The following is a 144,179-nucleotide window of genomic DNA, read 5'->3' on the forward strand; positions in this document are numbered from 1 at the left end:
ACTGTAGTTCCTGAGCTGCTTTGACAAAGTCAACTCTCAAAAGCCACGCCCAACCTTAATGGCTCATGCCCAAACCCTATAGGATCACACTTTCAAAACATTACAAGTTTGCCAGGCCTTTGTAGGCCAGTGCACCTTCCTGTGTAGGCTTAGGTGAAAAAAACTACCCAAAAATGATCACAGATGATACAAATTGTAAAGGGTACTTAAAACACAGTATTTTGTACAATACCCATGTTTTAAGACCACCAAACAGGAGTGTGTGTCTTTTTGTCTGAGTGAGTATTTAAAGATCCCAAGTGTAATCTAACAGACACCACCATACCCGACTGAAAACTCCAGTGCCCAACTATTTACTAAATAATACATTTATTATGAGGGTGTTACACCCCATTCCCCCCCCAGCTGCGCCCCTGCATATTCTGTGCCCCTCACCTTTACAAATTAGAATGTTAATTTGTTTTGTGTCTTGCATGGACTTTGTATATGTAAGGGTGTGGCTGTGCATGTAAATGTGTGTGGCTCTAGGACTCTTTACTACTCACTCTCTCACTATTTAATACTCAATCTTTCACTTTTTACTACTCGCTCTCTAATACTCTCTTTACTAATAACTCTCTCCTACTCACTATCAACTACTCACTCTACTACTTACTCTGTGTGTGTGTGCTAATGCAATAAGTCTCGCATATGCAAGCGATTAAGCTATTGGCAATATAAATGACAATGCCATTTATTTATGATTTAAAAAATAAAAAAAAGAAATGTCATTAACAATGCCAATAGCTCTACCTTTAATAATGCCGAGACCATTGCATTGTAAATGCTTGTTTCCCTTACCTATCAAGAACATGGATGTAATGGTGCACGTTAGCACTCTAGTAGTTGGGGGGTGGAGACGTGGGAGGGACAGGAAAGGGAGGAGTCAGGTGAAAGGATAGGGGCAGATTAGAGTAGGGACACGAAGGAACAGACGCATGAATAAACCACCTAAAAGAATACTCGAGTCCGCGTCATTATTATAGCTAGGACTCGACAACTGGCGACGAGGGTGGGATGCATCGCATTGCCTGAACGCGTTGCTCCCTGAGATAGGTGGATCTGTTCCGGTGGCGCCGTGACTGTGTGTTGTCGCAGTCGCGACGAACGTGACCATCTGGGTGCCCGCCTCGGCAAAGCCTAAGCCGACGGCTTCTCCTGACCCTGTCCCGAGTTCCCCGGCCCGTAAGCTGTGAGGAGAGATATTTACAAGCGCGAACGTGCGGTGAGAGCTGGGTGTCCACCACAGCCACATGTGCTGCCCACGACCAACTGCTGACGCTGGGAGCTCACCCCAGTCTTACCTGCTGCCTCGGAAGTCACTGCCCCATGCCGGGGGGCCACCCCGGGTCTTCTGTGCTGTGCCCAGTCCATCGCTGCTGTCATCTGCCCGGTGAGTGCCTGCCTGTGTATGCTGAGGCCCCGGGGTACAGAGAAATGAGCCAGATCTTGTGAGAAACGAGATTTCTATGACGGCGGCCATCTTAAAGTCAGGCTTTTCTACCTATCCCCTGTCAGGGATAGTCGGCGGCCATTTTTGAGTCAGGCAGCAGAGTTTTATCAACAAGCACAAGCAAATGCAAAGAGGAAAATACTATTGAGCGCCACAAACGTGTGCCGAGACGACTGGAGTGTAACGAAAAAAAAAAGAATAATAGGCGTTCAACAAGCACCCCGTCCCTACTAGTGGATACGTGCAGTGAATTCCCCCCACAAAGTCTGCAAAGTGACTAGGAAAAAGACGAATACGCAACAAAGCAGGTCTTGAAGATGTCGGGGTCACCATCACGGAGAGCCCAAGCCCCAGTTGACACCAGCAGACCAGGCATGATGGGTGATTCCTTCCTACGCCCTCCTGAACCGCTCGCACTTGTGGCTGGAGGAGGAATGGGCCTCCGATGGCAAGAATGGCTCGAAGACTTTGAAGACTTTATGCGAGGGTCCCATGTAACAGAAGAAGATCAGAAATTAATCGCTTTGCGTAATCTCGTAGGAAAGGAGATTAGTCAACTCATAAAAGAACTGCCCGCTGGAGATGCCGGATCATACACCAAAGTGCGGGACGCACTTAACAGGAAGTTTCTACACAAACAGAATGTCGACTGCGAAAGGTACACTTTCAATCTAGCGTCACAGGAGAAGGAAGAACCAATGAGCACGTACATCACACGGCTTCGACGGCTGGCCCGATACTGTGAATTTGATGCATTCTCCACGGAAGATGCTCTCAGGTTACGCATCATAGAAGGCTGTCAATCAGAGTCCTTAAGACGCAGATTGCTGAAGAAAAGCTATACCTTAGATGAGATTGAGAAGATGACTAGAGTCCATGACCAGGCGGAAGAACACGCCAAGAAGATGGAGGCGGGACGTACGGAGAAGCGTGAACAAGCTTTCCGACTTCAATCACGCACCACCCGCCGGTCCTCTCGTGACAGACAAATAACGTCGAGGCCAAAAACTCATCATCAACACACAGGTTGCAGACGTCACGACTCAAGTAGAAGGGACAAGAGACGGGAATGTCCACTCAAGTGCTACCGGTGCGGCTATGATTTTCCCCACACGGAGGCATGTCCCGCCCTTGGACAACAGTGCCGGAAATGCGGGAGAGACAATCATTTTGAAAATGTCTGCGGAGAATATCGAAGAGACAAACAGAAAGAACATAACAGGCCTTCTCGTCCAATGACCACGCGCTATCACGCCAAAGCAGTCCGAGATCACCGAGGATCATCCACAGGATCCTCACAATCGAGTGGGACGTCACACAAATCATACTGGTCGAGAAGGTCGCCGTCGCGAGAATCAAGATCACCATCACCTGTGTCACAGGACAGTGATGAATACATCTGCATGGTGGCCGACCCTGATCAACTTAAGAAATACCCGCGACTAGACATACGTGTAGGTGACCATGCTACTAAATTTGTGCTTGATAGTGGGGCATCCCTGAACTACATTCCAGTGACAGAATATCGGAGAATGAATCCAACTCCTCCACTAAGCCCCGCGCACGTGAGAGTGTACACGTGGATGTCAAAGAAGCCACTTCCCTGCTTCGGAAAGTTTGCAACACCCCTCACCTGCAAGGACCACACGGTGCCTGCTCATATACATGTGATCGAGGGACCAGAAGCGGACTGCCTTCTCAGTCTCCCCACAGCTGAACGACTCCGGCTGGTCGAGATCCTATATCGAGTCAGCGATGACCCAGACATCATCCACAAATTTCCCAAACTGTTCACTGGGCTCGGGAAAATGGCTCACTGTCAAGTGCGCTTACACATCAATGAGCAGGTGACTCCTGTAGCTCAGCATCACAGAAGGGTCTACTTCCACCTCCAAAGGGCCGTTGAAGTGGAATTACAGGAGCTTTTGCAAGCTGACATCATCGAGAGAACAGACTGACCCACTCCATGGGTTTCACCGGTAGTGATTGTGCCAAAAAAGGGTACCCCAGATAAAGTGCGCCTCTGCGTTGACATGAGGGTACCCAATACTGCCATTGAGCCAGAACAACATCCTGGGCCGCATCTGAGTGATATGATTGCGTCCCTCAATGGAGCCCAAGTCTTCTCCAAGCTGGACCTTAATAAAGGATACCATCAACTTGAGTTACACGAAAAATCACAGTACATCACCACGTTTGCTACTCATCTTGGACTTTTCAGATATAAGCGGCTCAGTTTTGGAGTCTCCTCTGCAGCGGAGATATTTCAAGAAGCCATAAGAAAGACAATTCACCACATTCCCAATGCACTAAATTACAGTGACAATATTTTAGTCTAAGGTGCAACAGTGCAGGAGCATGACACGGCACTAGATAGAGTTTGTCATGCCCTTCTAGACGCTAACCTCACGTTGAACAAGGACAAATGTGAATTTCACAAATCTACATTGAAATTCTTTGGACATATATTCTCAGGAGTAGGGATGAAGCCAGACCCTGAGAAGGTAGCAGCGTTGAACGACACAAAGAGCCCTCAGGACGTAGGAAATGTGAGATCCTTTCTAGGAATGGCGAGTTATTGTGCTAGGTACATAAGAGACTATGCCACCATCAGCTATCCATTGCACAATCTCACCAAACAAGGGCAGCCGTTCAAATGGACACCACAATGCGAACAAGCCTTTCAGGAGATCAAAAAGGCAGTTGAATCCACAAACAACATGGCATACTTTACCCCCAAGAGAAAAACGGAAATTACAGTTGATGCTAGCCCCGTCGGCTTAGGAGCCATCTTAGCCCACTTCGATCATCACACTGACCAATGACACGTTGTCGCATATGCCAGCAGGAGTCTTACAGACACGGAAAGAGCTTATTCTCAGCCCGAGAAGGAGAGCCTGGCCGTTGTATGGGCCTGCGAACATTTCCACATCTTTGTGTATGGCAAACATTTCACGTTGGTCACGAACCACCAAGCCTTGGTAACCATCTTTGGCAATCCACGAGCTAAGATGCCTCCCAGGATAGAACGATGGGGCCTCCGTCTTCAAGAATATACATACACCATCATACACAAACCCTGGAAGGCCGCCAATCCTGCTGACTACATGTCGAGGCATCCTAAAGTCACAAACACATCTGGGCCCTCCCTAGCTGAAGAATATATTCACTCCGTGGTTGACCAGGCCAGGCACCTGCTGTCCCACTGGAAGCTATCCGTGATGCCACCATTCAAGATGCTGTTCTGCAACAAGTGAAGCATCGTATCTGAACAAACACGTGGCGGCATTCAGACGAGGATGAATCAAGAGATCCGAGTAAGAGGCAAGAACTGAATGCGTTCAAACATGTAAGAGATTAACTATCTGTCGCGGCAGATGGACTTGTGCTCCGAGATCAGAGAATCGTCATCCCCATGCAACTTCGCCAAGGAGTGATCAATCTGGCCCATAAGGTCATCGCGGAGTGGTGGCAACTAAAAGAGCTCTCAGAGAGAGAGTATGGTTCCCCTTATTAGATCAGATGGTCGAACTGACTTTCAAGGACTGCCCTCAGTGTCAACTGGTGAGCCAGGAAGAACCTCCCACTCCTCTTCAAATATCCACACAACCCAATGGCGTCTGGCAAGATGTTGCCCTGGATTTCTTTGGTCCTCTCCAATCCGGGAAATACATCCTAGTTGTCATGGACGAATACTCAAGGTTCCCCATTGCTCAGTTCGTCTTGTCAACAAAAGCTGCTATTACCATTGCTGTTCTCAATTAAGTCTTTGCTGCTTGGGGCATACCAAAAACAATCAAAACAGATAATGGACTGCCATTCAACGGTCAAGAGTTTGGGGAATTTGCCAAACACCTTAATTTCAAACATCGCAAGATTACCCCTCTGTGGCCGCAGGCCAATGGAATGGTTGAACGGTTTATGGCCACTCTGAAAAAGACACTCCAACAAGCTACACGTGACAAGAAAGATCCCCAAGTTGCATTAAACGAAGTCTTGCGAGCCTACCGAACAACTCCACATGCAACCACTGGCAAATGCCCTGCTACTTTAATGTTGGGGCGATCCATAAGAACCAGAATACCCACTCTGGATGAGGCCTTACAGTCTGACACGCATGAACCTGAACATGACGAGATGGCTGCCACTGATCGAAAGAATAAAGAGAAGATGAAATCGTATGCAGATGCTCGGAGGAGAGCCAAAACTCCGTCCATTCATGAAGGAGACTGGGTGCTAGTCAAACAAGAGCAACAGAGGAAAACGGACTGTCGCTATCGAGATGAGCCCTTATTAGTCACCCAGCAAAAAGGAACTATGATCACTGCGGAGTCTGAAAAGAAAAGGATCATGAGAAATGTGTTGCACTTTCAAAGGTGCCCCTCTGCAATCAAGGATGCCATTGTCAGTCCATCAAGAATCCTGGACAGTGAGGGTGCCACAGCCAGCACTGTTTTGCCAAGGCCCGAGACTAACGTTGAGTCTGAAAGCGAGAACTCAGTGATCCATCTGAGACCACGACGAACCATCCGAAGACCTGTACGGCTGATTGAAGAACTGTAAACATGTTCACAGTGACATTGAGGTAACGAGCCGTGGCCAGCATGATTGACTTTGTTTTTGTTCAAGAAGAGGGGAGATGTAATGGTGCACGTTAGCACTCTAGTAGCCCAGCTCAGCCCTCCACAGGGCTTGGTCGCCCCACTCACTGCTGCCGCTCCTGCCTGCCTTTGCCGCCTCCTGCCTGCAGATTCCTTCACTCGCTGCCCGCTGCTCCTGGGAATTTCCCGCTGCTCCTGGGAATTTCCCGCTGCCCGCTGCTTCTTGGAATTTCCCGCCGCTGCCTCCCTGCGGCCCCGCCCCCCTGTGATTCCATTCGCCGCCCCGCTCCCGCCACCCAGCTGCTCCTCCCTCCCGGCTCCTTACTTATGACGCCCCCAGAGCGACCGCGCAGCGGACGCGTGCAGCGGGAGCACCGATTGAGCGCCGAAGGTGCGCCAAAGGTAAGCCCGTCTGCGCCCTTCCGCGCCTGGCCCGCGCCCAGCGCCAGGACCCCTGGCCCTCCCCGCCGAGGCAAGACGACCCGACTGACCTACGACGCCGCCACTCTCAACGCACTCAATGCCGGCCGGACCCACGCCTGCTGCCGAGCCACCCCGAGACGCACCCACGGACCCTTCACCTGCTACACCTGCAAGTTCACCTGCCTCCGAACCTGACCCGCACCCGCCAAGACAAACACCAGCAGCAACCACCTCAAGTGCATCCTGATCAACACCCGCTCCGTCCACAGACACGCCGTGGAACTCTGGAACCTCCTCGACGCTACATCACCGGACGTCGCCTTCCTCACGGAAACCTGGATGAACGCCTCCTCTGCGCCCGACATCGCCATCGCCATCCCGGACGGGTACAAGATCATCAGGAGGGACCGCATCAACCAGACCGGAGGTGGCATCGCCATCGTCCACAGGAACACCATCCGCATCACGACCGACGCCAACGACTCCTTCGCCGCAGCCGAACATCTCCACTTCCAGATTCACACCAACCCTAAGACGACCCTCAGAGGCACCCTCGTCTACAGACCCCCGGGACCACGCACACAATTCAGCGAAGACATCACAGACTTCATCAGCCCGCACGCCCTCCCCTCCACTGACTACATCCTCCTCGGGGACCTCAACTTCCACCTGGAGAACAACAAGGACCACAACACCACCGCCCTGCTGGAAAACCTCGCCAACCTCGGACTCAAGCAACTGGTCAACACCCCACCCACTACGCCGGCCACACGCTTGATCCCGTCTTCTCTTCCAGCAAGTACATCACCTTCAGCCACGCCACCGGACTCCACTGGACCGACCACAGCTGAGTCCACTTCAGCTTCAAAAGATCTACGACCCACCACCACCCGCAACAGGTACCTCACAGGAATTGGAGCAAGATCACCGCAGACCAGCTCACCACCTCCCTCAGCCAGAGCCCACCCGCCAACACAACGGACCCCAACGAAGCAGCCCGCAACTTCACACAGTGGCTGACCGCCTGCGCCGACGACCTCGCGCCACTAAAGAACCCTCCCAGCAGACCCAGAAGCAAGAAGGCATCCTGGTTCACCGACGACCTCAAGGACTCCAAGAAGACCTGCCGCACCCTCGAGAAAGCCTGGCTCCTCGACCAGACCACCGACAACATGACCGCCCTCAAACACGCTACCCGCAAGCACCACCAGCTCATCCGCACCACCAAGAAGAAATCCCTGAAGGAACGACTGGACAACAACGCCCACGACAGCAAAGAGCTCTTCACTATCGTCAAGGAGTTCTCCAACCCCAGCACCGGCACCAACGACATCACTCCGTCACAAGACCTCTGCGACTCCCTCGCCTCGTTCTTCCACCGCAAGATCGCCGACATCCAGTGGCGTCACTAGGGGGGTGCGGGGGGTGCGGCCCGCACCGGGTGACACCAACACATGGGGTGACACCAATCTGCACTGCAGCCTCGCCTCTGCTCTCACCTTTACTGTCGCTCCCTGTGCAAGCTTGTTCCTCATGAAGTTCACACTCGCCAGCGTCGCGCAGGAGATCTGCAATGCTTGACTGCAATTTTCTTTGCTCACAAGGCAACTCTATAGCAGCCTAGCTCATCTGAGGGTATATTTACAACAAGGGGTGGTGAGGGACAGAGTCTCTGAATTAAGCAGCTCATCTGAGGGTGCATGGTTTCCTATTTTTCAGTATCTTGCAGTCTTCAGTTTTCCACTGAACCAGTTCCAAATTTCAGCTTGCTCTTCACTACAGGGCCACCTGTTGCTCGCACTCTTGTTCATACAAATCCAGGGAAGACAGATGGAGTAAGAGAGAGAGGGAGACAGAGGGAGCTAGAGGGAGTAATGCAGAGAGAGGGAGCTAGAGAGAGCAAGACAGAGAGAGAGGGAGCAAGGGGGAGTAAAAAAGAGAGAGAGGGAGCTAGAGAGAGTAAGACAGAGAGAGAGGGAGATAAAGGGAGTAAGACAGAGAGAGCTAGAGTGAGAAAGACAGAGAGAGAGGGAGCTAGAGGGAGTAAGACAGCGAGAGGGAGACAGAGGTAGCTAGAGGAAGTAAGACAGCGAGAGAGGGAGCTAGACAGAGAGGGAGCTAGAGGGAGTAAGATAGAGAGAGAGGGAGCTAGAGCGAGCAAGACGGAGAGAGAGGGAGCTAGAGGGAGTAAGAGAGAGAGAGGGAGCTAGAGGGAGCAGGACAGAGAGAGGGAGCTAGAGGGACTAAGACGGAGAGAGAGGAAGCTAGAGGGAGTAAGACAGAGAGAGGGAGCTAGACGGAGCAAGACAGACAGAGAGGGAGCTAGAGGGAGCAAGACAGAGAGGGAGCTAGAGGGAGTAAGAGTGGGAGCTAGAGGGAGTAAGACAGAGAGAGAGGGAGCTAGAGGGAGTAAGACAGAGAGAGGGAGCAAGACAGAGAGAGAGGGAGACAGAGGGAGCTAGAGGGAGCAAGACAGAGAGAGGGGGAGCTAGACAGAGAGAGGGAGCTAGAGGGAGTAAAATGGAGAGAGAGGGAGCTAGAGGCAGTAAGAGAGAGAGGGGGAGCTAGAGGGAGGAAGACAGAGAGAGAGGGAGCTAGAGGGAGTACGACAGAGAGAGAGGGAGCTAGAGGGAGTAAGAGAGAGAGGGAGCTAGAGGGGGTAAGATTGAGAGAGAGGGAGACAGAGGGAGCTAGAAGGAGCAAGAGAGAGGGAGCTAGACAGAGAGAGGGAGCTAGAGGGAGTAAGACAGAGAGAGAGGGAGCTAGAGAGAGTAAGACAGAGAGTGAGGGAGGGAGCTAGAGGGAGGAAGACAGAGAGAGAGGGAGCTAGAGGGAGGAAGACAGAGAGAGAGGGAGCTAGAGGGAGTAAGAGAGAAAGAGGGAGCTAGAGGGAGGAAGACAGAGAGAGAGGGAGCTAGAGGGCGTACGACGGAGAGAGAGGGAGCTAGAGGGAGTAAGACAGAGAGAGGGGGAGCTAGAGGGAGCTAGAGGGAGCAAGAGGGAGCAAGAGAGAGGGAGCTAGAGGGAGCAGGACAGAGAGAGGGGGAGCTAGAGGGAGCAAGACAGAGAGGGAGCTAGAGGGAGTAAGAGAGAGGGAGCTATAGGGAGTTAGAGGGAGTAAGACAGAGAGAGAGGGAGTAAGACAGAGAGAGGGAGACAGAGGGAGCTAGAGGGAGTAAGATAGATAGAGAGGGGGACCTAGACAGAGAGAGAGGGAGCTAGAGGGAGTAAGAGAGAGAGATGGAGCTAGACAGAGAGAGGGAGCTAGAGGGAGTAAGACAGAGAGAGAGGGAGCTAGAGGGAGTAAGACAGAGAGAGAGGGAGCTAGAGGGAGCTAGACAGAGAGAGGGAGCAAGACAGAGAGAGAGGGAGACAGAGGGAGCTAGAGGGAGCAAGACAGAGAGAGGGAGACAGAGGGAGCTAGAGGGAGCAAGACAGAGAGAGGGAGCTAGACAGAGAGAGGGAGCTAGAGGGAGTAAGATAGAGAGAGAGGGAGCTAGAGGGAGGAAGACAGAGAGTGAGGGAGCTAGAGGGAGGAAGACAAAGAGAGAGGGAGCTAGAGGGAGTAAGAGAGAGAGAGAGAGCTAGAGGGAGGAAGACAGAGAGAGGGAGCTAGAGGGAGTACGACAGAGAGAGAGGGAGACAGAGGGAGCTAGAGGGAGCAAGAGAGGGAGCTAGAGGGAGCTAGACAGAGAGAGGGAGCTAGAGAGAGGTTGACAGAGAGCGAGGGAGACAGAGGGAGCTAGAGGGAGTAAGACAGCGAGAGAGGGAGCTAGACAGAGAGAGGGAGCTAGAGGGAGTAAGATAGAGAGAGAGGGAGCTAGAGCGAGCAAGACAGAGAGAGAGGGAGCTAGAGGGAGTAAAAGAGAGAGAGGGAGCTAGAGGGAACAGGACAGAGAGAGGGAGCTAGAGGGACTAAGACGGAGAGAGAGGGAGCTAGAGGGAGTAAGACAGAGAGAGAGGGAGCTAGACGGAGCAAGACAGAGAGAGAGGGAGCTAGAGGGAGCAAGACAGAGGGAGCTAGAGGGAGTAAGAGAGAGGGAGCTAGAGGAGTTAGAGGGAGTAAGACAGAGAGAGGGAGCTAGAGGGAGTAAGACAGAGAGAGGGAGACAGAGGGAGCTAGAGGGAGCAAGACAGAGAGAGAGGGAGAGGGAGCTAGACAGAGAGAGGGAGCTAGATGGAGTAAGACAGAGAGAGAGTGAGCTAGAGGGCGCTAGACAGAGAGAGGGAACTAGAGGGAGTTAGAGAGAGAGGGAGCAAGACAGAGAGAGGGAGCTAGACGGAGTAAGACAGAGAGAGAGAGCTAGAGGGAGCTAGACAGAGAGACGGCGCTAGAGGGAGTAAGACAGAGAGAGAGGGAGCTAGAGAGAGTAAGACAGAGAGCGAGGGAGACAGAGGGAGCTAGAGGGAGTAAGACAGCGAGAGAGGGAGCTAGACAGAGAGAGGGAGCTAGAGGGAGTAAGATAGAGAGAAAGAGAGCTAGAGCGAGCAAGACAGAGAGAGAGGGAGCTAGAGGGAGTAAAAGAGAGAGAGGGAGCTAGAGGGAGCAGGACAGAGAGAGGGAGCTAGAGGGAGTAAGACAGAGAGAGGGAGACAGCGGGAGCTAGAGGGAGCAAGACAGAGAGAGAGGGAGAGGGAGCTAGACAGCGAGAGGGAGCTAGAGGGAGTAAGACAGAGAGAGAGTGAGCTAGAGGGCGCTAGACAGAGAGAGGGAACTAGAGGGAGTAAGAGAGAGGGAGCTAGAGGGAGCAAGACAGAGTGGGAGGGAGCTAGAGGGAGTAAGACAGAGAGAGAGAGCTAGAGGGAGCAAGACAGAGAGAGAGGGGGCTAGAGGGAGTAAGAGAGGGAGAGGGAGCAAGAGGGAGTAAGAGAGAGGGGGCTAGAGGGAGTAAGACAGAGAGAGAGGAAGCTAGAGGGAGTAAGACAGAGAGAGGGAGCTAGAGGGAGTAAAACAGAGAGAGGGAGCTAGAGGGAGCAAGACAGAGAGAGAGGGAGCTAGAGGGAGTAAGACAGAGAGAGAGGGAGCTAGAAGGAGTAGGAGAGGGAGCTAGAGGGAGCAAGACAGAGAGAGGGAGCTAGAGGGAGTAAGACAGAGAGAGAGGGAGCTAGAGGGAGTAAGACAGAGAGAGAGGGAACCAGAGGGAGCTAGAGGGAGTAAGACAGAGAGAGGGAGCTAGATGGAGCTAGACAGAGAGAGGGAGCTAGAGGGAGTAAGACAGAGAGAGAGGGAGCTAGAGGGAGTAAGACAGAGAGAGAGGGAACCAGAGGGAGCTAGAGGGAGTAAGACAGAGAGAGGGAGCTAGATGCAGCTAGACAGAGAGAGAGAGCTAGAGGGAGTAAGACAGTACCTAGCGCCGTACATTTCCGACAGAGGTGGTCCATGCGGTAAGTCGTGAGGGGGTGACACCATGAGTTACCTGCACCGGGTGACACCAACCCCAGTGACGCCTCTGCCGACATCCACAACAGCTTCGGCGCCCCACCCACGCACCCAACCGTCAAACCAATGCCCCCCACCGCCACCCTTCGCATCTGGACCACGGTGACCACCGAAGACACAGCCCGCACGATGAATACCATCCACTCCGGATCACCGACCGACCCCTGCCCACACCACGTCTTCAACAAGGCTGACTCCACCATCGCACCCCAACTCCGGAACATCATCAACGCCTCCTTCAACACCGCCACCTTCCCGGAGAGCTGGAAGCACGCCGAGATCAGCGCCCTCGTGAAGAAACCTACAGCGGACCCCACCGATCTCAAAAACTTCCACCCCATCTCGCTCCTCCCTTTTCCTGCTAAAGTCATCGAGAAGATCGTCAACAGACAGCTGACCGCCTTCCTCGAGACGAACTGATCCCTCGACCCCTCGCAGTCCGGCTTCAGAGCCAACCACAGCACCGAGACCGCCCTCATCGCAGCCACTGACGACATCCGGACCCTGCTCGACAAGGGGGAAACAGTGGCCCTCATCCTCCTGGACCTCTCCGCTGCGTTCGACACGGTCTGCCACCGCACCCTAGTCCAGCGCCTCAGCAATATCGGTATCCAAGTGAAGGCACTGGAGTGGATCATCTCGTTCCTCGCCGGAAGAACACAAAGAGTCCGCCTCCCCCCGTTTCGCTCCGAGGCCACCGAAGTCATCTGCGGCGTCCCACAAGGATCTTCACTCAGCCCCGCCCTCTTCAACATCTACATGAAACCTCTCGCAGCCATCGCACGCCAGCACAACCTCAACATCATCTCTTACGCCGACGACACCCACCAGAGACCCCGACACCGCCAGAACCTGCCTACACGAAGGGATGAAAGACGTCGCCGAGTGGATGAAGGACAGCCGCCTGAAACTGAACTCGGACAAGACGGAAGTCCTCATCCTGGGATCTTCGCCCTCCGCCTGGGACGACTCCTGGTGGCCCCCAGCCCTGGGCATCGCACCCAAGCCAACCGACCACGCACGCCACCTGGGCTTCATCCTGGACCCCTCCCTCTCGATGACCAGACAAGTCAACGCCGTCTCCTCATCGTGCTTCAACACCCTGCGTATGCTTCGCAAGATCTTCCGCTGGATCCCGACCGAGACCAGGAAGACTGTCACCCAGGCACTCGTCACCAGCCGACTGGACTACGGAAACGCCCTTTACGCCGGAACCACAGCCAAGCTACAGAAAAGACTCCAGCGCATCCAGAACGCCTCCGCCCGACTCATCCTGGATGTCCCCCGACGCAGCCACATCTCCAGCCACCTGAGGAACCTGCACTGGCTCCCCGTCGACAAGAGGATCACGTTCCGGCTCCTCACCCACGCACACAAGTCTCTCCACGACCTGGGCCCCAAGTACCTCAACGACCGCCTGACCTTCTACACGCCCACCCGCCAGCTACGGTCCACCAGCCTCGCCCTCGCAGCCGTACCACGCATCCGAAGAGCCACCGCCGGAGGAAGATCCTTCTCTTACCTGGCTGCCAAGACTTGGAACTCCCTCCCCATCCACCTTCGGCTGACCCAGGACCATCTCGCCTTCAGGAAACAACTCAAGACCTGGCTGTTCGAGCAGTAGCATACCCCTCCCCCCCAAGCGCCTTGAGACCCTCCCGGGTGAGTAGTGCGCTATACAAATGGCATGATTGATTGATTGATTGAGTAGTTGGGGGGTGGAGACGTGGGAGGGACAGGAAAGGGAGGAGTCGGGGGAAAGGATAGGGGCAGATTAAAGTAGGGACACGAAGGAACGGACGCATGAATAAACCACCTAAAAGTATACTCGAGTCTGCGTCATTATTATAGCTAGGACTTGACAATGGAGAAATCTCTATGGCAGACAGAGAGGGAGTGACAAAAATGCTGTGCACTGGCCTGCAGGGCATGTTACTGGTAGTGAATACTACGAGTCTCACTAGACCAGTCCCAGTCGGCAGAAGCCCCACCGAGGAATCAGGTTTTTGAATGTAGGAATTGAGTGGCGGAAAACTAGCCTTTCAATCGGTAGTCTCCCGTCTGAATAGGGAGAGTTGGCATGTATGGTATTTACAGCCGTTCTTACATTTGAGCGCTAAAAAAGTCAAAGCAGTTTGAATCACACATGCCAACATTTGAGAGCTCCTAAGAGGAGAATTTTCAGGCAGAAAGAGGAATAATGCAAATTCTCCACAGCTGGTGGGAAAAATCATGATTTTATTAAAGACAAGAAGAGCATGCAAAAAACACACAGAGCCAAATTTGCTTAGTAGTTATCTGTGCATGAGTAGCAACAAAATAATGAAGATGTATCTGGGTGCTGTGGGTTTTATGCATGTTCTAGAATGTTAAGGGTGTTTTACATATTGAAATAATAGCCATTTTACTTTTGTGTATTATTGTTATTGAGACGGTTGTGTATAGTATTATGTATCGGACGTAACTCTGAAGCAAAGCAGGCACTCAACATTTAAAAGAAAAAACTTTCAAAACAGTTTCTTTGCTTAATTCGGTGGGTTAACATCGTCAGTAGGCATAGAGGACTGTTGTATTACCTCATAATATATTTAATTGTTTAGTAGTTTTAAATAGCGCGAACTCGGCCCGAAGGTATTGCAGGAGCGCTTTACATGAGCACCAGTTATATTACACAGGTACCCGAAGAACTAAATATAAAATGGCTATCTCGTTGGTTTTTTTTTTTTTATGTAGCCGCTAGACGAGGGATGGGGCCATACGACAGTTCGTTGACTCCAATAAGAACCGATACGTAACGTAAGAGGAAGAAAATGGTGGACTAACGAACGAATTTTAAGGAGGCGAGCGCACCAGCGGCGACTTGCAATATGGGAGGGTGGGTAAAGAACCAGCCCCTTTGGTGACGAGCCTCAACAGCGACCAATAAGAGTTCATGGCAGGGAAAGGGCAGCCAATAGGATAATCACAAGGCGGGTGCTTGGTGTGGCGCTGCAAGGGAGATTTTTCTGTGGTGTGGGTGCACGCGCTCCGGCAGTTGGTTGCAGCTGCTACGCAGACCGAAGCAGTAACGTTCACCATCATTATCCAACCCCTCCAAAGAAGGAGCCGCCATGCTGCAGGACGAGGAGGAGTACGGGAACGATTCGGCCGTCGTGCTGAACGAGGAACAAGATGAACAGCTGACTGAGGAGGACAACAACTATGAGGGGGAGGTCTACGAGACCCAGGCCAAGCGGCTCAAGACCGATGAAGACGGCGAGCAGGCGGCCTTCGTTACGCCCGAGGACGATGATCGGCGGAACCACCGGGTGAGTGGTCTGGTGGAACCGGGCCATGCACCTCCAATAGACGCCCTGCCTGAAGGTTGACTGAGCGCCGGGTCGCTGCTGTCGGTAGCGTGGGTGGTACTGATAAGGGGAGGGGGGTAAATTGAGGACTTAAACACTTATATGCGTTGTACTGGCAAGGAGAAAGCGTACATGGAGGGGTTCTGCTTCGAGGAGTGGTGGGGGAAGGGGGTATATTTCACCCGATATTGGAGGTGGGCACCTGAGATGTTAGTTTATATTTGAAGATTATATTCTGCCCCATTCTACCCAGATTACAGTTTAGTAGCAGCCCTCTTGGGACACATGCTGCGATCCGGTATCGAGATGCCGCTCCTGTACCCAGCAATGTTGAAAGACGGCGAAATGGCGGTTTTCTTAATTCATCTTTAATTTAAATTAGCTGGCGGCTGCCATCTGGTCTCGGGCACCCTTTGTGGGCCCATGTTAATGGCGGGCGCCGATTCTGTCAGTAATTTAGGTTTCTAAGGGAAAAAGTGGATTTCGATGATAATCGCATGATTTCCTCCTTTTTTGATGAAGCACCAGCGCGGTATTTGGGATATTAACGGGGATCGCCTAGGGCACCCCCGGAGTTGGGCTGAGCAGGGCGTACTTTGCTTTTCCTCGTTCTGCGCCGACCTTTGCGCTCTTGCTACACAGAATTTCACAGATCCGATGCCCAAGCCTGCCCCGAGTGCCTATTTGTTCTTCTAGCCAACACTGTTAGTCGCTCGTTATAGTTGGATCTCTTCGTCAGGAGTGTAATTTATTGACACAAGCTGGGCGCAGTAACGGCGGCGACATCTTGCACACGGCTTTTGCTGAGAAATAGTTGGCCTACTGATTCCTGGACGCTTTATGTGAGACGTGCCGAGTTTTATATTCAATGGCTTACTTGTAGTTTTTTTTTTTAAACCGTTTACTCTTTGGTTAAAATTTTTTTAAATTGCTGCCCTTTATCGTGTTCTCTGTGGAGGTGTAAAAGTATTCTGTGGTAACGATAGGCTCTAGGAAAACGTTAGTGGTTCTCCTTTTTTTTGGATTTGTTTGAGGAAGCGTTGGCCTGGAGATCATAAGTTGGTAGGCAACAAATGGCGCACGTGGGTCAAACTCATTTTTTTTTTTCATTAAGCACATCCGAATTCTTTCATGGCTTGGTATTATGCATACCTTTCACGTAACTGTTGTTTTAACCCGTTTTTGATGTCAGCGGAGGCCTTTATGTACTGCTGAGAACAACACTTTTTCTTACTGATGCTACCTTAATACAACCCGCTTTCTTCTGGAATCTGCTCACCTGCCCGTCTTTAGAAAGGAGTTACATAATCTATTTTATGAACACCGGCCCTGCAGTTTCTCTCACTATGACCGACACAAATCGTTTCATACATGCTTTACAATCTAGATCAATCCTACTCCTTTCTGCGTCAGTTGCATTGTTAACTTTATTCGTTGTTCTTGCATATATTTATATTTCCTTTACTTGCCATGTGTTTTAGAAGGGTTTTTTATTATTTATTTTTTTAGCGAAAGGTACGCTTTCTGACTTGTGGGTTTTTTTGTGCAAGATTTTTCTATCATCTGGCAGAGAGATAGGAGCAAATCACTGGGTATCGACTACCCAGTCCAGTGATTACACCAAGACACCGACAAATGAGTTGGTCTGGTAGGGTACCCAGACCAGGACGAATGCAGTTGCCGCTGGGCGGATAGTTTGATGGACGGCTCTACAAAGTATTGCAAGCGCTTTCTGGTGATATGAGGATTTAAAAAAAAAAGTTTTTTCTATCATCTTGCCAACTGCATTTGCACAGGAGATGCAAAATGGATTGCTGTACATCTTAGCCAGCATCGCTATTAATTTTGTCATTTTTTTTCACGCGGGAAATATTCCTAATAATCATTTCTGCATGGCCTCACCCTGGGCACCTGTGATAAACTGCTTCTCCACTTAAACAGTGTAACTTATGGCGCAGGTAATTCTTGAATGTAATATACAATACCGCTATAAACAAGTTCGACACAATTCCCAAACTGATTGTGTTCTAGTAAAGTTTGTCTTGTTGTTAAACGCTGCTGGTTGTCGTTTAACATGAACGTGTTAATGTGAGCTATAACCAGGGCGACTGAAATTATGTCCCGGGGAGGACCAAGATATAAATGGGTTGGTCGTCTAAATAATACAGCAAGGCCACAAATGATGCGGTGGAATGTAGCATATTTTGTATTTAGTACTGCATCACTGTCTTTTTTTTGTTTTTTTTTGTTTACACTAACAATGGGCAGCATTTCTGCCCAATTAATAACACTTTAATACTCAAATATGGCAAATAACTACACAACAAGGCGTGCTGCAGTGCATTTGTAGTAGCTTTTGAACCGTTTGAGTTCACATTTTTGGGAAAAATCTGCAGAAGCAGATTGATTACGTAATGTGCAATAAATACATATTTACGCAAAAACGCAGCGTCCGCAAAATCGCCCTGGTAATAACTACATTGCGATATATTATGGCAGAATGAAGGAACGGCTAATTAAAATAGGATCACAAACTATCTGCTGGTTAAGGCTAATAAAGCCATATACAAATACTAGACTTCTAGATAAGAGTTCAAAAAAATAAAAACGATCAGATTGCACTACTTTGTTTTTTGCTCAGTTACTCTATGGACAGCACTAAAGTTTGGAATGCAGGTGTGATATAATTGTTAGGGTCAAGAGGGGTAACTACCCATTCCTTTTTTTAAAGGCATACTAAAACCCAGTTGAACAAGCAGACAACCGGTATCAAAAATAAGATTCTTAGAAGCACAAGAGCAGATTGCACCTCTTAAAGCTTCCAAACCAAGATCACGACCTGCAGCCATTGGCTAAAAACACCAGCCCCGTCATTTGACCAAAAGTTCAAGACAAGAACACCAGGACACCAATAAAAGATTCGATCTATCCTTGCTTCCTATTCTCCAAGCTTGACTGTGCCATCAGGCGCTACCCACTTTCATCATAAGCACAACAACCTAATCAAAAGACTATTGTAAGATTCCTTCGCTCTATTCACCAAAGCAAACACATGCTCATGTCCGGCAATCCCTCAACTGGCTACCTAGAGCTAATGTTTAAAGCAACATGCATTACACACAGTGCCTCCCAGAGAAAAGTACCACAGCCATGTATTAAAACCTGGAATAATCTCACCTATAAGTACAATCTATAGTTAACCGTCGACAGACCTGTCAATTCATATGTAACAGTTATGGCCCACACTAATATTCTAAAACTCAGAGAACAGCAGCCAATTATAGTACATGCAGGCTGCATTACTCCACCAAACTGATTCATGATCGTCTCACACGAACATGCAACGTCTGCTATGGTTCTTCAGGATACAGTACTGTACACAGCCAACGGACTTGGCATAGAGTAACTGGAAAGATGCACCACATATTGCTGGCTGATAAATGGAAACTAAATCTAGTCCACAACTGCAGGTCCCAACCGGGTAGATAATTGACATTTAAAATTAGATGTGGATGACGGTAACATTCTACCTAACCAAACCCCCATACAATTTATCTCTAAACATGACTTATCAAAGTCATAAACCTTTCAACAACGTATCTCCAATTGGACAGGGCAGAAACAGGTAAAGAAAGGGACCGGCTGGGTTGTTCAAAGCTGTCAGTCTACTGAAAGCAATCAACTGCGCTCTTACATTTCACAGTATCTGCCACACTAAGTGATGTATCCCTTAATCCAATAACCGCAAGTAGGTGGTCATCACGCACATGGGGACACTTACCCGCAGAACAACACAGACTAAAACAAAACACCCTTAAACATTATAAATGTTTCAACACAGTTAAAGCAGGAAACAGAATATCGACACTTGTTGGAGGGTGGGAACTGTAAGGTGCAACCTTCTAATGTCTGGCATGGGGCGAGCGTTTTCACAGGACCGATTCACAAAGCTGTGGGTTACACCTAAACATAGATTCAATTCATAAAGCACTATCTGTGGGTAGTTTCTTTAGGCATAAGACACGAGTAGGTTTTACGCCCAAAGATTCAAGATAATGTTATTTAAACCTGGAGTATGACCCCTATCCCAAAAGGTTAGTGAATTGTACCCAATAAATTGGTCAATTCACAAAACTTAAAACCCAAAGATTAAGCCTGCGGTCTAGACAATATAGTCTAATTGACGGCCCACAAATATACTTCCCATCGAGAGGACGGCTTTCAACAGGGCCTGTTAGAAACCATATGATCTACATGGGATAGTACTAGCGATAACACGGCTGGTCTAAAATCTTGTTGGATAGTCGACGCCCCGCCCCCCACATGCCTACAGTAGTTAAGTTTGAGCACATGGAGTTTATCATTTGACAGAGCACGTACTTTTGCTTTAACAGTAACGTGCGGCATCTCAATAGCCAGAGCTTAACCCCCCCCCCCCCATCGGCAGTCCGAGAAAGAACTTTAAAAACACGATTTACATTCTAGGAACCATCAAAAGGCCAGGTGCATTTTAAAGTACATGCCTGGTAATCTTCCTAACATAGGTAGACTGTTGCACTGATCTGGTGGGGATTCAACTACATGTCTACTGTTGGCGATTAGCTTCATTCAGTACCAGGGAAGTACTCATTCTCGGAAACCAAAAGCTTAAATACATCAAATAGCAAAATCACCTTACATATAATGAGCATAATAACTACCCAAAAAGGCAATTTCGAAGGACATGAAAAAAGACCTGTTACGAGTAGTAAGGCTAAGAGTCGGACGCTAAAGGCCATTACTCTGTGACTGAGAGAGGAAGTGACGCATGTGTCAGTCTAGCGTAACAAATGCCGGTTAATGTTTTGAAACACTTGTTTGGTAGGAGACAGCTTCTTAGTTTAGTGGGAGCATTATCTGTGAATGTAAATGTTTGGCCGTGGTTGTTAGAGTTCATGGATCTAATCTTTTGGGGTCACGGGGAATTTTATATTGTTTGCTCTATAACCTGCGACTGAAGAGACAGTGAGAGGTGCTGCGGTTAGTAAGCGATCAGAAGGTCCATACTCCTTCACCTTTAACGATATCGCACTCCACCACCCTGCCGTAGGCCTCAAAGATTGCGCAGCTCGTTGACGGTGCACGAGGCGCTGAGGTTGCCCGCGAACACCTTCCAGGTGTTCAGAAGCCGCGGCTTGCTCAGTTCAACCACCATCTTTCAGCCATTCAGCTCGCGGCCGTTGAGTGCCGCTCTAGCGGCCAGGGTCCGGTCCTCTTCGCGCATGTGAACAAAGGCGAACTGCTTCATGACTGCACAGCTCACCACGGTGTCGTGGTGCTCGTAGAGCGCTCTCGGCTCTTCCTGCGTCGTTTGCTCATCAACGTTGCCCACGAAACTTTGTGCTGCGGGGCACTTGCAGAGCCCGTGCCTGTCCCACAAACGCTCAGTGGCTCGCAGATCTCCGCCCCAAGCTTTCACTTCAGCTTCCCTCTTGTCCCGGTCTGCGCATCACTGCCGGCCGTGTGTGCGGCTTACAAACCAGCACAAATCAGGGTCAGTAACACTGCAGCTCTCCCTACCCCTAACAAGTCCAGACACTGACACGGGGTGATTGTATTTTATTTTATGCGTTTTTATATAGCGCGGACTTTAACTGAAGGTGTCGGAGCGCTTCACAATAGGAACAGTAATGATACAAGAGGAGAAGATTACAAGTGAACAAATTACAAAAGCAAACATGAGGCAAAAGTGACAATTGTGAGCAAACCAAATACAAGAGGTAGCAAAAGGTACATATCATGAGGAATAGACTGGGACCTCTGCTAGAGGGAGGGTGTCACTGAACACCACCATGTTTCTCCGAGGCGATAGAGAAACGCAGCCTCATTTTGGGGTTCGGGGCGTGTTTTTCTTTCTCTCCTCTTCCCATTGGCTAGTAGGTAAAATTCTAGCCAATGGGAGGAGGAGAGGAAGAGAAAGAAAGTTAAACCCCCCTCCCCCCCCCCCCCCCCCGATCCCAAAAATAAGGGGCTTGAACGGAGTGACGCCCCTCCTCCAATGGCTGGCCTCCGTTTAGGAAGCCAGCCAATCGAGAAGAGGGGCGGGTTCAAGCCCCCACTCTAGGAGACATAAGATCTCTCCCTGCGACTGCGCAAGCGCAGCCTACGCAGGTCTCGACCTAAAAAAACAGGAAACTGGTTGGGCAGCCCCAGTCCTTCTTTTAACGATGGGATGCGCTTTCCTACCCGTACCAATTCACCTTGAAGGCAATCTAGTTTATAAAACGTGGTCCGTAGCATCAGGACATGCTATTTTGCAGCACATTCAGACACAATGGCAGAAGTTCAATTTTCACCCCCAATATGCAGCCCATAACGGGTAGGGGCAATGCTGTGTAGATGTGTCTAGTGTTGCAGTCCTTAAACCACTTTACCTATATTACTGACATGTTCGTCTTTTGGCTCCAGAACAACCTATATTTACACTAGGCCTGGATGAAGTTCAACCCAACCCACCAGCGAGTCTACCGACATCCCTCCCTCACAAGACCACTGCGACAAACTCAGCATCTTCTTCCACCACAAAATCAAGAGCATCTACGACAACTTCGACGAAGACAACCAACACACTGAACCCTCACCAACCACCCCCGACACCCGGAAACCAGCGATTGATGACTGGACACCCCTCACCACCGAAGACACACTGAAGATAATGAAGTCAATCCACTCAGGGGCCCCCATGGACCCCTGCCCCCACCACATCTTCAACAGAGCCGCCAACACCATCGCACCCATCCTCCGCCAAACCATCAACCGCTCCCTGGCGACCGCCTCATTCCCCGACGACTGGAAACACGCCGAGGTCAACACCCTCCTAAAGAAACCCTCAGCGGACCCCACCGACCTCAAAAACTACAGACCCATCTCCCTGCTCACGTTCCCAGCGAAAGTCATCGAGAAAGCCATCAACAGCCAACTCGCCACATTCATTGAACACAACATCCTCGACTCCTCCCAATCCGGCTTCAGAAAAAACCACAGTACGGAAACCGCCCTCCTCGCCGCAACAGACGACATCCGCACCTTACTGGACAAAGGAGAAACAGTAGCCCTCATCCTCCTCGACCTATCAGCGGCGTTCGACACAGTCTCCCACCGCACCCTAATACGCAGACTCTACGATGCAGGAATCCAGGACAAGGCCCTCGACTGGATCTGCTCCTTTCTCTCCAGCAGGACGCAGCGGGTCAGACTCCCCCCTTTCCTCTCGGACCCCACACCTATCACCTGCGGAGTCCCCCAGGGCTCCTCCCTCAGCCCGACGCTCTTCAACATCTACATGGCTCCACTTGCCCCCATCGTCAGAACCTACGGACTCAACATCGTGTCATATGCAGACGACACCCAGCTCATCCTCTCCCTATCCAACGCCGCCAGACGCAACTTTCGAGAAGGCATGGAAGCCGTCGCCAAATGGATGAAAAACAGCTGCCTACAACTAAACACCAACAAAACAGAAGTACTCATCATGGGCCCAAACCCCGACGCCTGGAGTGACACCTGGTGGCCCACCGCCCTCGGAAACCCTCCAACCCCCACAGACCACGCACGCAACCTGGGAATCATCCTGGACTCCGAGCTCAAAATGGACCGCCAGATCAACTCTGTCTCATCCTCCTGCTTCCACACCCTCCGCCTCCTTCGTAAGACCTTCAAATGGATCCCCCTCGAACACCGAAAGACAGTCACTCACGCCCTGGTCACCAGCAGACTCGACTACGGCAACGCACTCTACGCCGGAATAAACAAAAACCTCATCTGCAAGCTACAGAACATCCAGAACGCCGCCGCAAGACTGGTCCTCAACCTGCCAAAACACTGCCACATCTCCCAGCACCTGCGCACACTCCACTGGCTCCCCGTCGAGGCGAGAATCACCTTTAAGATGCTCACCCACGCACACAAGGCCCTCCACGGCACCGGACCAGCATACCTGAACAGCCGACTCAAATTCCACGCACCCCAAAGGACCCTACGATCAGCCCAGCTTTTCTACGCTGTGGTCCCCCGCACCAGAAAGACCAGATCAGGAGGCCGCTCCTTCTCCTTCCTCGCGGCCAAAGCATGGAACGCCCTTCCGCTCCACCTCAGACAGACAACATCGCTCCCCATCTTCACAAGAAACCTCAAAACATGGCTCTTCGACAGACCCCCTCCTTGATGGAATGGAACCTGCACCCCCCCAACCCCCCCCCACCCCTAGCGCCTTGAGACCCTTACGGGTGAGTAGTCGTGCTTTAACAAACTCCTGATTGATTGATTGAACCAATCGGAACTCTGCAAAGTTACATTAAAAAAAACTCTGCCACATTACATGGAGTTCTGCAAGCAGTGGCGTGTGTTCCATCTTGCTGGTTGCTAGCTCCAGGTGTTTAACCCACACTGTAAAATCTGCACAGACAGCAACATGTGCAGCGCAAGAGTGTGCTGCTTCTTTCTGCCAGTCGAGTAGATGTTCTACTCAAGCGCCAGCCTCCTCAACCCGAACAGAAAGTTTCTCAGCTGTAGCAACCAGCCGTGACAGCCCGCGTTGAGAACTCGCTGGGAGGTGGTCTGGGGTAAATCCCTGCTCTTCAACTTACTGCTAACTGCTAACTGGGCAGAGTTTCACGCCCAGACCCAATTTCCACTCTGTTCCCACTCTAAACCTAGGTTGCGGAGCGAAGTGCCAGTTCATTTTTTACAGTGCCTAGGGGATTGCTGTGTTTTACTGCTTTCTCTCCCCCCCCCCCCCCCCCCCCCCCCCCCACTCTCACTATCCTCCCAAATTCCTTCGGTTCCTCCAGGATGCATTGGACCACGTCTGTCAAATAAATCCAGGCATTATCTGTAAATTTTGTATAAGGTCCTTCATCACTTGGAGTGTCTAACTCCAAAACTTACCATCTGTATTTAATGCCGAGAGTTGGTATGCAGACACCGGGGTGTGGTCCTATAACTCATTGGGTACAAGAACTATCACCACTATTTTCAAGAGGGCAGTAGTCGGTCCACTTCTCTTGGTTCGTCAAAAACCTTGAACCATTCATTGGGGAGAAGCTTTGGCATTGCCTGGTGAAATTTTGTAGGAATACCATTCATGCTGGATGTCTAATCCTTTTTCATCCCCTCCAGTACCTCCCATAGCTCCTGAGTCTCAACTGGGGCCTCCAAGACATCCCTCTGCTTCTCTTTGAGGCGTAGGATTACAGCTCCATGTAAATAAAGGTTGCCAACTGTGTTGGATCTCATATAGCCCAGCTCCAGGAAATCCCTACAAATATAAATGATTCTGTTATGTGCCTTCACAGCTCTTGCATCCCCCTGTCACAAATATAGGATACGAGTGTGAGGCTTCTTGCAACTCCACAATCTAGACAGCAAACTGTGACTTGCGTCTCTCCCTGAATGCAGTCCATGCCTGTAGCTAATATGGATGTGTATCCAATTGAGGTCATGTGTCTTACATCTTACATTTAGTAACTAGTGGGAGCTCTCATCGTCCGTAACCACCTTTTATTCCAGGTTCGCAAGAAACTGCACAGCAAATATTTGTGAGATACAGTCTCATCTAAACACCTCCCTATAATCATCCCATTCTGTGGCCCTACTGTTTGTGATTTCATGATGTATCTGAAAGAATTGCCTGGTGAAATCTCATGTGGGCAAGAAAAACTTTATCCATTGTCCTTGACCCCCAAAGAGGATTTCTGGACCCAAGCATTCTGAGCTTAAGAGTAACGTTCAATGTGGGCATGTTATAAATGGGTGTTGAAGGTCACTAAACTCGTTATTTATCCCATTAGTGGGTATCTCAAAGCAGCAAGGTATTTTAAAATAGAGCTATGCTAATGGGAAGAGGTATGAATCACAATGATGGAGGGTCTATTTCAGAATAGCACCATACTTAAATTTGATGCTGTGGTTGACCTACACAGAGTGATTCCCTGACATTCTTGATCAGCGCAACAAGTAACACCTGAGGCCTAGAAAGGTACCCCAAACTCTTTCGCTGATTCCAACCTTCCACTATATGGGAGGAGGTTAACCGTTTTGTTAAACCGAATAATGCACTTTAACACAAAAATGTGGTAATCATAAATTGGTAAAGGTTTACACCACAAAGAATGGGATCGAATAGTGATATAACTTCGTAAAACCTATCAGAGTGGCAGGTTTGAATACATGCAATTTCTTATCCTACAAAGGGCCTGCCTCACATAGAATTTTCCCAGAGGCCAGCTCCAATTTGTCCAACTACTGCACACAACATTCAGGGTTTTAACACATGGTACGTATTGCTCAGATTTGATGAGTTATGTCATGCAATTTGGTTTTGGAAGTTTGAGAACCTATTTAGAACATGAAAACCAATTGGGTTTCATCCACAACCAGTGTCGCTATATTAATGCATCCTAACACTTGTAAGGACAAAAAGACATTGCTTTTATTTCGTTGTTATTGGAATAGCTTTTTGTCAGGGTGAAATTACACCTGTGCAATAATGGTATAGGAGCTGAGATTACTCAAGCATATTTAAATTGCTGAAAGACGATGAAACTTTCTTTGTTTAATCTGATTGCTCAAATGTGTAATTAACAGGAATCATAGCTTTGCTAATTTGCAACTTGTACTGGAAGATGGAGCTGCCATGCAATGGTCATTTGATTGGTGAGAACCCACAATGCCTCCAGACTCAACCAGTTCAACTTTCTTACTTGGGGGAATACTATTGATTGATTTTACTTTATATGTGCTGGATCGGACCACAAGGGAAAGACCTTGTTCGCGATCTACACAAACTGGGGAAATGAATGAAGGGAATTCTTTGTAATTATTTATGATGTCGCCTTGACACACGGCCTGGATAAGTCCCTACTTTACACCTATTTCGTCATGAAGAAGACCATTGTTATGGACGAAACGTGTTGGCTGTCTTCACTTTAAACGTATAACGCTTTTTAACCGCTACCGCGGTTTCCCGCTGTACGCGGGAATTAATGGCTTGATCGTGACCAAGCCAGCTCGTCATCCGCGCACTGCAGGTAACGTTGATGACGAGCTGGCTTTGTCATCAGCATCGAAGGGGTTAAGAAAATGAAGACAAGATTTGCATAAAGTTCACCCGTAACTGGGCCCCTCCCTTTTTAGGTTTTGCCTGGCAATGCGTACGAAGTACGCATGCGCTAGCAAAATCTAATGATATCTCTATGTGGGGTCGGGTATCCGCCCCCTCCTCCCATTGGCTAGCTCCATAAATGGAGGCTAGCCATTGTTAGAGGGCTCTGTCCGTCAATCTCGGACCAGATTCGGGGGCGTTCCCGAGAATTTTTCCACTTTGGCTACGTCACGCTACGTCAGCCAAAAGCCGAGAACGCCCCCGAATCTGGTCCGCCATTGAAGGCACCCGGAAGAAGTCCAGGTGAGTGCTTGCTTTTTTTTGTTGCTTTTTACCGCTGCCTCGGCTCCCGTTCCCGCCCCCCTACCACTGCCTTGCTCTCTGTGTCTCCCCGGCCCCGTTCCCGCCCCCCTACCGCTGCCTCGGCTCCCGTTCCCGCCCCCCTACCACTGCCTCGCTCTGTGTCTCCCCAGCCCCATTCCCGCCCCCCTACCGCTGCCTCGGCTCCCGTTCCCGCCCCCCTACCACTGCCTCGCTCTCTGTGTCTCCACGGCCCCTTTATGATAGTCCCTCCCACATCTCCCCAAACCACAGCACACCTCCGATGCGCACATTCACCTACAGGGCACAAAAGCCCTTCGAGCCCTAAAGGGCACAACTGATCCGTCCCGGTGGAAAACACAGTGCCGGCCCCGGGGGAGGCCCCGCCCTACTTTCAAGGAGCGCCACGACTGCAAGTCTTACTGCTGCCCCCGCGGACGCTTCCAGCTACTGTACACTGCACAATAAAACCAGCTGCATCGCTGCCCTAGCCGCACTCTCATCTTCACAGTGACTAGTGTTTATTCCACGTGCGCATTTCAATGGAGGCCTGACGCGTAAGCAAATAACGGCCAAAAGCTGCTTTTAATGCCCACTTACTACTCGTAAATATATAGTTGAACTCACCTATTACCCAACTGTTCTCGGCGAAAAGCCCATCGCCGGTGTTTTTTGGATTCCCATTTCTGGACAGCACTGGATGATGAAGTATACCCGTTGTTAAAATGTAAAATGTATTTTTTTAGCAAACGGTAGCTCTGGTAGCGTTACTATCACATATGTTTGGCACTGCATCCAATAAAGATTGTTTTCACGGATCTTCGATGCTGCACGTTTAAATACAAAGACGGGCTTTAATTAGTTAATAATAGCATAACTAAATTTGACTATGTTTTTAAACAAACAAAAATGCCAGTGGTGCAATTTTGTATACGCACTCTCCTGTTACTAAAGGCTCGGGTCATAATTGAGCGGCGCGCTTGATCCGAAATTAGAGCCCGGACTTAATTGCAACTATCTTCCAATTAATAAAACAGCTAAACAAGGAAAAAAAACAGCACCGAACATACCAGATTCTTAAATGATATTTTGAACGCATAAAACTACAGCGTCGCCCGTCAAAACAGATAGCGTAAGGAGCAGAAGCCGTGTGGAATTCAAGTCTTGCATATATTCTTTATTTAATGGGGAAAACGCTTGTATCCGTTTGAAAATGCCCCTTCTAGTTCTTTCTCGAATGGAATCGAGTATTTTGGAACGAAATGTTTTAATTGGGGCAGTTGCTTTGCAGGAAAGCAGTTTACAATTGTTAAGGTTGATTTTTAATTACAATTGATGCTGTTGCATTTTGTGTCCAAGGGAATGCTGGCAAGAGGCTAATCGCAAATAGACGTTCTTATTTCGGCAAACAGCACCGTGCAACGCGACGTTCATATTATCTGTATTACTATATAAGAAGATCTTAGAGAAGAAACCGTGTAAACATCGTTTTATGATCGTAAAATGGCATCAATGCAAATTCCTTGGCTTTTTTAGGGTTTCCACATAACCGGTTAAAAATCGAATTCCAAACAGCATCACACACAAAATAAGTTTCTTGTTTTTGTTACTATAGCACCATCCCAAACTTTGCTTATAAACAATCAGGCGTTTATTGCTCATGCAAATTAAATCCCGTAAGCACCCTTTCTCCAGAAATCAGCAAGCACTCAATACTGAAAAGTGCGAAATAATGCATTTCTTTACACATCGTTTTATTTAAACGTGACAGAAATAACAGCCGGGGTTAATGTGTGAGAGCGAGCGTGGAGGGAGGCGCTGCTCCCTGGAGGGGTTAGAGAAAGGTTGCGGTTAAGGTGAAGGTTAGGTTTGTTTACTAAATACAAGTGCTGCGTTAGTTGTGTTCTCTGGGAGGTGTGCGGGAGCTGCAGGTGTTGTTACCTCCTCCCCCACCCCTTTAAATGTAATTCGCACCACTCCATACAGCATCCAGCTGGGCTACAGCGCCTCTACGCACACATTCTGGGGCGTGGACCCACACAGCGCCCCCAGCTGGGCGGGGGCTCCGGCAGATAGAGCAAAACACGAGAGAAACCGAAGGGATGCAGGGGGCCAGAGAACAGTGTGTGCCCGCAGCTCCCTCCTTGTGCTGTGCGTGGAGGAGCCGACCCTTCTGACCACCCATCCCGCGCCCCTTCCGGATATCTTAAGTGTAACTCAAGGCGCGACTCCCTCTGCATTGCCTTCGACGTGAAAACCCGCCCCGGATCCGGAGAGGAGGGTGAGCGGGCCGGGGCGCACAAGCGCTCACTCCTTTCATCCCCGCCATCCTCGTTCTGTCTATTAGCAGGCATGTCTAGCCAAAAATAGTGCTGCAAACATTCCAATCCGCGATCCATTCGAGAATGTCTTCGTTTTAGAGGTTCCTGCTGAGAAGTATTATTAGCCTCCAAAGGCACGCTGTCTTGTAAGTGATCAGCTGTCAGATACATGCTTGCATGCTCGCTTTCTGAGATTTATAGATATAAAGGTATTTGTTTGAAATGTTAAGATTCATGATTCTCTCTCCCCTGCACAATGGCCTCTTTACTATCCTAACAGATTATGTTGTCGACGCCGAGACTCGACCCTGGCCCCCCAGCTCCATAATGTCCGTGTTCCCGTTCCTTCCCGCACCCCCCCCCCCCCCCCACCCACCCCCCCTCCCGCTGTCCGTGTCTCCGGCCGTCTGTCCCACCTCATTTACATTAGAACATCTTCAGTCCTGCTCTTTAATAACCAGCTCCCGCAACAACTCCCCGTGCCAAGTCCTCGCACACACTCTTTACATAAAACGCCTCTCTGTTGCCTGCGTGTGCCTCCGTGTGCCCCTGTTGCCTGCTTGTGCCTCCGTGTGCCCCTGTTGCCTGCTTGTGCCTCCGTGTGCCCCTGTTGCCTGCTTGTGCCTCCATGTGCCCCTGTTGCCTGCTTGTGCCTCCGTGTGCCCCTGTTGCCTGCTTGTGCCTCCGTGTGCCCCTGTTGCCTGCTTGTGCCTCCGTGTGCCCCTGTTGCCTGCTTGTGCCTCCGTGTGCCCCTGTTGCCTGCTTGTGCCTCCGTGTGCCCCTGTTGCCTGCTTGTGCCTCCGTGTGCCCCTGTTGCCTGCTTGTGCCTCCGTGTGCCCCTGTTGCCTGCTTGTGCCTCCGTGTGCCCCTGTTGCCTGCTTGTGCCTCCGTGTGCCCCTGTTGCCTGCTTGTGCCTCCGTGTGCCCCTGTTGCCTGCTTGTGCCTCCGTGTGCCCCTGTTGCCTGCTTGTGCCTCCGTGTGCCCCTGTTGCCTGCTTGTGCCTCCGTGTGCCCCTGTTGCCTGCTTGTGCCTCCGTGTGCCCCTGTTGCCTGCTTGTGCCTCCGTGTGCCCCTGTTGCCTGCTTGTGCCTCCGTGTGCCCCTGTTGCCTGCTTGTGCCTCTGTGTGCCCCTGTTGCCTGCTTGTGCCTCTGTGTGCCCCTGTTGCCTGCTTGTGCCTCTGTGTGCCCCTGTTGCCTGCTTGTGCCTCTGTGTGCCCCTGTTGCCTGCTTGTGCCTCCGTGTGCCCCTGTTGCCTGCTTGTGCCTCCGTGTGCCCCTGTTGCCTGCTTGTGCCTCTGTGTGCCCCTGTTGCCTGCTTGTGCCTCTGTGTGCCCCTGTTGCCTGCTTGTGCCTCTGTGTGCCCCTGTTGCCTGCTTGTGCCTCTGTGTGCCCCTGTTGCCTGCTTGTGCCACCGTGTGCCCCTGTTGCCTGCTTGTGCCTCCGTGTGCCCCTGTTGCCTGCTTGTGCTGTGTGGGTGTGTGTGGAGGGCTCTGTGTGGCTGTGTGGGAAGCTTTGTGTGGCTGTGTGGGAAGCTTTGTGTGGCTGTGTGTGTGTGGGGGGCTTTGTGTGGCTGTGTGTGGGGGGGCTCTGTGTGGCTGTGTGTGTGGGGGGCTCTGTGTGTGTTTGTGTGTGTCATTTGCGAGAGATAAAGCTAGTGGCATTGTAAATGACAATGCCATTTATTTATGTTAAAAAAAACATAAATAGAAATAATGTCAAGAGCAATGCCAATAGCTCTAACTTTAACAAAGGCAAAACCATTGCATTGTAAATGCTTGTTTAATTATTGATGTGGCGCACCTCTACACTTTGTGTTATTGTTTTGAATCTCATCTTAAGGATTGCACCTCGGCAGCAAGTGCTTATATTGTGTGCACATGCCTTTTAAATGCTTTGATAAAAACACTTTTGGAACGCTATCAGATGTGGCACTTTATGTTCCACTGCCATAGTCATATGGTGTATACAATGGGGTAGACTCTCGTAAAATGGCAAAAGTGCTCCTACATCTTTGTATTGGTACAGCTTTACATTTTCAGGAATTCACAAGAGGTTAAGGAAGGTTTGAAACCTTACTCCTGGCAGTCGTTTATTCATTCCATTTTGGTAAGAGTATAGTAGTTCATGCAAAAAACTGATTTGCAAGTTCTTTCCCTATGCTCCTGGATTATTTTTTAATTCTTTTTAACACGCATGTCCTCACCATTAATACGTTTCCAACCATTTTCAGTGTGGGTAGAGATTTAAAAGGAGTTGGTGACTACTCTTAAACATGTTTGAGGTGCACAGTACATTCCAACTCTGGAACTACTGCTTCCAGCCTACTTTCAACTGCTGTATGTAAATTTGCATAAAGGTGGCAAAATCTTAACCTGGCTACATTCCAAACCAGAGTACGGGCTGTTATCAGAGCTCTGACATAAGAACACTGCTGCAATCGTTACCTTATGGCATAAGGGACTTTTCTTTTCTCTGGACAAGTAGATTTCTGAAGCATCTTGTCCCTAGGACAGGTAAATATATTATAGAATTCCCCCAGCCCTGCATTATTTAGGGCAGTATTACATACTCCTGGTTATTTCCAAATAATATCTGTGGAACCTGGTATGGGACCATTTTCTAATGTATTGGGTGTCAAGATTCGCAACACAGTCTAAAAATGTCTTGATATATTTTATCTGCTATGTGTATACATGGTCTTGCTTAAATGACACGAGGTAGAAGTTTAAAGAGGCAATTAATGTAGACTTAAAGAGAAAGAATATAAGAGGAATAATGATAGAACAAAGAAAGCAGATTGCGAACCTTACCTTTTGGTAATGTGCATTCCTGTACATGGATCACTACAGTGTTCTCATTGGAACTTAATCCACCAGAGACCAAGATTTATGCAAACGCCACACTATTGTGGGGCTGCTCCTCTTTCTTCTTGTTTCCACTATCACTACAAACATAAACCATTTTTTGACACTGTATGCAGCGTCACGCTTGCTGGGACGCATTTTAAGGCAGAAGCACCAGTGCTGTTTATGGTTCATAGGCGCAATGATCCTCTTGCTTGTCATTTAAACTGGTGCAGTACTGCTTTTTTTGTGAATGTGGATATATATATATATATATATATATATACACACACACACACACACACATCATGTTGCGGTTAAGAGCTTACTACAGTTAATTATTTTGCACTGTTGGTAGTGATTCGCATTTACTTTTTTGTCATTTCCCAATAGGACGGAGGTGGAGTCCATCACAAAGTCTCAGTTTCGCCTGTGGTTCATGTGAGAGGACTCTGTGAATCTGTCGTCGAGGCTGACCTGATGGAGGCACTACAGAAATTTGGAACTATAAGGTATGTCGCGGGCAGCTTAAATGAGCAATATAGGGCTACGTTAGTAATGGACAAGAACTCAGTATTTATAGCTTTTCTATATGTAGGTTTATGCTTTAGTTCTTTCCATTCCTCATACTTTGTGCGTCACCAATGATTATTTTAAATGTTGATTACACATGCTCTAGGATGTATATGTATACACATATGCTCTATTTACACAGCTAAATCCAACTAGCTCTTTTGTTTGAGGTCTCAATGGCCATGTCATTGTTGGAAGTAAAAGTGGACATGTATTGATACTGTAATATCTAATTGTTCCGGATTTTCAGCCGATAAGTATAGTGATTTTGCATTTTACAACCATGTTGGAGAACTGAAATCATGCTTGTGATTTCACTTGTTTTTGGTCATGCTGATCAATAGCATAAGTATTCGAAAAACCCATTTGGTTGTTTCTCTGAGCTGTTCCTGGTTTTCCCCGTTCATATGCTGTAATCCTATTTATAACAGTGGTTTGGGTGAAACTACAGATTTCCGCGTACCGTTGCGCCCTGCCCAGTTATATTTCCTTTGTATGTGCACGAATTTCATTGAACGCATTGCATGGTAAAGTTGATGGGCCTACCTGGAATTAATTGTTGCCTGAACTTCTAGCTGAATTTTGATAATCTGCTTGCGTGGCATTAGTTTGGAGTTCTCTATTGCTTAAAGTAACCTCAATTCAATGACTTGCAAAACTCTTTGATAAATGTTTGTTGGTCACTCATTCCCATCTTGTCTTTACTTGATCAGCTACGTGATGATGATGCCATTCAAACGTCAGGCTCTCGTGGAATTTGAAAGCACCGAATCTTCCCAGGCATGTGTTAACTTTGCTGCAACTGAAGCCATATTTATAGCAGGACAACAAGCCTACTTTAACTTTTCTACAAGCAAACGGATTACCCGTCCTGCAAATGCGGACGACCCTTCAGGGGGCAACAAAGTTCTACTCTTATCCATTCAAAATCCCCTCTATCCAATTACAGTGGTAAGTTTTATAAATAATGCTAGCTAGACTGCTCTTATTTTTCGTTATTCAACCTAGTTTTACAACACTTTATACACTGGGCCATTGGCTCTTGGACATAATCTATTTTGACAGCATTCACTGATTCTGTGTTAGTGCTGCTAAACGTTTTTTTTTTTTTTTTTTTTAATTCATGGTCTTGTTTTTCATCAAAATATTGTTTTATTTGAGGCAATGGCGTGCTCTAAAACCACAGTAATATGCAATATTTAACCTTAAGTTATGCTATTTCAGGATTGCTGTCAGTTCATGTTTTATCCTCTTTCCACTTAAAAGTGCCTTGAGACCACCACGGTTCCTCCTTGGTAGACTTTTGGAGGCTGAAAAAAATTAAGCTTTATATATTCCTCCCTCAGATTTTTTACTTTATTTCAGCTATGTGCTATACAAATAAAACTACATAGCATGAATTAAACCTCATAAAATATTAAAAAGCTAATTAATACGGTATTCATATGACCAGATAAAACTGGTTATAAATAATACACTACTTAATTAGCCATTTGTAGGCACATCTTTTGTTTAATTCTCCTTATTGCAATTTAAAAAGTGGGATAACTAAAAAAACAGGCTTTGCCTAAACTCCTGGATAAATAAAATGCTTTTCGCATTTTAAAAACTAACACTAAAAAGCTGAGATATGGGAATGATCTGCTTTTAACGTAAGCTGTGAAGAAAAACTAACATTGCACTTCTCTCTTTATGCCTCACAGCTAGGGCAGATGTATCCTGTAGAGCTCTTAAGTTGCTTATTTGTCAGTTAAAAAAAGGCTTTTGGTAGGGTACTGTATCCGAACTGCATATACAGCTTTTGAGCCAAAATAGGCTCTATTTCGTCTAAAAACTGCTCCACGCTATAGTCTTAATTGATCTCAAGAAAAGAGTGGGTCAGGGTCCATATGATGAGAATGCCAGCAGTTAATCCATTTTGTGGTGCCAGTACCTCTTTAACAGAGTTTTATCAACTGTCCGTGCCCACTGAACGTGTCCAGATCCACACACCCTATCTTGGTCTAAGTTATCTTTTATATATTTTATCCACTATGCTTCCTGGCCCTAGGATCTCCATACTAGACCCGTTTCCCAAAAAGTATGGGCCTGATCCCCCTCAGTAATAGGCCAATACTCCCATGTCATGTCTAAGTTGTAGTAATGGTGTACTATTAGGTAGTCTCAATAGCGGACATAGGCAGCGGTTCTTAATAACTAGTAAAACAGACTTCTTAGGTCCCCATAGTTGAGCCCTATACAAGGCAGATCCCAGTGCCTGCATTTTGTAGATTTAGATTGCTGGGGAGATTAAACAGAAATGTGAATTGTTTTGTGCTCTTATCAATACCCCACTATGTTTGGCTAATTTAAGATTTCTCTTTTCAATACATCTCCAATAAAAGTCTTAGGTGAGAGTCAGTCCCAGGTAGTAAAAAAAAAACGGTCTAAGTTAACATAACTTTGCTTGGGATTAGCTAGAGTAGAATGACTGGTATTTAAAAAAAAATGGCTACTTTTCTCTCAAGACACCCCCAACCACCTTTAAGCGCAGAATCTCTCAAAACGACAGACGTTTTTGTAACCCAGCAGTGTTTTAGTAACAAGGATGGTATTGTTCGCAAACATGCTGGGATCTTCGTATTAGCCAATATTGGCACATCACAATTCAAGAAAGAAATCTAATTGTTTGCATAAATGGAAAAGAGGGTGTGGGAAAGGATACAACCCTGCCTAACCCACAGGATACAACCCTACCTGACCAACAGACCCACAGGAAAGGAGTCTGTCAATCCGCCTGAAGATCCACAGCGGCCCTGTGCAAAATTATTGCTGTATAATTGGATAAATACAATCAACAGGTCAACATGTATACCCAAATTAACCAGAACCTGCCATATTTTCTTACTGGGTACTAAATCAAACAACAAATGCAATGTATAGGCTGCCTTTATTTAGGGCCACAGCCTTCCAGAAAATTAATTGGGACCAGAAGACCTGGTCTGCTGTACTGATACCCTCCCTTAATCCTTCATGCAAAGGTGATAGTATTTCTTTTTCTCCCATCCATAGTTGCAACCGATCAAGGAGTATACTACTGAAAGAAACTTTGGTAACAGTCAGATTGTGGTGCCTGTAATTGTGGGGATCAGCTGGAGATCCCTTTTTATGGATGGGGATACTTTCAGACCCTCTCCCAAGTAGGAGCTACATGGACCCCAAACATCTGTTTACCTCCTGTATAGGTCCCCAGGAATTTTATTTAAGCCTCGGGCTTTATTTGGTGCTATCCTTGCATTTGCCACTTTTACATCCTCTAGAGATATTGGATTAGATTCCATTCTATTAATGAATCTCCCCTAGCCGCTCCATAGGCTGGATGCCCAACAACTTTTGCTGGAAAAGATTTACATCTACTTTTAGAGAGTGAGGATAAATGTGTGACTCAGTCTGGCTCTAGTACATTGGGCATCACTGGGCATACAGCACGTAGAGACTAAATTCCACATGGTGGGGTGGTCCCTTTTCCTGTTAGCGGCCAGCATATCCTCCCACTGTTACTGTTCCAATTCTCTTTTACCTACTCTGATGTAACAGAAAAGATGGCCTTTTAACTTAACAGACAAATTATTATGGATTGTACAAATCCTATCTCCTTGCCCAAACCACTCTACATTTAAAAGATATTCGCCCCACTCTGGGCTAAGGGACTAATGCTGCTATATTCCAGGACAAAATGTTTGCTACTGTAGATGGCTGTTTTGTCACAGATTCCTCCGGGTTATTCAGGCCCAAGTGATTACCATTACTTACCAGGGGAACAGACTGGAGCTGGGAAGCCCATACTATCCTACAACCTCCCACCGCATGGTCTAGATAGATCTGCTGGCGAGCTACCTCTGCCAAGTTCCATAGCCCTACATATTCATGCAGCGTTTGTGTCCCTCTCGCCAGTATGCCTCTCGGTACTAGGACTTAAGGCCAGAATATTCCTATTGCACCATCCCTCCCTGTGATTATAAGCCTTACCACCATTCAATTTGTCTCTGCCCTTTCGTATTGGAGAGAGCAGCAAGGGAGATCAGTGGCTAGTCACTCCACCCATCCAGGGCATTGAAGCGATTCGAAGATGGAATCAAAAACCAACAGAATCCCTCTCCCCCCCCCCCCCCCCTCCCTCCCCCTTCCCAACATGCCTTACAGGAACCCTAACCGGTCCGTTACAAATACATGGTTTTAGTGCAAGGTTGTCATACATATTCTATAAAAAATAAATACGATAACATCATTCTAAACCCCTGATCACAGAATTGAAAGAGGTTCCACAATCAGATTTAATCACAACTGGACCGAAGCCAGAGAGCGGCCCTTAAAAAGCTGCGAATATACAATACAGAATCACTTGTAAGAAGTTGTAAATAGATACAACCAGGTCTAACCCTCTTAAAACAAGCTTTTTAAAATGGCCAGTACTTTACTATAATCGTACTTAATTTACTACTTCAAATTATTTTTTGTCACAATGTTTTGCCATACAGTCATATTTCACACAGTTACGCTATTTCAGATGTCCTGTTCTGACTGTACACAAACCTCCGAATATTATTTCTTTCTCTTAGGACGTTTTGTACACGGTCTGCAATCCTGTTGCAAAAGTGATGCGTATTGTGACATTCAAGAGAAATGGAATACAGGCAATGGTGGAATATCCTTTCTTTGAATTATAAATCTTTTTTTAGCCAAGGGAAAAGCAATTGTGGCATTCCTTATGTTCTCGTTAAAAAAACTTTTTCTTATTCACTTAGCCCGATGTTCATTCGAGGACAATACAGCTACTGGAATGCTTGAAGTATCAGTGTCCAATTTCAAACTTGTCAAATTAAAAGAGAACATTGCAGTCTCTATTTGTAGCTTTTGAATATACATTTCTGGAATAGTGTTTCAGTTGTACATACTTGAATGGTTTTGTTTGATTTAAAAAGTGCTGCCTACTGGGGCAGGTTTTCTTCCCAAAATGATTTTCATAAAATGTAAGTCATCTAGGATTCTGACCACAGGTTTCATAGTTTCTTAGGAGTGAGGACTTTTATAAAATATCTAGTTGTCCATGGGACAGGCTGCTTACTAAATCTTACTTGTCCTGTTAAAATTGTATATATTCATTGCTTTTGCGGATATGCAATGAGGTCACAAATTAGGAAAAAGAGGTGTGGGGAGTTATTTTGGAGTCACTGAAGATATTTTCATATGAGCATGTGTGTGTATGTAGACAAAGATCTATATGTGCACACAATTATATATTTGCGTTTTAACAACTTGTACATATAGACACAAGTGTACCTTAATTGCACACAGACCCCAAATGTAGTAATGTAAAGCAAAGGTCTTGTGCTGCAGTGAATTGGGCCTACTTGCCAGTGGGCAAAAGAGACCGGAAAATTTGTTTTTGACCCAAAACAATGTCATGGGCGTTGGGTAATAGGAATTCCACACCCCAGTTTCTTTATGTTTTGCAATGTCTTTTCATTTCGCTACACTTTTGTACTTTGTTACAGCAGAACTCCTGTTAAAAAAAGTAGCTGCTTAAGGGGTGCATAAAGTATGTTGGCTGTTTGAACAGGTTGTGCAAACTTCAGTTCAATAAATCTGAGCTTGAGGTGAAATTCCGTCTCTATTTTAGTTTGTAATATTTTGTTTGCAGACTTAATGTTCAGTTCCCACTAAGTGGCACATGACCAAAGTCTATAAAGAGCAAGCTGGTTATGACCGAAATGGGAGCATGACTGTTCCAATTGCCTCTGGTACCCTGCAAGTAGAAAATGGCTATTTTGGAGCATAATGAATATCTGCCTTTATATGTCAATCTAGTTCTTAGCTGATCTTAGTCGGCTAGTAGCAACTTAAGACTCCCCGTCCATCAGCAGCCCAATGTGAAAGTAGGTATTCTTTCAGTGAGACCACAAGTGATACACTTTAACTGCTAGCTCTGATTAGGTTGACAGTCAGAAGATCTGTCCTCCCAGAGAAAACCCAAATGTAACAATTACACCACTTTGCATGACAAGTTGTGAGGCCCTCGCCCCACCCACAGTGGAATACCATGAGTGCAGGGGAGTCTACCCAAACGGATGTTCTACAAGTAACCATTACTAAACATAGCCACTGTGTTAGACCATTATTTGTCCACTAATCACCACCATACTTAAACATTGCTTCTGTGCGTTTTTGAGTTCTCGTAAGAGATTTAGAGCTCAATATTAGGTTAATTGTTTTGAAATGGCTACAGATAATTTTAATGAAGGTAGAAGTTTGTCAGTGTCCAAACTCCTCTGCTAGAGAGCTACCAACTTAAGTGATGTAATACTGACTGTATTTTGTAGGTGGTAATCTGACTGCATTGATTTGAAATGTCCTCACTTGGGCTCAATGGGGAAGGCTTTTTTTTTTTTTTTGCAGGGGGGAGGGGGAATTCTTGATGGTTTACTTTTTTCTAAATATTGTCAGTTTATTTTCCTTAATACGAAGTACATTCGAAAACATTCTTGGAGCCCAGAAAGCCAAAGCAGCTCTGAACGGAGCAGATATATATGCCGGGTGCTGTACTCTGAAAATTGAATATGCAAGGGTAAGCGGTCAAAATTATTTATATTTATTTTTATGTACATTTTTGGCATTTCTCAGACTAACTTTTTATTTGAAAATCCACAGCCGACTCGTCTCAATGTCATCAAGAATGATTCTGAAAGTTGGGACTACACTAAGCCTTTCGTGGGTCAACCAGGACCAGGTAAGCACATCGGCATTTTTGTGCTGTTTTTGCAAGACTGCAGATGTCATGGGCTAGGGGAAAGGGATTCTAAACTATACTAGCCTCATGGAAACCACTTTAATGGAACATAGTGCCTTACACTGGTGAAGTGAGTTTTTTTTAGTTCACCATGGAGCCCAGACATTCAGGCACGTTCGCATTCCAAGGACTTGCATTTCTCCAAGCAGTCTAACTCTGGACAAGAGGAATCTGATACAGAGCACTTCAGACTTGCACGCTGCATCTCATCGGAAAAGACTTTGTTGCACCTCATTTGGAAATGGCAGTGAGATGGCTAGAGGTGGATTCCAGCAGGCTGACTCTCCACTTCCTCATGCACCACATCGGCATCAGCAAAAGGCTCTCTGCAAAAACCTCAGACTCGCAATTCACCTTGACAGCATTCTGCATGCATCAACAGCACAAGTTTTAAAGGAGGACACGCACAAGTACAGATTTGCATGGGAAGAATGCTTTGATAAACTGTCCACATTTGTTTGCTGACTTATATCAGAGATCTGCATTCTTTTAAAAACATTTTTTTATCTTGCATTGGACTTGATTTTTGTTTTCCGCTAGTCAACCAATGTAAACATTTTAGTTGCACATTTAACTTCGCAACAGTCTCGCATGTTAATTAGTTTTAGAATACGAGAACTACATTGTTTAGACTTTCAAAGGTGTTTGTTGAAAATGTGGGTTACAGTTAACATGGCCTGGTGTACATAACTACTTTTCCACTTATTCACGTGTCCTATATCTCCCTGCAAGCTAGTTTCATATTGTCTCACATTTTCAAATATATTTAAATTCCACCCATAAGGATCAGGGTGGAGCACTTACATGCCCCTCTGGAAAATATTCTAGCATTGGTTCTACGATTGATTTGTGCAGTTGAATTTCTTCAAGTGCCTGTTTTTCAGTGGGTGGGGCACATAGAGACATGGCGTGTCTTTATACAACAAAAAACATTGGGATCACCTGAGTCAGTAATGGGCTTCAAAACACACAAGAGCCAACTTATTTTTTTAAAGTCCCTTTCTGTCAAATCTTCGTATATTTAGACACTTTGTAATGTCTAATTTCTTATGCCTGTACAAAGCTAACAAGAAGCAGCAGTTTTGGAGAACTTATTTTCCTTTGCTGGACGATTTTAAATTAAAATATGGTATCCACATACCTCAATGTATGTGGCATCAATATACTTAAAGCTACATTAGCCTCCTTGCAGCTAGTTATTGGTAGAAGTTTGGTACATTTAATCACTATAGACGAAAATTGGCTTTGAAATATGAAAAACATTGCATTGTTTAACCAACTTTCTTTGCATAATATTACATTAACGAAGCCAAACACATCCATAAATTGTTTGACTATATGATGTAATCTAATAACTGCTGACACCTTGGCTAGCTTTCTGTTCCATCTCTTTGGGTGTGCTGAATGGGCGGGTCCCTGAATATGTTAAAGGATCATATTTTCTTGTTAAGGGAATAGAACTGGTAGTTGACTAGAGATACAACTTGAACATGAGCATCCCTCTGTCACTGCAAAAAAAATGTTTACATTAATTGTATAACTATGCAACATACTTTTTACTGATTGTGAAACCATGTAATACAGGTTTTTGTTCGCTTATGCTGAATCTTCTTGAAAGGAGCCTTCTTTGAAAATGTGTTGCTGTTGAAGCTAATAGTATGATTCAGGTACTGTCTTTCAAAAGTATTGCATTTATTTAATGTACGATGTAGCTTGAATTGTTTCAAAGGGCAAATCAATGTATATTCTATTTTGTGGTATTCGCTATGCAGCCAGTTTTGTAATGGGGCCATGTGTCCCGTTTTTCTAGTGTTAATTGCCCCAGCTCCATTTTAAATTGATGACTAAAGGACAACTTAGTTGAAATCCTTCTTCTTCATACAATTGTCCTTTATTGCCACGCTTGGCTCAGTGTGTCCCTAATCTTCCCATGTTTTTTCTGTTGAGACCTGCATGTTGCACCAGGCAGTTTCAGTGTGTTTGCTTTTAAAAAGTTGGTTAGTATGATGGTTTCTTTTTTATTGAAGGACCGAAATAGGGTACGTAGTCCTAATGTGTAAAGGGGTTTGCACGGTTCAATGTGTATTTACCTGATAAAACTTTAAAAGAGCCTGTAGAGTTAAAAAAAAAAAAAAAAACTTTGTCTGGGAAGTCTTTGGATAACTTTGCATTACTTGCATAGTTGGTAACTTAACATACCTCGACCAGCTTTGATTGTTAGAATTTTACACTGTTTTTTCCAGAGAATTTTCCAATTGTATTGCTTTGTGACGTAGGTGGGATGACCTTGCATTTAGGGGGGTGTTTCCTACATTCTTGTAGACTTGCATAGTTCACAACAATTGTGCAAAGTTTTTTATTTATCTCACTTCATGAGCATGTGGATGAAGGGTTATCAACAACCTACACTATTGTCAGACTGACAGAAATGATCAGCAATTACCTTGTATTTCAGAGTGCCATGTCTGTAGCTCTTAAAAACTCTTCCGAGCACCATGATTCAAGCATCCCTCAAAGTATTGCTCTATTTCAAATTATCTGAAATTGATATGGCATCCGTATTGACTTGCGCCTTCTTCACTTGAGGGCCACATATTGCAACATAATTTGTCTGTAAAAAGGTGTACATAACTTGTCTAGACGCATGTTTAATTTTACTCTTAAAATCTGAGCGTTTGAAAGAACGTTTCTTTTTTGGGTTTGCTAATGTTGAATTGAAATGTATTCTTGCAGAGCGAGGAAAAGGCCGACAAAGACAGGCTATTTTAGGAGACCATCCTGCATCATTTGGATCATCCCATGGAGGACCAGCATCTACTTATGGCTCAAACTATGGCTCCTCATACGGCTCATATGGTGGCTCATATGGCTCCTCATACGGCTATGATGGATTTGGTAAGTTTATGCTAATAGTGGTATTGCAAAATGAGTGTTCCCGTTTCGAAAAGAAATTCCCTCAAAGTATTGGACTCCCATTTACTTGGTAATTCGTTTCCAATTTGTCAGAATTTTGTGGCTACCTAGAAACATTGAACTTGGTCATATTGCTTCACTTCCCTTTATGCCAGTTTTAAATCCAGCATACCAGACTGGACAATCTGTGAGCTGTGTGCATTGTCCTGAATCCTGTTTACATCCTTGTTGGAACCAACTCAACCAGTGAGATGAAAAGCTGGAGAACTCTGCCCTCTATACATGGCAAATCTGAGGTTGAAAAAACGATGTTGATCACATCTTGCCAATTGAATTTTAGATAATGTATGGATTTGAAACAGTTTAGGTAAAGCCGGATAGGAAACTGCTCCTTTAATAGAACCAGCAACTCCTCTATCATAAACTACAGTGCTGCACTTTGAATATCGCTTTTTTTTATCCAGCTGTTAGCACTGGTATGTATCTGCAGTGAGCAGAACTTTCTATCGTGACATTTTTAATTTCTTTGTTTTCACAATTTTCGAATTTGTTTACTTCAATAGTGTTCTTACTTTTTGCTGCCCAGTGACATGCTTTTAACTTAATCAATTGTCCTGGGAAGAAGTTGGAAAGTTACATTTTACCTTCAGCCAATACCCCCTGGCCCCACACTCACATTTATCCCCCAAGCAAACCCAATCCTCACCACCCCACCACCATTGCAAACCTTTTCTGTGATCGTATGTTTGTGCTGTGTGCTCTGGAAGGAAAATGTTACTTACCCAGTAGGCATTGTTTCTTGGCATGTAGAGCTGTAGATTCACATGCTTTGCAGTCTCCTGCCATCTAGTGTTGGGTCTGGATGTTTGCAAGTTGTTTTTGTTTGAAGAGGTCTTTTCTTTCACGAGGTAGATGGCTCCTCCTTTCGGTGATAGTGCACATGGCATCGACTCCATTGTTAGATTGTTTTCCCGCAGAGGGTGAGAAATGGAGTTAGGAAGTGTAGAATAGAGATGTCCATGCGTATGAATGTAATTTAAGAACTACAATCACTACAGGAGACCGGGGAGGTGGGTGGGAGCATGTGAATCTACAGCTCTTCATGGCAAGAACAGATGCTTACTGGGTAAGTAACATTTTCCGTTCAAGGCATGTAAGCTGTAGATCACATGCTTTGCATAGACTATATAGCAGTAATCTCCCAAGTGATGGCTAACCTTTAGTGGCTGTAGTTTGAAAATTGTTTTTTAATTACTACTTGGCCTACATTTGCTTGTCTTGAGGACACATCTACACAACAGTGTTTGGTGAATGTGTGCGATGTAGACCATGTTGCTGCCTTACAAATGTCAGCTGTGGTGATATTGCCCAAGGCGGCCATAGTAGCCCCTATTTTGCGAGTGGAATGCGCCCTAGGGGGTACTAACCAAGTTCTCTTTGCTTTAGTACAACATGTTTGGATACATTTTACAATCCATCACGCAATTCCTTACTTGGAGATAGGATTGCCCTTATGAGGGGGAGAAGAAGCAACAAAAAGTTTTGTTTTCCTGAAGTCTTTGGTTCTTTCTATGTAGTAAAGAATAGCTCACCTAATATCAAGCGTATGTAGAGCTCGGTCTGCTACAGAATCGGGTTGAAGAAAGAAAACTGATAACAACTCATTGATATGAAAAGCAGAAACTACTTTAGGGAAGATTTTAGGATTAGTACGAAGAATCACTATCCTTGTGTAGTTGAAAGAAAGGCTCTTGTATTGTTAATGCCTGGAGTTCACCAACTTTCCTTAGCAAGGTTATTGCTATGAGGAAAGCGACTTTCCATGAGATGAATTGTAGTTGACATTTGTACAATGGTTCAAAAGTTGGACCCATTTGCCTTGTAGGAACTATGCTTAAATTCCGTTCTGAAGCGGGTGGAATCCTTGGAGGTATTACTCTTTTTAATCCCTCCATGAATGCTTTGATCACTGGTACTCTGAATATAGAAAGGTGTTGTCTGGTTTGTAAGTATGCAGTTACATCTGATAGATGTAAGCAAATGGATGTGTAAGCTAATCCACATTGTTAATGCAACAAATAACAATGTTTTGCACAAAAGCATCAAGTGGATTGATATGATTGTTACAATAGACAACAAAGCGTTTCCACTTTGCTGTATAACATGCTCTAGTAGTAGGCTTTCTAGTCTCTTTGAGAATATTCATACAGTCTAATGGTAGTTGTAAATAACCAAACTCTTATGACTTCAGGAGCCAAATCACTAGGTTGAGTACTTTGGGATTTGGATGTCTGATTTCTCTATGGCTCTGAGTGAGGAGAGAGGGTGTGAGATGTAATTTTTTTATGTGGAACCACCGAGGGCTCTAATAGAGTGGTGTACCATAGTTGACGAGCCCATGTAGGTGCTACTAGTATGAACCTGAGGGACTTCTGAATAAGCTTCCGAATTAGAAATGGAATTAGTGGGAGAGGCGGTAAAGTGTAAGCCAATATCCCTGACCAATTCACCCATAGATCATTGCCCTTGAATGCAGAGTTTGGGCATTTTGTGTTGTACGCTGTGGCTGACAGATCTATTTGTGGAAATCCTCATTACTCCAGTATTAGAGCTTTCATAGATTCACATGCCTGAATCATTCCCTGTCGTTGAAACTGGAGTCTCCGGTACATACAAAAGCAATGCTTAGTAGTATAGCAAACTGAAAAGAGACCTAGGCCCATTTTCCTTTTGCAACCCATAACCTTCGTTATGTAAAAGAGACCAAACTTGTCCCTGAACCAATCAGAGCCCCTCACCCTCTAGAACACTCCAGAGAGAACCTTTTGTCCCTCAGAGTTTCTACCTCACGTTCTGCTAGGGAGTCTCCTTTGAACTCTGCTCATACTCTGTGTTTTTAACTACATTAAAGAACTTTGTTCTTAGTAATTCTATTGGATTCTGTTCTACTTTTGGATTATCTTCAAATACATTCTTTAAAGAATGTCTGGAAAGGAGAAGGTTCATTTAGAGCCTGTGTAACTTGTTCTTAGAGGTTGCTCTACACCATGGGTACTCACAAACTTTCTCTCGGGGTCCAAATTTACAGTGTGGTTTGTGTCCGAGGGCCACACCGGTGGGGGCAGGGTCAGTGGGGAGGGGGCAGGTCTAGAGCAACAAAAAAAACTGACTGAGGTTGAACACAGGTCCCTGCAGCGGACTCCTTCGTCCACTGAGCCACCAGACCCTGCACACACACATCTGTCTCTCTCTGTCTGTCCCGCGCGCTCTTTCCTTCCCGCGCGCTCTCCCTCAGTCTACTTTCCTTCCTTCCCTCCCTCTCCCTCAGTCTACTTTCCTGCCCTCCCTCGCTCTCCCTCCGTCTACTTTCCTCTATCACCCTCTTCATCTCACCCTGCCTGTGTGTGCACGGGCTGAGACAGCTTCCGGGCGCGCACACACACACACACACACACACGCACACACACGCACACGCACACACACGCACACACACGCACCCGAGCACTTCTCATGTCTTTAAAAGACCATTTGTATGTTTTTGTATTTCACCTCTTCGCGCCTCTGCAGCTCCACTCTGACAATGACTGGAATGCCCGGGCCCCGACAGAGCAGCAGTCTCCGCGCGCAGTGTTTGCAGACACACTTTATTTAAAATTTTCTTTTTAACCCGGGAAAATTGTCTGCGGGCTGCCCAGGAAGGCTTGCCGTGCCGCTGGCGGTAATAGGAGTACCCGTGCTCTACTCTGATGATCCTCCCTCACACTGACTGAATTTACTGTCTATACCCGCAGGCCAAAGACTGCAGGGTATGTTGCACTTTCTCAAGTAAGTTTCTGAGACGTCGTGAAGGGCGCCTTTCAATATGGTGTCAAACGCTAAGACCAGAAAGGAGGTTTTCTCCAGTGACAGTGATGAGGCGTCGTCCTCACTATTTAGGAGATCTCAAAAGAGAAGATCTCAAACTCATTCCTCAGGGGAACGTCCTGAGAAGGCCCTCAAAGACCACTCATGGGTCTTCTGGGCCCAGTCCTTCAAAATCTCCTCACTCTGGAAAAGGAGAGTAAAGGACATGCTTTTGGAGAAAAATCATGTTAAAGAGACTACTTCAGAGCCGTCCAAATCACCTCCTGGTCAGAGAACCCTTCAGGGAGCAGTCTTCTATACCTCCTGAGGTAAAGACTAAGAAACCAACATCGTCAACGGGATTGTCAGCGGAGAAACAATCATAGTCATAGACGATTGAGATGAAACTAATATGAAAAACACCATCATTGCCTATTACAGCCTAGCCTCGCTGTCGGCGTCGTCTACGGTGATGTCGACGCCGGTTACATCGGCGACGGTGACGACGAAGGGGGTCGTCTACTGGAACGTAGACGACGACAGTCGTAGACGACGGATAGCTCTCTACGCCTAGTGTCGACGGTGGCATCGACGACTGGTGTCGACGGCAATCTCGTCGACTAAGGAAATTCCAAAATTAGAAATCGGGAACGCACCTGCTTGAAGAGCAGGATTCGAGGGGGCAAGATGGCGGCCGCAGCAGCGGCCGAGTGAGGTGCTCGGACCGATGCTCCGTTTGACCCCTCAATAAACACTCAGCTTTTCCTCTGACTTTCCCCGTTCAATTACAATTCTTAGGTTGGGAAGCACAGGCGCTTACCGTGTAAATTCAGGGCTTGGCGGCTTTCTGCATTTCTGTTCTGTGGCGGTTGGTGAGCCGGCTATTGGTCGCACTGACCAGCTCACCGGAAAGCCTGTAACGGGCTACAGCTGCGGCGGCTCTGGTCTACTGGGACGCGGCTGTGCTCTACACGGAGAAAGCCCGGCGCAGCTCGCCGAGCAGCATCAGAATTTCAACGCAGCGGTTCACGGAGTGTTTGAGGGGAGATTAAGAGTTCAGGAGCTGTTTTGGCGCGACTGTGCTCTGCATCTCGTATTTCGGAGCTAGAACTGAGACATTTGCGGCCGTTAGATTCATCGACTGGCAAGGGGCAGAGGAGCTGCAAGAAATCGAGGAACAACTGTGCCTACACCCGTGAGTACTCCCGTTGAGGAGGCTGCAATAACTATGCCAGCGGAACAGGAGGCCACTGGGGGTGGTGCAGGTGGCATTTCTGGGAACTCTGGGAACATCCCCCTCGGAGTATACTGTAATTGGGGATAGGAGCCGGAAAGCTTTACAATGATCTGACATCCCAAACTTAAAAGGGCAGAATGAGCATCAAGTTCAGAAGGGTGGTCAAAATCTTCCACCCCAAGATGTTATATCGAAACGAGTGGTTCCGGCAATATTTAATAAAAAAGGGACTAGACCCAAGTCTGGTGTAATTGAGGAGCCTCAGAATGTTCAAAATGGTCAAGTGGTGATGGTCGTCCAGCAGGTGCCGCTGACAGCTGAAAGTATGAGCCCTTCTCCCGAACATCTAATGAAATCGGCTCCTGTGGACCAAGCAGGCGGAGTAATGGGAGAGAATTCGTTAAGTCAACATCTATTGGATAGTGATGGAGCTTTAATGGGAGAATCAGGTAATATAGAAGCCACTAACTGCCCAGCAACTGATCTTGGTAGCGAGTCTGAGTATGCTGGCTCAGATGGTAAGTTCTAGTCCATGACAGACCTGACAATGGCATCTGATAAAGAAAATGATGACGATAGTCCAGGTGACTGGGGGGGACACCCCTGCTGAAGAAGACCAGGAAGAACTGGAAGAGTTTGAATATACAGTCTCTCATGGAACTGTTAAAAGAGCTGCAGAGACAGAAGCGATTGTAGGGCTTGATTTAGACTCATCACTGGCCCAGCTTAACTTGGATGAGGAAGATTTTGAGGAGGAATCAATCACTCTTGGAATGGTCTATAAGAGTATAATGGCGCACCGGAATGAAACTAGAGCGGAGGGCTTGCGCACACAAGGAGCAGTGAGAAAGCTCCAGAATACAGTTAGACGCTTGGTGAAAACATGTGCGGAGGTCACTACACGGGTGGTAGAAGTCGAAGAACGCATCTCCTCAGCAGAAGATACCTTAGTTAAGCAACAGTCAGATATTGAGAATCTGCAAAAATCTAAGTCAGATGTGGACTGGAAGCTTACAGATTTAGAGAACCGGGCGAGGCGCAACAATTTGCGCATATTAGGTATTGCCGAAGGAAAGGAGGGCTCAGACACACGTAAATTCATCATCCAGCTATTTAAGGAAGCTTTCCCTGAACTTAATACCTGGAACTGGGACATTGAAGTTATCAGGGCACACAGGTTCCCATTTACGATAAGACAACGTAGCAATAATCAAAATGCATATCCTAGGTCAATCCTAATTTGTGTCAATAACTATCTATTGAGAGAGGCATTATATGACTTGGCCCGCCCTGAGCGAAAACGGAAAAGTGCTGGATGTGAATTTTTTGTCCGCCCGGATTTTTCCCCTGCGACGGTTCATGAGCGATGGCAGTTGCGGAAGCTAATTACATCCTTTCAAGCAAAGGGTGCTCAATGCTTTCTGCTTAATCCGGCAAAATTGAAGACTATCTTTAAAGGCCAAACTCGATATTTTACTTCTAGCTCAGAGGCACAGCTCTATTTAAAAGAAATGGATAATCATTCAAAGTTTAAATTGGAGTACTACAAAAAACAGTTAATGGGAATATGTGTTAAAACTGAGCTGGTTGCGGCAATATTAGAATTATATTGTTGGTCTGTTGGGTTGTATATGCAACGGGAACGTTATGTGATAGATACCATAGGGGTTCTCTCTCTCCATAGATTTATTCCTTTATTTTCTCTAAAATGCTTTTCTTCTACTTTTTGGAAGGCTTTTTGGCTAGGGGAGAATAATTGATGTCGAGACATGTAAAGTTATACAAAGATATGCAAAGTGGTACAGAGTCTCTAATATATATAGAAAGCCTGATGTAAGGCTTATGTATGGGAGGAGAGATGGAGAGTCAGAGGGTGGGGTCTGGGGGGTCAAACACTTGGGGCATGGGTGTAGGCACGTCCACATCGCAGAGGACATGGTCCTTAAGCCTCGCTGTGGGTGGTGGTGGGGCGGTGGAAAGGTGAAGGGTGGGGGGGGTACGAGAATGGGGGGGTAGTGGGAGGGAAATGGCTAGAAAAAGAAAATAATACATGAAGTAAGGTTGGAAAAGAGTTTTTGACAGAGCAGTCAGTAATCTTGTTTTGTTTAGATTGGGGACAGAGGAAAAAAAACAGATTATGCTAGATGGCAGGCAGAGGGATTAGGACAGGCACGTTTAATGTGAGGGGGTTGAACTCATTAGAGAAATGACGACGGGTTCCACAGGAATTACGAGCTCTTCAATGTGATATAGTATGTCTGCAAGAGACTCCTATAGTTTGGTCAAAGAGACAATTATTAGAAGAACTAGGATTTAATTTAATCACCTGTACTAAATACTCTAGTGCTGCAAGAGGAGTAGCAATTCTTGCTAAGAAACACATAAATACAGGTAGGATAATATCTGATGGGTTAGGTCGATGGGCAATCGCAGAATGTCTGGTGGGTCATATTAAATTTACGATTTGTGTAGTATATGGTGCAAACATGTACGAAGCAATGACTCTGGAGTATCTGAATGTTGAATTAGCAACGTGGCCTACACCATTGATCCTATGTGGGGACTTTAATATAAATTTAGCACCGAATATTCTAAACAATGATCAGTCAAGGTACATTGGCAGGAAGCCACGTATGTTTAAAGCATTACAGGCATTAACGGGTGATCATGGGCTAGTGGACGAGTGGGCTTTTTTAAAGGGGGGCGCACCTGGATATACTTTTTTCTCTTTTCCCCCACCGGACGCTCGTCCGATTAGATTATTTCTTTACTACTCAATCATTGTTAAATCAGGCAACGATACAAGTATATCCTAGAATCACTTCGGATCATGGGCCAGTAGTTCTCTCTATTACAATTATAATATCAACTATTCGGCCAAGAGCCTTCTCTTTTGATCGTAAACTATTAGTGGAACAGCAATTTATTGATCATATGAAACAATGGATAACCTTTTTTTTTTTTTTTTTTAACATTAATCGTGGGAGCAGCAGTGTGGGACTGTTTAAAAGCCGCCTTTCGTGGAGAGGTACTGAGATTTGGGTTATACAATCAAAAAAAGCAAGCAGCCAATATTAAAAAATTATATCAGGACCTGATTACAGCTGAGGAAGCTCTCATGCAAAGTATACAGACTGGGACAGATCCAACGGAAGGCAAAGTTAAATTTGACTTGGGCTAAAGAGGCAGCAAAGTTTTTTATTAAGAAGCAAATTCAGTAGGAGTATGGCGAGGCAAGTGGCAGATGCCTCGCCCAAAAAGTGAGATCAAGGGAGACAGCCCAGCGTATAGACGAAGTTTTGGATGTGAATGGGGATTCTGTCAAGGATGATCAGGGTATTTTGTAGGTATTCAGACCGTTTTATGAGATCTTATATCAAAATGATATGTATGATGAGACAGCGGCTGCTACTCTGATCACTCAATACTGTACTCGAGATCTTTCGTTGGAGGAGATGGAATTAATGGAGGCTCCTATCTCACTAGAAGAACTCGAAAAGGCAGTCAATGGTTTAGCGTTGGGGATGGCGGCAGGGTAAGTTGCCGTTGGAAATATATAGAACCTTTTTCCCCGTTTTAAAGACTGATCTTTTGTTAACCATGTTGGAGGCACAGAAGGGCGCAGCCCCTAGGACATGGAATGAGGCGTTTATAGTAGTGTTTCATAAAAAGGGCAAGCCGGCTAATATTCCTGGATCATATAGGCCTATCTCGCTTTTAAATGCAGATGGGAGAATAAGATTTTAGCCAATAGACTTTCAGTAGTTATTTCAAGATTGGTATCAATAACACAGCATGGGTTTATCCCTCAACGCGGTACAATAAACCACGTTAATCGTGTGATCACCTTTCTAGATTATGTGAAAGTCACTCGGGAACCATTCTGTTTAATTTTGCTACATGCCGAGAAGGCTTTTGACCGCGTTACATGGCGTTTTTTATGGAATGTGAGTCGAGGCTTTGGACCACAGTTCATAAAATCATTGCAGACATTGTATTACCGACCTGTTGCTCGGATTAATACTATGGGACTCTAGTCTGCTGAGGTAGAAATTAATAGAGGTACTAGGCAGGGGTGCCCTTGCTCGCCTCTTATTTTCTTTATATATCGAACCCTTTTTAAAGATGCTAGAATTTAGCGTGAATATATCTCCTTTACTTATACAGTCTTATCAATTTAAGGTATTAGCATATGCAGATGACGTGGCCGTGGTCACGTCGAATCCAGCTGCAGCGATGCCAGCAATCGAACAATTGGCTATAATTTTTGGTAGGTCATCTGGTTATAAGTTGAATGCTGCCAAGACTCAGTTACTAAGTGCAAATATCCCGAATTATTCCGATCCAAGGCTTTGTCAAGAAGTGGTATACCTCGGGGTTAAATTACGAACATGCACAACCACTTTGGTCAAAGCAAACTGGGATCAGCTCTTGGTCGGTGCAAAGAAGCAACTAGAGCGTGCTGAATGCTTACCTCTCCCTAGTGGGGCGATGTAATCTATTAAAAATGATGATACTCCTACAAATTTTATATTTTTTCCGTTGTATACCCTTGGAGGTCCCTAAAGCTAGTTTGGCACAATTACAAGCAATCTGTATGAGTTTCATGTGGTCAGGGCGAAAAGCACGATGGGCTAAGCATTTTATGATATTGCCAAAAGAGTTAGGAGGATTTTCGGTACCAGACTTTCTCTTGTATTATTATGCATGTAGGTTACATGGGATGGGCATTCTGCTGATAGGGCTAGAACCGGAGCAGTTGGCAGAGCGCTCTTCGATATCAAATGCTATTGGGGGTAAAAGCAAAAAACTCCCTATTCCTGTATCCGGAATGGAGTGATTACAAGAGAACGCGGTTTAAGACTCTAGTAGCCGCATATAAAGTGTGGCGAGCAGTTAGAGATGTTTGGTTTTGAGAATCTCATATTACACACCGTTGGTATCGCCAATATTTCTACCAGTTGATCTATGGGATAGAGTGGTGTATAATTGGAGGGGAAGAGGAATAAGAGTGGTGGGAGACTTGTATTCGGATGGTTCTTTTAAATCTTTTGAACAATTACGGATACAATATCGGCTCCCCAGAGAATTTCTCTAAATATCTGCAGATCAGGGAGTTTTTAGAGAACAGTGGTATCTCTTTTCAATCAAACCCCCTGATCGCGGCTAACTCAAGAGAGGCAAAAAGAGGCATTTTATATAACTTGATGTTAAACATAAAAGCTAATGATATTGAGCAGCAGAATCTCAAATGAGGGACTAAATTAGACAGACACGATATTCAAATTGAAATTGCGTTGGGTATGGAGAAAGACTTATTCCTGTCTGCAAAGCTTTTTGCTCAACACTTCAAATAACTATTCAATTTATATTATACACCTGATAAGGTGTCTAAATGGTCCGGGGACGTGATTGGGAAATGCTTTTGTTGTAGTTATATTTCTGCAAATGATGTACATATCTTTTTTGTGTGCCCATCGTTGGCTCCCCTCCTATCGCAGATAGAAAGATGCTTATCTGAAATTGTAGGTAACCTAATTCAACTATCCGCAACACAGATTCTATTGGGGGTAGAAATGGGATCAATGGATATTGGAATCGCGAAACAGCACGCCAAACTAATATTTGTAGCAACTGCTGTGTACAGACTGTGTATTGCATCACACTGGTTACAACAGGAACCACCTTCATTTGAGGAATGGCGGTCTAGATTCTTTGTAATGCACAATATGGAACATAGTCTGTATGCGCTTAAGGAAAAAGAGACTAGGAGAACAAATATGGGGTTTAGTCACACAGTATCTTGAGTCCTAAAATAGGGCTTCACCTCCCTTTTAGTGCCAGCAGGTAGAATCAAGTTAAATGTCTTAATTATTTTTTAATAGACCAATGTGTTATGCCTTATTTATTGCTATTTTTTTTTTTTTTTCTGTTCTTTTTATATCTGGATTGCTCATAATATACTTTGTAAATTCTGTTTGGCCTAAAATGCTTTGCTTTAACTTGTGTAATATTCTAATTTGTTATGATTTATTCTGTGATAATCTTTATCGTTATTATATAAGTATGACTCATACCAACCTACTCATGTATTTGCCAAAAAAAATGAAAAAATGAAGAGCAGGATTCACAGGAAGAGGAGGATGGACCCTTTGGATACGCCAGTAGTCTCACAATTACATGTGAAGTATGAGGAGAATGACTATGAGGAGGGATATGGGGAGTACCAATATCCTCAGCAATAGCACTATCGCCAAGAGTACCAGGAAGGAATAGTTGGTATGCCATCCTCCATGATGATAGATCTGCAGTTAGACTATGGAAAGATTTCCGCCGACACCAACTTCTCAGGAAATACCATCCCTACTACTCCAGTTGGAAACAGGCAGCCACAACAAGAAGTTAGGCCGGCAACTCCTCAAATAATACACCATCAGAATCCGGTCACCACGGATGATGACCAGGAAAAGGGAGAAATAACGGATCCCAACAAAAAATGGGATGATTACTTGAATCCATCTCCGGCATCTCCCTCATAAGGACCGGCGGATTCTCCGCAGATTCCATAATATAATGGAGAGCTGCGAGAGGTTCCAGCTTCCTATAGCGACAATACAAACAGAATGCTTCCTATACGATTTCAAGGAGCCATTCCAAAAATCGGTCCAGGCTATACCCAATTGTTAGCCATGTGTGGGAAGGTTTAAAAGTGATGAAGACACCGGTGACAGTTATGCCTGTGCTCGCTAGGTTGGAGAAACAATATAAAGCTCCTTTAGACGCACCAGCGTTTTTACTGGGCCATCCAAAACCTGATTAGGTGTTTTCGCAAGCGTCGCAACAAAAATCTAAGAGTCCCTCTGTGCCTATATCAACACCACCTGACCGAGGGGAGATGCTTGGACAACGCGGGAAAGAGATTCTCATCCATGTCTGCTCTTAGTCAAAGCAGATAATGCCCTTGCTATTCTGGGCAGATAAGACTGGCATATGTGGTGCGATATGGCACCAACCATGGACCTCTTCCCAGAGGACAATAAACAGAAGGGGAGCGGCGGTGCTAAGGCATCAGGGGTGGTTAAGGGCGACTGCCTTTAGACCGGAAGTCCAAAATTAAGATCCTCAATCTCCCCTTCGATGGAGAAGATTTATTGGGAAACCAGTGGAAGAGGCATTTCAAGGTATCAAAAAAGATAGATACTACAAATGCCCTGGGTACACTAATATACCGTAAGGTGCCTTTCCGATGCACCAGGGAAAGAGGCCAGTCATCCTAGAAAGGGAGTTATTAACAAGGGAAGATTTCCTCATCACAACCATATCGTCAGCAATAGGGTAAAAAACAAACCAGGAGCTATACAAAGTCGGCTCCTAGAGGACGAGTAGGTCGTCAAGGGAAAAAAAGGGGAGACAATGACAACCTCTTGGATATGGCTACATGTTGCTCTTCCTCTCCACAAATTCCCATAGGTAGGAGAGTTGCTTCCCATCTACATTATTGACAGAAAAAAATGACGGACGGATGGGCCTTCCATAAAATGCAATTCGCACACTTGAGTTTTCTTCAATTGTCTCCTTCAACGCCGCCGACAAGTCAAGAGATTAAACATCTATCTCTGATGCGTTTGGCGATTCGGACAATTGGTCCGAAAGGGAGCAATAGAACCGGTGCCGATCTTCCAAAAACTAAAAGGGTTTTACTCTTGTTTCTTCCAAAAACTAAAAGGGTTTTACTCTTGTTTCTTCCTAGTCCGGAAGAATGCTCTCCAATGGTGTCCTATTCTAGACCATCTCAACAAGCAGGGAGATGCAAGATCCTCTCCCTGTCTTGGGAAGCACAAAAGATATGGAAGTGGGCTGTCCTACATGGAGTGTCTCTAAAGGCGGAACACCTTCCAGGAGATCAGAACGTCAAAGCGGGCACTCAGCAGACTAAAATCGACCTTCCACAAGTTAGAAATCAATCAGGACGTACTGCAAAGCATCTTCAAGTGGGGAATTCCAGCAGTGGATCTGTTTGCGACAGCTCAGAACACAAAATGCCGGTTCTTCGCAAGTTGGCATCACCAGAAGGGATCTGGGGAATGCGTTTTTGATAGCATGGTCAGGTGCCTTTGCCTACGCCTTTTCTTCGATTTTCCCCCTCCTGCCACATGCTCTCACAAAGATAAAGGAGGAACCGTGCAGAGTAATACTAATAACTCAGTGGTGGCACAGACAACTGGTTCACGGAGTTGCTCCTGCCGTCGGAGGATCGCCCAATTGGTCTACAACCAATATCCTCACTCTTGACAATGTCCCGGGGACGAGTGCTTCATTAGCACCCAAGATCGCTGCGCTTAGCGGCCTGGCTCCTGAATATTGCGAATTCCGCATCCTAGATATTTCGGCAGAATACAGAGCTATTCTAGCACATGCCAGAGCGGAAACTACAAACAGAGCATATAGGATGAAATGGAAGAGATTCAGTCTGGTGCCAAGAGCATAATACTCATCCTCTAAACTCAGAGGCACATCAAATTATTCCATATATTCTGATGGCAAAATCTGGTTGGGCCCATGCTTCTATTAAAGTACACCTGGCTGCATATTTCTCGATATAGACTACTTGAGTCCATCACTGTGGTCTGAAAGAATTATGAAGCAATTCATGAAGGGGTTGTTTCGGACAAGAAATTCTTATCCTGGAAGCTAGCTCTTCTTAGAGCTCTCACTTCAGCCAGAAAAGTTGGAGAAATACAGGCTCTCAAGATACAAGAACAGTTTTTGCAGTTCAAGAAGGACAGGGTTGTCCTCGGGACTAATCCCAGATTCATTCCAAAAGTGCCAACAGATTTCCATCTAAATGAACCACTGGTTCTTAAGCGTTTTTTTTTTTTCCGGCAACGGCAGTGGAAAAAGCTTTTCATTCATTAGATGTTCAACACTGCCTGAAATTTTACGGGCAAAGAACAAGGCCTTTCTGCAAATCTTCCCAACTATTTGTTGCTTAGTGTCCCAGGAAGGGGTTTTTTCCCTTGTAAAAAGGGAATTTTTCACTAGATTTCAAAGACCATACAATGTGGTCATCAGGCGGAGGGGAAGCCGTTGTATGCACCTGTTTGTGCTAATTCTACAAGAGCAGTGTCCACCTACACTGCTTTATTTGCAGGAGTACCTATCCAGGATATCTGCAAGACTGCTACCTGGAAGAGTACTCATACCTTCACCAGACATTACTGCCTTGATGCACCTGCAAATAGGATGTGGCGAGGGGGGGGGGGGGGGGGGGGCAGTACTGAGGCACCTGTTCCAGTAACAGTGAGCTCTCTTTTCCATCCCCCCCTTCTTTTGTTGGTGATTATAGGCACATTTTGTCGTGATGTTATATGCTATTTGTGAAGATTTGTGTGTGTGTGTATATATATATATCTGCTATTATCAGATAACCCATGTTACCTAATTCGAGATCTTGGGTGACAAAAAATGTGCTATGACTTACTGCTCGCTATTCTGATTCAGGCATGTGAATCTATGAAGGCTCCAATACTGGAGTAAGAAAACAAGTTACTTACCGGTTACTGTAGTTCTCCAGTATTGGAAACTTTCATAGATTCATGCAACCACCCTCCTCCCCTGAGAGGCTCACCTCTGATTTAGCAGAAACTGTGTTTATGGCACAAGTGCACGAAAATCTGAGGGGCAAAAGGTTCTCTCAGCAGTGTTCTAGAGGGTGAGGGGCTTTGATTGGTTCAGGGACAAGTTTGGTCTCTTTTACGTAACAAAGGTTATGGGTTGCAAAAGGAAAATGGGCCTATGCCTCTTTTCAGTTTGCTATACTACTAAGCATTGCTTTTTTATGTACCGGAGACACCCGTCTCGATGACGGGGAATGATTCAGGCATGTGAATCTATGAAAGCTTCCAATACTGGAGAACTACTGTTACAGGTAAGTAACTTGATTTCTTCTTGGAAGTGGAGGAGCAGAACTTGAGGGTGAAGTTCCCACTCGTGCACTTGCTGCCTATGTCTGATGAGCAGGTCTGCAATCTGATTGTCTACTCCTGGAAGGTGCTCTGCTCGGAGATACATTTTGTGATCAATTGCCCAGTTCCAAATGCTCTGTGCAAGGCGCGACAGTTGGAGGGAGTGTGTCCCTCCCTGTTTCTGTAAGTAGTATGCTTCTGCTGTCAATACAATCTGTGATAATCGGGTCTGTGAAGGGCCTCAACTTTCCTAAGTTTTGAGGGTTCCACCACTGCAGAGAGCGATTGGTGTGGCTGTCTACCAACACGAGATCGCTTAATAGACCCATGGATTGATTCCACTGACAGGCTAGACATTCCTGCAGAGGACGCATGTAGAGTCTTGCATGAAGAACAATTGCTATGCAGTAAGCCATCATTCCCAGGAGTTGCATGAAGACTCTGGCTGGTAATGATTGAATGGGTTGGAAAAGTAATATTGTGGTTTGAATATTGTGATTCGTGGCTACATTGGGAGTGGCCAGAGCTTTAAGAGTGTTGAGGGAAGCTCCTTGATCAGTCTGCACCTGTGCCGGACACAGGTGATTTTTGGGCATTTATTGTGGACCCCAACTGATGATTTATTGTGGACCCCAACTGATGAGGTAGATGTACTGCAGTCTGAGTGTGTAGTATACAGTTCTAATAAGTGCTTGCTTTGATAAGCCAGTTGTCCAGGTAAGGGAAGAAAGGTATACTTTGTCTTCTGAGATGAGCAGCTACTACAGCAAGACATTTGGTCAACACTCTGGTGGGCTGTGGTCACGCCAAATAAACGTACCGTGAATTGGTAATGTTTCCTGCTATCACAAATCTGAGATATAAGTAGGCTTCTTTTAGATGTAACGTAGACATGAAGTCATTCTGTTGCAACAGGGGAGGTACTTGTTGAAGAGGGACCATGTGAAAGTGTTCTGACTATGTATTTGTTTAACTCCCCGAGATCTAGAGTAGGTCTCAGTTCTGATAGATACATCTGCTGTGTGGATTCCTCACCTTGTGAATATCCCCTTGCGTCAGCAACATTTGGAAATTCTTTTTGTAGCCTCGCGCCGACGTGGACATGGACGTCATGGAGACACGACATCGCTCGCGACTCCGCTGACGTCACCGTCGCCTACAATAGGCCCACGCCGGCGTGATGACCTCAGTTCCCTTTTTTCCGTGTCGTCGACGCTAACGGTTTCGGGATACTCTGTAGCTTCTAGTAAATCTGTTACTGTTTTTCTTCGTTTATCTGTTCTCTTGCCTCTTTGTCTTTTCATTATGTCGTCAAAGAAGACTGGTTTTAAACCCTGCAGAGAATGTGGAAAGAAGTCTGTTACAGACCCACACCAGGACTGCATTTGGTGTTTGAGCTCCGACCACGACGTGGATGGGTGTTCGTCGTCCCAAAAGATGAATCCAAAGGCCCTACGAGAAAGGGAGTCTAAGCTTCTTGTGGCAAAATTAAAAGCCGATAAGGTTAGAAAATCTTCGAAATCCCACTCGAAGAAGTCGAGATCGAGGTCTCGAGAGGCGTCTGCTTCAAAGTCTTCGTCGGATCATGCTTCGAGGTCACGTAAGAAGCATAAGAAGAGGAGACATGAATCTCGACGTCATTCGGGTGATAAGTCTGACTCGAGGTCGAGGTCACCCAAGAAGATTAAATCGAAAGTGATTCCTCCACAAGAGATTTCAGATGAGGGCGAGGCCTCTCCTTCAGAGTCGCAAGTTCATTCTCCGACTCCGGCACCGTCTCCAACTCAAGAGTTCGGTGAAGTTCCTGTTGAGGAAGAGGTATCGACTCCTGTTGTTGAAACGGATTCGAATCTGCCTCGGTCAACCTGAGCATCCACCTTTTCCAGCTCCAGGTCAGGATCCTTTGGCGTTTCTCAACGCTGTGTATGGTGTTTTCCTCGAGGTCATGGTACCCCTCTGGAGCGCCTTCGGGTCCAATGGCATTTAATTTGGGTGTGCCTCACTCTTATGCCCCGGCACCTTTTAGGCCGTATATGCCAGCCCCGACCCCGCTGTGGCAGTGCCAGGCTCCACCGAGGTCGACGCCGATGTCGACGCCGGCTCGACCGAAGTAGACGACTCCAGCACCAACGTCACCAGCTCCAAGTAAATCTATGGAGCATCCTTCTAAGCCTTCGGATTCGATACCGACGTCTGCTCCGGCGCCGTCTGAGTCGATAGTGGATCCGGCTGCACTTCGTGTTAAGCAGAGATCTAGGAGAGAGGCTCAACGTCTCCTGGAAGAGCGGAGGTATTGTGAGTCTCATTCTGACTTGGAAGAGGGTGAGCTGGATGAAAATTATTTCGAGGAGCTAGCAGAGGCTAGTGGTCTTGAATTTTCCCCAGAGTGGGTATTACCATCAGGTCCTCATGCACCGTCTAAGGATGTTCAGCCATATCATGTGGTGGTGAAAAAAAGCTGCGGGACTTTTAGGTTTAACATTGCCTACTGTTGAATTTAAATCCAATCTGCTTACTGAGGTTCTTCATTCTCCGAACTCAGCTGTGGAGCCATTGCTCCCATTTAATGATGCTTTGACTGAACCCATTATGGAAGTGTGGAAGAAGCCTTTTTCTGCTCCTGCTGTCTCGAAAGGTGTGGCTAGGAGATATAGAGTAGCTCCTAAGGACCCTGCTTTTTTGTCATCTCACCCTTCTCCTGAAAGTTTGGTGATTCAAGCTGCATGTTCAAAGAAATCAGTTGGTGCTTTTCCACAAGTACCTGGTGACAAGGAAGCTAAAAAGCAGGATCAAGTGGCCAAGAAAACTTTCTCTTCCGCAAGTATGGCGTTGAAATCAACAAATGCCACTTGCCTTATGGGAAGATATGTGCACGCACTTATGGACTCTATGTGTACATTGATCCCTAAGGTTCCAGAAGACTGCAGAAATGACTTTGAGGAAGTATTTCTGACATTCAAGCGGCAGCTCGTCAAGTCATCCAGAGCGGCCTTAATACTGCAGATTCTGTGGCAAGAATCATGGGCACGGCCGTTGCCACAAGACGTTCAGCTTGGCTAAAATCCTCGGATTTTTCTGCTGATGTGCAGTCTGCATTATTAGATCTGCCTTTTGATGGTGAAGGACTCTTTGGCAAGAAGGCAGATACAGCCTTGGAGAGATTTAAGGATAGCAGGGCAACTGCTAGATCTCTTGTTCTTCAAGTGAGCGGTTCAACAACCAGGAAATTCAGAGGTTTTGGACGCTCTTCTTTTCGTACCTTTAGACCAGGTCAACAGCAGCAGCAACAGCAGCAGCAAAATACCTTGTATAGGTCGTACAGGGGAAAGCTAAGGGCACGTCCTCGAGGGCGTCAAGCCTCTTCCTCCTCCACCTCTTCCAACCCCCCAGCCACAGAAAAGCAGCCCTAGATCCGCCATTCAGGATCATGTGGGTCCGGTGGGGGGTCGGCTTACCCACTTTCTACGAGATTGGGAATCGGTTACATCAGATCTTTAGGTTCTCAATCTCGTAGAAAACGGGTATGCCCTTCCCTTTTGGGAATTCCCTCCCAATTACCCTCCTTGCCAGGGATTTTGCTCAGAGGAACATCTGTTACTCCTACAGGAGGAAGTTCAAACTCTGTTAAAGGGTGCGATAGAGGTGGTCCCAGAGCAGGAAAGGAGTCAGGGATGCTACTCCCGGTATTTCAAGATTCCCAAAAAGGATGGCAGGCATCGTCCAATCCTGGATCTCAGGCTCTTGAATTTTTATCTGAAGCAAGAGAAATTCAAGATGCTCACCCGTGCTCAGGTTCTTCAGGCTCTGCTGGAAGAAGACTGGATGGTGTCACTCGACTTGCAGGAAGCGTATTTTCACATCCCAATCCTGAAGTCGCACAGGAAGTATCTCCGTTTTACGGTGGGATCGCAGCACTATCAGTTTGCGGTCCTTCCGTTTGGACTTACTACTGCGCCTCGAGTCTTCACCAAGGTGATGGCAGTGGTGGCGGCGCATCTCAGAAGGTCAGGGATTCCTGTATTACCTTATTTGGACGACTGGCTGATCAAAGCAGAGTCGTCAGAGAGAGTGCTCCATCTGCGAGAGACAACCCAGTTGTTGTACAGGTTGGGTTTTTCGATAAATGTACCCAAGTCTCATAGGTGCTGTACTGGACACAACTGTATGTCGTGCATTCCCTCCTCCTCAAAGGATTCGCGACATACAGGAAATGATTCCTTTATTTTACAATAAAGCGGTCGTTCCAGTCCTGAAGGTCCTTCGCCTGCTCGGTCTGATGGCTTCATGCATTCTGTTGGTCAACCATGCACGCTGGCACATGAGGGCGCTCCAGTGGTGCCTCCGCAGGCAGTGGTATCAGCACAATGGAGATCTCAGGGAGTCAGTGAAGATCTCCAGAGAAGCTGCGGCGGATCTGTGTTGGTGGGGCGTGGAAGGCAACCTGTCTCAGGGGAAGCCTTTTCAGTTGCCTCCTCTGGTGGCCACAGTGATAACAGATGCATCCACTCTAGGGTGGGGTGCTCATCTGGGGGATCTGGAGATCAAGGGTCTGTGGTCTCTGGAGGAAAGGTTGCTTCACATCAACCTTTTAGAATTGCGGGCGATATGTTTGGCGCTCAAGGCCTTCCTCCCTTCCCTTCGTGGTCGTTCGGTCCAGGTCCTGACGGACAACACGACCGGCATGTGGTACATCAACAAACAGGGAGGAGTGGGGTCCCAGTGTCTCTGCAGAGAGGCCCTGCGTCTCTGGTCCTGGGTTCAGGACCATCAGATTTGTCTGATGGCAAATCATCTGGCCGGAGTTCTGAACGTTCGTGCAGACAGTCTCAGTCGGCAGTTCTCTGCTGACCACGAGTGGAGGCTTCACCCGGAGGTGGTTCGTCATGTCTTTCGGACGTGGGGGACTCCTCGGGTGGACACTCGCGAGAATGCTCACTGCCTGTCGTTCTGCAGTCTCCAGTATCTGATGCAAGGAGCCTTGGGGGACGCGTTCCAGTTGGGTTGGGGAAATCAACTCCTTTACGCGTTTCCTCCCATACCTTAGATTCCTCGTGTTCTGAGGAAGATTCGCCAAGACCGGGCCCAAGTCATATTGGTCGCCCCGAACTGGCCAAGAAGGGTGTGGTATACAGATCTTCTCCACCTCTCCTCTCACCCGCCGCTCCGTCTCCCTCTCAGGGCAGACCTCCTCTCTCAGATGGAGGGGCAGGTTCTACACCCCCACCTCCAGACATTACACCTTCATGCCTGGAGATTGAACGGGGCAACCTGAATTCCTTTTCCCTCCCGCCTGACGTTGTGGATGTCATCTTGTCAGCCAGGCGTGACTCCACTAAGTCTATCTATTCTTATAGATGGTCGAAATTTGTCACGTGGTGTGGGGATAAATCTATTGATCCTTTGAGAGCCCATTTGTCTGATGTTCTTCAGTTTGCTCTTTCTCTGGCGCAACAGGGGCTTGCTGTTGCCACAGTAAAGGGCTATCTTTCAGCGCTGTCTGCTTTTCTTTGTTTGCCTGACCAGCCATCTCTTTTTAAATCTCCTGTAGTTTTAAGGTTTTTGAAGGGCCTCACAAATAAGTTCCCTCCTACTCCTTTTATTGTGCCTCAGTGGGACTTAAATCTTGTATTGACCTTTTTAATGGGTGCTCCCTTTGAGCCTCTTCACAAATGTCCTATTAGGCTTCTGACTTTTAAAACAGTCTTCCTCGTTGCAATAACCTCGGCAAGGAGGGTAAGTGAGCTTCAAGCTCTTAGTTACAAGCCCCCTTTCTTGACCATTCATGCTGATCATATGGTTCTTAGGACCAGGGCTGCTTTTCTGCCTAAGGTGGTGACTCCTTTCCACCTTGGTCAATCCATTACCCTTCCTACCTTTTATCCTCCCCCACACCCTTCTAAGGATGAGGAGAGGTTGCACCGTCTGGACCCCAAAAGGGCGGTGTCCTTTTACTTAGACAGATCAAAAGACTTTCGTTTGGATGACCAGCTTTTCATTGGTTTTGCTGGCTGCAAGAAAGGAAGAGCGGTCCATAAAAGAACCTTGTCGAGATGGATTGTCCTCTGCATAAAGATCTGCTACTCTTTGGCCGGTAAGGAACCTCCAGAGGGTATAAGGGCTCATTCTACAAGAGCTAAGTCGTCAACCTCTGCATTAGCTAGAGGTGTTCCTGTAGAGGATATTTGTAGAGCGGCAACTTGGTCTTCCCTCCACACTTTCGCAAAGCATTACTGCTTGGATTCCGAGGTGAGGAGCGACGGTCACTTTGCACGCTCTGTTCTTCAGGATTTCCTGGTCTAGAAGAGTGGAAACCCTCCTCCGGGAGTGGGGACTGCTGTGGGACTCTATTCACAAGGTGAGGAATCCACACGGCAGATGTATCTATCAGAAGAACAAGTTACTTACCTTCGGTAACGCTTTTTCTGGTCGATACAATATCTGCCTGTGGATTCCTCACTGACCCACCCGCCTCCCCGTTGTCAACTCTTCTTTACCAGAGTTTCTGTAATGTATTTATTTTATTGTCAAGTTGTTTATTTCAAATGTTTTATTGCATTTGCTTCACACTGTTACCTTGATATTTTTAATATATTTGTACTGTGTATATGTTTACTGTCAATGGTCCGTCCGTGTGCCTCGAAGGCACGGAAAAAAGGGCGGAACTGATGTCATCACGCCGGCGTGGGCCCATTGTAGGCGTCGGTGACGTCAGCGGAGTCGAGAGCGATGTCGTGTCTCTGACGTCCATGTCGGCGCGAGGCTACAAAAAGAATTTCCGAATGTTGCTGACGCAAGGGGATATTCACAAGGTGAGAAATCCACAGGCAGATATTGTATCTACCAGAAAAAGCGTTACCGAAGGTAAGTAACTTGTTCATCTCGCTGTGTGTGAGACATTTAGTAAGCGGCTTTTGAAATTTCCACCACAGCATTTTGGTGGCGTGAAGCTTGCGCGCAACCGCCATCTGTCTTTCCTCCGTCACACAACTCCTGCTTCCCCCACCACAGATCGCTTCTCGCGGCTGCTTGTGCGCGGCCAATGCTTGTTCCTTTTAGCACTGAGCTTTAACTGTGGTTATATATGCATGCTTTTCTCTCTCCCACAGCATGCAATCACTTCAACTTTAGCTGCCGCGTCACTTTCACGGCCGCGCGGCCAATGCATGCTGAAATGTTGCCAGGGACCACAGTTTATTTACAACCGCAGCCTAACACTTTTCCTTCTGCCTCGCCATTCATATCACCAACCCACCTCCCAATCTAACGACTCACTAAATAGACACACATCTGCCTACTCCACCAAGAATCAGTATCGCTGAGGGCTTTTAATCTGATGTACCTGGAAGTTAAGCTCACACCATCAGACGAGTTGTCATGTTACCCTTCAAAACTGAAAAATGCTTCTCTTTCTGCCCGTGCCAACTTGTTACACCTATCTCATATCTTCTCTGCTAGAATCGGACTCTGGTTCCTCAGGCACATCTTCCTCCTCCCCAATAGTTCCGATCAGATCCAGATCTGCGAGCCGCGGCATTCTAAAACCACAGTTCTCCAGTATTAGGGTTGTCTTTCATAGATTCACATGCCTGAATCATTCCCCGTCGTCAGAGTGGGAGTCCCACGGTATATAAAAAAGTAATAACATGCTATAATAACATAGGAAAAAACTGAAATTCCCAACCAGGAAGTAAAGTAGCCCAAGCTACAGTAGAAAACTTCCACACGACTATCCTAGTCATTTTGTATAGTCCAAACTACAGCCAATCAGGCGACAGCACCCACCAGAATGTTCTCCCCAGAGGCTCAGGCTGTTAGATTTTCTACCGCACGTCGTGTGAAGGGAGTCTCCCTGAGCTCTGCTCAGTTCTTCTCTATTTTCCTCTTGGAATCTAGTGTTTTTTACAAGATGTCTTCCAAGAAATCTTTATTCAGACCTTGTGAATCTTGTGGGAAGCTCTGGCTTTTTAAAGAAGATCCCCACAAGAAGTGCATTTATTGCCTTTATCCTGAGCGTCAAGTAAAGGACTGCAAGATCTGTAGAACCTTCCCTCAGAAGACCCTCAGAGACCGAGAGGGCCGCCTGCTTTTGTGGCTACAAAAGCTTAGGGATTCGGATTATCCTGCGTCTGAGGTAGGCAGTATTGCTTCTGGTTCTACTTCAGCCTCTAGGAAGAGAGCTGCTTCTGAGGTGTTAACTTCTCCTGGGGCTAAAGTTGCTAAAAAACAACTTCCATCAAAGGGGTCTGAGAGGCCTTCCTCTTCCAAGACTACTCCCCCTGTTAAGGATAAAGGTGGCCCATCTACGCCCCCGAAGAGATCCACCAAGAAGTTACCTCAGACATCTGAGAAGAATTTACCTCAGATTCCGCCCCTGTCGTCAACGACGCCGCCGACGATCTCCGTCGACGGTAACTTTTTCATCTCCAAAGCCACAGATGATCATGTCGACGGCGTCTTCTTCGCCTACGATGGTCTATGTCTCTGTTAGACCTCTTTCGTCGACGGCCATAGTCAGCGCCTCGTCGACGGCTGCTCTGAAGAAAATTCCGTCCACGTCGACACTGGCTCTACCGTCGACTGAGTCCATACAGTCGACGACGAGTTCGTCGTCATCTAAAGCCAAATCCAGTGCCACGAGTTCTTCAGTGGACCCACCGTCGACGCCGCAACTATCTTCTTGTACTACCTTGCAAGTGTGGTCACCGTCTACGGTTTTTCAAACACAAAAACCGTCTTTACTTCAGAGGCGTAGTTCAACATTGGCGTTATCACCTCTGCATATTTCACCTCAAAGGGTACCCCTGCAGCTCCCAGACAAACTTCTTGACTCCGAAGACCGTGATGAAGAACTTGGGGAAAACTTTGGTACGGCTACAAGTCCTTCCGAACTAAACATTAAACTTCAGGAAGATGACCTAGAGGAACAGTCATCTGAGCGGATGACGTCACCTGTAGCAAGTGTCCCTGCCACACAAGTGCCGATTGCATTGCTCACCAACCTCCAATGCATGCTTGATGATTATTACAGGCGGTTTCCGCCATCTGAATCTACAGGTTCTCAGCCTCCTACTCCGGCGGTGGAAGCGCCTTTACCTGACTTTAGACCTCCAAGGTCTCCTCCACCGGCGCCGTCTAATCAGCCAGAGGGACAACAGTCTTCTAATGAAGAAGAACAAAGAAAAGAAGTTGATGACATGTCGGAGTGGGATGAATATCAGGTGCAAACTCCTTCTCAGTCACCTCAGGCTGCTCCGGACTCACCACCAGTAGATGTTGGTGTTTTTCACCTTTTAATGGAACGGGCTACTAAATGATTTCATATAGATATGGAACATACGGAACAGGAATGTTTCTTTTATGATTTTAAGGATCAGCCTAGAAGACCAGTCAAATCTATGCCTATTGTTGACTTTATATGGCAGGAAGGTATTAAGGTGATGTCTACTCCAGCTTCCATACCCCCGGTCCTGCCACGGATTGACAAGAAATATAAGGCACCGGCGTGCTTTATAGGACAACCCAAACTGGATTCAGTTATTGTTTAAGCTGCTCAGAAGAGGTCTCGTAACCCCTCATCTCCAATTGCAGCCCCACCGGACAGATGGCAGGCGCCTTGACGCCATCGGAAAACGTGTTTCAACGATGGCAGCTACCACGGCTGCTAATTCATTGGCCATCTTGGGCAGATATGGTCTGACATTGCGCCATACATAGACCAGCTTCTGGAGCCTGCTAGATCTGAAGCACAAAAGATCTTACAGGAAGGAGAAAAAATCTCGTCTGAGATTATCGATTCGGCGGTGGACGTTGCCTCCACTGGTTTCAGGCAATTAGCAGGTGCTGCTGTTTTACGTAGACAGGGGTGGCTACGATCTACGTCATTCCGACAGGAAATTCAAACGAGGGTATTGGATATGCCTTATGACGGAGATTTTCTGTTTGGCCCACAAGTAGAAGAGGCCTTGCAAACAATTAAAAAGGATACAGAAACAGCTAAATCCTTGGGCACCCTCCAATTTCGTAAACAGCCCTTTCGAGGAGCGAGAGGACGTGGATCGTCCTCTAATAGAGGTGGATACACACAGCAATCCTCATACAGACATGGAAATCAGCGCTACCAAACACAGCGCTATCAATCTTACGGCCAACGAAGAAATAATTATTCCCAGAACAGAGGTAAACCGGCCTACCGCGGAAAAGATAAACGTCAATGAGACTTGTCACCTGCCACCGCTACTGCCCCACTCTCAGGAAAAAGTTGACGACCTTCATAGTGCCAGTGTTCTTGAACTTTCTCCTGAGTGGGGTTTGCCTTCAGTTTCTGATGCTCCATCAAAAGACGTGGCTCCTTACCACATTGTAATTAGAAAAGCTGCAGATCTACTAAATCTAACCTTACCTACTGTTGAATACAAACCTAATATTCTTAGAGGTTTTGTATTCACCCTCTTCCATTATTGAGCCTACACTTCCATTTACTGAGGCTTTGACTGAGCCGATAATGGAGGTTTGGAAAAGACCTTTAACTGCTCCTGCGGTTTCCAGATCTGTAGCGAGACGTTACAGAGTGGCCCCTGGTGACCCCGAGTTCCTCTATTCACATCCTTCTCCGGAGAGTCTGGTTGTGCAGGCCGCTTGTTCCAACAGGTCAGTAGGTTCATTTCCTCAAGTACCAGCAGACAAAGACTCAAAGAAATTAGACCAATCTGCTAAAAAGCTTTTCTCATCAAGTAGCATGGCTTTGAAATCTACTAATGGTATGTACATGCTTTGATGGACTCTGTGAAGCAACTTTCATCTAAGCTTCCTGAGGATGATAGGAAAAACCTTAATGAGGTAGTCTCCGACACTCAAGCTGCTGCCCGTTTAGTCATTCAGAGTGGCATGGATACGGCGGACTCTGTTGCCAGAATTATGGGTTCTACTGTTGCCACCAGAAGGGCTGCTTGGTTAAAATCTTCTGACTTTTCAGCAGACGTTCAATCCACTTTGATGGACTTGCCTTTTGATGGGACAGGCCTCTTTGGGAAGAAGGCGGATGTGGCTTTGGAAAGATTCAAAGATAGCCGGGCTACTGCAAGATCTTTGGGTCTCCAGGCAAGAGGTTCTACCACTAAGAAGTTTAGAGGATTTGGTAGATCCTCCTTTCGTCCCTTCAGACAAGGCCAGCAACAACAACAGCAGCAGCAACAGAACCCTCTGTACAAGTCTTATAGAGGTAGACAGAAGGGTCGTGGATGTAAAGTCTCCTCTTCCTCTACTTCCTCCAATAATACCCACCTACATCAGCAAAGCAGCCCTAGATCCACCATTCTGGATCATGTGGGTCCTGTAGGGGGTCGGCTTACTCATTTTCTACGGGATTGGGAATCGGTTACATCAGATCTTTGGGTTCTCAATCTCGTAGAAAATGGGTATGCACTTCCTTTTCAGGAGTTACCTCCCAATTACCCTCCTTGCCAAGGTTATTGTTTGGAGGACCACCTTCTTCTCCTGCAGGAAGAAGTCCTGGCACTGTTCAGAAAGGGTACGATAGAGGTGGTTCCGGAACAGGAAAGGGGTCAGGGATGCTGCTCCCGGTACTTCCTGATACCCAAGAAGGATGGCAGGCTTCGGCCAATCCTGGACCTCAGGATTTTGAACCTCTATCTCAAACAGGAGAAGTTCAAAATGCTCACACTTGCACAGGTTCTTCAAGCGCTGATGGAAGAAGACTGGATGGTGTTGATCGACTTTCAGGATGCGTATTTTTACATCCCCATTCTGAAGTCGCACAAAGTATCTCCGTTTTACGGTGGGATCGCAACACTACCAGTTTGCGGTACTTCCTTTTGGGCTTACTACTGCGCCTCGAGTTTTCACCAAGGTGATGGCAGTGGTGGCTGCGCATCTCAGAAGATCCGGGATTCCTGTGTTCCCCTATCTAGACGACTGGCTGATCGAAGCGGAGTCGCCGGAGAATGTGCTTCATCATCTGCAAGAGACAACTCAGTTGTTGCACAGGTTGGGTTTTTCGATAAATGTACCCAAGTCTCACCTGGTGCCCTCCCAGCGCAACCTGTTCATAGGTGCGGTACTGGACACTACTGCATGTCGTGCATTCCCTCCGCCTCAAAGGATTCACGACATACAGGAAATGATTTCTTTATTCTACAATGGAGCGGTTGTTCCAGTCCTGAAGGTCCTTCGTCTGCTCGGTCTGATGGCTTCTTGCATTCTGTTGGTCAATCATGCACGCTGGCACATGAGGGCACTCCAGAGGTGCCTCCGCAGGCAGTGGTATCTGCACAACGGAGATCTCAGGGAGTCAGTGAGGATCTCCAGAGACACTGCAGCGGATCTGTCTTGGTGGAGCGTGGAAGGCAATCTGTCACAAGGAAAGCCTTTTCAACTTCCTCCATCAGTGGCCACAGTAATAACGGATGCATCCACTCGCGGGTGGGGTGCTCATCTGGGGGACCTGGAGGTCAAAGGTCTATCGTCTCCAGAGGAAAGGTTGCTTCACATCAACCTTTTGGAATTGCGGGCGATACGTCTGGCGCTCAAGGCCTTCCTCCCTTCCCTTCGCGGTCGGTCAGTGCAAGTCCTGACGGACAACACGACCGCGATGTGGTACATCAACAAGCAAGGAGGAGTAGGGTCGCAGTGTCTCTGCAGAGAGGCTCTGCGTCTCTGGTACTGGGTTCAGGATCACCAGATTTGTCTGATGGCAAATCATTTGGCCGGAGTTCTGAACGTTCGTGCAGACAGTCTCAGTCGGCAGTTCTCTGCCGACCACGAGCGGAGGCTTCACCCGGAGGTGGTTCACAACATCTTTCAGATGTGGGGGACTCCTCAGGTGGACCTGTTCGCCACTCACGAGAATGCTCACTGCCCGTCATTCTGCAGTCTCCAGTTTCTGATGCAAGGAGCTTTGGGGGACGCGTTTCAGTTGAGTTGGGAAAATCAACTCCTTTACGCGTTTCCTCCCATACCCTTGATTCCTCGGGTTCTGAGGAAGACTCGCCAAGACCGGGCCCAAGTCATATTGGTCGCCCCAGATTGGCCAAGAAGGGTGTGGTACACAGACCTTCTCCACCTCTCCTCTCACCCACCGCTCCGTCTCCCTCACAGGGCAGACCTCCTCTCTCAGATGGAGGGGCAGGTTCTACACCCCCACCTCCAGACATTACACCTTCATGCCTGGAGATTGAACGGGGCAACTTGAATTCTTTTTCTCTCCCTCACGATGTGGTGGATGTCATTCTTTCTGCCAGGCGTGACTCCACTAAGTCCATTTGTTCGTGTAGGTGGTCTAAATTTGTCTCTTGGTGTAGGGAGAGGGATGTTGACCCTTTGAAGGCTCATTTGTCTGACATTTTGCAGTTTGCTCTTTCTCTGGCGCAGCAAGGATTTGCTGTTGCCACGGTCAAGGGGTATCTTTCGGCTTTGTCGGCATTTCTGTTTGCCGGATCAGCCTTCTCTTTTTAAGTCTCCTGTGGTTTTAAGATTTTTGTAGGGACTCACTAATAGATTCCCTCCTACTCCTTTTGTTGTTCCTCATTGGGATTTGAATCTTGTGGTGACCTATTTGATGGGTTCTCCCTTCAAACCCTTGCACAAGTGTACCATGAGACTTCTTTCTTTTAAAACGGTCTTCTTGGTTGCATCACCTCGGCAAGGAGGGTGAGTGAGCTTCAGGCTCTTAGTTCTAAGCCCCCATTCCTGACCATTCATGCTGAAAGATTGGTTCTTAGAACCAGGGCTGCTTTTCTGCCTAAGGTGGTAACTCCCTTCCATCTAGGACAGTCCATTACCCTTCCTACCTTCTATCCTCCCCCTCACCCGTCTAAGGAGGAAGAGAGGCTGCACCGTCTGGACCCTAAGAGGGCGCTGTCTTTTTATCTGGACAGAACTAAAGACTTCCGGATGGACGACCAGCTGTTTATTGGTTTTGCTGGCTGTAAGAAGGGCAGAGCGGTGCACAAGCGCACACTTTCCAGGTGGATAATCCTGTGCATCAAGATTTGCTACTCATTGGCGGGTAAGGACCCTCCTGAGGGTATTAGAGCACATTCAACTACAGCAAAGTCTGCAACATCTGCTTTGTCTAGAGTTGTTCCTGTTGAGGACATTTGCAGAGCCGCAACTTGGGCCTCCCTCCACACTTTCGCGAAGCACTACTGCTTGGATACTGAGGTGAGGAGGGATGGCCTCTTCGCGCTTTCTGTCCTCCAAGATTTCCTGGTGTAGCAGAGTGGACACCCTCCGGGAGTGGGGACTGCTGTGGGACTCTATTCACAAGGTGAGGAATCCACACGGCAGATGTATCTATCAGAAGAACAAGTTACCTTCGGTAACGCTTTTTCTGGTAGATACAATATCTGCCTGTGGATTCCTCACATGCCCACCCGCCTATCCGTTGTCCACTCTGCTATACCTGGTTTTATGTGTGTATTTTCTGCTATTTTGCTAATTTTGCTGCGCACTGTGTGCGATTTTGATTTGTATGTACTGTGTGCATTGTATATTTGCATATTTGCTGTCGTTGGTCCGTCCGGGTGCCTCGAAGGCACGGAAAAAAGGGCGGAACTGACGTCATCACGCCGACGTGGGTCTAATAAGGAGTCTGTGACGTCAGTCGGAGTCGCGCGCGATGCCATGCTCCTGTGACGTCGGCGTGCTACGAAGAAAAATTCCGAACGTTGCTGACGCAAGGGGGATATTCACAAGGTGAGGAATCCACAGGCAGATATTGTATCTACCAGAAAAAGCGTTACCGAAGGTAAGTAACTTGTTCTTTAGGTTTCGAAGATTTCGGTTCCGAATCACCAAAAGGAGTCACCTACCTTGTGACTGGAAAGACTTCTTCGAACAAAAACAACTTGCAAACATCCTGCCCCAACACTTGATGGCAGGAGTATGCAAAGCATGTGTTCTACAGCTCTCATGCCGCGAACATTAGTCTCCGTAGCAGAACTCCTACCTGCTGAATTGAACCTGTTAATATAAATATAATTTCTATCCTGATGGATTGGTTAACTATGTGGATATGAAAGCCATCAATGGAGAGAAACTAGTTGCAGGTTATTATATTTTAGTCCATTAGCGTGGTCATTCTTAGTAATGCTGCTTTTGTGTTTGGTACTTTGCTTTTGTTAACCACATGCAATATTAATATTACTTATTTTCACTTTATAATGGTTTGGTCTCCTAATAAGTGTTTATCTTCCTTTAGGATCACAACATGCTCCATTGTTACCTTTACCAAATCGACACAAAATGGGATCTCGTGACACTCCAGAGTTGGTATCCTACCCATTACCTCAGTCTTCCTCTTCTTACATGTATCGACCTCATCCTTCTGGTTCAGTTGCTATGGTCGGTGGTCTCCTTCCACCAAAGATGAACTGTGCCAGGACTTTCAACCTTTTCTGCTTGTATGGAAACATTGAAAAGGTAAACATGGCATTCTCTGAAATAACCTTTAAGGTCTCATAATTTCTAGCTGAACCAGGAGTGCATGAAAGACTGGCCATCTTTTCAATCTTACAATGTTTAAAAGCTATTGGGAGCAAGAAAGAAGAAAATGTTTAGTGCGACCTTTAAAGAAAGACGTAATTGAATTGGCTATTTCCTGCATGTTTGCTTTAGGTTCCAATGTTTTAATGTTCCTAATGTAGAGGAGGAGAGGATTGCTGGAAATGGGTTGCTCTTAGAGCAAGAGCCCAATTGAAGGACATTAAAAACTTTACATTGAGAATACCATAACACTGAGATTCGAATCAGTCATCCTAAAGGATGCAAGATCCAAGTGAGGGAAGTAGGGTTAATTCATGCTCTTTGTAGAAGGCCATGTGTATTGATTGCATGTGTGGGTATGCAGTATTAAGCATTTTCCTAACATGGTTCAGTCGTGAGATGTCTAATGCCCAAGATTTCTGGTGGTGGTGTGTGTGCCTGGTGGAAGCGTGCACTGACGGCTGGTAGTGTGCGACTGCTGCTGCTGGTGGTGTGTGCCCGGAGGAAGCGTGCACCGACGGCTGGTAGTGTGCGACTGCCGGGAGTGTGTGTGCCTGGTGGAAGCGTGCACTGACTTCTGGTGCTGTGTGTGCGCGCCTGGTGGAAGCGTGCACTGACGGTTGGTGGTGTGCGCGCCTGGTGGAAGCGTGTACTGACGGCTGGTGGTGTGCGTGCCTGGTGGAAGCGTGCACTGACTTCTGGTGCTGTGTGTGCGCGCCTGGTGGAAGCGTGCACTGACGGTTGGTGGTGTGCGCGCCTGGTGGAAGCGTGTACTGACGGCTGGTGGTGTGCGTGCCTGGTGGAAGCGTGCACTGGCACGGTGTGCGTGCCTGGTGGAAGCGTGCGCTGGCGGTGTGTGTGCCTGGTGGAAGCAGGAGCCTTCACAGTGATCGACACAAATTAAACTGACAAAGAGGGAGGGGGGTGGGAGCAGAAGAGCATGATTCACAGCTAGAAGACACAAATAAAGCTGACCAGGAGGGAGGGGGGGGAAAGGAGGGGGGTAATGCAAGCAGAGGAGCCTGATTACAGCAATAAAAACAGATGGCAGCTTTGCATGTGCTCGAGCTCGTGAACGCAAACTGTAGGCCAGCAAAAGCCTCTGGTGGAACTTTTAAAAGCCATTTACTGAATGTCTCGCAGGCGAGACCTAATAAAGTACTATAAGTAATAATGGCACCCACTCCAGTCAGAGTTCTGGTCCATCATGCCAATCTTAATAAGCAGACCTTTTTCTTATTGTACTAATGCTCTTTGGGGGATGCATTTCATTCTTCAGAAGTTATTAATTAAAACTTTTTTTATTTCAGATAAAATACATGAAGTCCATTCCAGGCACTGCGCTGATAGAAATGGGTGACGAGTATGCTGTTGAAAGGGCAATTACACACCTCAATAACCTTAAATTATTTGGCACAAGATTAAACGTATGGTAAATGATTTTTTTTTGATCTTGCAAAACCTACATTTCCCTAAATGTCTATCCTAAAAAAAATTATATAGTGTTGAAACACTTTATCAATATGGATGATTTTAAGTAAATTGAAGGAAGTTATTTTTGGCTGTCACTAATGTATTTTAATATTGCAGTGTGTCCAAGCAGCATTCTGTGGTTCCAAGTCAGGTGTTCGAGCTTGAGGATGGTTCTAGCAGTTACAAAGATTTCTCGATGAGCAAGAACAATAGATTTACAAGCGCTGGCCAGGCTTCCAAGAATATTATTCAGCCACCATCATGTGTATTGCATTATTATAACGTGCCGCTTTCTACGGATGAAGACACTTTCCGAAAGGTACATGACACTTTGATGCTTTGTCTGCATGCAGTTAGAAATAATGTGTGGGGAAAAATGGAGAGTGAATAGTGAGGTGGCTAATTAGTACATCCTTTTCGGCTTGGACCAGTAGTGTTCTACCATCAGATGTGTATAGCTCGGTTTTAAATGTTGCTTTCTTTTTTTAAAATTAGCAAGTACAAGTGTTTAAGTTGGTAACTACAGAAATTGGATTAAATGCATGACAACCTTGCTGTCCAAAATGGTCTTCTGTTGTCAACCACTTAAAGTGAAAATTATGGTATTTTGATTCAGTAGGCAGTCATGCATAGTGTGTAAGATTCCGCAAGACCAAGCTCTATTTAAGATTTTGCTTGAATAGATTTTTTTGTGTGCTTCAATTCGGAAAATATGAAATGGATCCAGTAGCCTCCCATAAGATGGTATGGGATTTTAACTCTGACAAACTATTCCATTAATATTCTCCCCTTCCCTGGTAAGTGCTTCAAATGGTCCGATTGTAAAGGCAAGTTTTGCAGTGTGAATCTTTCTGGATTCACTATGCTGTGCATATTCCGCAATCTGGTGGTTGGGTCCGGAATCGTAGTCTTTTTTTTTTTTCTTTTTCTTTTTTTCTGTAGCCCAGGTGGGCGTCGACGTCCCACCATTTGGTGTACCTTCGGTGTAGTCGGCGCGCTTCCTGCGGAAGCTACCACCCTTGGGCGCCATCTTCAGATTCTTTTTTCCGCCGTTGGGTCTGGATCGTCGCGTGAAGCTCCAGAAGTTTTGGAGGGAAAAAGGAGGAAATACAGCAACTCTTCGACAGTAAAGAACTGAGGATCGGGAGAAGAGGACCATCAGAGAAGGGACGACGAAGAAAGGAAAGAACTTCGAGATCTTCGACGTCCTTGGAGGAATGCGCACACAGGGGTCTCCCTGAGCGCAGGGATGTACAAGACACCCTTTAAATTCTGCAAAAACTGCCACCACAAGTTCGCGCAGAAGGACCAGCACCCGGTCTGCAACCTCTGCCTGCCAATCGGCCACGAGAGCAGAGACTGCAACGCCTGCTCCTTCTTCAAGCCGAAGACACTCCGAGTTCGAGAGAGACAGAGGACTGCTCACCACACGATGCAGGGCAAGGGCCAGGCCACGACGCTTTACGAACTGGGCCTCTACACCGACGACTAGGACAACATCGCCGAAGGTCCAGATGACTTCACGGTCGCAGAGACCGATAAGAAAACGCCTGACAAGGTAGGAATCTACGACCCCGAAAACCCCCTCAGGGTCTCGAAAGCCAGAGGCAGACTCTCGAAAGTCGGAGCCCAGAGCCTCGAAAGGAGCACCGGCGCCGAAAACTTTGACGACCGAAGCTGCATCCTCCGATAAAGAGCCCAGCGGATCCTTCGAAAAGGACTCCCGGAGGCCGAAGACCAGCGAAAAGCAAAGGTCATCAAAGCAAGCCCCCGAAAAAGGGACTTCGAAGGAAAAGGAGCCGAAGAAAGTTTTGACGCCGCCGCCGAAAAGAGCAGCCGAAACGCTTGACGACGAGCAGGCCGCAGAGATGCAGGGAAAGAAAAGAAGGCTCGAGGCCAAAATGGAGAACATCCTTCAGAGAAAGAAGGACTTCGATGAAAAGATGAGAAGTTACAGGATCCCCTCTAAGCCGGCACCGGCCGTCGCTGAGGTACAGGAGCACGAGGAGTTAGACGTCAAAGAGACGCCGAAAACTCCGGAACCCTCGGAGCACAAAGAGGAAGAAGACCTATACTACACAGAAGGGGATTACGGGGAGCAGCAGTCCAGCTACGGCTCAGGTTCCTCGACGGCCCAAGACCAGGAATGGCAGCACATCGAGGCCGAAAACCCAGAGGAGGCTGTGGAGACATACCCCTCTGGGCCTTCGCCACCGGATGACATTGGGGCATACAATGAGGTGGTCAGGAAGGCGGCGGCAACTTATGGAGTTAAGCTGGAAGAGGAGAAGCCCAAAGCAGATTTCCTGCTGGAAACATTGCTCCCCACGCAAACAAGAAGCCAGTTCTTGCCCATGCTAAACAGTATCACAGACCAGGGGAAGGAAGCCTTCAAGGACCCGGCTACATGCAGATCAGTAACGCCGAGGACGGAGAAGAAATACAAATTCTCCTCCCAGGACCCAGCTTACATCAAGGGATCCGTCACAGCAGATTCAATTATCGCTGCAACGGCCAGAAAAAGGGCAAACGTCCCAACAACACCTGGACCTCCACCTGACAAGGAAAGCAGGAGGATGGACCTAACTGGCAGGAAAATAGAGAGGAACGCCGCAACGCGATGGCGAACTCAAACGCCCTCCTGAATAGACATCAATACCAGCATTGGGACGAGATGGGCCAATTGCTCAAGCACCTCCCGGAACAATACCGTGAGAGAGCATCACACCTGGTGGAAGAGGGGAAAAGCATGGCCAACTCGTGCCTGAAGACAGCCTTGGATGGGGCAGAAACATCCAGCAGACTGATGGCTATAGGCATCACAGAGAGAAGGCAAGCCTGGCTCAGGATCTCAGGCTTCAAGGCTGAGGTTCAGAACAACATCCTGAACACACCCTTCAACGGTGAAACAACACTATTCGGAGCCCCTGTTGATGAAAAGCTCACCCAACTTAAGAAGGACAACGAGACGGCAAGGTCCATGGGGGCCCTGCAATTCAGGGGGATGAGAAGGGGCACTCCTACACGGAGGCCGAACGGCAGAGGTGGAAACCAACAAGGGCAATCCCACCAGGCATTCCACCAGGGACAGCAGAGTGACAACCAGAGCCAGCAGAGGCAAAACTGGAACTACCAGAGCAGGGGCCAATCCGTTCGATCAAGAGGAAATGGACGGGGCCAGAGAAGGAGAGGCGGTGAATAACCCCCCTCTTAGTGACTTCACACGGAAAGAGGTGCTCTCCCACCCGAACCCTCCGGGGGAGGAGCACGGAAAAACAAAGAGGAGAGTGCTACACGGACAAGACACAAAGGAACATGTGACGCCAGTAGGAGGAAGGCTGAGATTTTTTCTCCAGGAGTGGAGAAAAATAACCACAGACAAGTGGATACTCAACATTATGCAGTTGGGATACTGCATAGAGTTGGAAAAGAGACCACCAAACAGAAAGCTAAAGAAAAGAGAGCACTCTGGAAGAGAGCTGCGATTACTCCAAGAGGAAGCTCAAGAACTCCTCCTCAAAGCGGCCATCGAACGGGTCCCATTCAAAGAACGGAACAAGGGAGTGTACTCAACTACTTCCTGGTGCCAAAAGTGGACGAAAGTCTAAGACCCATCCTGGACCTACGGTTCTTCCAAGCAAATACGTAAAGACTCAAATTCAAGATGACGTCCCTATAAGAGGTCATCCCACAGATAAAGGCCGGGGACTTCTTGTCCACCATAGACCTCAAAGATGCGTACCTGCACATCCCCATGAACAGGCAGCACAAGCACATGCTAAGATTCACAGTGAACAAGGATCACTACCAATTCACGACTCTGGCATTCGGCCTAAAGTCTGCACCAAGGGTGTTCACCAAATGCCTCGCGGCAGTGGCCGCATATCTAAGAAGGGAGGGGATACACGTGTACCCCTACCTCGACGACTGGCTCGTAAAGGCAAGCTCTTACAAGACATGCAAAGATCATGCAGAACAGGTCACAAGAACGCTAGCAAGCCTGGGATTCTCCATACATTGGGGAAAATGCTCGATAGAACCAGAGCAAGTGAAAATCTTCCTGGGAGCTCAAATCGACACCGTCCAATGCAGGGTGTTACCCAGCCAAAAGAGAACACCAAGCCTACTGGGGGAGAAGCGTCACTACCAGAAGGGGCGAGCTCTGACAGTGAGGACTGTGAGCAAGATCTTGGGGATGATAGCGTCATGCATACACCTGGTCCCCAATGTACGCCTACAAATAACACCACTCCAAGAGTGGCTGCAACAGCAATGGTCACAAGCTACAGGAAGTTGGGAGGATCTAGTGGTTGTAACGCACAGTGTGCAGGAAGAAATAAGGTGGTGGACCAAGGAAAGAATAACAGTAGGGAAACCTCTAACACCACCGGACCCAACAGTGACCATCACCACAGATGCATCCCAGAAGGGATGGGGCGCACACATGAACAGGCTCAGAGTGAGGGGTCTGTGGAGCCCTACAGATGCGGTCAGACACATCAATTACCTGGAACTGAAAACAGTGTTGCTTGCCCTCAAGGCCTTCCAGAAACACCTGTACAATCAGAGGGTGCTGATACAGACCGACAACACCACAACGATGTTTTACATAAACAAACAGGGGGGGGGAACTCAATCATTCCCTCTGTCAAGCTTGGCACAGGAAATCTGGAGATGGGCTATACCACTAAAATAGACCTGCTAGCAATTCACCTACCAGGGAAGGACAATGTAGAAGCGGATTGGCTCAGCAGGCAGACTTCAGCGTCCCACGAGTGGGAACTCACTATTCAGGAAACAGAGAGACAATTCAGGAGGTGGGGCACTCCAACAATAGACCTGTTTGCAACACGCCGGAATGCCAAATGCCAATACTGTGCATCCAGGCAACCAGAGGCACTATCACAGTGGAATGCCCTATGGATAAGCTGGTCAAAAACATTTGCCTATGCTTTCCCCCGATACCACGGATCCCCAAGGTTCTCAACAAATGCATGACGAGCAACATGACGCGCATCCTGGTGGTACCACAATGGGCCAGGCAGACCTGGTACTCTCCGATAATGGAGATGGCGCAGGGCCACCCCCACAAGTTCCCAAAAAGAAGAGACCTACTCTCCATGGAAAACGGAGAAGTTCTACACCCAGAGCCGGAGAGCCTCAACCTCTCAGCCTGGCTCCTGAGGACTTAGAGTTCGCACATCTAAAACTACCAGAGAGCACCCTGCGGGTCCTGCGAGAGGCAAGAAGGCACAGCACACGCAAGTGCTACGGGGAAAAATGGAAAAGATTCACTCAATGGTGTTGCAAGAAAAAAAACTCCATAGAAAACTAACTAGGGAATCTACGGTGCTAAGGTACCTCACGCACCTAATTAAAGCTAAGCTCATCCTCGCTGAGGGTGCACCTGACAGCGATTGTGGTGTACACAAGAGGAGAAACAGGGAGAAGCGTCTTTACATCCCAAGTCGTTAAAAGATTCCTGGAAGGGGCTAAAAGAATAGCGCCACCGAAGAGAATGCCGCCATCGGCCTGGAACCTAAATGTGGTACTGACTGAGCTCATAAAAGCACCTTTCGAACCCATCCACAAAGCATCACTGCAAATGCTAACAATGAAAGAGGCCTTTCTGGTAGCAATCACCTCGCTACGAAGGGTAAGCGAACTGCAGGCGCTCACACTGCAAGAACCCTACATCCAGATACAGTGACAGGGTCGTAATGAGAACAGACCCACACTTCATGCCAAAGGTGGTGTCAAGGTTCCACATGAATCAGAGTATTCAGATTCCTAGCTTCTTCCAAAACCCCACTACAAGCGCTGAGAGGTCGCTCCACACCCTAGACGCAAGAAGGGCTGTGATGCACTACATTGAAAGGACGAAGGGACACAGGAAAACAAAACAGTTCTTCGTATCCTTCGCAAACAGTTACATGGGTAAACCAGTGACCAAAAACACCATAGCTCGATGGATCGCACAGACAATACAATTCTGCCACAAACAAGCGGGCCAGAAGCTAACAGGAGGGGCACAGGCCCACTCCACCAGGAAGAAAGGAGCAACAATTGCCTTTCTGGCCAACACACCAATTCAGGACATATGCCTGGCGGCAACATGGGCTTCAGTGCACACGTTCACTAAGCACTATTGCCTGGATGTACAAATGAACAAAGAAGCGCAAGTAGGAGAAAGGTTGCTTCAACATATATTCAGCAACCAACGCTCATCTTCCACCCAACCGCCACAAAAGTAACGAAAACCGCTACAAAATCTATGCACAGCATAGTGAATCCAGAAAGATTCACGCTGCAAAACGAATGGTTTCTTACCTGTCGGTGTAGTTTTGCTGCTTGAAGATCTTTCTGGATTCACTAGCGAACCCACCCGCCTCCGCCAGAAAGATGAGGCTGGAGAAGAAGGTGGAAACACATAGAAAAGAAAGCAAGTTGAAGCTTACAAGATACGTGAAAAGAATTACGTTGGAAAAACGATTAACTGACATAGCCATAGATTCACTACAAACACAGCAAAGAAAAAACAGACAGAAAAAAAGAAGATGGCGCCCAAGGGTGGTAGCTTCTGCCGGAAGCATGCCGACGTCACCGAAGGTACACCAAATGGTGGGACGTCGACGCCCACCTGGGCTACAAAAAAGAGAAAAAAAAGACTACGATTCGGGATACAACCACCAGATTGTGGAATATGCACAGCATAGTGAATCCAGAAAGATCTTCAAGCTGCAAAACTACACCGACAGGTAAACTATTCGTTTAATGGCGTTTGTCACCTATTGGCAGATGCCTCTTTCAGTGTAAAAGATACTGATAGTTTGCTGTTTAAGGCGACCCTCGAGGTGGGTGGACGGTGTACCACCAATGCCATAGTCAATAAATGCCGGTTTGAGTTACATTTTGTTTAGTGTGCATTACACACAAATATCTTTTCTCTATCCACCAAAATGAACACCGCTTTGTTTCTGGCTTTCTGTGTGGCGCAGATGTAATCTTGTGTGCCGGTACTCAATAAAGACAGACTGATAAGGAGATGTATCAAGTCGGGAAGGTGGGGTTCTAATCTGATTGCGATATATTTGCATGCAATTACCCTATTGTAATTTTGTTTTTTCTTGACTTTGGGATCATAGAAATATATTTGCCTCTCAGACTGAGGCAGTCTTATTGCCCTCATTCATAGTTCAGTGAGTTGAGTAAATAAAGTGCTAGTGAGTTAGCAAAGATCTTGTACAAATTCCCTGTGCAGCCGTCTGGGCCAGTGGCTTTATGCACTTTGATAGGTTTAATAGCTGTCAGTACCTTAAACTGTGTGATGGGTGCCTCGCGGATGTCTCTCTGATCTGGGGTCAGTCATAAAAGTGGCACTGATCTCTGGTGTTCTTGGGGGAAGTCATAGTTCGTGGGGTGTACAGGGCACTGAAGGCATTTATCTTTTCCTAAGTGAAGTGAAGATAGTCCTTCAGAAGTTGCATTTTACAATATGCGCCTTTTGCTGCATCTTCCTTGCCAGGTGGAACCTCACTCTGCTGCCTGAATCGTGTTTTTGGAGTGAAGCTGTAACATTTCTGCTATATTTATTTTCATATAAATTGTGTATATTTTGTTACAGCTATGTGAAGAACATGAAGTTCCGATTTTTATCAAATGCAAAGTGTTTGACGCTAAACGTACGTATATAAACTTGCCTTGAATTTTTTCAATTCCAATTCATTTTAATTTCAAGTCCTCCAATAACTGTTCACTTTTTTTTTATATTCCAGCTACTGCTAAAACACTCTCTGGTCTATTAGAATGGGAATCCAAGACAGAAGCAGTCGAAGCACTAACTATACTGAACCATACTCAGATAAGAGTTGCAAGTAAGTGGATGATTATTTGCATTAGAAGTGCGTTTCATTCATTTAGAAAGTGTGTGAAATTAAGTTTCACATGATGCATGTTTCTAAGGTAAATAAACCTGTGAGCTTTGACTATGCATTCTGGTGTCATGTTCCTTTTCATGACTGCTTGTGTGTAAGAACCCTGGATGTTTGTAAACAGAAAGTAACTTTTCATCCCACTGCTTTTAGTCTTGATGTGTGACAAACTTTACTGCTATAGTCACTCTTTTCTGGATCACTTGATCCTGAAAGACGCAGCAAAACTTGTCACTATTCTTTTAGAGGAAAACCTTGGAGCACAAACGTTAATGTCACAATTCAAATGCACCGAGGTGAGAAAATAGAACCGTTTGCATTTGCTTCTCTCTCTGAAATTATCCATTAAGGTAATGGTTAGAGGGTATAGCCCTGCTACCCAAGTCTCACTTTTGCCTTGTTTTGAGTGATTGAATTATCTGTGCCTAGATCTACCATCAGCATCACCAACAATTTTATAAGAGATTTCTGGGCTCACTCTCCATATCAACACTTTTACCTCTTCCCTCTTAAAACTAGACTGCACCTGTATAAACTGGATTAGAGGATGTCCCACTCAGAGTCAACACATTCAAATACTTACTAAAACATTGAAAAACCTTGTTAACCGTCTCCTGTCTGTTCAAAATACCCCTCCTAAGTTTCATGTGTTTCTTGGCTGATATTTTATTTTTTATTAATTATTTATAAAGTTTTATATAGCGCGAACTTGCCCCAAGAGGATATCAGAGCGCTTTACATGTAGGATCGTTGCGTTACAAGTTACATCAGATACAAAAGCATAGTAGGGAACAGTACACATAAACAATGTTGCAGGAGGGGAGGAGGGAGTAATAGCGGGGAGACGAGGAGGGAGTAATAGCGGGGAGACGAGGAGGGAGTAATAGCGGGGAGACTAGGAGGAACAATGCCCAATGTCCTGCTGGGTAGGTGACTGTCAAGGGGGAAAACCAGGGCCAGACTCCTCATTAGCTGTCAAGCAGCTCCACTGGTCATCAGCCATTACCGCATCCTATTAACTTTATTATAATTTCCGCATTTCTTCTAATCTTGCCTTTTGATTGACCATACTACTACTTTCAACCTCTTCAATCGTGGTGGGAGACATTGTTGGAAATATTTCAGCCGCAACTTTTAAAACACTTACTTTATTTAGCAGTACGCCATCGAAGTGCAAAATCAATAGTGATAAAACAATTACAATCATAATATAGTTGAGCATAAATACATCATTAAAATCACCATACAAGGTGTAAAACAGTCAAATGAACAGTAAGCAATTCAATTAAAAAATTGTTTATACCACATAAAAAATCTAGGTACTGATTTTTTTTTTCATTTAATTTTGCCTTGTTCTCCATTTAGCCAACAAAAACCATGAGACTGAATACTACAGGTTGTGGAATCCCACTTCAGGGTTCTTAGGGCTTCTGTACATGTCCTCTGCCCAAGGTTACAACACAATGGCCGGATATACAATTTCCTAGGGCTTTGGTATGCAGGGCAAAAGAAATAAAAACCTGCTTAGGTGGTGGAGGGAGTGCCTCGAATCAGTCTCTCATCTAGCTGTGAAGGAGAGGAGCTGTAAAGTCCCATAACTGAACTGCAAATAGTTTCCTCTCAGATGCCGGCTCAATATAACCCAGGAAGCACTCCAGCCCATAGCAGTCTTTCCATTGGAGGGAGGCCACAGTTAATTTTCTTGCTTGTGGCTATGACTGCAACAAGTTTAGCTTGTATTGCCAACAGGCATTCTTAATTTGGGCGTTCGATATTTCGCTGCGGGACATCCAAAGTGCCATTATCGGCCCTATATTTCTATTCAGAAACTTGCTGTGTAGTTGGAGGGGGGAGTGCAAGATTTTTGCACCTTTGTACTATTCCTGATCGCGGATTTGTCTGGTGCTTGTTTAGTATCTGATGCAGCGTGATTCTTTAAGATATGCAGGGCCACTGAAATTGTAACAGCGGACAGCCAAATTATGCTGCAGGGCTGACTAGATTATGCGGAAATAAAAGCCAAATTATGAAGCACTATGTGGAACATTTTTTTGATAGTATTACTTCCAGGGGTGGACGGAGTTAACGGAGTTGCAGTACGTGGAATTCCGCAAAGTTACATAAAAACTCCTTGGAATCCACGGAGTTCCACTCCACCTACTCTGTACAAAAAAGTTGAAACTTCATACGTAAATGGCATTAAGCTGTTCCAATGCAGAACCTTTTTTTTTGCGTCCTATTTGGAAGCCCTACAATTTTTTCCAAATGCAGTTAATCCAAACTTTAATGATTAATAGGTGATATTCATATTAAGGACATACTGCCGCATTATGTTTTGGAGGAACAGTCAGGTTCGAGGCATGTGGGCTGCTGAATTCATATCTATTGCATAGATTGCCGCCTAGTGTTGGGTCCGGATGATTGCACATTGTTGTCCTGGAAGAGTCTTCGAAGAATCACGAGATAGGTGGCTCCTCCCCTGGACTACAGTGCGCGTGGGCATCGACTCCATCCCCAGATTGTTTTTTTCCGCCATTGGGTTCGAATGCATATTTGATCACTCAAGTTCGGAATCACTAGAAACTTTCTTTTTGGCCCGAAGGCCTTTCCTATATCGTCGGTATTGTCTTGCGATCGGTGCCCAGTTCTGTTCCAGCTCGGTTCCCAAGTAGGACATCCAGAGGAGTCACGTGGCTCTTCAGTGCTCGAGGCCCGGTCGGCGCTACAGGCCTTATTCGACGAACCATCATGGAGCGGAGCCTGTTCAAGAGGTGCCCCGTGTGCAACTCGAAGTATCTTCACATCGATGTCCACCTGGTGTGCAACAAGTGCCTGTCGCCGGATCACGATGAATCCAACTGTATGGCTTGCTCTCGTTTCCGCTCCAAAAAGACAATTCGACTTCGGCGCGCCAGGAGGCCCAGCAGACGGCACCTGACCCGGTGAACATTTTCGATACCGAGGGAGAAGAGGCAGACTAGCAGGAAGATCAAGAGCCGATTTCCAATCCAGCGGCAGAGATCGACTCCAACTACGACGCTGACGTAGAAATGCTCGATGCTGAAGAAATAGTAGACGAGGTAAGAGACGACGATGAGGCCTATGGGGCCATGGAAGATAGCTCAAGCGAGGAGCTATGCCCCGTTGAAACGATATATAGGCTCAGGTCGAGGGATCGCCACACGGCCTTACCTAAGATCTTCCACTGAGTTCCACAGTCTCGCCTCCGGGCCCGGCTACAGACACTTCGAAAGAGCCACAACTGGTGAAATCGAAACCGAAAGAGAAAGCTTCGGTGTCTACACAACCGAAAGGACTAGAGGCGCCGTCGAAACCGAAAGTGCATGTTGCCTTGGTCGGCTCCATGTCTTCAGACCTATCGGTGCAGACAAAGACAAAAAAGGTTATCGACCCCAGTGAAGTCGCTCAAGGGTGTCGAGCGGAAGACTAGGACGCCAAAAGCACTTGTCAAGGTCGTCGACCCGAAGCCTTCAGAGCCGGTGGCCGTCGACACAAAGGACTCGGAGCTACGAAAGTTGTCGATCCTGCGCGTCGGCCGGACAAGGCCAAAAGTACTACAACCCTCGAGTCCGCACCTGGTGGAGGCTCGAAGGAACCTATCGAGTCGACGCAGCCGTCCGCCTCCTTCTCGAAGCAGGTGTCTGAATCGTTGAAACGCATTAAGGACAAAGCTTCCGCTGTCGATCCGAAGGATTCTTCCACGCCGAAGCCTGCCACCAAACCTCAAAAGTCGACCGCGCCCATTCAGTTTACTCTGCCGCCAAAAGTGGCGCCGAAGGCATTCGCGCCGAAGACTGTCGCCTAGGCGTCCATGAAGGTGTCCACGGGGCCGAAGCCTGCACCTGCGGTTGTGAGCACAAAGCATTGACAACCTCTGCTTGAGGAGCAGTCTGAACGATTCATCGACACCGACACCGGTAAACTTTCTCTTTACAAACGAAAGATTACTCCAGCACAGCCTATGGAGTCCTACACAATTCCTTTGAAGAAAAAGGATTCCACGGATTCACCCGTTCTTGTGGAACTGATAGCTCCACGTGGACAGGACACTGCTCCAATCTCGCCCACTTACTCCGAGGTGGAGGCTGGGGAAGGTGACTATGATGAGTACAACTACCCTGCCGACACTGATCCTGAGGATCAACATGACACATGGGCAGATGCTGCTGACCCAGGGGATCCACAAACTGCCCCAGACACTCATGTGTGTAATGTGAAAACATCGCCTACTGAGGACTCGGCGGCATTTATTGCGCTTATTGAAAGGGCAGCCAAAAATCATGATGTCCAGCTCCATGCTGACCCTGTTGAGGTGGATTTTTTGTTTGACACCCTTTCCTCCTCTGAGAAGACCGTAAAGACTCTGCCAATGCTAAAGGGTGTCTTAAAACGTGCTGCAGACATTTTTAAAGAACCCACACGGGCCAGGGTTATAAACCCCAGAATTGAGAAGTACAAGCCGGCGCCTGGGGACCCTACCTACATCAAGGGCCAGTTGCCGTTGGACTCTTTAGTTGTTTCCTATGCCCGGAAGAGGGCAAACTCACAAACTACTGGTGATGCTCCTCCCCCTGACAAGGAATCTAAAGTGCTAGAAGCATCAGGGAAAAGGGTGGCGGCTCAAGCGGCCAATATCTGGCGCATTTCAAACACTCAGGCACTCTTAGCCAGATATGACAGGGCACATTACGATACACATGAGACTCTGTTACAACACTTGCCAGATGAATATAAAGAGGCAGCAGAGATGCTCATACAAGAAGGGAAACTCATCTCAAATGCTTCTATTAAGTGTGCACTGGACGCAGCAGACACCGCGGCCAGGGCCATTAACACCAGTGTAATGTTGCGGCGACAAACCTGGCTCAGAATCTCCGGGTTCAAGCCGGAGATACAAACCACCATCCTAAATCAGCCTGTAAACCCTGATCACTTATTTGGACCTGAGGTGGACACCACCTTGGAGAAAATCAAAAAGGACACTGAAACTGCAAAGTCTATGGGGGCTCTCCAGTCGCAGCAGTTCACGGGTAGTTCTTTTCGTCGCTCAGACAATAGAGGTGTTTCCAGAGGCCAGCTCTCCCAGCAAACTCAGTACAATAAGAGTGGCGCGCAAACCACGTACAACAAACAAAGTAGAGGTGGCTATCGCGGAAACCGCGCCAAAGGCAGAGGTCGTGGCAACAGCTCCCGATCCTCCGCCGCCAACAAACAGTGACGCCTTGTCACTGCCCCCCGACCATACAACACCGGTCGGGGGGAGACTCCAGCAGTTCCTGCCAGTCTGGAAATCCATCACCACAGACAGGTGTGTCAGAAAGCTTATCCAGTACGGTTATTGTCTGGAGTTAACATCCACTCCACCCAACATACCCCAAAACACCGACCTATGTCCACAGAGCATTTGCACTTATTGCAGCAGGAAGTACTCATCATGCTGCAAAAAGGGGCAATAGAGCTCGTGCCGGTGGAAGAGGCACAGGAGTGTACTCACTGTACTTCTTAATCCCAAAAAAGGACGGGTCCCTCAGACCCATACTGGACCTCAGACCACTAAACCAGTACATTCTTTCAGAACACTTTCACATGCTAACACTGCAGCAGGTTCTTCCGTTGCTCAATCAGGGGGATTTCCTCGCAACATTAGATCTAAAGGATGCATATTTTCACATTCCGCTACATCCGTCACACAGAAAATACCTGATTCACCATTCAGAATCCGCATTACCAATTCAAAGTCCTCCCTTTCGGAGTGACTACAGCGCCCAGGGTGTTCACAAAGTGCCTGGCGACAGTGGCTGCACACCTCAGGAGACAAAACGTTCACGTCTACCCTTATCTGGACGACTTGCTTGTCCAAGCAAAGTCGGCCCAGCAGTGCGCCGCCAGCATGTCCCACACCATTCACCTTCTTCACGATCTGGGATTCTCACTAAATTACCCAAAATCACACCTTCAGCCCGCCCATGTACGGCAGTATCTGGGCGCAGCAATAAACACTCTGGCAGCCACAGCACAGCCAAATTCAGTGAGGATCAACAGCAATCAATTGCTGGTACAGAAATTCAGACCACAACACTCGCTTCCAGCACGAGTGTTCATGCAGTTGATAGGCATGATGGCCTCCTACATCTTCATAGTCCCGCATGCGAGACTACATATGCGTCCGCTCCAGGAGTGCTTAGCACATCAGTGGACTCAGGCTCACGGACAGTTGAGAGACCTAGTGTTGGTAACCAGTCGTGCATACAACTCTCTGCATTGGTGGAATCCACACAACCTTTGCAAGGGACGACCGTTCCAGGAGCCTGTGCCACAAATCATCCTAACAACCGACGCATATCTCCAGGGATGGGGAGCTCATGTACTCTACTACACAGTGCAGGGACTATGGACAACGCAGCAAAAGAAGATGCACATCAACCTCCTAGAGCTGATGGCAATCTTCATGGCAATGAAGGCATTCAAGGTACATTTGTGCAACAAGGTCGTGTTGATCCGGACGGACAACATGACGGCAATGTACTACATTCAGAAGCAGGGAGGTACACACTCTCCGCAGTTGTCTCATCTGGCTCAGAGCATGTGGAAGTGGGCCATTCAAAGGAACATCTTCCTCATGGCGGAACACCTCCCAGGCAAGGACAATCAGATGGCGGATCTGCTCAGCAGGTACAGCCACCAAATGCACGAGTGGGAGCTACATCGATCAGTACTCCACCCGTACTTCCAGCAGTGGGGTCATCCAGAGATAGACCTGTTGGCCACCAGGGAAAATGCCAAAGCTTTGCCGCCAGGTTCCCGCACCCACAGTCGCAGGGCAATGCGATATGGATAAACTGGTCGGGCAAATTTGCGTACGCTTTTCCCACAGCACCTCTAATACCGCTGGTGACACGCAAGCTGAAGCAACACTCGATGACGCTCATCCTGGTTGCTCCAACGTGGGCACGCCAACCATGGTACACCACGTTTCTAGAACTTTCCGTGGTACCGCATCAAAGGCTGCACCTCACACCCAGACTTTTGACGCAGAGCCATGGCGACATTCAGCACCCAGATCCGCAACAGCTCAACTTGGCGATCTGGCTCCTGAGGTCTTAGAGTTTGGCTACCTCAACTTGCCTCCAGACTGCATGGATATCATACGAGAGGCAAGAAAGCCCACCACCAGAGCATGCTATGCGGCAAAATGGAAGCGGTTTGTCATTTATTGCGTAGGCCACAACATAGACCCGCTTGACGCGTCCACGCACAACATCATTTGTTATGTTACATCTTTACAAATGCAATCTAGCATGTGCTTCCATTCGGATACATTTATCCGCCATAGCGGCTTATCTCCAAAACAGGCAGCATCTCTCACTTTTCAGAGTGCCTGCCATTAAAGCCTTTCTGGAGGGACTCAAACGAGTCATTCCTCCCAGGACCCCACCAGCTCCAGACTGGAACCTAAATGTGCTCCTCACCCGACTGATGGGTCCACCTTTTGAGCCTCTACATTCATGCGAGATTCAGTTCTTAACGTGGAAAGTGGCTTTCCTGATAGCGATCACGTCACTGCGACTTGTTAGTGAACTCCAGGCACTGACTATCCAAGAGCCATTCATACAAAGTCACTCCAACCAGGTGGTGCTGTGCACTAACCCTAAATTTCTTCCAAAGGTGGTTTCACAGTTCCATATCAATCAGACTATTGAACTGCCTGTGTTCTTCCAAAATCCGGAGACGGTGGCGGAGAGAATGCTCCACACTCTTGACGTCAAAAGAGCTTTAATGTATTACATTGATAGGACCAAAGATTTTAGGAAGATGAAACAACTCTTTGTTGCCTTTTCCGCACAACACAAAGGCAACCCCATTTCCAAAGCAGGTATAGCCAGGTGGATCGTTAAGTGTATTCAAATTTGCTATCAAAAAGCGAAGCGCACTTTAACAACCCCCCCCCCCCCCCCCCCCCCCAAGGGCGCACTCCACCCGCAAGTTGGGGGCCTCCATGGCTTTCCTTGGAAATATTCCTTTAGAAGACATTTGTAGAGCAGCCACATGGTCTACACCAGTGGTTCCCAAACTTTTGACTCCTGAGGACCCCCATTGAGTCACCACTGGAAGCCGGGGACCCCCAAGCAATTTGTATGAGTTAAATTTCAAACATTAACCCCTTGCACGCTCGTGACGGAACCATTCCCTCACGAGCCACGGTGGGGCTGTGCTGGGGACGGAATGGTTCCGTCACGGCCCGGCCGACGCGCCTGCGCGGCACGTTCTATTGAGCGGGCGGGGCCGTGACGGAACCATTCCGTCACAAGCACAGCGCCACCGCGGCTCGTGACGGAGTGGTTCCATCATGAGCATGGCAGCGTTGCGCGGCCCCCACTGCCCCCTAACGCCGCGGCGGTAGGTTAAAACAGTAATTCGGAAAAAATACACACATGTGCACACAAAACAAATACTCAAAGTACTAAGGATTTTGGGGCCAGATGTACGACCATTTCATTTAGCGCCTCGCAATTGGCGACACATTGTGAGTGGCAAATTGCGAGTCGCTAAATGAAATGTACAACAGTTTGTTTAACACTGTTTGGGATTCCCAATTGGGTCGCAAATTGCGAGGTTCATTAATATTAATGAGCCTCTCGCAATTTGCGAGCTCACTCGGAATGCCAGCCTTCCCAGCGATGATGGCCTGCTGGGCTCTGCAGGCCACCATGTCTCCGACTGCTTTGAAATAAAGCAGTTTAAAAAAAATGCAGCCTCTTTACCATGCATTTAAAAACAAAAAAGGAAATGAAATGTTTTAGTTTCATTTTCTAAGGGCAGGCAGATGTCCCTGGGACCACTGCCTGTCCTTAAAAAAAATATTTTGCATGCATTTGGGAAGGGGTCCCCTGGGGACCCCTTCCCATTTGCGAATGCATTACCATCTACTTGAAGTAGGTGGTAATTGCGACTGTTTTGCGACCGCAAAACATTTGTACATGGTTTTGAGACTCGCTATTTGGAAGGGAATGCCCCTTTCAAATAGCAAGTTGCAAAACCTATTTAGAGAGTCGCAAACAAATTGCGACTCGCGAAATAGGCTATGTACATGGCTCAATAGGTTTTTGCGTTCGCGCATATAAAAACAGATCGTACATCTGGCCCTTAGTATTTTATATTGAAGTAATACCCCCTCTGTCACATGTATTTCATTTGATTGTAGCATTTCTCATACCATTGTAGGATGTCAGAGAACTTTACATCACACACATATAGAGACATTGAATCATACAGTTAAATCAGTGTGTATATAAAATGTTTAAAGAGTGCTTGGTCTGGAAAAGCACAAACTCAGGATCCAGAGCATAACACAGTGGCTAGCATTGACTTTAACGTTAAAAATGTATTTCCACCCAAATATATCTTTTTAGCAGCATCAGGATAATGAATAACTGGGACAAAATATAAGTTACTAACTGGTACCATGCAGTTTGCAAGCAGCTCTTTGAAGACAGTTTATAGGTCCCTCTGCTAGATTAAGATTGTCACTTATGAATTGCACAGTAATAAAGGAATCTCTGTGACAAAAGCAGTGACCACGAACCTAGGCACATAAAATGCTGCTTTTTAAGATGCATGTTACACGTTCTTTGCAGTAGGCACATTAACCCTCTGTGCTACATTAGTTAAATCAAAGCTGCCACTGAACAAAACTCTTTCCAGCAGGTACATTAATCACTGGCATTCTCCTGACACTTTTATTGTTGCTGGAAAGCTGCTAATTACACAAGAAATGTTTATGTGCTTTTAAAACTGTTGCCTACGGACCCCCTGGGAATGTGTCACGGACCCCTGGGGGTCCGCGGACCACAGTTTGGGAAACACTGGTCTACACCACACACATTTACAAAACACTACTGTGTAGATGTGCACTCCAAACAGCAGGCAGCTGTAGGGCAGGCTGTTCTAAACACTTTTTCAAACTGCTGCAGCTGGCACAGGCGGCCGCCGCTAATGGAGGGACTGCTATATATTCTAAGCAATAGATATGAATTCAGCAGCCCACATGCCTCGAACCGAATATGCTACTTACCAGTATGCATCTGTTCTTGGCATGTAGGGCTGCTGACATTCATATCGCCTGCCCTCCTCCCCGGCGCCTGTAGCGGCTGCAGTACTTACACTTACTCTTGGCATGGTCATCACTCACGGTGTTACACTCCATCTTTGCCACAATGGCTAAAAACAATCTGGGGATGGAGTCGATGCCCATGCGCACTGTAGTCCAGGGGAGGAGCCACCTATCTTGTGATACTTCGACTCTTCCAGGACAACAATGTGCAATTATCCGGACCCAACACTAGCCGGCAATCTATGCAATAGATATGAATGTCAGCAGCCCTACATGCCAAGAACAGATGCCTACTGGTAAGTAGCATATTCGTTTTTTCATTTTTCTGATTTATTAAAAATACTCGGTAGCCAGGTCTTCCTGTGATTAACCAAACAATAGCACAGACTACATTATTTAAAACCAGTGTATTTCCTTTTTTAGGACAATATGAATCAAAGCTTCAGAGAAGGATAGTATTCACCTTTACCATGCCATATTGCGTGCACGTTCCCAAGGTGCCATTCAGAAAGCAAGGTTCTATGTCCACAAGTTCACGCTCTGATTAAGCATAGCCGCCTCGTGCACCAATGAGGGCATGCCGCTCACACTGCCGCTCGATTAACGTGTCATCAACCGTGAACACAAAAGGAGGCGACAGATCGATTTAAGGTCAGCGGAAGCAGTCTTAGGTACAAGCCTGATACATCATGTACAGAGGGGAAACAATGCTGTGTGCTGCTGTCTTTGGAGCAGAAGCTCAAAATCTCTTAAAAAAATACAATGGACTTTCGAATCTTGAGTTTTTGGCCAAAATATGCACTTCCAGCAGAGCGCGGGGTTGGCAAAACTGTGCTGGTGGCGCAAATTTCACCGCCCACCCCTAAATCTGGATATTAGGTGCACCTTTTAAGTACCAGCTTAACACCCAAATATAGCAATAAGCAACAGAGATGACCAGCTAACCATTGCAAAGTGCCTTTCGCTATGCAGCGTCATGTCACGTTTTTATTAACTTTTTAACCGTTTGAGGTAGAAACTATTTTGGGTGGGATAAAATCTGCAGAGGATAATGTGGCACATCTATAATTATGCCAAAAGTGCTGCACCTGAACAATCTCACAATTCCAGTTCCCCTGAGAATATGGAGTCTTTTATTGTGTGGACAGCGGAGCATCTGTTAAGCTGATCATCACAAGACTGCTTACTGACGTTTTGTAAGACTTTTTTCTGCAGTGGCTTGAAAAGCAAAAGCTCTTTACTATTAAGCAGAAGTGAAAAATCTATCAAAAGTGCGAGTGCTTGCACACCTGGCAGAATGAGATTCTTCCTTTGGTTAGGGAGAGTAAAAAGAAGGAAACTTTGTTCTATACTTTTGATCAAGTGTTTATGGAGGACCACCTTTAAGTTCCCCCCCCCCGCACCAGAGCTGTCCTGTTCCTTAATGCCAAAAGTCCGTTCCTAAACCGTCGTGATGGATGTATACTGTTCCTTCCACTCTGAACACACTCCCTCCCAAGCCTGTGACCTCTTCGAATTACTCTAGCTGCTCGCTTTCGTACTTTTTATGCGTATGCCCTTGGAGTGGTTGGGAGGGGAACAAAGGTGTTCTTCTCACACTGGCAGATGTGCTGCATCTATGCCCCCTGATGTTTATTTTACTGCCATGGGCATCCACAGTTTAACTTTTTTTGACTGTATAATCCTGACTGCAGTACAGGTCTCAACTGAACGTTGATATTCTGTCCCTTTTTTCACAAATATGTTGGTGTTGCACCATACGTAGGACTTGATATAAATGACAAAGTTGTCTCACACCATTAATATTGAAAGGCAAAATAGTGGCACTGAGTTGTTAACATGTCTCCTGTGTTATGGACAGCTGGCATGTCTGCAAGCATGGCTGAAAAACACGGACAGGCTTCGAAGGTGCAGGCCAGAACTCTGAACATGCCCTTTACCTTGGAGTAGTATTGAGTATGGAGATGTGCTATAAAACTTATTTCTCCTATCCATTGCTTCAGTTACCTGGTAGTTTTATATACGCTTTCTAGGAGGGCTGGCACTCAAAATCTACTAACATCATTAGGTGCATTGCAGTTAAAAGAAAACATTGTGTGGGAGGCCTGTACCAAATAAGTTAAATTAATACATTTTTTTTACACTTGTGGCTTAAGATGTCTGCTTTTTCCTATCCTCACTGTGAATAATTTGAGGGGCTTTCTTAAAGGACGCCAGTGATGGATAATACACAAAGTTCATTTAGGCATATGATACAGCACCCTCAGGAAGTCTCTCCTAGCAAGATTTGTTTCAGGAATGTAGACAGCCAGACTCTAGAAGAGCTATTTCCAGACTGCATTACTGCTTGTTCTGATGTGCAAAAAGCTTAACCTTCTACAGTGCGGGAGAAAATGCAATTGTGAAAGCAGACACCTGTCTGCTTAGGGCTAACGCTCACGGACTTTCCCCTACACACACTGTACAGGCAGTTGCCTCCCAGTCAGTTCATTTTTTAGCTTGTGAGAAGTATGTCAGAACACGAGATGCTTGCGCACTTTTTTTAAATTTAATTTTTGCTCCAAATTTGGCGTTTTTCCAGTGCTCAACATCTTTTTCACCTTTCTGCCATTCCTTTTTTGTTGAAAGCTCCTCCTTTGGGTGGAAGACACCCCACAAGGCACTTTCAAGCTACACATAAAGGAATTCTGCCAGTGTCCCAAAGGATATTAAAAGACAAAGAATGTATAAGGCTGTGAGTCTAAGTTGGGGGACATGAGGATTGAGGGCCAATAAGAAAAAAAAGCTTAAAAGTTCTGTAGCCTGACAGCAGAAGAAAAGAGGTCAAATAGGAAAGCAAGACATTGCCAACTATGTTCACATTATTCCAAGCCAACGTCTCCGGTAATTATGGTGATGTCACTGTCTGAGGCTTTGGCCCAATAATCTCCGTCAAAGGATGGCTTGGTATAGACGTCCGTATATTGGCACCATAGAAAACAGAAGGACCGCTTTGACATACACTCCCTCGATGTCCTAGGTCAGCTGTGATGCGAACTCATTCACCAACCGAGATGTTAAAAGAAGACTCCTTGCCTTTGATGGAAGATTAACAGAGTAGTTGAATCCTCTGAACTACCTGCAACGTGCTACTGTCTTGGCCACTCCTAAGCCAGATGGTTAGCTGATCCACCTTGTTTGGCCAGCATGCTGAGGGAAAGATACTCCAAATGAAAAATTAGGCAGACACACACTGATGGCTGTGGGCATAAAGGAGACAAACGTTTTAGGCAACCGTATAAAACACAAGGGGAAATAGTACTCACGGATGGTTCAAACCCTAGGCTGGCAGTACAAGCTGCAACATCAGAAGCCAGACTAGAGGTATCCATTCCAATTCCGCAGGATAACACTCGTCGGGCAATAGACTGACAGCCTAACCCTCCCCATCACTTTCCCTACCTCTGGCCATTTGCAACTCCAATTGGGGTAGGAGGGAGAGTATCACGATATCTGGAACAGTGGAAGCAGAGACTGACAATTCAGTGCTGAATGTTCAGTCCTATATAAGCAGTGTTTCAAGTCAAAACCACTGCCAGTTCCTACAAAAACACCAGCAAGCACTGTATTAATATCTTGTATAGAGCGTCTGTGCTTAAGAAAAGTGTAATAAAGGCCATAGAACCACTGCAAAGTGGACCAAGTTTGTTAATGATTCAAAAGCAAGATCTGAATCTGAAATATAGACCTAAGTTTCAGATGTTGACTCTGCACCAGATCTGTCAACAGTTGAAACCGAAAGAATGGATGTATGCAATAAAGCTGTAATACGCATTTCCATGTTTCCAGAACAAAGCCTCACAGGAAAAACCTGATTTCTAATTAGGAACTCACATTTCCAATACAGAGTTCTGTCATTCACCCTCAAATCGCTACCTGAATGTTCTGTCCAGTGACCGTAGTAGCAACTCTCCTATGAAGGTAAGGAATTTACCTGGTAGACTGGCTTATCAAAGAACATGGCAAATCAAAAGGGAAGCAATACTTCAAAAGGGCATCCATTTTACTTCGCAGTGTCTCAAACCAGTGCAGCGTCTATTCTATCTGGGGGCCATTATGGACACAGTGGAAGCAAGAGATGGGGAGGTAAGCGGTTGAGGCTAATCTAGCTGAATGTGCAAAAGATCTAGCTGTGGGCACTTGCTAGGGGTCTCGCCTGCACATTTGTGCCACTCTAAATCAGCCAGCAGACTTCTCCACCGCAGGCACAATGACAAAGTAAGGAAACTGACAACTATGTCCAGTGTTCTGAAGTTAAATTCAATGGGCAGAAACTCGAAATGACTCCGGCAAAGAGGTTTATTAGAACATCAGACTGGCTACAGATATATCCAGGCAAAACCAAAGGAAATGATTGGACGGAGCGTTGACAATACAAGCACTCTTTCTAGACACACACCCCCCCCCTCCCCCCCGTCAACTGATCTGGGTTTAATCCATCACCATTCTTTAGCCCACTCTGCCACCCCGGTTCAGACATGGCCATATGCAAATCAGTCTGACCCTGTGCCACATGGTAACAGTCCAGCCCAAACTGCCAAGCCATGCCCTCCCTGGACCGGAAACAAGCTTCCCAGGACCGGTTTCTGGCATTGCAGCCGTCAGCTGGGCTTGCTTGAATCCAGTGGCAACGTGAGCAAGGGACTCACGTCTGAGCATACCCTGCCAACTTATGGCGAACAAAGCAAAACCAAAGGAAATGATGAACGGAGCGTTGACAATACAAGCACTCACCCCCAGTCAACTGATCTGGGTTTAATCCATCACCATTCTTTAGCTCACTCTGCCACCCCAATTCAGACATGGCCATATACAAATCAGTCTGACCCTGTGCCTCATGGGAACAGTCCAGCCCGAACTGCCAAGCCATGCCTTCCCCAGACATGCTTTATCAGTTAACACAAGAAGATGCCTTACAAGCAGAGTCTTCTAACCAGACTTTGGGGGAAGAGCCAACCTCTAAATTTAACATCGTAAATTTGGCTCACAGCCCCTATAATTGGACAGTACAGACATTTGAACTTGCTGAACAGTGTCAGAAAAATCTGAAAGATGCAGAAGTTCCTTGGAAAAATACATAAAAATCTGTTCCACTTGCAGCAGGGAATTCTGCTAACATTTAGGGCTTCCATGACGATTCCTACAATGCAGAACTAGTACAATCGAGTAACATTTTCTGTGCTCCTAATAACTTTTCTTACTGTCTTTAGTCTGTATTCTTTATAGTATATTTCCATTTCCACCCTATTGCACAGTAACCTGCTGGTTCATTTCAACACTGAAGTAATCCAGACTTGATGCTTCCTCCGTATGCTTAACACCCAAACTAAGGTTAGATGTCGGTCAGCAGCGATTTTCTCTACTAAGCAATATGTTCGAGGCATATGGGCTGCAGATGGTACATTTATGAATAGATCGCCATCTGGTGTTGGGCTCGGATGATTGCACTTTGTTTTTCTCTTGGAGAAGTCTTTGTCGTCATAGATGACTCCTCCTCTTGGTGTTAGTGCGCATGGGCATCGGCTCCATCCTTAGATTGTTTTTTTTCCGCCATCGGGTTCGGATGAGGATCGAAGCGCTCCGGACCGACTTCAACAAAGAAGGTTATAACCGGCGCGTAATCCTTTCCAAATCGACGGTATCTTTATCGAACGCGACTTACTCCATACCGACGCGGTTCGAAGGACGACGACTACGAGAAACTCGACGTCCATGGAAAGGACTCCATTCAAAAAATGTCCAACGTGTGGTGCTAAGTTCCCACACAAGGACCTACACGAGGTGTGCAACCTCTGCTTGTCCCCTGAACACGAATCCAGGGACTGTGAGGCCTGTGCAGCGTTCTCTTCAAAGTCGACGATTAGAAACCGTCGAGCCCGAAGACACGAGGTATCGAGAATGCAGTCACGAGCAATCCTGGAGCTGTTCGAGGACCAGCACCCAGAAGAGGAGGAAGAAGAGGCCGACGAGGCGGGGTCAGAAGCGGACGAGTCCGACGTCGAGGAAATCGACGTCCAACAAACCGTGAGTGACGACGTCCCTTTACCAAAGAACAGACCCCGCACGGTGTCCACCACGCCCTCGAGCCCGGTCAGACAACCGAAAAAAGTTTCCAACGCCCCGCCTTCGAGCCCGGCAACGAAACAGAAACCGAAACACTCGGTCTCCCATCATAGTGGTTCCGGTTCCGATAAACGGACCACATCGACACCGAAGCACCAAGTCAAGGAAAGCTCGAAGTCGAAGCAGTCCATGTCGACACCGAAGCACGCTTCGGCGCCGAAAACACCCTCGACACCGGGGACATCTTCGATACCGAAGAAATCGGATCCGAACAAAATCTCGGCACCGAAAATACAAATGGACATTCAAAAGAAAAAACACCTTTCGGAACCGAAAACTACGGTACCGACACAGGAACACGGGACTGATCCTAAACAAAAGACTTTGTTTATTGACCCAAAGACTGGCAAGGTAGTCACAGAACTACCTAAAAAGAGGAAGAATGAACATTCGGACGACAAGACTCATCCGAAGAAGAGAACAATGGGGACGAATACAACTCCTCCCTCTTCTCCCAAACCTCACACACCATCTTCTCCTCTTCCTCACAATAGGCCAAATATTCCTCCCACACGACCATCTACACCTACAACAGATGTAGAGAGTGACACAGGGGAAGGGGAACATCCTGGGGATGACGAGGACACAATCCCAGAGGAGGCAGACCCATGGGAAGAGTATAATGTAGGGTCAGATAATGATACCGACCCTGAATCATATCCCTCAAAACCCTCACCTCCTGATGACAATACTGGGTTTGCACAACTCATTACTAGAGCAGCAACATATCATAAGGTAGACCTACATACAGAACCTCAAATACAGGACTTCTTATTAGAAACACTACCTACTGCACAAAGAACATCAGGAACACTACCAATGCTTAAGGGCCTTCTCAGTCATACATCAGAGATCTTCAAGGACCCAGTGAGGGCTAGGGTATTGAACCCAAGAATCGATAAAAAATATAGGGCAGCTCCAAAAGACCCAATATACATTAAAGGGCAAATTCCTCTAGACTCACTAGTGGTCACAAACGCTCGCAAGAGAGCAAACTCTTTATCTACAGGAGAAGCTCCACCTCCTGACAAAGAGTCCAAACTAATAGATGCCTCTGGCAAGAGAGTAGCATCTCAAGCGGCAAACAGTTGGCGCATAGCTAATACGCAAGCGCTACTTGCAAGGTATGACAGAGCGCATTATGATGAATTAGAAAAACTCATCACACATCTCCCTAAAGAACATCAAAAGAGGGCAGATCAACTCATACAGGAAGGGAAGTTAATTACTAACACTTCAATAAAGTGCGCCCTAGACGCGACAGAAACTGCGGCAAGGTCTACAAACACAAGCATCATGTTAAGGAGACATGCATGGCTCAGAGTATCAGGGTTCAAACAAGAGGTACAAACATCGTTACTGAACCAACCTTTTGATGGGAAAACACTTTTCGGCACAGGGACAGATGAGGCCCTAGAAAAGATGAAGGATACCGAAACGGCTAAATCAATGGGAGCATTGCAACAGCCGACACAAAGAGGTTCCTTTCGTAGATCCACCTATAGAGGGGGATCCAAAAATACAGGTACAAACCAGCATCAAACCTCTTTTACACCTACATCACCCAGAGGTAATTCGAGAGGTAGCTACAGGGGTAACAACAACAAGGGTAGAGGTCGCGGAAACAACAACAACCGCAACTCTCCAACCCCAAAACAGTGACTTCATAAAGCTTCCCCCAGACCATATAACACCGGTCGGGGGACGCCTATCACAGTTCCTACCTGTCTGGGAAAACATCACATCAGACAGGTGGGTAAGACAAATTATCCAACATGGTTATTGCCTAGAACTCACAGCTACCCCACCAAACATCCCCCCCAAACAGCGTCCAATGAAGCAAGATCACCTGACACTGTTAAAACAAGAAGTACTATCACTGCTAGAAAAGCATGCCATAGAGAAGGTTCCACAGCACCAACAAGGAACAGGAGTATACTCCCTATACTTCCTAATTCCCAAAAAGGACGGGTCTCTAAGGCCAATACTGGACCTAAGACCTCTCAACGCATACATAAATTCGGAACATTTCCACATGGTCACGCTCCAACAAGTACTTCCTTTACTGAAGAAAGGGGACTTTCTTTCTACACTGGATCTAAAAGACGCTTACTTTCATATCCCTATTCACAAAGCCCACAGGAAATACCTCAGGTTTGTGGTAGAAGGACAACATTATCAGTTCAAGGTCCTTCCATTTGGTGTCACAACGGCACCAAGAGTGTTCACAAAATGCCTGGCAGTGGTAGCAGCTCACCTAAGAAGACAACAAATTCATGTCTTCCCATACTTGGACGACTGGCTAATAAAGGCCAGGTCACAAGAGGAATGTCTTCAAAACACACAAGACAATTCAGCTACTACACCAGCTAGGGTTCACGGTGAACTACACAAAGTCACACCTACAACCAAACAAGGTTCAACAGTACCTGGGGGCTACTATAGACACAGAAAAAGCCAAAGTGTACCCCAACGCAGTCAGGATCCAAACAATGCTTACAATCATTCAAAGATTTCAGCCGCAACACTCACTAACAGCAAGAGTGTTCATGCAGCTATTAGGCATGATGTCATCCTGCATACTGCTAATACCATATGCCAAACTACAAATGCGTCCGCTACAAGAATGCTTAGCGACACAGTGGAATCAGGCTCAAGGGCAGATTACAGATCTGGTGTTGGTAGACGACCGCACACACCGCTCTCTGAAGTGGTGGAACATAACAAACATTGCCAAGGGGCGGTCGTTCCTAGAACCAATTCCACAGGTGACAACAGCAGACGCATCGCTCACCGGATGGGGAGCACATATGGACAAATACACAGTACAAGGAAGGTGGAGTGTGCAGGAAAGAACACTGCACATCAACCATCTAGAACTACTAGCAGTGTTTCTAGCATTGAAAGCCTTCCAGATACATGTTACCAACAAAGCAGTCCTGATCAGAACAGACCACATGACAGCAATGTATTATATTCAAAAACAGGGGGGGACGCACTCTCTCCAACTATCCAGACTAGCACAGGAAATTTGGAGATGGGCCATTCCTCAAAACATCTATCTGTTAGCCGAACACCTACCAGGAGTCCAAAACCAGATAGCAGACATCTTAAGCAGACAGTCGGAACAAATACACGAATGGGAACTGCACCAACAAATACTGCAGCCATTCTTCCAAAGATGGGGACAACCAGAGATAGACCTCTTTGCCACTCATCAGAACGCAAAATGCCAAAACTTCGCGTCCAGGTACCCACATCACCTGTCGCAGGGCAATGCGTTATGGATAAATTGGTCAAACAAATTTGCATACGCTTTTCCCCCTCTCCCACTAATTCCATTAGTGGTCAGGAAGCTGCAACAACACTCAATGACCATGATACTAGTGGCACCCACGTGGGCAAGACAGCCGTGGTACACCACGCTACTGCAACTCTCACAAGTGCCACACCAAAAATTACGAATTCTACCCATGCACCTTACACAGAACCATGGAGAAATAATGCACCCAGATCCAACTCAATTGAACTTAGCGATCTGGCTCCTGAAATCCTAGAATTTGGGTACTTAGATCTACCTCCAAATTGCATGGAGATAATTAAACAAGCGAGACGTCCCACCACTAGAGCATGCTATGCAGCTAAGTGGAAGAGGTTTGCTATACACTATACTAATAACAATATCAACCCTCTGGACGTATCAACAAAGGAGATTATTTGCTACTTATTACACTTACAGCAATGTAATCTAGCGTACACATCTATCAGAGTACATCTAGCAGCTATAGCAGCGTACCTACAAAACAGGCAACACATCACTGTTCAGAGTACCAGCTATAAAGGCATTCATGGAAGGCCTTAAAAGAGTCATTCCACCAAGATTACCACCTTCACCAGTCTGGAACCTCAACGTAGTACTCACCAGACTAATGGGGCCACCCTTCGAACCTATGCATAGGTGCGAAATACAATTCCTTACATGGAAGGTGGCTTTCCTTATAGCCATTACCTCACTCAGGAGAGTAAGTGAATTACAGGCATTGACAATACAAGAACCATTCCTACAATTACACCAGAATAAAGTGGTTCTTAGAACAAACCCAAAGTTCTTGCCTAAGGTAATCTCAGCATTCCACATCAATCAGCCAGTGGAATTACCAGTCTTCTTTCCAAAGCCACAAACGGTGGCAGAAAGGGCTCTACATACACTAGATGTCAAAAGAGCCATTTTGTACTACATAGAAAGAACACAAGACTTCAGGAAAACTAAACAACTATTTGTAGCATTTTCCACAACACATAAGGGCAATCCTATCTAAAGCAGGCATCGCTAGATGGATTGTAAGATGTATACAAATGTTACATCAAAGCAAAGAGAACATTAACTGTTCCTCCTAGAGCTCATTCTACACGAAAACTAGGAGCATCTATGGCATTCTTAGGGAACATTCCCCTAGATGACATATGTAGAGCAGCAACTTGGTCTACACCACATACATTCACAAAACACTACTGTGTTGATGTACAGGCTGCACAACAAGCCAGAGTGGGCCAAGCTGTATTAAAGACTTTATTTCAAACAGTTGCGACAGACACTGCCCATATGCCTCGAACGGAATATGCTACTTACCAGTATGCATCTGTTCTTGGCATAGAGGGCTGCAGAGTGGTACATGCCCTCCCAGCCTCCCCGGAAACCTGTGTCTGTCCCAACATTATCTTATTTAGATACACTTACATGGGCATATCTTTATGTACTATACTACACTACTCCATCTAACCCTACTATGGCAAAACAATCTAAGGATGGAGCCGATGCCCATGTGCACTAACACCAAGAGGAGGAGTCATCTATGACGACAAAGACTTCTCCAAGAGAAAAACAAAGTGCAATCATCCGAGCCCAACACCAGATGGCGATCTATTCATAAATGTACCACTCTGCAGCCCTCTATGCCAAGAACAGATGCATACTGGTAAGTAGCATATTCCTTACTGCTGCAATAGGCTATTCTACATCCCCATGTGCTCCACTTTAGAAAAAGTAAATAGCTCCATCTACATCCTGGTAAGCTTATTATGAAGAATCTACACTCCTCAGTCGTCTTAGGCTTTACAGGCATGCAGTTTTTTTGTCTACCAAGGTCCTGCTACAAACGCTTCTTTAGTTTTTAATTCATTAAATAAAAGAGACTATTCCCTCCCCCTTAAAGAGAAAGTGTTCCAATGGGTGTGCAAACCAATGTGATAATATCTTTTTATCCAGGAGTTTTACTGGCAGCTTCCAAGACTGCACACATTCAGTTTTTTCCATACTATGTCTTCTATTCCATAAAGGTTCCCAGTTTTACAACCTTCCATATATTAATAGTCAACATTTGTCTACATTTACTTAAAGGGCACATAATGTGCTTAACCAACTTTGGATCAGGAAAGAATGCCAATTATATCAAGAATCTAATTTTGTTGCTCTTCCTGTTACGTAAGGTCAATAGCCCCCTTTGGGATGTGCATCAGCGGTTAAAACTGGTTACCTGCCCTCTTTTTATCCCTGCCCATGTGTTTTTTGCCCTTTTAACAGATTTGTATCTGGCCCATTATAATTTGGATATAGATGTTTTTTAGATTTCACAGATCGACTCGCAGGTGACAAGTCACATGCACAGCTATGTGCCGTGAAGCTTATGATTTTCTGTGTATGTGGATAAAAAGTATGTGAAATGTAGTGAAACAGACTAAAGAACATACGTATGTGTTTTCACTGCCCAATTGAGTGATCCTCCTGATTAGCTAAAGAATTAGTAATCACCCCCCCAAACATCTTTTGTTCCTTTTACTGCCATGTTACAAGTTGTCTTAACTTCTGTTCAGCTTTGTTTTAGGAGCTCCTTAAGTAAATTCTACATGGTCTTTGTCTAACACAAAAATCGCAACATTTGTTTTAGTGAAATGTTTTTAAAAATATACTCTTAAATACACGTGATGTTTTACAAACATTTGATTTGTTTCCAACAGATGGATCAAACCCTTACACCTTGAAGCTGTGCTTTTCTACATCGTCTCATCTATAAAGACCGCAGCAAAGCAATCAATTGTCCTGTTTCACAATTCCCCATGATTTTGCAGGGGTTTACAGTATTGAAACAAATGTTGCCTTCTCTCTCAATTTTTTTTTTTTAACTAAACAAGTGTTGAGAAAAGCAAACCGATTTTTATTTGCCTCTCCAAGCCCAAGTTTGTTGGATTGCTGCCACGTGCTTTTGTGAATTCCATTGTAGAATAACATGCAGAAGCTTGCCCTTTTTACCATGCTGATGTTTGCTTTAAATATGTGTTTGTCTTATTTTAAGAACCTGAGAAATCTTACCTGGTAAGCAAAATGGTGTAAGCGGATCATTGTGAAATGTTTGTTAGATATTTTCAGTATTTAAATAATGCTGCAAATAAACATGTTGAACACTTGGTCTTTTGGAATTTTCCTTATTTGTCCAGCTATCTTAGTCACAATAGGTATGACTATTCGTTAGCAAGGAGGGTGGTGGAGGGTTGTAATATAAATGAGGAATAAGATAAAGGGAATGACCCTTATGGGTGTAATAATCTTTCCCTAAATGCTGATTAAATGAAATGAGACTGATCTGTGCAACTGGTTTGAGACCTCTGACCTGCAGCTAGGAAGAGAGCACTACACACTGAGGGGATGCGATTAGTCTTGTGTACGTAGTCAGGGCATATGCTGATTGAGGAGCTAGGCATAAGCTGACAAATTAAATTATTCAACAGATACTATGGCAGCTCAGATATCCTTAAGTAGCCATATTGGCTCCTTCCCGGTCTGGAAGGATGAGTAGGCCAAAGGAGGCTTGTCAATCTAATTATCCGGCAGAGACTTAATCTCTATTATCCAGTATTATGTGTATCTTTCATAGATTCACATGCCTGAATCATTCCCCGTCGTCGGGGTGGGAGTCCCCGGTAAATAAATATAGTAATGTCACATGGACATATACTTAGTACTAGGCCAGAGGCCTCACATTAGTAGCCTATCTAGGTCCTTATGTAAAAAGGACCAAACTTTGGCCAGTAGCCAATCAGCTCCTATCACCCTCCTGACCTTCCTGGAAGGAGCCCTTGTCCCTCAGATTTTCTACCGCATGTCGTGCTGAAGGGAGTCTCCACTGAGCTCTGCTCAGGTTTTTTCCTATATCTTTGGATTTTATCCTTTTATTCTTCAAGTTTTGGTAGTGAATATGGCTACTACTCCTAAAAAAGGGCTTTTTAGACCCTGTGCCTCTTGTAGTAAAATGAGGTTACATATAGAGGACAAACATGAAGATTGCCTGTATTGCCTCTATCCTCAGCATTCTGCCAAGGAATGTAAGATTTGTCGCACTCTCCCGGTCAAGACGTTGAAGGACAGGGAAGGGCGACTGCTTCTGTGGCTCCAGAGACTAAAGAACAAAGAGCAGGTAGTCTCCTCAGGTGAGAGCGAGTGTTCCTTCAGGAGCTTCCACTCCGCTTCAAAAAGGCCTGGGCAGTCATCTCCAGATCAGTCGGTGGCGCCTCCTCACAAGAAGCCAAAGTCTGTTGAGTCATCCTAAGGTCAAGCCTTCTCTTCAGATGACAGAATTCAAAAAGCCTGCTATAATGTCGTCTAGCCTGCCTGTGACGTTGTCGACAGTCTCCATTTCGACATCCACGGCGTCTACTTTCTCCATGGCATCGACTTCTACCACGTCGACGATGGGTAGGTCAATATCCTCTGTCATTCCTGTCATAAAATCGTCGTCGTCGCCTTTGACAGCGCTCCCGTCGACGTCTGCTTCATAATCGACGAAGGCAAAGCTTCCAGCGTCGACGAAAATCCCATCGTCGACGAGGACTTCCTCGTCGACGAAGATCCCATCGTCGACGAAGATCCCATCGTCGACGAAGACACAACCGTCGACGAAGGTACAGCCGTCGGCGAGGACTCCGTCGTCGACAAGGTCGTCGACGAGACCGTCGACGACGAGACCGTCGACGGCGCCGTCGACAGTGGCGTCGTCGTCGTCGAATGCTGCAGTGTCGACGCCGCCGTCGACTAGGACGTCGTCGTCGTTGACTAAAACATCAATGAAAATGAAAACACCTGAAACATCAAAAATAGTAGACGCTACACCATCAACGGACACCGCGTCAAAGGATTTACACTCCAAGGGCTCTCCCTCATTGAAGTATACATATACACACTTTAAAATGTCGTCATGTTTGGTCACACCAGAGATGACCTCACCCAGCAAGGTCCAACAGTTGTTGCCAACGCAGTTTTTAGACACGGAAGATCCAGAAGATCAGTCCATGTTTCCCATAGCATCCAGTCCCTCATCTCAACATCAAAATTCATGAGAGTTCGGACTGTGAAGATTTTGAGGAAATTACAATTCAAGAATCAGTTCAAGAGCATACCACTGTTCAGCCTATGGTGTGCCTTCCAGCTTCAATTGTTTCTGACCTACAATTTCTAATTTCAGATTATAAACCAAGATTTCCATCATCTGCTCCTGCCTCTGGAGTACAGGAAACACCAACTCCTAAACATCGACAGCGGCCTCTCCCGTGGGATGTGCATCAGGAACAAGAGACATTTCCTCCTCAAAATTCTACGGATGAGGAAGAATATGAGGAAGAAGTGGGAATTGATGAGGACCAGGATGAAGAAGGCGAAATACATGATGACGATGATATGGATTCTGATTATAATGCTAACCCAGATCCAATATCCCCAGACCAAGTACAGGACGATTCAACCCCTGAGGACTTAGGGGGATTCCATAATATCGTAGGAAGAGCGGCTGCAAGATTCAACATCCAAATAGCATCGGAAACGAAGGACTGTTTTCTTCATGATTTCAAAGAACCCTTCAAGAGATCAGCTCGCTCCATTCCAGTAATCGATTACATATGGGAGCAAGGACAAAAAAAATAAACTCCTCTCTCTCTCATTCCAGTGCCGGCTAGACTTGAAAAGAAATACAAAGCCCCAGACACTGCACCCGCATGTTTGACTGGTCAAACTAAACCTGATTCAGTTATATCTCAGGCCGCTCAGCGGAAGTCCAGCAATCCGTCAGCGAAGATGACCGCTCCTCCTGATAAAGAAGGAAGAAAGCTTGATGCCATTGGCAAGAGATTTTCCTCCATGTCCGCCCTATCAATCAGGGTTGCAAATTCTCTGGCTTTACTAGGTCGCTATAATCGACAGATATGGGCAGATATAGCCCCATATCTGGGGGCGATTCCAGAAGACCAGAAAGACTAGGTTAAAAAGATTTTGCTGGAGGGTGAACGCTCTGCTTCAGAGATGATAGAGGTGGCCCTGGATATTGCTTCCACAGGGTTCCGTCAATTGGCGGGAGCAGCAGTTTTAAGGCGCCAGGGCTGGCTTAAAGCCACAGCATTCCGGCCTGAAGTGCAAGCCAAAGTCCTCGACATGCCTTTTGATGGGGAGCGCCTTTTCGGTGAACATATTGATGACATGCTGCAAGGCATTAAGAAGGATACCGAAACGGCGAAAGCCCTAGGCACTCTACAATTCAAGCAGAATTCCTTTCGAGGCTCCAGAGGTCGAGGACAACAGTCTCGTGGCAACTATCAAGGTTACAAGTCCTCTTATAATTCTTCCCAGCAGTACAAACCTCAATATCAGCAGAGGCAACAACAACAAGGACAATCCTCATATAACAAGTCGTCCTTTCGAGGAAGAGGAGGAAAGAAAGACAATAACAGACGTCAATGACTGCTTTCTCCAGCTGGCCTCCACCTCTTCTCCACAGTTCGTAGTTGGAGGAAAAATTACCAACTTCCTTCACAATTGGAAGAAAATTACTACAGATCGTTGGGTGTTGCAGTTAGTCCGCTTCGGACACACTCTGGAGTTTCTCGAGCATCCTCCTCCAAATCCACCATGTCCGGCGCAACACAAAAATCTAAACATACTTCAACAGGAACTCTTGCTAATGCTTCAGAAAAAAAGCAGTGGAAAGAGTTCCTCGTGAACAAAAGGGGAGAGGATTCTACTCCCGATTCTTCCTGATCAGAAAAAAGGAGAAGAAGCAGTGGAGACCGATACTGGATTTGAGAAACCTAAACCAATACCTCAAGAAGCAGTCTATTTGTATGGTTACCCTTCAGGAGGTATTACACCTGCTCAATTCAAAAGACTATATGGTATCCTTGTGTGGAAAAGTAAATTTTGCCATGTTCTGTGTCCCTACGCCTCATCCATCATATGTTATGTGTGCATGACCAATATGCATATGTTATTCCCCATGTCCGATTAATGACGCAATTACAGTTGTGTCCACCTCTGGTATGTTAGTTTCCAGTCCTCGTGAATACTACGAATATCAGGCCTATGTAAAGTAATGTTGCCACGTTTCCCAGTGTGCACGTTATTCCATTGTAAAGTCCCCGTTTCCAGGCCTCAAAAGGGCCCGGACCACAGATTCAGCTCCTGTCTCCTGAAAGCCTCGCTGAGGAGCGATACAGCCCCCACCTGTATCCTCGACCCTTCACTTACTTCCTGCCTCGCAGTGCCCGGTGCAGCTTGGCTCTGCCTCTGAGTCTGCCAAAAGTATGTTATAGTTCCAGCTATCAGTTCAGTCCTCCTTCTGCATTCCTAAGCTACTGAACTGTATCAATAGTTTCCGTCATTGTCTAGCCTTCTCGTCTCCACGTTAGAGAAATACTGTATTTAATAGTCATTTAATATTCTTCATCACGCACTTCATGTAGAATAATGCATGGTCCAGTCTTAGAATCAAGTTAGCTTTTCCCCTCATGACTTCTAGTTTATATCAACATGTTCCCTAAACATCAGATACCAGATAGGGTTTAGGTACATGTCGCTCCGACCCTCCAGACTCTAGTCTCTGCTCCTAGCACAGAGTTCGTAGCCCCCAGCTTCTCCTAGTAACACGTCATTGCTAGTTTTCGCGCACCATTAGGTTAGAGGTCCCGGCTCCTTAGGTAGCCCCCTCCTATGTTTCCGCCCATTCATGACATATTCTGTTACGTTTGCATCACATGTCTATGTATACTCCCAGTTACACCTCTTTTTACTGTTATCTTTCGCGACTGCTACGCGTCACGCCTTCTGCTCCACCCACTGCTACGCCTACTGCAATGTAATGCTATGTGTTCGCGCTATGTATATATGCCTGTGTTTTGTTATTGAATGTTAGCGCGCTCATCCCAGACCTAGCCCCAGCAGCTGCTGGGCCTCTTTTCCCCTGTTGGGCCCCAGTTGTCCTGCTGGGCCTTGTCATTCTGTTCCTATGCAGGTTGTCCTGATCCTGTCCTTATGCTGTAATAAACCTGCAGAAACTCCTACTACCTCGAATCTTGACTCTTATTTTATTGAGCTATCTGTTATGCTATAAGTCTAGTCAAAAATAGGGTATTATTTATTTATTTACCACATAATGGCGCCCGAATAGGGACTTGCCCTTTCCCCACGCGTCGGTGAAGCCACGCCGACCCCCTGACCCTCTGCAGTCGTGACGGAACTCTTCTGCGCAGTGGCAGATATTTCTGCTCAAGTATCCCTCAGGCCCACGGAGGAGACGGAGGAGGCGGTCCAGCATCCAAACGAGAGCCCAAGCCGAGAGTCCAAGGTCCGAGGTATCCGGAGGCCCACCTGTAACTGAAGTCCGAAGTCCGAAGTTCGTCGTCCGTCGTTCAGTCCAGTCCGAGGCCTTCCGTTCCGTGCTGCCCGGTGAGTACCATTGCTGGGGTAGTATCTAGACAGGACCAATCTAAATTGACTCCTGGTCCGTGGGTTGGTGGTGCCCAGACTCACAAACAAAGTGTTCACCTAGGTGGATACGGGTCTTGATGCGTCCCTTTATGGGACCGGTATGTTCCGTACTGTTACAGCAGTGCATCCAGTAACTCTAGTCTGTTCCGTTCTCGAGAAAATCTGTTCTGTTTCTATTTTCAGTATTTTCAGGTAATATTCTGTTCGAACTGTTATGTTATGATATTGTTTAATGTAATTCCAATGTCGTGGTATGCCTGAATTGTTTTCCCAATTGTTATTGTTCTTCGTATATTGTATTGTGTTCCGATTCAAGTTTACAATGCCGCTCTTTTCCAAGTTACGACAGTTAAAAACTAGAAAGGGTCTGTTAGAGGAAGCGGTTCCTGTCCCGCCTAGGGACAGTCCAGGTCACTTTATGTATCAGAAACATGGCATAAGCGCCATATTGTATCTAGATTTATGGGTAGAGTATACCAAACAGTTAGAAGAAAAGTATAGATGGCCCGTATCGGGTACATGGGATGCCGAATGTATCATGCGAGTAGAAGAAGCATTATGGAAAAAGAAAGCCAGACAGTCACAGAAAGATGCCATCGAGTTATGGCGTAAGGAAGCTCATAGAAGAACGGAAAAGGAAGTCAGAAAGTCAGAGTTAAGTAGAGAATCCCAAGAACGAGCCCAAGAGAGAGAATTGATCGAGATGGGTGAACAAGTCAAAGCCGAACAGTCAGACAGACAGAGGCATGCCCTTATTAAGGGTATGTATCCTCTTCTTGCCGAAGGTTTGCCAAAAGCGACCCCAGAGGCATCCAGTAATTTCCCGCCACCATTAGTTCCGACCAAGCTACGTCACAAACCGACCGCAGCTGATATTTTTATTTCGTCCTATCTGGACGACACAGTCCCCGAATATGCAAATCCTGTTCGCGCTCCGCTAGTCCCTGTAAATCAGGCACTTCCCGCTCTTCCAGACATCGGAGTACCTGTTACGGTACCCCCGGTCCAGCCTACAGTTCCATTTCCCACTCTGCCAGGACGTAGAGCCTCAGTAGACGACTCCAGTTTAGGGGCCGTAGGAGGAGCTACTCCTCAAACCCCGCCGCCACACAAGCGTTTATCAGCACTCGAATTACATGTCAAGCATCACAGCGTACTCCTAAAAGTAATAAGTCTGTTACAGAAATCAGGCAAGCCCTTAACAAATGTGTCTATGATCCAGTTCCAGGCGAATATACTATGGTTTTATATTCCTTACGTGTAAGGAGAGTGACCGAGTATCTAGTCACCTTACCGAATATGAAAGAAGATCTAGACAGAATATATCGTTTCATCCGTACAGGGGATGATCCAGAAAGTATTGGCGAGATTATGTCTCAAAGGAAAGCCGAGATTCAGCTCATGATATTAAAGTTCCTGATCAATTGTCTAATAAGAGAACAAGATTACCCGTCTAAAGATCCCGCCGAAATGAGAATCCTGACAAGGTGGAGTGATAATATAGCCGAGGGTAAGCACAAGACCGTCAGTGCCATGGAGAGTATGTACAAGAAAATTCGTAAAGAAATAATAAGGTTACACGACCAGCGTAAAGCAGCACAAGTAAGCGAGAAAGAAAGTATCTCTGATCCTGAAGAGGAAGAGAACGAGAATCCCGCCAGAATAGCGTATGTAGGAATCTAGATTTCCAGATCGCCATTTACGTCTAGAACCCAAGTCTATTTTCCATCTAGCACCAGAACAAGGTTCTCTAGAACAAGTATTTCAAGCTACCGATCACATTCTGAAATCACGAATCGGTTACAGTGAATTAAGTACCATGCATGAACAAGAACTAGCCCGATCAGCAGTCCGATGGATTACTGATTCTACCACTTTTCCAGACGAAATAGTGGCACAAATGTTTCTGAAACTGCCCCCAGCCGAGCAACGACTGGTGGGTATGTATATGATCCAGCACCTCATTACTCTGTATGAGGGTCAACATTCTGATCCAGGTCCGTTACATGATGTCCTGAACGAGTTACTCCAGTATAGATGGAGAGGTCTAGGTACCGATTTAATTAGTGTCATTCTAGAACAGCGCCACAAATATAGAACGTTCCTGAACCCGCATTTTGTTCATGTCTCACCCCCAGAAAATAAGCCATTCTACATAGACAGACAGAATCCGTTACGAGAAGTCCACCCAGTCCAAGGGGCGGGTGGCGTAATGCAACGAGTGTTTGTATACACTCCAATTTCAAAGATGGAACTTCTTGAAATGAAGAAATTAATTCCCTGTCATGACAAAGATCCAGCAGGGTTCCTTAGAGAATTAAAAGACATGCTCCGTATGGGAGAATACACTTACCCAGATATCATTAAAATGTTAAAAGTCCTGTTACCCGCAGGGGTGTATGAAAAGTTAAAGGAAAAAGAATGGGAGGTGGGAGAGAAAAAGATCGATTGGACAGCTCTAGAAGCTGAAGACAAGGCACGAGTACCAGGTACCGGTCTTGGAGATAAATGTAAAGAATTACCAGAATTACTGATTCAAGTTTTACCCAGATTATTGACAACGAGAAAAGAAGACTGGGATGCAATCTCAGCCTGTAAACAGAAACAAGATGAAGATATTAGTGATTTTTATTCTAGATTTGAAAAATGTTTCAGTATTAACAGTGGTCTCAAGACAAGTAGTGAGTCATACCCTCATCTTTTCGTCACTAAATTAGTCGAGAATTCAAGTCCACAAATTAAAAATCGAGTTTTGAAAGTTGAAAGCACCTGGCAAGCAAATACTCCGTCCCAGATGCTCCAGATGCTCCAGTACCACCAGAATAGAATCAGGGAAGAGCAAGAACACGAAAGAAAACGTATGAAAGACACGAAAATGAAAGTGCTAGTTGCACAATCTGTTCCTCAAGACAGTCAGAAGAGGGGTCCGAATCAAGCCAGTCATCCTGCAGCTCCCGTTAAAGGGAACTGCAATTATTGTAAACAGCCAGGTCATTTTATAAACGAGTGTGCAGTTCTGAAACACAACATAGCTACCGGTAAGACTAAAGAAAGACCACGTCCGCCTAGACAAGAACAAGTTTCACAGATTCCTCAGCCACAGAATGCACAACAGACAGTTACAGTACCGCAGCCTATTGCTGCAACACAGCATGTCACATCGCAGATGTATCAGTATGCACAGTCTGAGTATCCAGAGTACCAGTCATATTCATGAAACAGCCTAGAGAGGGAGGTAGGCTTGCCTCTCATCGAGATACCTGTAGATCAAGAAGGTCCCTATGTTCACAGTCAAGTATTAGGGAAAGACAGAAAGTTTTTGATCGATACAGGGGCAAGTAGGACCACAATTAGTCATGCCGAAGTTCCAGGGGCTCCGCTCTCAGGCTCAAGAAATATTTCCCTTGGATTTTCAGGAAAACCAATAGTTAACGAGATATCAAAGCCAGTCACTCTAGAAGTAGGTCCATTGTCCCGTACTACTGATCTGTTACTTACTAAGTCATGTCCAGAAAATCTGTTAGGCATTAAGACACTGAAAGAGTTAGGTGCAGTTATTTGCTGTTCCCCAGAGGGAATACGTCTGTTCCTACGTGACTTTAAGGGTCACTATGTATTACGAGATTTTGATTCCAGATTGTCTAATGTTCCGCAGCACTTATGGGCGCAAGGTCCAACTGATGTAGGTTATATGCAAATCACACCCCATCGTGTGACTCTCAAGCCAGGTGTAGTGTTACCACGAATCAGACAGTACAGATTGCCACCTGAGGCTGTAGCAGCCTTATCCAAAATTATTGACGAGCTCATGGCTCAAGGAGTAGTTGTAGAAACTGACTCCAATGTATGTAATTCTCCGATCATTCCAGTCATGAAACGTACTGATCCAAATGCACCCCCAGTATATCGATTAGTGATTGATTTACGAGAGCTTAATAAATGTATTATTCCTCAGTACCCAGTTGTCCCAGATATTTCTTCCCTGTTAACAGCCATTGATTCCGAAGCCACGTTTTTCACTGTCATAGACCTTAAGAATGCATTTTTCAGTGTTCCAATTCATCCAGACAGCCAGTTTCTTTTCGGATTCTGTTTAAATGGAAGGAGCTATATGTTCACACGCGCTCCTCAAGGTTTCACAGAAAGTCCTAGTATTTACAGTCAAGCACTTAAGAGACAACTAGACAACATTCACATGCCAACTGACACTGCCCTGCTCCAGTATGTCGATGATCTCCTGATCACAGCCCGTTCTGAACGTGCTTGCGAGCGAGCATCCCTTACAGTCTTGTATTTCCTTGCCGAGATGGGGCACAAGGTGTCACCTTCGAAGCTTCAATTCTGTGTCCAGCAAGTGGTATACTTAGGACACTTGCTGTCCAAGAGGGGTAGGCAGTTGACACCCGACCGTATCCAGTTAATAGCGAGTCTTCCCCAGCCCAGAACCCAGAAGGAGGTACGTGCTTTTATCGGCCTTACTTCTTATTGTAGACAATGGATTCCCCAGTATGCATTTCTAGCCAAGCCACTGATACAGTTAACGACACAGGAGGCAGCCGTATCGACTGTCCTCCCTTGGACATCTGAACATACACTTAGTTTCAACGAGTTAAAGAAAGCCCTATGCCAAGCTCCAGTTCTAGCTACACCGAACTACAGTAAGCCTTTTACACTTTTCGTTACTGAACGCGAAGGTACAGCATTATCTGTTCTCACACAAGATCAAGCAGGACAATACAAGCCCTGTGCTTATTTTTCGAGCACATTAGATCCAGTCGCCCAGGCGTTACCTGCGTGCCTCAAGTCAGTTGCAGCCACAGCACTAGCTATCAGACAAAGTGATTCCATAGTTTTAGGGCATTCCCTGACAGTACAAGTCCCACATTCAGTAGAAGTTCTTTTAAACCGAACACAAACTCAGCACTTGACAATTGCACGTTTAACAGGTTATGAATTGACACTGTTCCAGCCACACATAGAAATTAGACGCTGCAACGTTCTGAATCCTGCTACACTGTTACCATCAGTTAATTCAAATCCAGACCCACATGATTGTGTGGACGTAGTCAACATTACGACAAAGCCAAGACAAGACCTGACAGATATTCCGTTATCAGATCCTGACCTGACACTTTATGTGGATGGTTCATGTATGAGAACTAGTACAGGAGAACTAGTCGCCGCGTATGCAGTGACTACTGACACTAAAGTTATTGAAACACACCGTATTGACACCCTGTCCGCTCAAGCAGCAGAGCTAGTCGCTCTGACACAAGCCTGTATACATGCCAAGAACCTGAAGGTTAATGTTTACACAGATTCACGTTACGCATTCGGAGTTGTACACGACTTCGGAGTGCTCTGGCAGGAGAGAGGTTTCATGACTTCTCATGGAACCAAGATTCAGCATGGTCTCCTTATTCAAGCCCTGTTAGATGCCATACATTTACCGACATCTATTGCTATCATGAAATGCAAAGCACATACGAAAGTCACTGACATTATTTCCCAGGGTAATGATCTAGCAGACCGCACAGCCAAGCTTACAGCACAGACTCCAGACATTCCAGTTAACATGACACATACTCCAGATCCGATTACATGCATGACAGTTAAGGACCCTACACAAGATGTCATAGATATACAGTTACATGCTACTCCCGCTGAAATCAAGAAATGGTCTGAACAAGGAGGGGTCCAGACAGATCAAGGATGGTTAACGAAGGGTAGAGCCACATGGTTTCTCCCCGATTCTATGGTTCAAGTCATTATCAATACCGCACATAGTCCAGCACATTTAGGAGAAAAAGCTATGTTAGACAGTATCCAGAACATTTGGTTCAACAAGCATTTACGAGCTGCAGCCAAGCAGAAAGTCCGTACCTGTATGATATGTTGTCAGTTTAATCCAGGTAAAAGTGTCCCGGTGGAACAAGGTGGTTTCCAGCCCCCTGACCACCCTTTTGAGGTCCTCCAGATGGTTTATATTCAGATGGAGCGATGTCGAGGTTTCAAGTATGTCCTTGTAGTTGTATGCGCTTTGTCCAGGTGGACAGAAGCATATCCAGTCCCAGATTACACAGCCGCGACCACTGCCAAGCAGTTGGTTCGTGAATTTTTCCCTAGATACGGACTCCCTAGAGTCGTATATTCCGATAACGGCCAGCCATTCTCATCTGAACTCATGAAACACGTTTCCCTTTTGTTAGGGTACCAGTGGAAGTTCCATTGTGTACGCCATCCTGAAGCAGCCGGTCTCGTAGAGAGACATAATCAGACTCTGAAAATCCGCATTGCAAAAGTCTGTAAAGACAAAGGTGTGGACTGGTTAATAGCTCTGCCAGTCGCTTTGTTTTATATGCGCATGGTCGCACATTCCAGATCAGGTCTGTCCCCGTATGAGGTCGTATTCGGCCGCCCCCCCTAACATGTGGGGTACTCCTAGACCCCGAAGTATTACCGATGTTTCATGTAATATGCTGACAGATTACCTAGCTTCCTTGATGTCTGCCCTCAACTCATGTCGTTCACAGGTTGCCGCCGCATTTCCAGACAATACCGAGGTGGCACCGCACGAGATCGTTCCAGGCTCCCTTGTGATGGTCCGGAATTTCGACAGATCAAGTCCGCTGGAACCACGTTGGAAGGAGCCACGTCAGGTCCTCTTGACCACCCGTACTGCCGTCAAGTTGGAAGGCAGGAAAGGGTGGGTCCACCTTTCTCATGTAAAACTTTTCAATGCATTGAAACCAGTCTCCAAAAACATTTCCAAGGATTTCCAGGATTCGAAAGATTGCCAGAACATTGTTTTAAAGGACTGTCCCGCACAAGACATTATTACAACCCCTCCCTTGTTAGAGAAAACTCCGCAACAAGAGTATAAGCTCAAATTAAGGTCTAGTAAAATAAGTCAGTCAGTTTGATTGTATAAGTCCTCCCCTAGGTGAAACGGTTAGACTGTTTCTGACATGTATAAAATAGACCCCCATAGTGAGAGAGTCAGTCGAAGTTCACTTCAATGTATCATTTTTCTGAGTTTCATATTATTTCTCAGCATAATGATTTCCTGCACTAGTTACGCATTTTTCCTGTATTTACCAGTTCCTCATGTAAATATGTCTACTAATGCTACAGTAGAACACACGTTTAGTGATCTGCCTCCTCACGAATATTCTTACCGCCTCGCTATGCGCAACAACACATTCATCCGTATGTTACATTACTCACACCAGACCAGCAATGCCACTAATTGTTGGGTGTGTGGTCGACTCCCCCCTTTCCAGACATCAAAAGGAGTTCTGCCACTTTTTCCTTATCCATTCTCACACAATGGTTCGTGTGGAGCATGGTCCACGCTAACGTCATCCTCAACAGATATGTCTTTTCTTAACAGTACATGTTTTCCAGACAAGCAAGGTTTCCCCCACAGAACAGGTTTAGATCTAGAAAATGAAGTATATAATTTAGGTAATTATTCGTCGAATTTCATGGTCCTGAATGTTCAGTCTGATACTACTCCAGACTTACCTGCTATTTCAGTACTACCAGTCAAAGGCGAATTATGTGTCCGTAGTTATGGTTCTGTACATATAGGTCATAGTGAATGTACTACTGTTATCAAGTATAGTGACAGTGGGAAATCTATTTTCAAAGCTTCACGTCACTCTTATTTTATTTGTGGTCAAACTGCATATGTCCGTCTGCCCCTCGATTGGGAGGGAACCTGTTACATTGCTTTCCTACTGCCACCTGTTTTCCTAGCCCCATCTGATTATCACAGAAACACACATCTAGTACACATTAGACATAGAAGGGAGTCCCCAATTGTCGATTATACTGAAACTACTCTAGAACAGTATACAGATTTCAATAAAGGTTTCTTCTTCTTTGTAGGACCTGTCCAGAATAGTAAACTGATCCGTAGGTTAACAAGAACCCTTGAAGCTGTAGTTAATGAGACTGCCTCTGCTCTAGGTAACCTAACCGAGGAACAATCTGCTATGAGATTTGTCGTTTTGCAAAATCGTCTCGTCCTTGACGTCATACTGGCCGATAGGGGCGGGGCCTGTAGAGTCACCGGATCTAGTTGCTGCATTTTCATTCCAAATAACGCGCCGTCTGTTTATTCAGCTATAACCAGACTCCATAAGATTGCCCATCTGTTACACCAAGATCCAGGCACCTGGACATGGTCAGGTTGGTTCTGGAATATAATTTCCGCATGGGGATGGAAAGTCCTGTCCTTTCTAGGTATTGCAGTAGCGATCATATTTAGCTGCTGCCTCTGTATACAATGTGGCCCTGCGATTTGCAGCATGTGTGCTACCTCTTGTATTCCTAGTCCCAAGCCCCGTTCTAAATCCCGTTCCAAGACAATTCGAGACGAGCAAATGGTACTGTATGAAATGATAGATGGTATCATGAAAATTGATGTTTCCTGATGGAAACGTAGTGACAAGGAGGGAATGTGGAAAAGTAAATTTTGCCATGTTCTGTGTCCCTACGCCTCATCCATCATATGTTATGTGTGCATGACCAATATGCATATGTTATTCCCCATGTCCGATTAATGACGCAATTACAGTTGTGTCCACCTCTGGTATGTTAGTTTCCAGTCCTCGTGAATACTACGAATATCAGGCCTATGTAAAGTAATGTTGCCACGTTTCCCAGTGTGCACGTTATTCCATTGTAAAGTCCCCGTTTCCAGGCCTCAAAAGGGCCCGGACCACAGATTCAGCTCCTGTCTCCTGAAAGCCTCGCTGAGGAGCGATACAGCCCCCACCTGTATCCTCGACCCTTCACTTACTTCCTGCCTCGCAGTGCCCGGTGCAGCTTGGCTCTGCCTCTGAGTCTGCCAAAAGTATGTTATAGTTCCAGCTATCAGTTCAGTCCTCCTTCTGCATTCCTAAGCTACTGAACTGCATCAATAGTTTCCGTCATTGTCTAGCCTTCTCGTCTCCACGTTAGAGAAATACTGTATTTAATAGTCATTTAATATTCTTCATCACGCACTTCATGTAGAATAATGCATGGTCCAGTCTTAGAATCAAGTTAGCTTTTCCCCTCATGACTTCTAGTTTATATCAACATGTTCCCTAAACATCAGATACCAGATAGGGTTTAGGTACATGTCGCTCCGACCCTCCAGACTCTAGTCTCTGCTCCTAGCACAGAGTTCGTAGCCCCCAGCTTCTCCTAGTAACACGTCATTGCTAGTTTTCGCGCACCATTAGGTTAGAGGTCCCGGCTCCTTAGGTAGCCCCCTCCTATGTTTCCGCCCATTCATGACATATTCTGTTACGTTTGCATCACATGTCTATGTATACTCCCAGTTACACCTCTTTTTACTGTTATCTTTCGCGACTGCTACGCGTCACGCCTTCTGCTCCACCCACTGCTACGCCTACTGCAATGTAATGCTATGTGTTCGCGCTATGTATATATGCCTGTGTTTTGTTATTGAATGTTAGCGCGCTCATCCCAGACCTAGCCCCAGCAGCTGCTGGGCCTCTTTTCCCCTGTTGGGCCCCAGTTGTCCTGCTGGGCCTTGTCATTCTGTTCCTATGCAGGTTGTCCTGATCCTGTCCTTATGCTGTAATAAACCTGCAGAAACTCCTACTACCTCGAATCTTGACTCTTATTTTATTGAGCTATCTGTTATGCTATAAGTCTAGTCAAAAATAGGGTATTATTTATTTACCACACTTGGACCTCCAGGATGCCTATTTTCATATCCTCATTCACAAGAGTCATCGACTATTCCTGAGGTTTACAGTGGCAGGCAGGCACTACCAGTTCAGAGTCTTACCATTCGGCCTGAAGTCAGCTCCGCGCATCTTTACAAAGTGTCTGTCTCCGGTAGCAGCATACCTTCGCCAGCATCATCATCAAGTCTTTCCCTACCTGGACGACTGGCTTGTCAAGGCTCCTACTCGAACAGGCGTGGCCAAATCCTCTACCGCCTGCCTTCGTCTCTTCGAGAACTTAGGCCTAACGCTCAACCAGGAAAAGTCAAATCTACGTCCATCACAATGTCTCAATTTCCTAGGAGCGACATTGGATACACAACAGGAGAAAGCCTTCCCTTCCAGGGAACGTCAGGTCAAGCTGAGAAACCTGGCCATCCAAATTCAGACCAAAAAGAGTCAGGGTTCGACTATTCAAGTCGTTGCTAGGAATGATGTCTTCCAACATATTTCTCATTCCGCATTGTCGTCTCCACATGCGACCTCTACAGGAAGCTTTAACAAATCAGTGGATACAAAGTACAGGATCTTTCGACGACTGGGTCAAGATCACTCAGGTCATGAAAAAGGCTCTGAGATGGTGGCTTCTGGGCGACAACTTGAACAAAGGCCTTCCTTTTTTACTCCCAGTCTCCCCTTATGTCATAACCACGGACGCATCACTGGAAGGATGGGGAGCGTTCCTTCAGGAATTGCAAGTACAAGGTCAGTGGTCAGTGGCAGAAAAACGACTCCACATCAATTTGCTAGAGTTACGAGCAGTACGCTTAGCTCTTCGGGCATTTCTACCCCGAATCAGGAGCTTCCCAGTGCTTGTGAGGACGGACAACACCACCACAATGCACTACCTAAACAAACAGGGAGGTACTCGATCCAAGACGTTGTCTCGTGAATCTCAGCAAATTTGGAGGTGGCTACTCCAGCACAACATTTCTCTGCGGGCAGAGTATGTCCCAGGAGTAGACAACATCCTGGCAGACTCGCTAAGCAGACAGCGCTCAATTTGCCACGAGTGGGAGCTCGACCAGAAGACGCTCGACTCAGTGTTCTCCCGTTGGGGCAAGCCTCACCTGGATCTCTTTGCGACGGAAATGAATGCGAAATGCCAACGTTACGCAAGCTGGCTTCCCCAGAAAAGATCCCTAGGGAATGCTTTTTCGATGACATGGTGCAAGACCTTTGCTTACGCCTTTCCACCGTTTCCCCTAATCCCAAGGGTTCTCCGGAAATTGAAAGCAGAGAGTTGTACCATGATCCTGATAGCCCCAGCGTGGCCACGCCAGCACTGGTATATGGAACTACACCTGCTATCGCTGGAACCTCCAATTCTATTCAGGACATGCCCACATCTCCTTACAATGAACCAGGGACAAGTCCAACATCCGGATCCAACATCTCTCAAATTATCGGCTTGGCTCCTGAGTTCAGAGTTCCAGAATCTAGATCTTCCACAGGAATGCAGAGTCGTTCTAGCCCGGGCCCGGGCTGAAAGTACTAATAAGACACATTCCCTCAAGTGGAAAAGGTTATGTTTGTGGTGTAGGGCTCAGAAATTGCATCCGTTCACTTCTACTCCAGCACAAATTCTGCCCTATTTGCTCCACCTAGCCAATTCAGGGCTGGCACACGCTTCAATAAAAGTCCATCTGGCGGCCATCTCCAGGTTTAGACGTTCTTCGTGTGGCGCTTCACTATGGACCAACAGACTGGTCAAGCAGTTTCTGAAGGGACTATTCAGAACTTTCCCTCCAGTACGAGCGTCACCACCTACATGGCAACTAAACGTGGTACTAGCTCAACTAATGAAACACCCGTTCGAGCCAATTCACAAAACAGATCTTAAATATTTGTCATGGAAAACGGCTCTACTACTGGCGCTCACGTCAGCAAGGAGAGTGAGTGAACTGCAGGCTTTTTCTGTGCAAGACCCTTTTATCCAGTTTAAGAATGACAGGGTCATTTTAAGGACTAATCCAAAATTTATACCAAATGTTCCGTCCTCTTTCCATCTCAATGAACCTATTGTCCTGAGATCGTTCTTCCCAAATCCATCATCTGCGGCTGAAAGATCTCTGCACTCATTGGACCTCAAGCGATGTCTCAAATTCTACATACACAGGACTGAGCAATTTCGGAAGTCTAACCAATTGTTTGTTGCATTTAGCAGGCCTAGGAAAGGCCTAGCATTGACAAAACAGAGCATTTCCAGATGGATTTCAGCGGCCATCGCATTCTGTCACCAACAGGCGGGCCATCCTCTGCCTTCAAAGGTTCGAGCACACTCCACTAGAGCGGTAGCCACCTCCATGGCGCTCTTTGCTGGGGTACTCATTGTCGACATCTGCAGAGCGGCGACATGGAAGACGCCGCATACGTTCACCAAGCACTACTGCTTGGATTCTGAACTTATGAAGGATGCAGCAGTAGGACAGGCTGTCCTACGTCATCTATTTCATTAGAGGTGAGCCTTCTTCCTATCATCCCACCTTCCAGGTAATTTACCGCACATTTCTTATCAGGTTGTGAGTATCATGTAAACTGTGTAACAACTTATGATAAGTTTATGTCTTTCAAGATGTATGTGAGAAATGTGCTCATTATTGCTTGCTATTCTGATTCAGGCATGTGAATCTATGAAAGATACCCATAATACTGGATAAGAAATGCGTTACTTACCTGTAACAGCAGTTATCCAGTATTGGTATCTTTCATAGATTCACATGCAACCCACCCGCCTCCCCTGGAAGGGCTCACCTAAGTCTTCTCAGTAGGTACTACTTGGCACGGTGCTTACGAAAATCTGAGGGACAAGGGCTCCTTTCAGGAAGGTCAGGAGGGTGATAGGAGCTGATTGGCTACTGGCCAAAGTTTGGTCCTTTTTACATAAGGACCTAGATAGGCTACTAATGTGAGGCCTCTGGCCTAGTACTAAGTATATGTCCATGTGACATTACTATATTTATTTACCGGGGACTTCCACCCCGACGACGGGGAATGATTCAGGCATGTGAATCTATGAAAGATACCAATACTGGATAACTGCTGTTACAGGTAAGTAACGCATTTCTTATGGCTGAGGAGAGCACATTACTTACCCGTGGTAAGTTATCTGTTCGAGGCATGTGGGCTGCTGAATTCATATCTATAGCATAGATCGCCGCCTAGTGTTGGGTCCGGATGAGTGCACATTGTTGTCCTGGAAGAGTCTTCGAAGTATCACGAGATAGGTGGCTCCTCCCCTGGACTACAGTGCGCATGGGCATCGACTCCATCCCCAGATTGTTTTTTTCCGCCATTGGGTTCGGATGTATATTCGACATCTCCAGTTCGGAATCGATATAGACTTTACTTAAGGCCCGAAGGCCTTATCTTATACAGTCGGTATTGTTTGCGTTCGGTCCCAGCTCTGTTCCGGCTCAGTTCCCGAGTCGGACGTCCAGAGGAGTCGCGTGGCTCTTCGGTACTCGGGGCCCAGTCGACGCAGCAAGACTTGCAACGCCATCATGGAACGGAGTCCGTTCAAGAAATGTCCCGTGTGCGGATCTAAGTACCCACACATCGACGTCCACCCTGTGTGCAACAAGTGCCTGTCGCCGGACCACGATGAAGCCAACTGTATGGCTTGTTCCAGGTTTCGATCGAAGAAGACGATTAGACTGTGGCGCGTGGCGCGCCAGGAGGCCCGGCAGTCGGCACCGGTGGACATCTTCGACAGAGAAGAAGCAGACGAGCAAGAAGTTCATCTGCAAGTTTCCCCTCCGGTGGAGGAGATCGGATACGACGTCGAGGTGGTCGAGGCAGGAGAAGTCGTGGACTAGGTAGGAGACGACAATGAGGCCTACGGGGCCACGGAAGATAGCTCGTGTGAAGAGCTATGCCCTGAACGAACAGTTACTACGGCTCAGGTCGAGGGATCGCCACGCGGCCTTACCCAAGACCTTCCACCCAGATCCACGGCCTCGCCTATGGGCCCGGCTACGGACACTTCTGCGGAGCCGACGTTGGTCAAACCGAAACCTTCGGTGTCGGCGAAAGTAATTGAGACGCCGTCAAAACAGAAGACGTCTGCCCCTCCGGCTGCTTCCTCGTCTTCTGACACGTCTGGGCAGCCGAAGCCTAAGAAGGCTGTCGACCCGGGGAAGTCGACCAAGGGCGCCGATCCAAAGTCGGTCAAGGCCGTCGACCCAAAATCGGCAAAGGGCGTCGAACCGAAGACTGGGGCCCCGCACCCCGTAGTCAAGGCCGCCGGCACGAAGCCGTACACGCAGAAGGCCGTCTGCACGGAAGGGGGACACAGCGCACTGAAAAAAGGCTGATCCTGTCCCGGATAAACATACGACATCGACGCTCGAGTCTTCACTCGCTGGTGGACCGAAGACGTCTGTCGGATCGACTAAATCGTCCGCTTCCTTTACGAAGCAGGTGTCTGATTCTCTTCAACGCATCAGGAACAAGGCTTCCGCGTCCGCACCGAAGGATGCTTCCGCTGCGAAGCCAGCTGCCACGACGCCAAAGTCTTCGGCGCCACTCCTGTTTACGTTGCTGCCAAAGGTAGCACCAAAGGCCTTCGCTCCACGGTCGGTCACCGACGCGCCCGTACCAGTGTCCACGGCGCAGAAGCCTTCTCAGCCGCTTGGGAGCTTGAAACCTCGACAACCCTCGGTGGAGGAGCAGTCGGAACACTATATCGACGCCGACACTGGGAAGCTCACCCTCTACAAGAGGAAGATCACGGCAACCCAGCCTTTGGAGTCCTACACGATTCCTTTGAAGCGCAAGAAGCCTGCTGCGGAATCCCCAGTTCTGGTGGAGCCTCTTGCTCCACGGACTCCACGAGTGGCTACACCCTCACCCACTTATTCGGATGTGGAGGGTGGAGATGTTGATGACGAGGAGTATGGCTTTCCTGCCAACACTGATCCTGAGGATCACCACGACTCTTGGACAGTTGCAGGTGGCCCAGGGGATCAGCAAACTGCCCAGGACCATCAGGTGTACGCTGTCAAGACCTCTCCTACTGAGGATTCGGCTGCATTTAATGCTCTAATTGAGAGGGCGGCTAAAAACCACGACGTGGACCTCCACACTGACCCTATCGAAGTGGACTTCCTTTTTGATACCTTTTCCACTGCAGAAAAGACTGTCAAGACTCTCCCCATGCTGAAGGGGGTTCTCAAACATGCTGCAGACATTTTTAAGGAACCCACACGGGCCAGGGTGGTCAACCCTAGGATTGAGAAAAAATATAGGCCGGCGCCTGGCGACCCCACCTACATCAGAGGCCAGTTGCCATTGGACTCTCTGGTCGTCTCTAATGCCCGGAAGAGGGCGAACTCACAAACCACTGGTGATGCTCCTCCCCCCGACAAGGAATCTAAAGTGCTGGAGGCATCAGGGAAGAGGGTGGCGGCTCAAGCGGCCAATATCTGGCGTATCTCTAACACTCAGGCGCTCCTGGCCAGATATGACCGGGCGCACTATGACACACTAGAGACCCTGTTGCAACATCTTCCAGATCAGTATAAGGAGGCAGCTGAGATGCTTATTCAGGAAGGGAAGCTTATCTCCAACGCTTCAATTAAGTGTGCACTGGACGTGGCGGACACTGCGGCCAGAGCCATTAACACCAGTGTCATGTTGAGACGTCAGGCCTGGCTCAGAATCGCCGGTTTCAAGCCGGAGATACAAACTACCATCCTCAATCAGCCAGTAAACCCAGACAGGTTATTTGGTCCGGAGGTGGATACCACCTTGGAAAAGATAAAAAAGGATACCGAAACTGCAAAATCCATGGGGGCTCTCCAGTCCCAGCAGTTTCGGGGCAGCACTTTTCGTCGCTCAGGCAATAGGTGTTTCCAGAGGCTAGATGTCCCCGCAAACGCAATACAATAAAAGTGGGGCGCAGTCCTCATACACCAAGCAGAGTAGAGGCGGCTATCGGGGCAACAGCACCAAGGGCAGAGGTCGTGGAAACAACAACTCCCGCTCCTCCGCCACCAGTAAACAGTGACGCCCTGTCACTGCCCCCCGACCATACTACACCTGTCGGGGGGAGACTCCAGCAGTTCCTGCCCGTCTGGAAATCCATCACCATGGACAGGTGGGTCAGGAAGCGTATCCAGTTTGTTTATTGTCTGGAGTTAACATCCACTCCACCCAACATGCCACCAAAACACCGTCCTATGTCCACAGAGCATTTGCACTTATTGCAGCAGGAGGTACTAGTCATGCTGCAAAAAGGGGCAATCGAGCTCGTGCTCAGGCGAATATACTATGGTTTTATATTCCTTACGTGTAAGGAGAGTGACCGAGTATCTAGTCACCTTACCGAATATGAAAGAAGATCTAGACAGAATATATCGTTTCATCCGTACAGGGGATGATCCAGAAAGTATTGGCGAGATTATGTCTCAAAGGAAAGCCGAGATTCAGCTCATGATATTAAAGTTCCTGATCAATTGTCTAATAAGAGAACAAGATTACCCGTCTAAAGATCCCGCCGAAATGAGAATCCTGACAAGGTGGAGTGATAATATAGCCGAGGGTAAGCACAAGACCGTCAGTGCCATGGAGAGTATGTACAAGAAAATTCGTAAAGAAATAATAAGGTTACACGACCAGCGTAAAGCAGCACAAGTAAGCGAGAAAGAAAGTATCTCTGATCCTGAAGAGGAAGAGAACGAGAATCCCGCCAGAATAGCGTATGTAGGAAAATCTAGATTTCCAGATCGCCATTTACGTCTAGAACCCAAGTCTATTTTCCATCTAGCACCAGAACAAGGTTCTCTAGAACAAGTATTTCAAGCTACCGATCACATTCTGAAATCACGAATCGGTTACAGTGAATTAAGTACCATGCATGAACAAGAACTAGCCCGATCAGCAGTCCGATGGATTACTGATTCTACCACTTTTCCAGACGAAATAGTGGCACAAATGTTTCTGAAACTGCCCCCAGCCGAGCAACGACTGGTGGGTATGTATATGATCCAGCACCTCATTACTCTGTATGAGGGTCAACATTCTGATCCAGGTCCGTTACATGATGTCCTGAACGAGTTACTCCAGTATAGATGGAGAGGTCTAGGTACCGATTTAATTAGTGTCATTCTAGAACAGCGCCACAAATATAGAACGTTCCTGAACCCGCATTTTGTTCATGTCTCACCCCCAGAAAATAAGCCATTCTACATAGACAGACAGAATCCGTTACGAGAAGTCCACCCAGTCCAAGCGGCGGGTGGCGTAATGCAACGAGTGTTTGTATACACTCCAATTTCAAAGATGGAACTTCTTGAAATGAAGAAATTAATTCCCTGTCATGACAAAGATCCAGCAGGGTTCCATAGAGAATTAAAAGACATGCTCCGTATGGGAGAATACACTTACCCAGATATCATTAAAATGTTAAAAGTCCTGTTACCCGCAGGGGTGTATGAAAAGTTAAAGGAAAAAGAATGGGAGGTGGGAGAGAAAAAGATCGATTGGACAGCTCTAGAAGCTGAAGACAAGGCACGAGTACCAGGTACCGGTCTTGGAGATAAATGTAAAGAATTACCAGAATTACTGATTCAAGTTTTACCCAGATTATTGACAACGAGAAAAGAAGACTGGGATGCAATCTCAGCCTGTAAACAGAAACAAGATGAAGATATTAGTGATTTTTATTCTAGATTTGAAAAATGTTTCAGTATTAACAGTGGTCTCAAGACAAGTAGTGAGTCATACCCTCATCTTTTCGTCACTAAATTAGTCGAGAATTCAAGTCCACAAATTAAAAATCGAGTTTTGAAAGTTGAAAGCACCTGGCAAGCAAATACTCCGTCCCAGATGCTCCAGATGCTCCAGTACCACCAGAATAGAATCAGGGAAGAGCAAGAACACGAAAGAAAACGTATGAAAGACACGAAAATGAAAGTGCTAGTTGCACAATCTGTTCCTCAAGACAGTCAGAAGAGGGGTCCGAATCAAGCCAGTCATCCTGCAGCTCCCGTTAAAGGGAACTGCAATTATTGTAAACAGCCAGGTCATTTTATAAACGAGTGTGCAGTTCTGAAACACAACATAGCTACCGGTAAGACTAAAGAAAGACCACGTCCGCCTAGACAAGAACAAGTTTCACAGATTCCTCAGCCACAGAATGCACAACAGACAGTTACAGTACCGCAGCCTATTGCTGCAACACAGCATGTCACATCGCAGATGTATCAGTATGCACAGTCTGAGTATCCAGAGTACCAGTCATATTCATGAAACAGCCTAGAGAGGGAGGTAGGCTTGCCTCTCATCGAGATACCTGTAGATCAAGAAGGTCCCTATGTTCACAGTCAAGTATTAGGGAAAGACAGAAAGTTTTTGATCGATACAGGGGCAAGTAGGACCACAATTAGTCATGCCGAAGTTCCAGGGGCTCCGCTCTCAGGCTCAAGAAATATTTCCCTTGGATTTTCAGGAAAACCAATAGTTAACGAGATATCAAAGCCAGTCACTCTAGAAGTAGGTCCATTGTCCCGTACTACTGATCTGTTACTTACTAAGTCATGTCCAGAAAATCTGTTAGGCATTAAGACACTGAAAGAGTTAGGTGCAGTTATTTGCTGTTCCCCAGAGGGAATACGTCTGTTCCTACGTGACTTTAAGGGTCACTATGTATTACGAGATTTTGATTCCAGATTGTCTAATGTTCCGCAGCACTTATGGGCGCAAGGTCCAACTGATGTAGGTTATATGCAAATCACACCCCATCGTGTGACTCTCGCCAGGTGTAGTGTTACCACGAATCAGACAGTACAGATTGCCACCTGAGGCTGTAGCAGCCTTATCCAAAATTATTGACGAGCTCATGGCTCAAGGAGTAGTTGTAGAAACTGACTCCAATGTATGTAATTCTCCGATCATTCCAGTCATGAAACGTACTGATCCAAATGCACCCCCAGTATATCGATTAGTGATTGATTTACGAGAGCTTAATAAATGTATTATTCCTCAGTACCCAGTTGTCCCAGATATTTCTTCCCTGTTAACAGCCATTGATTCCGAAGCCACGTTTTTCACTGTCATAGACCTTAAGAATGCATTTTTCAGTGTTCCAATTCATCCAGACAGCCAGTTTCTTTTCGGATTCTGTTTAAATGGAAGGAGCTATATGTTCACACGCGCTCCTCAAGGTTTCACAGAAAGTCCTAGTATTTACAGTCAAGCACTTAAGAGACAACTAGACAACATTCACATGCCAACTGACACTGCCCTGCTCCAGTATGTCGATGATCTCCTGATCACAGCCCGTTCTGAACGTGCTTGCGAGCGAGCATCCCTTACAGTCTTGTATTTCCTTGCCGAGATGGGGCACAAGGTGTCACCTTCGAAGCTTCAATTCTGTGTCCAGCAAGTGGTATACTTAGGACACTTGCTGTCCAAGAGGGGTAGGCAGTTGACACCCGACCGTATCCAGTTAATAGCGAGTCTTCCCCAGCCCAGAACCCAGAAGGAGGTACGTGCTTTTATCGGCCTTACTTCTTATTGTAGACAATGGATTCCCCAGTATGCATTTCTAGCCAAGCCACTGATACAGTTAACGACACAGGAGGCAGCCGTATCGACTGTCCTCCCTTGGACATCTGAACATACACTTAGTTTCAACGAGTTAAAGAAAGCCCTATGCCAAGCTCCAGTTCTAGCTACACCGAACTACAGTAAGCCTTTTACACTTTTCGTTACTGAACGCGAAGGTACAGCATTATCTGTTCTCACACAAGATCAAGCAGGACAATACAAGCCCTGTGCTTATTTTTCGAGCACATTAGATCCAGTCGCCCAGGCGTTACCTGCGTGCCTCAAGTCAGTTGCAGCCACAGCACTAGCTATCAGACAAAGTGATTCCATAGTTTTAGGGCATTCCCTGACAGTACAAGTCCCACATTCAGTAGAAGTTCTTTTAAACCGAACACAAACTCAGCACTTGACAATTGCACGTTTAACAGGTTATGAATTGACACTGTTCCAGCCACACATAGAAATTAGACGCTGCAACGTTCTGAATCCTGCTACACTGTTACCATCAGTTAATTCAAATCCAGACCCACATGATTGTGTGGACGTAGTCAACATTACGACAAAGCCAAGACAAGACCTGACAGATATTCCGTTATCAGATCCTGACCTGACACTTTATGTGGATGGTTCATGTATGAGAACTAGTACAGGAGAACTAGTCGCCGCGTATGCAGTGACTACTGACACTAAAGTTATTGAAACACACCGTATTGACACCCTGTCCGCTCAAGCAGCAGAGCTAGTCGCTCTGACACAAGCCTGTATACATGCCAAGAACCTGAAGGTTAATGTTTACACAGATTCACGTTACGCATTCGGAGTTGTACACGACTTCGGAGTGCTCTGGCAGGAGAGAGGTTTCATGACTTCTCATGGAACCAAGATTCAGCATGGTCTCCTTATTCAAGCCCTGTTAGATGCCATACATTTACCGACATCTATTGCTATCATGAAATGCAAAGCACATACGAAAGTCACTGACATTATTTCCCAGGGTAATGATCTAGCAGACCGCACAGCCAAGCTTACAGCACAGACTCCAGACATTCCAGTTAACATGACACATACTCCAGATCCGATTACATGCATGACAGTTAAGGACCCTACACAAGATGTCATAGATATACAGTTACATGCTACTCCCGCTGAAATCAAGAAATGGTCTGAACAAGGAGGGGTCCAGACAGATCAAGGATGGTTAACGAAGGGTAGAGCCACATGGTTTCTCCCCGATTCTATGGTTCAAGTCATTATCAATACCGCACATAGTCCAGCACATTTAGGAGAAAAAGCTATGTTAGACAGTATCCAGAACATTTGGTTCAACAAGCATTTACGAGCTGCAGCCAAGCAGAAAGTCCGTACCTGTATGATATGTTGTCAGTTTAATCCAGGTAAAAGTGTCCCGGTGGAACAAGGTGGTTTCCAGCCCCCTGACCACCCTTTTGAGGTCCTCCAGATGGTTTATATTCAGATGGAGCGATGTCGAGGTTTCAAGTATGTCCTTGTAGTTGTATGCGCTTTGTCCAGGTGGACAGAAGCATATCCAGTCCCAGATTACACAGCCGCGACCACTGCCAAGCAGTTGGTTCGTGAATTTTTCCCTAGATACGGACTCCCTAGAGTCGTATATTCCGATAACGGCCAGCCATTCTCATCTGAACTCATGAAACACGTTTCCCTTTTGTTAGGGTACCAGTGGAAGTTCCATTGTGTACGCCATCCTGAAGCAGCCGGTCTCGTAGAGAGACATAATCAGACTCTGAAAATCCGCATTGCAAAAGTCTGTAAAGACAAAGGTGTGGACTGGTTAATAGCTCTGCCAGTCGCTTTGTTTTATATGCGCATGGTCGCACATTCCAGATCAGGTCTGTCCCCGTATGAGGTCGTATTCGGCCGCCCCCCTAACATGTGGGGTACTCCTAGACCCCGAAGTATTACCGATGTTTCATGTAATATGCTGACAGATTACCTAGCTTCCTTGATGTCTGCCCTCAACTCATGTCGTTCACAGGTTGCCGCCGCATTTCCAGACAATACCGAGGTGGCACCGCACGAGATCGTTCCAGGCTCCCTTGTGATGGTCCGGAATTTCGACAGATCAAGTCCGCTGGAACCACGTTGGAAGGAGCCACGTCAGGTCCTCTTGACCACCCGTACTGCCGTCAAGTTGGAAGGCAGGAAAGGGTGGGTCCACCTTTCTCATGTAAAACTTTTCAATGCATTGAAACCAGTCTCCAAAAACATTTCCAAGGATTTCCAGGATTCGAAAGATTGCCAGAACATTGTTTTAAAGGACTGTCCCGCACAAGACATTATTACAACCCCTCCCTTGTTAGAGAAAACTCCGCAACAAGAGTATAAGCTCAAATTAAGGTCTAGTAAAATAAGTCAGTCAGTTTGATTGTATAAGTCCTCCCCTAGGTGAAACGGTTAGACTGTTTCTGACATGTATAAAATAGACCCCCATAGTGAGAGAGTCAGTCGAAGTTCACTTCAATGTATCGTTTTTCTGAGTTTCATATTATTTCTCAGCATAATGATTTCCTGCACTAGTTACGCATTTTTCCTGTATTTACCAGTTCCTCATGTAAATATGTCTACTAATGCTACAGTAGAACACACGTTTAGTGATCTGCCTCCTCACGAATATTCTTACCGCCTCGCTATGCGCAACAACACATTCATCCGTATGTTACATTACTCACACCAGACCAGCAATGCCACTAATTGTTGGGTGTGTGGTCGACTCCCCCCTTTCCAGACATCAAAAGGAGTTCTGCCACTTTTTCCTTATCCATTCTCACACAATGGTTCGTGTGGAGCATGGTCCACGCTAACGTCATCCTCAACAGATATGTCTTTTCTTAACAGTACATGTTTTCCAGACAAGCAAGGTTTCCCCCACAGAACAGGTTTAGATCTAGAAAATGAAGTATATAATTTAGGTAATTATTCGTCGAATTTCATGGTCCTGAATGTTCAGTCTGATACTACTCCAGACTTACCTGCTATTTCAGTACTACCAGTCAAAGGCGAATTATGTGTCCGTAGTTATGGTTCTGTACATATAGGTCATAGTGAATGTACTACTGTTATCAAGTATAGTGACAGTGGGAAATCTATTTTCAAAGCTTCACGTCACTCTTATTTTATTTGTGGTCAAACTGCATATGTCCGTCTGCCCCTCGATTGGGAGGGAACCTGTTACATTGCTTTCCTACTGCCACCTGTTTTCCTAGCCCCATCTGATTATCACAGAAACACACATCTAGTACACATTAGACATAGAAGGGAGTCCCCAATTGTCGATTATACTGAAACTACTCTAGAACAGTATACAGATTTCAATAAAGGTTTCTTCTTCTTTGTAGGACCTGTCCAGAATAGTAAACTGATCCGTAGGTTAACAAGAACCCTTGAAGCTGTAGTTAATGAGACTGCCTCTGCTCTAGGTAACCTAACCGAGGAACAATCTGCTATGAGATTTGTCGTTTTGCAAAATCGTCTCGTCCTTGACGTCATACTGGCCGATAGGGGCGGGGCCTGTAGAGTCACCGGATCTAGTTGCTGCATTTTCATTCCAAATAACGCGCCGTCTGTTTATTCAGCTATAACCAGACTCCATAAGATTGCCCATCTGTTACACCAAGATCCAGGCACCTGGACATGGTCAGGTTGGTTCTGGAATATAATTTCCGCATGGGGATGGAAAGTCCTGTCCTTTCTAGGTATTGCAGTAGCGATCATATTTAGCTGCTGCCTCTGTATACAATGTGGCCCTGCGATTTGCAGCATGTGTGCTACCTCTTGTATTCCTAGTCCCAAGCCCCGTTCTAAATCCCGTTCCAAGACAATTCGAGACGAGCAAATGGTACTGTATGAAATGATAGATGGTATCATGAAAATTGATGTTTCCTGATGGAAACGTAGTGACAAGGAGGGAATGTGGAAAAGTAAATTTTGCCATGTTCTGTGTCCCTACGCCTCATCCATCATATGTTATGTGTGCATGACCAATATGCATATGTTATTCCCCATGTCCGATTAATGACGCAATTACAGTTGTGTCCACCTCTGGTATGTTAGTTTCCAGTCCTCGTGAATACTACGAATATCAGGCCTATGTAAAGTAATGTTGCCACGTTTCCCAGTGTGCACGTTATTCCATTGTAAAGTCCCCGTTTCCAGGCCTCAAAAGGGCCCGGACCACAGATTCAGCTCCTGTCTCCTGAAAGCCTCGCTGAGGAGCGATACAGCCCCCACCTGTATCCTCGACCCTTCACTTACTTCCTGCCTCGCAGTGCCCGGTGCAGCTTGGCTCTGCCTCTGAGTCTGCCAAAAGTATGTTATAGTTCCAGCTATCAGTTCAGTCCTCCTTCTGCATTCCTAAGCTACTGAACTGCATCAATAGTTTCCGTCATTGTCTAGCCTTCTCGTCTCCACGTTAGAGAAATACTGTATTTAATAGTCATTTAATATTCTTCATCACGCACTTCATGTAGAATAATGCATGGTCCAGTCTTAGAATCAAGTTAGCTTTTCCCCTCATGACTTCTAGTTTATATCAACATGTTCCCTAAACATCAGATACCAGATAGGGTTTAGGTACATGTCGCTCCGACCCTCCAGACTCTAGTCTCTGCTCCTAGCACAGAGTTCGTAGCCCCCAGCTTCTCCTAGTAACACGTCATTGCTAGTTTTCGCGCACCATTAGGTTAGAGGTCCCGGCTCCTTAGGTAGCCCCCTCCTATGTTTCCGCCCATTCATGACATATTCTGTTACGTTTGCATCACATGTCTATGTATACTCCCAGTTACACCTCTTTTTACTGTTATCTTTCGCGACTGCTACGCGTCACGCCTTCTGCTCCACCCACTGCTACGCCTACTGCAATGTAATGCTATGTGTTCGCGCTATGTATATATGCCTGTGTTTTGTTATTGAATGTTAGCGCGCTCATCCCAGACCTAGCCCCAGCAGCTGCTGGGCCTCTTTTCCCCTGTTGGGCCCCAGTTGTCCTGCTGGGCCTTGTCATTCTGTTCCTATGCAGGTTGTCCTGATCCTGTCCTTATGCTGTAATAAACCTGCAGAAACTCCTACTACCTCGAATCTTGACTCTTATTTTATTGAGCTATCTGTTATGCTATAAGTCTAGTCAAAAATAGGGTATTATTTATTTACCACACTTGGACCTCCAGGATGCCTATTTTCATATCCTCATTCACAAGAGTCATCGACTATTCCTGAGGTTTACAGTGGCAGGCAGGCACTACCAGTTCAGAGTCTTACCATTCGGCCTGAAGTCAGCTCCGCGCATCTTTACAAAGTGTCTGTCTCCGGTAGCAGCATACCTTCGCCAGCATCATCATCAAGTCTTTCCCTACCTGGACGACTGGCTTGTCAAGGCTCCTACTCGAACAGGCGTGGCCAAATCCTCTACCGCCTGCCTTCGTCTCTTCGAGAACTTAGGCCTAACGCTCAACCAGGAAAAGTCAAATCTACGTCCATCACAATGTCTCAATTTCCTAGGAGCGACATTGGATACACAACAGGAGAAAGCCTTCCCTTCCAGGGAACGTCAGGTCAAGCTGAGAAACCTGGCCATCCAAATTCAGACCAAAAAGAGTCAGGGTTCGACTATTCAAGTCGTTGCTAGGAATGATGTCTTCCAACATATTTCTCATTCCGCATTGTCGTCTCCACATGCGACCTCTACAGGAAGCTTTAACAAATCAGTGGATACAAAGTACAGGATCTTTCGACGACTGGGTCAAGATCACTCAGGTCATGAAAAAGGCTCTGAGATGGTGGCTTCTGGGCGACAACTTGAACAAAGGCCTTCCTTTTTTACTCCCAGTCTCCCCTTATGTCATAACCACGGACGCATCACTGGAAGGATGGGGAGCGTTCCTTCAGGAATTGCAAGTACAAGGTCAGTGGTCAGTGGCAGAAAAACGACTCCACATCAATTTGCTAGAGTTACGAGCAGTACGCTTAGCTCTTCGGGCATTTCTACCCCGAATCAGGAGCTTCCCAGTGCTTGTGAGGACGGACAACACCACCACAATGCACTACCTAAACAAACAGGGAGGTACTCGATCCAAGACGTTGTCTCGTGAATCTCAGCAAATTTGGAGGTGGCTACTCCAGCACAACATTTCTCTGCGGGCAGAGTATGTCCCAGGAGTAGACAACATCCTGGCAGACTCGCTAAGCAGACAGCGCTCAATTTGCCACGAGTGGGAGCTCGACCAGAAGACGCTCGACTCAGTGTTCTCCCGTTGGGGCAAGCCTCACCTGGATCTCTTTGCGACGGAAATGAATGCGAAATGCCAACGTTACGCAAGCTGGCTTCCCCAGAAAAGATCCCTAGGGAATGCTTTTTCGATGACATGGTGCAAGACCTTTGCTTACGCCTTTCCACCGTTTCCCCTAATCCCAAGGGTTCTCCGGAAATTGAAAGCAGAGAGTTGTACCATGATCCTGATAGCCCCAGCGTGGCCACGCCAGCACTGGTATATGGAACTACACCTGCTATCGCTGGAACCTCCAATTCTATTCAGGACATGCCCACATCTCCTTACAATGAACCAGGGACAAGTCCAACATCCGGATCCAACATCTCTCAAATTATCGGCTTGGCTCCTGAGTTCAGAGTTCCAGAATCTAGATCTTCCACAGGAATGCAGAGTCGTTCTAGCCCGGGCCCGGGCTGAAAGTACTAATAAGACATATTCCCTCAAGTGGAAAAGGTTATGTTTGTGGTGTAGGGCTCAGAAATTGCATCCGTTCACTTCTACTCCAGCACAAATTCTGCCCTATTTGCTCCACCTAGCCAATTCAGGGCTGGCACACGCTTCAATAAAAGTCCATCTGGCGGCCATCTCCAGGTTTAGACGTTCTTCGTGTGGCGCTTCACTATGGACCAACAGACTGGTCAAGCAGTTTCTGAAGGGACTATTCAGAACTTTCCCTCCAGTACGAGCGTCACCACCTACATGGCAACTAAACGTGGTACTAGCTCAACTAATGAAACACCCGTTCGAGCCAATTCACAAAACAGATCTTAAATATTTGTCATGGAAAACGGCTCTACTACTGGCGCTCACGTCAGCAAGGAGAGTGAGTGAACTGCAGGCTTTTTCTGTGCAAGACCCTTTTATCCAGTTTAAGAATGACAGGGTCATTTTAAGGACTAATCCAAAATTTATACCAAATGTTCCGTCCTCTTTCCATCTCAATGAACCTATTGTCCTGAGATCGTTCTTCCCAAATCCATCATCTGCGGCTGAAAGATCTCTGCACTCATTGGACCTCAAGCGATGTCTCAAATTCTACATACACAGGACTGAGCAATTTCGGAAGTCTAACCAATTGTTTGTTGCATTTAGCAGGCCTAGGAAAGGCCTAGCATTGACAAAACAGAGCATTTCCAGATGGATTTCAGCGGCCATCGCATTCTGTCACCAACAGGCGGGCCATCCTCTGCCTTCAAAGGTTCGAGCACACTCCACTAGAGCGGTAGCCACCTCCATGGCGCTCTTTGCTGGGGTACTCATTGTCGACATCTGCAGAGCGGCGACATGGAAGACGCCGCATACGTTCACCAAGCACTACTGCTTGGATTCTGAACTTATGAAGGATGCAGCAGTAGGACAGGCTGTCCTACGTCATCTATTTCATTAGAGGTGAGCCTTCTTCCTATCATCCCACCTTCCAGGTAATTTACCGCACATTTCTTATCAGGTTGTGAGTATCATGTAAACTGTGTAACAACTTATGATAAGTTTATGTCTTTCAAGATGTATGTGAGAAATGTGCTCATTATTGCTTGCTATTCTGATTCAGGCATGTGAATCTATGAAAGATACCCATAATACTGGATAAGAAATGCGTTACTTACCTGTAACAGCAGTTATCCAGTATTGGTATCTTTCATAGATTCACATGCAACCCACCCGCCTCCCCTGGAAGGGCTCACCTAAGTCTTCTCAGTAGGTACTACTTGGCACGGTGCTTACGAAAATCTGAGGGACAAGGGCTCCTTTCAGGAAGGTCAGGAGGGTGATAGGAGCTGATTGGCTACTGGCCAAAGTTTGGTCCTTTTTACATAAGGACCTAGATAGGCTACTAATGTGAGGCCTCTGGCCTAGTACTAAGTATATGTCCATGTGACATTACTATATTTATTTACCGGGGACTTCCACCCCGACGACGGGGAATGATTCAGGCATGTGAATCTATGAAAGATACCAATACTGGATAACTGCTGTTACAGGTAAGTAACGCATTTCTTATGGCTGAGGAGAGCACATTACTTACCCGTGGTAAGTTATCTGTTCGAGGCATGTGGGCTGCTGAATTCATATCTATAGCATAGATCGCCGCCTAGTGTTGGGTCCGGATGAGTGCACATTGTTGTCCTGGAAGAGTCTTCGAAGTATCACGAGATAGGTGGCTCCTCCCCTGGACTACAGTGCGCATGGGCATCGACTCCATCCCCAGATTGTTTTTTTCCGCCATTGGGTTCGGATGTATATTCGACATCTCCAGTTCGGAATCGATATAGACTTTACTTAAGGCCCGAAGGCCTTATCTTATACAGTCGGTATTGTTTGCGTTCGGTCCCAGCTCTGTTCCGGCTCAGTTCCCGAGTCGGACGTCCAGAGGAGTCGCGTGGCTCTTCGGTACTCGGGGCCCAGTCGACGCAGCAAGACTTGCGACGCCATCATGGAACGGAGTCCGTTCAAGAAATGTCCCGTGTGCGGATCTAAGTACCCACACATCGACGTCCACCCTGTGTGCAACAAGTGCCTGTCGCCGGACCACGATGAAGCCAACTGTATGGCTTGTTCCAGGTTTCGATCGAAGAAGACGATTAGACTGTGGCGCGTGGCGCGCCAGGAGGCCCGGCAGTCGGCACCGGTGGACATCTTCGACAGAGAAGAAGCAGACGAGCAAGAAGTTCATCTGCAAGTTTCCCCTCCGGTGGAGGAGATCGGATACGACGTCGAGGTGGTCGAGGCAGGAGAAGTCGTGGACTAGGTAGGAGACGACAATGAGGCCTACGGGGCCACGGAAGATAGCTCGTGTGAAGAGCTATGCCCTGAACGAACAGTTACTACGGCTCAGGTCGAGGGATCGCCACGCGGCCTTACCCAAGACCTTCCACCCAGATCCACGGCCTCGCCTATGGGCCCGGCTACGGACACTTCTGCGGAGCCGACGTTGGTCAAACCGAAACCTTCGGTGTCGGCGAAAGTAATTGAGACGCCGTCAAAACAGAAGACGTCTGCCCCTCCGGCTGCTTCCTCGTCTTCTGACACGTCTGGGCAGCCGAAGCCTAAGAAGGCTGTCGACCCGGGGAAGTCGACCAAGGGCGCCGATCCAAAGTCGGTCAAGGCCGTCGACCCAAAATCGGCAAAGGGCGTCGAACCGAAGACTGGGGCCCCGCACCCCGTAGTCAAGGCCGCCGGCACGAAGCCGTACACGCAGAAGGCCGTCTGCACGGAAGGGGGACACAGCGCACTGAAAAAAGGCTGATCCTGTCCCGGATAAACATACGACATCGACGCTCGAGTCTTCACTCGCTGGTGGACCGAAGACGTCTGTCGGATCGACTAAATCGTCCGCTTCCTTTACGAAGCAGGTGTCTGATTCTCTTCAACGCATCAGGAACAAGGCTTCCGCGTCCGCACCGAAGGATGCTTCCGCTGCGAAGCCAGCTGCCACGACGCCAAAGTCTTCGGCGCCACTCCTGTTTACGTTGCTGCCAAAGGTAGCACCAAAGGCCTTCGCTCCACGGTCGGTCACCGACGCGCCCGTACCAGTGTCCACGGCGCAGAAGCCTTCTCAGCCGCTTGGGAGCTTGAAACCTCGACAACCCTCGGTGGAGGAGCAGTCGGAACACTATATCGACGCCGACACTGGGAAGCTCACCCTCTACAAGAGGAAGATCACGGCAACCCAGCCTTTGGAGTCCTACACGATTCCTTTGAAGCGCAAGAAGCCTGCTGCGGAATCCCCAGTTCTGGTGGAGCCTCTTGCTCCACGGACTCCACGAGTGGCTACACCCTCACCCACTTATTCGGATGTGGAGGGTGGAGATGTTGATGACGAGGAGTATGGCTTTCCTGCCAACACTGATCCTGAGGATCACCACGACTCTTGGACAGTTGCAGGTGGCCCAGGGGATCAGCAAACTGCCCAGGACCATCAGGTGTACGCTGTCAAGACCTCTCCTACTGAGGATTCGGCTGCATTTAATGCTCTAATTGAGAGGGCGGCTAAAAACCACGACGTGGACCTCCACACTGACCCTATCGAAGTGGACTTCCTTTTTGATACCTTTTCCACTGCAGAAAAGACTGTCAAGACTCTCCCCATGCTGAAGGGGGTTCTCAAACATGCTGCAGACATTTTTAAGGAACCCACACGGGCCAGGGTGGTCAACCCTAGGATTGAGAAAAAATATAGGCCGGCGCCTGGCGACCCCACCTACATCAGAGGCCAGTTGCCATTGGACTCTCTGGTCGTCTCTAATGCCCGGAAGAGGGCGAACTCACAAACCACTGGTGATGCTCCTCCCCCCGACAAGGAATCTAAAGTGCTGGAGGCATCAGGGAAGAGGGTGGCGGCTCAAGCGGCCAATATCTGGCGTATCTCTAACACTCAGTCGCTCCTGGCCAGATATGACCGGGCGCACTATGACACACTAGAGACCCTGTTGCAACATCTTCCAGATCAGTATAAGGAGGCAGCTGAGATGCTTATTCAGGAAGGGAAGCTTATCTCCAACGCTTCAATTAAGTGTGCACTGGACGTGGCGGACACTGCGGCCAGAGCCATTAACACCAGTGTCATGTTGAGACGTCAGGCCTGGCTCAGAATCGCCGGTTTCAAGCCGGAGATACAAACTACCATCCTCAATCAGCCAGTAAACCCAGACAGGTTATTTGGTCCGGAGGTGGATACCACCTTGGAAAAGATAAAAAAGGATACCGAAACTGCAAAATCCATGGGGGCTCTCCAGTCCCAGCAGTTTCGGGGCAGCACTTTTCGTCGCTCAGGCAATAGGTGTTTCCAGAGGCTAGATGTCCCCGCAAACGCAATACAATAAAAGTGGGGCGCAGTCCTCATACACCAAGCAGAGTAGAGGCGGCTATCGGGGCAACAGCACCAAGGGCAGAGGTCGTGGAAACAACAACTCCCGCTCCTCCGCCACCAGTAAACAGTGACGCCCTGTCACTGCCCCCCGACCATACTACACCTGTCGGGGGGAGACTCCAGCAGTTCCTGCCCGTCTGGAAATCCATCACCATGGACAGGTGGGTCAGGAAGCGTATCCAGTTTGTTTATTGTCTGGAGTTAACATCCACTCCACCCAACATGCCACCAAAACACCGTCCTATGTCCACAGAGCATTTGCACTTATTGCAGCAGGAGGTACTAGTCATGCTGCAAAAAGGGGCAATCGAGCTCGTGCTGTTGGAGGAAGAAGGCACGGGGGTGTACTCCCTGTACTTCTTAATCCCAAAAAAGGACGGATCCCTCACACCCATACTGGACCTCAGACCCCTAAATCAGTACATTCTATCAGAACACATTCATATGCTCACACTGCAGCAGGTTCTCCCGTTGCTCAATCGGGGAGACTTCCTCGCAACCTTGGATCTCAAGGATGCCTATTTCCACATTCCACTGCATCCATCACACAGCAAATACCGCAGGTTCACTATTCAGGGTCGGCATTATTAGTTCAAGGTCCTGCCCTTCGGGGTGACCACAGCGCCCAGGGTGTTCACAAAATGTCTGGCGACAGTAGCTGCACACCTCAGGGGGGCAGAATGTTCACGTTTACCCTTATCTGGACGACTGGCTTGTCCAAGCAAAGTCGGCCCAGCAGTGCGCCGCCAACATGTCCCACACCATTCACCTCCTTCACAATTTGGGATTCTCACTAAATTATCCCAAGTCGCACCTTCAGCCGGCCCATGTGCGGCAATATCTGGGTGCGACGATCGATACTCTGGCAGCCACAGCTCAGCCAACTTCTGTGAGGATCGACAGCATTCAGTCGCTGATCCAGAAGTTCAGACTGCAACACTCGCTTCCAGCAAGAGTGTTCATGTAGTTGATAGGCATGATGGCTCCTGCATCTTCATAGTCCCGCACGCGAGACTACATATGCGTCCGCTCCAAGAATGCTTGGCTCATCAGTGGACTCGGGCTCAGGGACAGTTGAACGACCTAGTGTTGGTGACCGGTCGGGCATACAGCTCTCTGCATTGGTGGAATCCACACAACCTTTGCAAGGGCCGACCGTTCCAAGAGCCTGTGCCACAGATTATCCTGACAACAGACTCATCTCTCCAGGGATGGGGAGCTCATGTACTCCACTACACAGTGCAGGGACTATGGACAACGCAGCAGAAGAAGATGCACATCAACTACCTAGAACTGATGGCAATCTTCATGGCATTGAAGGCATTCAAAGTACATCTGTGCAACAAAGTAGTGTTGATCCGGACAGCCAACATGACGGCCATGTACTACATTCAAAAGCAGGGAGGTACACACTCTCCGCAGTTGTCTCATCTGGCTCAGAGCATGTGGAAGTGGGCCATTCAGAGGAACATCTTCCTCATGGCTGAACACCTCACGGGCAAGGACAATCAGATGGCGGATCTGCTCAGCAGGTACAGCCACCAGATGCACGAGTGGGAGATACATCCATCAGTACTCCGCCCGTACTTCCAGCAGTGGGGTCATCCAGAGATAAACCTGTTTGCCACAAGGGAAAACGCAAAATGCCAAAGCTTTGCCGCCAGGTTCCCTCACCCGCAGGGCAATGCGATATGGATGAACTGGTCAGGCAGATTTGCGTACGCTTTTCCCCCAGCACCTCTCATACCGCTGGTGGCACGAAAGCTAAAGCAGCACTCGATGACGCTCATCCTGGTTGCTCCAACGTGGGCACGCCAAACATGGTACATCACGTTTCTAGAACTCTCCGTGGTACCGCATCAAAGGCTGTACCTCACACCCAGGCTTTTGACGCAGAGCCGTGGCGACATTCAGCATCCAGACCCGCAACAGCTCAACCTGGCGATCTGGCTTCTGAAGTCTTAGAGTTTGGCTACCTTGACTTGCCTCCTGAATGCATGGATATCATACGGGAGGCTAGAAGGCCCACCACCAGGGCCTGCTATGCAGCAAAATGGAAGCGGTTTGTCATTTACTGTACTGAACACAACATCAACCCGCTAGATGCATCCATTCCCAACATCATCTGTTATTTGTTACATCTTTACAAATGCAATCTAGCATATGCTTCCATTCGGATACACGTATCCGCCATAGCGGCTTATCTCCAAAACAGGCAGCATCTCTCCGTTTTCAGAGTGCCTGCCATCAAAGCCTTCCTAGAAGGACTTAAACGGGTCATCCCTCCCAGGACCCCTCCAGCTCCTGTATGGAACCTCAATGTGGTCCTCACCAGGTTGATGGGCCCACCTTTTGAGCCTCTGCATTCCTGTGAGATTCAGTTCTTAACATGGAAAGTGGCGTTTCTCATTGCCATTACGTCTCTGCAACGTGTTAGTGAGCTGCAGGCGCTCACTGTACAAGAGCCATTCATACAGATTCACTCCAACAGGGTGGTGCTGCGCACTAACCCTAAATTTCTTCCTAAAGTGGTTTCGCAGTTCTATGTCAATCAGACCATTGAGCTGCCCGCGTTCTTTCCAAACCCAGAGACAGTGGCAGAAAGAATGCTCCACACTCTTGATGTCAAACGAGCTTTGATGTACTACATCGATAGGACAAAGGATTTTAGGAAGACACAACAACTCTCTGTTGCCTTTTCAGCCCAGCACAAAGGCAACCCCATTTCCAAAGCAGGTATAGCCAGGTGGATCGTTAAGTGTATTCAGATTTGCTATCACAAGGCTAAGCGCACTTTAAAGGTCCCCCCTAGAGCCCACTCCACCCGCAAGTTGGGGGGCCTCCATGGCTTTCCTTGGTAATATCCCTTTGGAAGACATTTGTAGAGCAGCCACATGGTCTACCCCACACAAATTTACTAAACACTACTGTGTAGATGTGCACTCCAAGCAGCTGTTGGGCAGGCTGTTCTTAAGACACTTTTTCAGACATCTGCAGCTGGCACAGGCAGCCGCCGTTAATGGAGGGACTGCTATTTATTCTATGCTATAGATATGAATTCAGCAGCCCACATGCCTCGAACTGAATATGCTACTTACCAGTATGCATCTGTTCTTGGCATGTAGGGCTGCTGACATTCATATCGCCCGCCCTCCTCCCCGGCACCTGTAGCGGCTGCAGTATTTACACTTCTTCTTGGCATGGTCATCGCTCACACTGTTACACTCCATCTTCGCCACAATGGCTAAAAACAATCTGGGGATGGAGTCGATGCCCATGCGCACTGTAGTCCAGGGGAGTAGCCACCTATCTCGTGATACTTCGAAGACTCTTCCAGGACAACAATGTGCAATCATCCGGACCCAACACTAGGCGGCAGTGTTCCCTGGAAGCCGCGTGGCTGGATGCCAGCGCACATAAGTGCCCC

General features: G+C 46.9%; 1 protein-coding gene across 1 annotated transcript; it reads left to right on the plus strand.

Moving 5' to 3' along the window:
• Positions 1-14,925: 14,925 nt before the first annotated feature.
• On the plus strand, positions 14,926-104,944 carry HNRNPLL (heterogeneous nuclear ribonucleoprotein L like). Its single transcript, XM_078649020.1, has 13 exons — positions 14,926-15,264; positions 32,320-32,438; positions 33,213-33,450; positions 37,098-37,183; positions 39,007-39,103; positions 39,187-39,265; positions 42,059-42,220; positions 72,501-72,721; positions 74,095-74,216; positions 74,375-74,576; positions 81,882-81,939; positions 82,033-82,131; positions 104,498-104,944. The coding sequence occupies exons 1-13, from the start codon at positions 15,067-15,069 to the stop codon at positions 104,551-104,553; spliced, it is 1,737 nt and encodes a 578-aa protein (XP_078505146.1). The 5' UTR covers positions 14,926-15,066; the 3' UTR covers positions 104,554-104,944.
• The last annotated feature ends 39,235 nt before the right edge of the window (positions 104,945-144,179 follow it).

The sequence above is a fragment of the Lissotriton helveticus genome, chromosome 6 (assembly GCF_964261635.1).
Source record: "Lissotriton helveticus chromosome 6, aLisHel1.1, whole genome shotgun sequence".
NCBI classification, from domain to species: Eukaryota; Metazoa; Chordata; class Amphibia; order Caudata; family Salamandridae; genus Lissotriton; species Lissotriton helveticus.

Coding starts and splice junctions, on each gene's coding strand:
- HNRNPLL (XM_078649020.1), top strand. CDS start 15,067: ATGCTGCAGGACGAGGAGGAGTACGGGAACGATTCGGCCGTCGTGCTG. Junction 15,265..32,319: donor ATGATCGGCGGAACCACCGG/GTGAGTGGTCTG, acceptor ATTTCCCAATAG/GACGGAGGTGGAGTCCATCA. Junction 82,132..104,497: donor TACTCAGATAAGAGTTGCAA/GTAAGTGGATGA, acceptor TGTTTCCAACAG/ATGGATCAAACCCTTACACC.